Below are 129923 nucleotides of genomic sequence, written 5' to 3' on the forward strand. Positions count from 1 at the left end.
CTTGGAAACACATTCACGGTTCTTTAAACAATGATGTTTGTCCCAGCCTGTCAGTCTGTTGAGTTTGAAAACTCATTTTATGTAACTAGTCAGTTCAGACTTTTGTTATTTTAAACAAGTCGAAGCCCATGCTTCTCCACAGCAGAAGTCCTTCAATTTTAGTTAACTTTTGGTGTGTAACAGGATCACAGTATAAACCAAACTATCAATGATTTAGATTATATATTATTTTTGGATGATAATTTCTCTCCGAATCCACAACCATACTGTTCTCTTGGCCTAGACCCCCTAGTAGGGTCATATAATTTGTATTTTGTTACCTTCACTTAGTTATTTCTAAATGCAATTTAAACTTGCCCTCCTCTTTGCATGAACCCTGGCAAAGTTCAGCTGAAGCTTTCTTTGTCTTAATAACATTGGTATTCAGAGTCAATAGGTACATTATCTTCCTACTAGGAATTCTGGTTTCTTAGAATTATTCTTTTTAGCAGTCTTTGTTATATCTGGCTTGTAATTATTTGAAAATTCTCTTACGATATACAGTATAATAAATATTGTACTGTATGCTTTACCTAACTGTTTAGCTAATGCATCTAAAATATACTTTATGGAAGTAAAAAATATTTGCTCATAGGCATTTAACTTTGCCACGTAGCACCTTCAGCTATGACTGTACAGACTGGCTCTTCAGGATATCTGCGGGGAAGAAAAACTGGGAAACAGCGTGAGCTGTCAGAAATACATGCAGTTGTTTTCATTGTAGTTTGAAACACTCTTCACTGAAAAAGACGTATGGTTAGTCATGAATTTTGCCTTTTCTGACTGTCTTCAAACCCATCTTCCAGAAGATACTTGCAAGTTATGAAAATACTTCTTTGGAATTTTGAAGTCTTTCTAAACTCCCATACTTCTTCCTGAAAAAGGGACAAATTTGAACTCAAAAGGCTATGAGGTGAGAAAAGAGCTTACAGGTAATTTACTACTGAAGCAGCTTTAGTTTAAAAAGAAAAATGAAAATGGCTTCTCTCAATCTTTGGTGTCATCTATCATATGACAACAATTAAAATCCTAATCTAATACTGTACAAACAGAAGATATTTAAATCACAGCAAGCTAACAAATCCCAGGTGTTGATAGCACTGTGCATGAGTTTGGTGTTTAACAAAACCTCCATGAATCCACTGCAACAGATGAAGAATTCAGCCCTACTTGCAGAATTTTTGTAGCTGTTTTAGACCCTTACCCCATGCTTCATATTGTGTACCACATTGCCTTGAAGGCCCAAGTTTTTAAACACAGTAGGAAAAAGGCACTACTAAAAATTATGACTATCAGGAGGGCATAAGGAACCAAAGAAATAGAAATTGGGTGTAGTTTAGTGCTTTGCTAAGCTGTAATGATGCTGAAATTGCCACCCCAATGTCACTATGCCCTTTTAGTCTAGGAAGCCATCTCAGTAACAGCAATAGGCACTTGCTGGTTTCCCACAAGGATGAAGAGCACATAAACACAAGTTTCAGTATTGTAGCCTACCAGAAACACAAACATTGAACTAATAAGAAATGACAATTCCTCAAGATTAGATTTCCTTAGTATGGAATTCAGCCTAACTAAAGAGGAGGTCAAGAAGCAAAGTAAAAGCTTTTATTTCAGCAAGGAAACCTGAATTACATCCAGGAAGATCACACCTCCTGTGTCCACAGAATTCCAACAAATAGTGTACTTACCCTGAGTTCATTGGCCTCTGCCATCGCTCAAGTAAAACACATTTTGGCCACACCAATCTGCTATTTTGTACCAAGTTTAGCAAGAGCCTTAGAGCAAACAAATCCTTTCCTGGGTAATTATCTATCACTGTCCACTTACAAGTCATCTGGATCCACAAACTGTATTGTGTCTTGCTTGCTGCAGTGTTGTGCCATCATACTCCTGCAGATATGTAGGCAGCATCTCTGAAAGGCATGTATACAGCAGCACCGGGGCAGAAAGCAAGGTCATCTTCATGTGCATGTTTTCAAGGCAAGCATGGAGTGCTTAGCCATGTTGTTTCCACAGTCTAGTTAGCAAGGGAGCTTGCAACCCACTTGTGCAAGAGAAGCCTTGGCCAACAAGAGCATATGGTCAAAGTGTGTGAGGGCCTGACTGCACTTCAGTAGAGTTGGGTCACAGATTCTTTGGCTTCAGGCTATGAAGCAGCAAGAGCCCACCATGTACTGCCTGGTCACGGTGAAGCATTACAACTGCAGTCTGCAGTACTGCTTCAAATAAAGACATCCGCCTCACAAAATACAATGCTGAGTTTTGAGACTGGTCAGGACAATTTAGTTTCCTAAAGGGCTGTGATTACAGACGAATTCTGGAGCAGTGTATTGTGACCGTTGGGTGAGGAGCAGTGGATGATAGGATTGAGGAGCTTGTCCAACAAATACCCCAGGAACCAGCAGCGTTTCTCAGCAACTGACCCCTCTCTGGAAAGCAGGGCTGACCATATTGCAGTACAGATGGTACTGTGCAGAGCTGGAACTGTTTTGTAGTGAGTAAATACATACCAGTCTGACACTTGCAGCTACAGTCTGGAATAACAGCAGTAATTACTGCAGTAATCGTATCAAAGTAATTACATCTAGAATTTGAATACCAACACACTATTACTGAAGCATGGAGTCATTCTTCTCTTGTAAAACCACTATCCATTACTTGATGCTGGAAGTACTCCATCCCACACAGACCCACTACTTAGAAGAGTAAGACAAGTAAGTTAAGTAAGACAGCATAGCCAAGATTTACTATGCCAGAACTACAGCACTGTCCTAAATCCAGCTACTACTTGCACTGCAGTTACAAAAATCGGTATTAAGCCATTTCCACGTTTAGTAGTCTGGTTTTGTGTGCTTTTTGTTTTTTTCCAAGTTGATTAAGAGTGGAGAAAAGTTCCAAAGCAATTCATACAGCATGTCATTAGAATTATGCAGAGGGACACTGGCTGTCTTGCTTAGCTGTCCCACTGTCACAGACGCCTCCCATTACATTAAAGTACAATTTTTCTACTGTTGCCACAAGAGCTGGTCCAAACTACTATTAGAAGTAAATAATGCTGTAAAACCGGGGAGAAGAAATTAGCACCAGAATACTTCACACTGATCTCTTCCATACAAACAGCTCAAGCACTGTCATGGCTGGTCGCAGTTTGTAAGGCAAAAAACTCAACAATAGGAAGAATCATGTATTATGGGGTAGGGCTCAGAGACTAAACCAAGTTTAAACTGAACCAGATCAATTCTATTTTCAAAATTACATGGTTCTGAGACAGAGACTGAAACCAAGCACCATGTGTTATGCACTGCACTTCCATTACTTCCATATTCTCAATTTGTGAGTTTACGCTAATAAGAAACAGTATTTTTTGAAACACGTTTGTCATATAAACAGGATAGCTCTACCACACATACTCATTCCAGAAAAGAATGATACTAACCTATTTTGAACCACCAGATCAAGATCAATGTTATTTCATATGTTGTTCCTAAAGTTCTACAACCTCTCAGCAAAAACCCCCACTTCATAATACCATACCAAGTAGCATAACCATTATAATACTAATCAGATGATATTTAAAAACTGTTCTGCCACAAGCCACCACCTCTCCTCAAATATTCTAGAAATACACAAAGCTCATTAATAAAAAAACCCAAACCTGGGAATCTTTTCTTTAGCCTCTGTTTCCAACTCACCTTATGACATGTCAAACCACTTTTTGATTCAGTAAATTCTGCTGTCATACTGCGCTATTTAGCAGTTACAATAATTTTATTGCATGGTTAATAAATATAATATAAAGACAAAGGAAACAGCTTTTACCTCAACAACTCAACAGTTGAAAGAAAAATAAATGGAGCACAGAATTTAATTTTATTTACTAATGTTGTCCTTGTGTTTACATTGGAGACATAGTCCCTCTTTCTCCTTGTTTTCAAACTTCAAAATATTTCCAAACAATCTGTTAGAATTTTAAGACAGGTTAAGTAGTAAGTATAAATTAGCTCCTAGTTTTAAAAATATTATGTAAAGTGCTCCTATCAGGATTTGTTCAGCTAAATGAATGATTTTTACTAGCATTTAAAAAGCCAATATTTTGTTGAACAGACACAATAGCCAGATAAATAATAATTCAAACATCAGTAAAAACTTAGTTTTCCAGAATTCTTCTGAAAAAGAATCTTCAGCTGATAAAAATAAATTCTATTAATTACCCTGAAAACCAAACAAGTATAACCAGGATCCAGCCACTGGACAGTATCTTTCCTGTGGTAAGGTTTTGTTGTGCCTATATAGATGCATATAAAAGAAATCGTTAGTCCATATTCTTAGTTCTGGTAGCCAGTGTGTTGATCCGCAGTTTGAATGCATGCTTGAAGGACATCATTTCCGGAAGCGTTTGAACAGCGGGTGGATATGCTTATTTCCAGATGCCTTACTCCGTGAAGAATGGTATTCCATGTAAACTGTATCATCTGCTCCTGACATAGAGCTCATTGTGCCCATACGACGTGACACCTGCAAGAGTTAAAAAACCACATGTCAATGTGTGATTAGATACTCACTCTAACCTACCAATGCCCACTGGCTGCTGGGCAGCACTGTTCACCTGGCAACTGTAAGGCCAAAAAGCCTTTCAAATTTTCTTTAAGAATTTCTACAAAGAAAGTCACTGCCTGCCACTCACCATAAGTATACCTTAGAGTGGGAATTCCTAATGTACTTCATCACAATGCCATTTATGCAAACATTAACCCGAAAAAAATTAGTTACCACATACGAGAGCATCAATGATGGCATTACATTTAGAATGAAAATGGAATCATCCAGTTCTGCCACACCTGTGGGCATACTTTTCAAAGCATTCTTCATTACCTGAGTTGACTTTGAACCGTATTCTCCAGCAACTACTTCCTCCTCAGCATCCAGGTCAGATGCCTGCAAGACTTTCTGCAGAAGCTGCTCCTCTTCTTCTTTGGTTGAAAATGAAAGTTGTTCTTCTTCCATGCCTGCAAACTTTGTTACTACCTAAGAAATAGACCATAGTACAAGGTGACAAATCTTCCTCCTCACTGTCAGCTATTCAAAACAAGAAAAGAATTTCTGATTCTGTATCCTCTTGGAAATGCCCTCAACTTCTATTAATGGTTTGAACAGCTTAACAACATGAATAGCAGAGATACACACAAAATCTTCCGAAGTGGGGTACATACACATATACCACCCTCCACCCCCCTTCTTATAGCCTAGCTGGAAACGCAGAATACAAATCTTTGGAAGAAAAACAGAAAGGAAAAATAAAAGCTCTGGACAGAGGATGTCAGCCAAACACTGTCTATACCAGCTTGATCGAGAACCTGGCCAAAGCACATACAGCTCAGATGCACAGTGAACTTACTGCAAGGTCAGCTTCATGATGTGGACTCTACATTTGTCTAGTTTAAGAACTAGTGCTTTATATTTAAGAAAAATAATTCACTAGATTTCCAGACACTGAGAATTGCAGCAATAAACACTGAGGAATATAGAAAAAAAAAGCCACCCACAAACTAACACATCGAGATGTATGAACAGCTGCTGAGAGACAATGCAGCAACTTGCAACATGGCAGCAGCAGAGCAAAAGGACCCTTTCAGTGTTCGTGTACTTACACAAGATAATTTAGCTGTCAGATTTGTTCTCTGAAATTCTTTTGTAACTCATCTGATAAGCTTGCATGCAGGGTACATGCCATCTACTGGCAATTTGGTGCCGTACACTTCACTAGCTGAAAAGCCTCAGAACATCTGAAAAGCTCTCAAGCTTCTGTTATAAAGCTTTACAATTGGCAGTTTGCTTTCCTAATTAGAGGTATTTTTAAAATTTCACAAGAATTTTTCCAGCAGTTAAACACGTTATGGTAAGCACGTTTATACATCAGGATCTGTTTTCCCACTTGTACAGATTTTGAGGAAGATTCTCCATTCTAATTCAGCCACTTCCCTTGGTTATGTAGTATTTCCCCCCCTCATCTTCCTTTTCCAGCTTATTTCCCGAGTCAATACAATTAGAAACTAATCACCTTAGTAATCTGGGCTGGATCTGATCACAAAGACTGATAAAAAATTATAAAAACATGTTAAGGTAAAATAAATCCACATTAGCCACAAAGTACTGTTTTTGAAAAACAGAGACATGAAACCCTAGAACAAATAATCAGTGCTGTGGGCTGTTGTCAATGGCAATTTGTAATTTGAAAATGGATGTCTGAGAAATGTCCTAGATTTAAGAATCCATTCAGGGAAGCAGCCTGTCCTATTATATGGCTAAAGGAACACATGGTCCCCTTGTTTATTCAGAAGGGCATGTGCTATGATCACCTAAAAAATAAAGAAAAAGGAGTCACAAAAAGCAATTTTAAATTGCAACAGCCTGTTTCCAATTCTGGTTGCAAAACTGTGCTAACGTGATTCATAGAATGGAAAAAATTCCCACTGCATCACCATTTCTTTTAAGCTGTTCAACAGATGCTATGCTTAAAGTCATCCCCATTTCTTAGACACGAGTTATGCTACTGCTTTAAAATTTAACATATCCTACATTAAGCCTCTAAATAAAACCACAATACAGTAAATAACTAAACTATGGTTAGTTAACAGAAAAAAACCACTAGCAGCAAACTCCAAGCAGGAAGTTGTAATGACAAGGCTCCTATTTAAGAAGCAAAGACAAAAAGATGTGATTTAGCAAAGCAGTATTATTCCAGTCCTGTTTTTGGTGAATGGCGTAAAATGGAGCTATTGAGAGATGGCAGGAAGAAAGCAGGTCCTAGAAAACAAGCAAAAACCCTTTTAGAGGGTAACAATTTTTCAGTAATTTAGGAACAAAGATTCTGAAGGAGTGAACATCAGCACTGAAACGATCACCTAAAGGTAAGGTAGAATCTCCGTATTTGGAAGAATAAGAAGGCAAACATCTGCTGGGAATGACATACACACAGTTGATCCTGGCTATGTTGGTATAGGTGGTTTCTTGGAAACTTCTTCCAGCTCTATTATTCTTTGATGCCAGCTATGACTAAGGTTTAAAGTTTGTCAAACAGAAGAAAATAGATATTCTAACATTTTGTTCCTACACTGCAAATAAAAGCATCCCAGTACTGGTCAGCTAAACTGATGCTTCAGATACTCAGCTGCCTCTTGCACTGCTTTTCCCCCACATTACACCAGAGCTCCTGCCTAGGTCTTCCTTGCAAAATAAAATTCCTCTATTTTAACCTCTTTAGTAGCTCCAAAATCCAAGGCATTCAAATATAAGGGATTTTTCTAGTCTTCTTGGCTATAGCCACATAGATGCATTTGCTGTAATTAGCTGCAGCTTAGTACTGATCTACAGTTCTGTCAAAATACATTCACTACAAAGCAAAACCATGTTTTGAAGACTGTGATGTGCCTGTTTCAGTGTAAGGATACCCTCAAAGCTCTCTTTAAAAGGCCACTGATTAGAGAGTAATTATTTACTTCAGCATAGCTGCAGTTCAGAGAGGTTTTACCCACAGGGACATCCTGTATTGCATTGTTTCATGAGGCAAAGTTCTTGCATAGCTAAACTCAAGTGCAATCCAGCAGAGGCTTCTTGCCACTGCACCTCGTGTAATCCTTGCACCATTCTGCCAATGTCATAAGCTTGAGCTTGTTCCCTAAAGGCAGACAGGGAGCCTTAGAGCTCTTCTTTTTCTCAGCATTATTCCTTATTGGGAAGGCTTCTAGTTGGAAATGTAAATTCCAGTTTTGCAAAAGAATAATTTACCTAAAAGCAAGAATTACCATGACACTCTGTTGCCTTTAACAACCCAATAGATGAGCATACAGAGCAGCCCATGGACTAAAAGAAAATTAAATGAGATGCACCATGAAATCTGTAAAATAGGGAGGCTTGGTAGAATGATATTTTATGTTTAGAAGATGACACAGATATATAACAAACCAAGTACAAGGGGTGACCAATTTTCAAGGAATTCTGGAGAAATGATACAGCATTCAGTCCTTTACAAAAGGGATTTTAGGGGGAAACTTCTGCCTTTCAAGTCATGGCTCTGTTACTTTGTCAATACTGAAAATATTCTGTTTCCAGGAGTATGTTTTAATTGTAGCAGGAAGATCACTACTCTCCAGTAAGAGTATTTTCCTGCAGTTAATTCTGACATCTCTTAGGTGATACACTTCATTCCATGCAGAGAAAAATTACAAGAGGAAGGTCCAGCTGTTGGTGGAAATAAGCACAGTCTGAAGACCTCTACCAGCCAGAAGAGTTTCTGCTAACAGAGCCACTGTATCAACGTGTCTCCATCCTGCCTGATTTTCTGTAGCACTGCAGGCTCTGGACAGCATTGTGGAAATTATCTACATACTAATCTTGTGCACCAAGACCCCAAAAAACTTTCTTTTGGAATGCGCTGCTAGACTCTTCAGACATCTAACCACAGTCAGATGTATGAATGCAGGATGGCTGAATCCTGTCTACTGTATGCTCTCTTTAGCCACAAAGAAAAATATTTTCTCCCAATACTGAAAAACTGGTCTGAGATTGGAGTTCTTTGGATATTACTTGTGATGTTTTGGAAGTTTTCTGAATTACTGCTGGCAACTGTGACATGAACACTTTATCAACAATGCTTTATGCACAACCAGTATGATAAGGTGTAAGAGGAGGCCTGCAAAGATGGACAACTGCACAGCATAAATATAAACCAACCATGCAAGTAACAGTCCACTCCCCAGCAGGTGCTTGGTTTGAAGTATGAATACTTACCTTCCCAGAAGCTGTACTAAGCTGCTTGTATCTACCCCCACAGTAATATAGATGAATAAAGCAATACTGGAAAGGTTCCTGCTTGTGAGCAACTTTCATGAATACATTCCACAACTGGAATTCTCAAGTATTTGACCTAGTACTAACATGAAAGAATATGCGAGTTACATTCCCAGGCCACAAATACAATAAATAGAGGGGACAAATTACCTTAAAGCTATAACCTTGATCTACAAGAAACCGTTGTCGTTTTGTTGAATATGCCATTTCCTGAGTGTCTTGGGATACAAGAGAATAAAAAAATGCATTGTATTCCTCTGCAACCATGCCTAGGAGACAAAGACACGAAGTAAGTACTTCTATTTGGAATACTGCAGCAAAGAACAACAAAGGACTGAATACTGAAAACAAGCTGTCTCTCCACAAAAACAATTTGCAAAGCTTAGCTCCACCCAGACCTTACATAAGCTGACCAAGCGCACAGCGTGGTAATTCCTACCCTTGTTCTTAATAACTTGAGAAGGGGTAAAAAGTTAAAAACAGAAAAGGAAATGTAGACCCACACACTTACACTGGTGCTCTGAGAAGAACCTGCTTCTTTATTATGCTAGACAAGGTGGAAGGTAAGATTTTTTTTACAGTCTATTGGGTAAAGAGGAAGTAAAAAGTCAAGAGCAAGGACTACAGTACATGTTAAAAAAGCTCAAAGAAAGACAAAGGAAAAGCTTTATCAGTGTAAACTGGAGTCTGCAGTGGTTTTGCATTAAAAAAGGCAAGACAAAGATCATTTGATAAGAATTCCTAGGGCTATTTGAAGACTGGGATATACCAGGCTGTGTACCAATTTGTTCTTTTAAAACTTACAGTCCTTTAAGATTTATTTTCCAAACAGCATCGGGGTCCCTTTTAAAGTCCAAGGCTTCAGTAAGACTTTGTTAAATAACTAACATGGCTTTTGTACGCATTTTCAAAGCCTCAGCTGTAACTAGCACCAACTGCACATAAAATAAGTGTCTGCAGATCTTAAGCAGAAAGTGTATTAAGACTCAATTTTCTAAATTAAAAGCTCCTTGGATATGTTTTGCAAAAATACAACCAGTTGGAAACGAAATCCCACTTTTAAAAGAAAGTAATCTGCAATATGAAAAATGCGCCTTCTAGAGACTTGCTTTAATAGCATGATTTTTTAAAAGGATTTCATGTTGAGGAAATTGTCAAGGAATGAAGAAGTGAAAGAACCACCAAAGAACAAGAAGTTTGTTTTTCTTAAGCTTTTTTTTTTTGTCCTTTGGAAGCCTTACCAACCACTCATTTACCTTTTTTGGCTCTCAGCACTCGCCCCAGCCTTTGAGCCTCCTGTCTTCGAGACCCACCATGGGATGAAATCTGAATCAGAACATTGGCTTCCGGCAGATCGAAGGAGGTGTCACCTACCTGTAACAGAGAAGCAGCCTCTGAGCAGTATCTTATTCCTACATATCATCAAAAAGCCTTAATGCAAAGTACACCTCTGTGAGCTGCGATACAAAGACATCAAATGCACAATGTGCAAGTATAATTCTCAAATGAAGTTCACTCTGAGGACAGGTACAGGGACACACTCAGTGTCCTCACTTACCTTGGAAATGAAAATAGTGTTGATTTTTGGATTGTGCTTGAAGTTTTGTAGAATTTGCATTCTTTCTCCCTGTGTAGTGGGACCATATATATAGGGTCTGAAAGGAACAGAACATACACAAATCAAGTTTTCTTTATGAGGTACTACAATACCATGGCAGGGAGCACAGGATACATTTGAACCGATATAAAAACAAAACAGATTTTGGCACTTTACAGTTACAGATTACTTTTAGTTCATTTGGCTCCTTATGGCAGCAATCCAGGTGTTTGTGGAACCCTCTGCAGCAATGCAGGCTGCCAGAAATAAATTCCGACAGTTACAAATGTTTTGCAATTACATGCACCAATGAAGCTCTATATCAACAGACTGAATACACTCGTTAAGCCCACATGAAAGACTGAAGGCAGCTGTTAAAATAAGACATTTTTTCCCTCAAATCTACTGAGTTAGCACATTGACAGCTGCAACCTTTGCTTCCTACTTAAACTCTTGAAAATCCAGGCTTCTCGATCAATTATATGCCAAGTGTCACAAGCTGGCTGCTCGATGTTGTTCTGGGAAAATTATTTTTGCTTTTGAAGCTGACCTCTTGCCCCTTCTAATACCTTCTGGACCTACTGAAATGAAAACAAGGCTCCAAACATTCCATGGCCACAAGCAGCTCACAGTGGCATTTCACCTAAGGTTTCTAACATTTGACAATGAATCTTGTGGAATATATCTCAGTCCAGAAGGCTCACACAAACTTAGTCACCCATAGACTTCATGAGTAACCTGGGCTACTATGTATGTCACAAGGTTCTCTCTAGAGCCTGGCTGTTTTCTTCCAGCTGAAGCAGGGCTGTTTTTGTTTAAAAAAAAAAAAAACAAAAACAAACAAAAAAAAAAAAAAAAAAAAACCACAACAGGCTAAAAATGGCAAAACCCACATAAAAAATGAGAGGAGTGCATGTGTCCATAGCCACTGCTGCTTCAGCTGTGGCACTATGCTTCCAAATGCTCATTAATAACAGACATCTCCAAATAACAGGAATCAAGGCCTACAATTTGTTTTGTTGACACTTCCATACATTATTTCTAACATAAGGAACCAACATCAAAAGTTGCATTTAACTTTTACTATTGCACATATATGGGTGGCAGCTGAACATAAACATGCACTGCACAGTACTAAGGTTTTCTATTCTTATCAACTGATTTGGGTGCACTCGCTCCTCTTGCTTTCTTTACTACAAACTTTATTCTAGCTTTCATTTTACCACGTGATCCTAGTCATTTTTATTAATTCTTCTATTTAGTGTATTTAACTAGATCTTTAGGAAAATGCAGCTAAAAAACGAAAGTGGCAAACAAGTGAACTCTGAAATAATACCATTACTATTCAATTTTTAGCATTCACTAATATCTTAAGCCTTATTTAAATTTTTATTTAACATTTAAATTGTGATGATTTTAAAACCCCAAAACTTATACAGAAGATTTAAACTGAAACTAAAGCATTTGTGAGCCTTCTGTTTCTTAAAGCCACCAGAAGGGGTTCAAACACATTTTTTACTTATGGACAGAATAACCCAGAACTCCTGACTATCAATCCTCCATTTTAATGCACTTAGCTCCTACCTGACAACTATTCATTCAAGAACATCCAACGCCAGGCTGACTTTAATTTATTTTTTTAAATCACATTTTTTCCTCACTACAAGACATTTGAGGAATTTGCAAAGATAAATCCCTCTCCAACTGACATACCTGTCAAAACCACAGAGGCATAGTCCTTCAGAAACTGATTTAAACATATTAATAACACCAGACAAAAACAGTCAGTATATGAGCTATACTACACTGGACAGGTTCATGACAGAGTAAAATATGGCTAAGCACATTTGAATTCTGTGGCCCCCAAAATTGTAGTAAAAATAATTCCTGCCATGTGCATGCATGATCTTTCCCTGACAGTACCAAGGGAAAGAGCAGTTAAGGGAAGAGCCAACAGAGATAGCCAGATGATGGCCATAGTCTCTCCCTCCACCTGGGAGCCACCCAACCTATGTACTTCAATCAGGTCATGGGAAGTTCAGTGGGAACTGTGCTCCTGCTGGGCCAGCACAAGTAAAGCAGAGAGCCTCAGCCACTACCACCATACCTACTGGGCTGCTCTCTCCTCCTTACACATGTAATTTCTACCAAACTAACAGTTCTCTGTGTTTCAGCATGCTCAAATTATGCTGGAAAATCCTCTGGTTAAAAGACTCCCTCACTTGCATCCAGCACTGCAAGCCTCCTTCATTTCCAGCACCCACAGCAGTGTAACCTGGAGCTCCACAAATGATGTGAGGAACAAAGAATTCACTCAAGGAAGTGAAAAGTATTTAACAGGTTTTCCTGGTATGCTTTTACAGCATCTGCTCCAGTTAACTACTTTGCAAGCACTCCCTCCCAACACCGCTCTTGCTAAAGGCTTTTTGTGCGGTGCACTGAACACTGCTAGAGACATTCCAGAGGCATCATTACAGCTAATCTCTGTCCAGACAGATTAAAAAAAATGATGAAAGCAACCACGGGTGCTGGAATTCATCCAGCACTATACAGCAAGCTCTGTTTGCTATTTGATGTCACAGCAAGCCAGCACAATATGGCTGAAACTAGTCAAAACTGATCATGGATCTTGCTAAGCGTAACACTTGTTTGTGGTACTGCTGAAATTCCTAGACATGAAATCATACGCAGTCGAAAGACCCCACAGCTTGTCAAAAAAAAGGATGAGGCCAGCTTCTGTGCTTATTTTCCCCAGTAATTGCTCTATACCTGATTCTAACAAATAATCTCTCTGATCATCTCTCTCCAAACCTGATGAATACACTGATGCTGACCCGTCAGTAAACTTTATCTGTAAAACCTTCCATAACTGCACTTGCATTAAAGTCATTTAAGTTGGCTGAGGAGCTAATGGGAGCAATAACCTTTCATTTATTAAACAATTACACTAGTTCTAGGCAATGCACTGGTACAGCGCAGACCCCAAAAAGCCTGTCTCTAGGTTTTCCTGACAAGGTTAAGACCTTTTGAGAACCTGAGGAGACGCACCCTGGAAAACAACAGTTTAATCGCTGCTTGTGAACACTTACTTCCCAAGTCTGACTGCATACTCCTTCAGTGCAAAGACATTGTCAGAAAATACGATGATTTTATCATTCCGTCGCTCATGAAACTTAATCAGGAACTCACAGGCTCTGAATTTATTTGGGTTCATGGTGTAGAGTAGTTTCCGTTTCTTTGTTTTGATAGCTACGTATTCCCTATAAAATTCAGGTGTCATTGGGCACCAAACCTAGAATCAGAGAAAACACACACGGATACACATAGAGTAACCCTCTGTTATTTATTTTACTCCAGTGGGAACTGAAAAGATATTGGGGGGATGACAATGCATTACAGCTTTCTGGATAGCACAAGCCACATCTTAACACAGAAATTTGTGTACCAAAATGAAAGCTACAGGTTGGGGTAGCCCCTGGCACAGCCAAAATGTTTAACCTCATTAATATTCTGGCCTTGCAAAATGCTTTGGCAGTGGGATCAGTGACAGAAATAGGCAGCAGGATTGGAACAAGACTGGAAGATATTTCCTTTATGTTTCATACTTAATTTTACTGAATGCTTTTTACAGAGCAATAATTAAGGGATTGAACTGTCTGTGTAATCTGCCTGTCACAGCAGTCAGTTTTTTACCATAAAGATTTTAATCCATATTCTGAAAGCTAAGAGACACATTTAGTCTTCACTGCAGAACAAATTTACCAACCTTTTCTTATATATATACTTTTCACAAAGGAATGCCCTTGATTTTAACAGCTGCTTCTCTGCTTTCAGTAGCCCTATCAAATGTTACTTAAAAACACTGACCTAAAGAATATAAACTTGCAGAATTTTCACGTCATTCAGAACAAAGGTAGCCCATGCTTCACTTTTCGATGTCTAAAGGGTAGTTCAGTGACCCAGAAGAATCATGCCCCTAAGGCAGAATCAACCAAAGTGCCTAAACAATCTAATTTGAGTTTGCAAACCGATTACTCCCCCTTCAACCTGCTTACTTTCTAGATGCTCTTTACTTGCATTCTATTACTTAAAAATAGTTGTGGGGTTTTTTTGTTCTACAACTCCAGTTTGTACAAAAGGAGAACAGCTGACCTGCACCTGCATCTTTTATTCCAATACTGGACCTGGGAAGAATTACACGAAACTAGAAACACAGGTTTAAAAAAACCCCAAACACCACTAACAAAAAACCCACAACCAGCAACAACCACTGCCAAACAAACAAAACCCAAATGCACACAACTGAAAAAGCCAGCAAAAAAAGAAACCCCCAAACCACATTTAAGTTACAATAGCCTACCATAGTATGCTGTAACTGCTAAAACTTTACTTCCATTCAATGGGGCTCTGGAAAAATTAATGAAAAAGAAACTCACTGGTGACTACACAATAGCCAAAACAGCTCACCAGTGATTGAGGACTCGGAGAAGTATCAGGAGAAGTAACAGATATGTCTGCCCTTGTTTTATACCCTTCCCTAAGTATCTTCCTTGACGTCTGTCAGAAATGCTGTATTAAGTCACACCTTTAGTTTGACCCAGAAAGGTTTCTTTAATATTCTGATGCGCCTGTGTGAAAGGTTTCCACTTCTGTGATACCAGATTTTTCTCTCATCCATATGCGAGAGAGAACAGAGGTTCCATTATACTGGAAAGAAATAGTAAGATCCAGTCCTATGTCAATTTTCAGCCTCATGCATTCAGGCTTGAAATAAGCACGTATTTTCTTACGTCTTTTAAACTTTCTGCTATCCTCCCCTTGATATCAAGTCAAGCCAGGCAACACGAATGTCAACTGCACCAAACTAGGCCTACAACACTGCAAGCACTGTCCACATTTCCAAACACTGACTTGGAGATGGCTGATCAAGCACCACAATACTGGCAAACAGAGTGTGCTTAAGTCACTCTGAAGAATGCATGGCTACTGAATTTGCCGCATGTTCATATTGACTAGCAACAGCTTTGCCTGAGTGACAAAGTACATGAGAAGTCATAAGGAGTCCTGTTTATCCCAGTTAAATACTTGCAATTTTATACATCTTCTTAAAAAATAACCATATTAAAAAAACACTAGTAGTACCAAAAAGCAGAGCTTCACCTCAGCACACTGGACTTTAGCAATGTAGCCATTGTTCTGCAGCTCCATCCAGTTGGCTTCATAGAGCTTTGGTCCAATCAGAAAGTTGAGGTCAACAATTTTATCATCTTCTCTGACGAGAGTAGCTGTCAGCCCCAGTTTACAATGAGCTTGCACAATAGTGAGCACACGTCTGAACATCTTTGCTAAAAAATGCAAAATAAATTTTCGGTTTACTTTCCTGAATGGATTTGGAAGACAAACCCTGCAATTTAAAAGAATATTTTCGTCAACTCCTGAACACAAGTCAAGAACAGGGCTGGGAAATTTAACCTTGTCTCACATACACTTCTAACAAATCTGCGTTACAGCAAAACTGCACACTGACTGCAGCTTCAGTGTACTCTGAAAACCTCAGTAAACTTCCTGGCATCTTTATTATTTCCCATTTCCAGAAACAAAATTAATATATCCAGGGGTTACACGGCTAGTTTTAGGTCATACGGATTTCACAGGAAGAACCATGACGCAAGGACTGCCACATTCAGGACCTGTAGTATATACGGCAGTATTACTGCAGAATTCAGCATGGACAGAGATCACAGAGGATATTCTGTACCTTAAGTTTTACAAAACCAAGTAAGAACAAAAGCAAAAGAACAGTGGCAGCAGCATGTTGCTGTGATAAAAGGGCAGCTAATCATCAAGGTCTGCTTCTGAAATCCAAACTGTATATTCAAATGCAATCAGGAGAACAAGCTAGAGCAGCTAACAAAACCCTGGATGGTATTTTTAACCAGGATTATTCCACAGATGCTCTAATACTACATTATTGCTTTTCAATAGTACAGATCTCAATTACAGAGTAGTATCAAATACAGCAGCTATTTCTGGACAATAATTGCTATGGCTACTCATATTTTATTGAGAGAAATAGATATTAAAAGCTATCCTACAGTGCCACCACATCTCAAAAGAAAAGACTGCAGAAGAATTCCTCTCCTGTTCAAATTCGTCTACAGCAAAATTACACAAATGTAATTTGGGTACTGTAAGAGCATTTTATCAACCTACACAAAAGGGTTAGGCACCTGTATTTTACACTGCCATTATAGAAAAATACAGTGTCTTATTTGAAGGGTTTCAGAAAAGTCATGGTCACCTACACTGTGCAGTATTAAGGGAAAAACAAAAGAGAAGCTAGAACAAGGCAGTTTAGCTGTCTCGCAACCCTAAGCCACAGGTTTACACACTATATTAATCATGAGTAAGACAGCAAAAAAACATCACTTCTAAAACAGCAGATTTGCACACCATTTCCTTACCAGGGATAGTATGTACTTCATCAAGTATCATAAGGCCCCACTCCTGACTTTTAAGCCACTCCATTACTCTTTCTGCTTCCCAGGATCTTTTTGTCGTATGCCCCAACATGGAATATGTGCTGATAGCAACTGAGCAGCCAATGGGCTTGTCCTTGGCATCGGAAGTGAACCGACATATCTGACTGTCATCAATGGTGGACCACATCTTGAACTGGGCTTTCCACTGCTCTACAGACACTGCAGAATTACAAAGGACCAGACACCGCTTGCGAACAGTACATGCAGCTGTCACTCCAACTAAAGACTTGCCAGCACCTGCAGGGAAGGAGAGTGATATTCATTAGTCATCTCTCAGACATCACTGCAGTACGGGGGGGGGGGAAGAGCAAAGGAAAACTGCGAGAGGATATGAAATCATGTAAGGACAAATTCTTCATTGTTTCTTTACTATAACAGTTTTAAAGAAATGGAGTATTCACTTCTACGGGATTGTCTACTAGACATTTAACTATATTTTCTCAAAAGAATCACTGTAAACAATGGCTTTGCCTATTAGAAACAATCATTTTAATGCTTTCTTAATTTCAAAAGCATGTTAAATTCCATGTGGCTACAAAAAGTTACCCCTAGGGGTGATCCCCCCTATCCCTGCTCCCCCCCCGCTCCCATGAGTATTCCCCCCACATAGCAAGTCCTTATATCTTTCCACTATTCCTTCACACTTCTTTCAGCTCCCCTTCTACGCTCTCTCAAGCCCTCCCTCCCATGTGCTTCCTCCACCCATGATACCAAGGGCACTGGCATGCAGTTTTGAGTTCCCTCCCTTTCCCATTGCTTCCCATAGGTTGTCCCAATCTGCATGTTCCTCACTTCTTTCTTAAGCTCCCCTTGCCCACAAACTGTGCACACAAGTTTTCTTCCTTGCACCCCTCTTATGCCATATTTGCAGTCCCAGTCCCCCTCAGTCTCTCTATTCCCAACAAAAGAAAAAAGGTTTCCAGTACCAGCAACTTTACACTTCACTGGAGGATAGGCAGAACTGATGTAGAGGGAACAGCAAAAGCACAAATGGTAGCCTGAAGCTATCACAACCACGTATCAGTTCTTCAGTAACTACAGGGGTCCTGACAGCACTGTTGAGCAGACACCTGGCAGCTCTGTTAACCAAGCTCTCCCTCACCACAGCCCCAGAATCCACCAACTACGACTGTTTGAAATCCCAGCAGCTGTCGTATCTGGAAGTTCCTTTACTACAGGTAAATAAAGAACAAAACCCCTAAATCCCAACTCAAACTTACCACAAGGCAAAACAATAACACCAGATCTGGCTCGCCCATTTCCAAACATCTTCCTTAGGCTTTTCTCTTGATAGGGCCTGAGCACAGCTGTAGGTTTCAGATCTATATTAATATCAGGATTCACAGAATCATTTCTGAAATCATATTCTGCCAGCAAGGGGTAATCCAAATGGATACAACGCTTCTGAAGTTCTTCAATCATCTCCTGAAGAGGAAACAAAGCTTTAGGTAAGTTCTCTGCGTCTGAAGTAACTTTTTTTAAAACCCAACCAGATGACCTAGTACCATGTGAAGTTACATTTATTTTTCATGCTCATGAAGTCTGCAAGAGTTAAAGTTCATTCAGAAAACACTGTGATCACCCTTACCCCTCAAGCATTTAAATAACACTCCATATCAAGAGACGGCTGTTTAGGCAGACTAAGAACATGATGCATTAGTCTCAGATGTGTTGTTTTATTCACAGTGACTAAACTACACTCTGAAGTCCTGCAGCATTTCTCAGGAACGGACACAAAAGGTTCTGTGTTACAAAGGACCTACCAAAGCTGCACATCTGTTACCTGGAAATTGTCCATGCCCCGGTAATTCACTTATTCCACACAGCAACAGGGTGATTCAATCACCAAGACAGTGTTGGTTTGGGTGTTTTAAAATAAACAAAGTAGCTACTAAGTTACCTGGTTTTAAAATTCCTGTTTTCCCCACTAAGGAATCCAAAAACAACTTGAGAAATCCCACAAAAGCTCTGCAGGACAAGCCAGGGCTGTGCTCCAACCTCCAGCTCCCTTCTTAAGCTATGAAATGAGAACCTCAAGAGTTTCTTCTGCAAACATGAGTCACAGAACAGAAACAGGGAGGGAAGGGAGGGCAAAAAAAAAAGAATGCTCTGAAGCGAACAGCAGATTTGCTCTCCATTGAATCCTTGCCTGTCTTGCACAAAGCAACACTAAGCTGTGCATGATGGGAACCCCCCTTACTTGGGGGTTGGCCTAGATGACCTTTGAAGGCCCCTTCCAACCCAAACTATTCTATGATTAGACTCTGGAGCTTTTTTCTGGCCTGTGAGCCCTAAGCCTTGTGGGCTGGGAAGGAAAGATTCCCTACCACCCTCTCTACAGAAAGGGAAGATTCTAAGATTTAGGAAGGTAAAAGGAATGTCAATGACTTCCAGTGATCTGCCCTATCAAATCAAGTACATGAAGTTCTTGTGCTTATTTACTGGCAAGTCCCACGCTCATTCCCCAACGCTACAAATGCAGAAACTAAAATACTCATACCTGCTTGACTTCAACAGACACTGTCTGTGTTTCCTCCTCCTCCTCCTCATCTTTGTCCATCTGTTCATAAAACTCAAATAAGTCAGCTGGGACATCTGGCTTATTCTGAGCATCTGTTTCCTGTGAAGTTGATGGACCCAAGCCAACTTCTTTGGATTTGGCAATCTGAAATGGACAAGATTTTCACCAAGAGTTTCGTTAGACTAACACCCCCCAAATGTGGGCTCAATAAGGAGGCATAGATCATCGCTGACAGAACCAAAAGCAACTGACAATAAAGCAAACAAAACAACAACCATCCCAAACTACTCAACAATTTATCTACTGTTCATTCAGTAATTGTAAAACATGCCCAAACATACCGCTGATTTACTGGTGAATGTCTCTGTAAGGAACTCTGTTTCATCATCGTCAGCATCAGTCTTCATTCTTAGGCGACATTCTTTAATTACTGGGTCTTGGAGAAGCTGCTGAATAACATCAGGGAAGGTACTTTCCACAAAATACCTAAAATGAAAGAACAAAGAAAATCAATTTTATGAACTAATCAACTTACAGGAAGAGTGGCACAGATGCTTAAATATCTAACTATCCCACATGCACTCTCAAGTAGACAATCTTGGGCTGGTAACTTAAAACCAAAGGAATCATGGCAATCAAAAATGCCTCACCAAAAGCATCATGTACTCTGCAGTTATCCAGCTTGCTCAGATGTTTCCTAACACAAGTGGGAAAACTCCAGCAGAACTGCCTAGAGAAAGATTATTTGTGACATGTGACATAAGTCCATTTTTTTGGGACTGAACTGAGGCGAGGCTGTGAAAACACTGGATGTGGCATTTTGAAGTCCTGCCCATAGGACCCAAAAAAGTCCAAAAACCCCCCAAACCATCCAAAATTTAAATTAGTGCCTCCTGAAATTGTGTCTCTCCCTGAAGATTCATCAGTAACCCTGCTGGCTGGAGATCCCACTTAAAATATGAGCCAAGCTAAGCCTTAAGTGACATGAGTATCTTCTTCTCAGAAACACCCAGGAAGAGAACAAAAGCCTGCTAGTAGTATTTGTGTTAGCTCTATCGAAAGCAGCAGCTTCAAAAGAGCAGCAGCACAAGCAGAGCATTAGGTTGCAGTCCCAGAGGTTACCCACGGCTGTCAGATAACAGAGGACTTGGCAAAAGAAATAAAAGGAGAAAGAGAAAACACAGGCAAGGGACAGTTGTAGACTTTGTGGTTTTCCCATCTCCTTCTTTTCCCTCTGCCGAATGCAGAATCACAGGTCGAGATAAAACTGGTTAGGTCTAAACAAGCTGACCTCAAGCTGAACAAGGATCCTTCCAACTTTATCTTCTAGGTTCAAAACAAGCCAGATTCAACCCAGCAAAAAGCATACATCTCTTGCCAATTGATCTCTCAGCCTGCCAAACAATGGATTACGAATCAGAATATACAAGACTTAAGAACAGATGTGGAAAAACTTGTCTGACCAGGCACATGGAAATTTGGAAGGAACATTAAGAATGTATTGCAAGTCCAAGCAGTAATGATACAAGCTCATATATCACATTTGCAACATACTTTCAAAAATGTAATGACAAGCAGGAGTATCTCAGGACAGCCAAACTGAACTCATTGACTAACATATTAAATACTTCCAACAACTGAAGTGATCTTGTATTGACAGATGCTCCACGTAGTGAGCCATAAGACTCAACAGCTATTGAGTCCACTCAGGCATGCACTGGAGTCTTCCTCTGCCACAGCAGTTACAGAAGCAGCCACTCACCTGTTATGCTTCAGTACCAGCTTCACCTTCCCATAACTGACAGTACACAGCTAGAAACAAACAAAAGCAGTCATTAGGAATAGGCAGAAAAGCAATTCTGTGTTTGAGACCGAGTGCTGGAAAACAGTTTAGGTCTTTGTGGGGAAGCACAGTATCACAGCACATTTACTTGCAAGGTCGTATTGCTTACAGAAGAAGCCTAGAAAGGAATTTTCAGAAGATGCATGCATCATCTCATGCACATCGGTCACAGATACTCAGTTTTTATAGCCAATTCCGTCAGCCTCCAAGACTTGCAAGAGCATACTTGCAGGATAAGGTACACTCTGTTCTATTTTATTCTGTCTGGCTATTCCAGATATTCACAGTCACCGTCTTCTTCCAGAGCAAATCTGAGGAAACTTTCCCCACTACAATTCCTACTGGCTGAAAGTCTGGATATGCTTGCAGATATTTTTTATTTTTGAAAAAGGCATAAAGCCCACACAGAATATACTGTAAAAATCACATGTGCAGCAATACACTATTAAAGGCAAACAATAAGGTAAAGCCTCTGTTCTCGTATCCTGGTTTTGGCAGGGATAGAGTTAGTATTCTTCCTAGTATCTGGTGCAGTGCTGTGTTTTGGCTTTAGTCTGAGAACAATGCTGATAACACACTGACATTTTAGTTGTTGCTAAGTAATGCTTACTCTGATCAGTCTCGTGCTCTGCCAGTGAGGAAGGGCACAAGAAGCTGGGAGGAGCAGAGACAAGACACCTGACTCAAACTAGCCAAAGGGGTATTCCATACCACAGAGCATGTCATGCCCAGTGTATAAACTGGGGGGCGATGCTCGCAAGGGGCAGACCACTGCTGGGGTTGGGCTGGGTACTGGTCGGTGGGTAGTGAGCAATTGTGTTGTGCATCACTTGTGTTTTCTGAATTTTCATTTCTCTTTCTCTCTTCTTCTAATTCCTTACTATTGCTATTGTTTCTACTATTATTATATTGTACTTCATTTCAATTATTAAACTGTTCTTATCTCAACCTGTCTTCAAAACCATCTTCAGAGTTTCCTCCCCATCCCACCCAGGTCGGGGAGTGAGCAAGTGACTGCTGGCTGGGGCTAAACCATGACATCTTGAAACAGAATAATTAAAAACAAAATAAAATCAACTAAGCAGAGGCAGCAGGAAGAGATGTCACTAGTAACAGCAGATATACTTCCAGTGCTAATAAAACAGTCTTACCTTGATAAACTGAATTATTCCATCTGGGACACCCGTCTTGCTCAGTTTTTGTAAATACTCTATTATGTCGCTTGTCTGCAGCCCAACACTAACAGCAGCATACAGTGAGTAAGCAGTCAGCTTGTACTCATGAATGTGGGCTGGTCTGCACACAGGCTCGGCAATGGCAACCAAAAAATCCTGTGCGTATTTGTACAGTGGAGAGAAGGCTTCAAGAAAAATATGGCCATCAGGAGCCTGCAGAAATAAAGAGAAACACTTAAGGCACAACTGTATTAGCTAAACAGGATCAGGAATTTCCTACACAGCAGCCACTGTAATACAGAGACAGTCCACTATTTAGGTAGTAACAAGTCATAGGGTTTCACAAAAATGTGTCTGCCCTAACAGAAAAGTCATAAGAAGAGGGAGACACAGGAACATGCAGATTTTGTCTTCTGAAAGAATTCAGACATCGATTTGTCCATGTCTCTTCCATAGCACTAATAAACCACTCCCAGATCAATTAAGCTTTTCCAGACTAACATGGGGGTATTTCAGCTCTTCTTTAATACTAAGCAAACTGCTTGAGCAGAGGCAAGCTTTTAGCCATGCTCCCCTAAACCAGTTTTGTAAAGCTCCTCACTCATTTTACATGGAATGCACGGAAAAACAGCACTTGGAAACACAGCATTCAGGAAGAGTGCCCTGCAGACACTGCCAACACAACCACCTCTGCTCTATATGTTTGCACTACTGACAAGAGCCTTGGATAAGTTTATCAATGTCCCTTTTTGGGGCAGAAGAAACAAACGGTACCGTTTACAGATGGTGAGACCAGCCTGTCTTAAGTCTGCTTCATTTCAACCTAAAAGTCCCCGTTGCTGTGTCACCGCAACAACAGACCCCACTCGTGCCATCAGCCAACGCAGCCACTTCCATAAAGCCGTTTTACCTCACACACAAAAGCAACTGGCCTAAGGCACTCACCGCTCTGTCGGTACATGGCGCAGCCGCAGCCCCCCGAGCCCCGCGCAGGATGGCCGCCGCTCTGGGGCTCCCGGGCTGACCAGGCGCTGCCTCACACCTGAACCAGAGCAAACCCCGCTCCTAGGGCGCTGCCCAGGCCAAACCCTGACGCTCGCCCTCTACACCCGCGCACACAACCAACCCATCCTTTCTTGGCGTCTCCACCGCACCCGAGAGCGGGGCTTGCTCTGCAGGACGGCCTGGGCCGCGGTCCCACCGCCTTCACTGGGGGGTGGGAGAGAAAAAACCCCACCTGCAGCAGCACGGCCAACCAACCGCCCGCCCGCCGCGCACCTAACTGCGCGGCCGCCCTCAACGGCCACAGCCGCCACCTCTGCGGGGAGGCGAGACGGGGTGAGAGAACAGGGCCATACGTACCACCCAGAGCGGACGCGAGGCGTGGTCAGCCTTCAGGGGCATCAGATGCCTGTAGTCCTTGGCCCCGTACTCGTCCAGCTTCGTGCCGCTGTCCTCCACCTGCTTCCCCGCCGCGGACGGCACTGCCTCCTGCGACTCCTTGCCGAGAGCTTCATCTTCATTGTCTTCGTCCTCATCGCAATGGCGCTTCTTACACTTCTTCTTCTCTGCAAGCGAAACCGGAGCTGTGACACGGCCCGCGGCACCCAGCACGGCCCCGATCCCACCCCAACCCCGGCCTGCGCCGCTCACCCCTCTCCTTCCTGCCCATGGCTTCGCCTCGGATGCTCCCGCAACACCGCTGCGCCCGCCCGGACGTCACTTCCGCCGCGCCGGAGGGGAGGGAGCACAGAGCGCGGTTGCTGAGCCCAGCACTGTCAACTTTCTGTTGCCAGGGACGCTTCCGCCGCGGGGGACGCGCGCGCGGGCGGCGAAACGGTGGCTCAGGTCCTGAGGGGAGAGAACGGGCCGAGACCGCGAAAAAGGGGTACAGTAATTAATACCTAACACTAGAGGCTGCCGCACTTAAAGTAAAAAACCCAACAAACCCTCCTGACATCCCGCATCGCTGCACAGCACACAGATCTAAAAAGAGAAATGACACTGTTGTCCCTACAGAGTGTTTTAATAGATTTCTAAGTACAATTCGTGTCTGATTTTGGAAATACAAATACATTTCGAATGGTTAAAAACAAAAATTAAAAAAATATTTTGAACATCAGCCAGCTGAAAATATATTTATCTAGTAAATCATCTCTCAAAGCTTTTATATATTTTAATTATTCTAACTAAACATAGTACCCTTAAAAAACAAGTTCATAAAAATGTAGAAATGAAATTGTGGAATAAGATTACTGGGAGATACATATATACACACACACATTCAATGCATACACAGAATTACAAGGGGGTCTGTTTGTTTCTCAGTTTGGCAGGTTGCTGGACAAACGGAACTAGCAAGCAATACTCAACTCCTGAGTTCCTCAACCAAGATAACCATAGGCTAATTTTTTAATTGTATTTTTTATCTCTTTTTTGTTTGTTTTTTTTATACACAAGATATTCCATGTAAAGCAGCAACAGCAGTGCAGTTACTGGTAGCAACATCTCAAAAGTAATAAAAAACCCCATACATCCAGACAGTAGTACATTGCACGCACACGTGATTCCCATACACCCATCAACAATTGGTCAGAGTATTAAATCAGTGTACAAATTAAATATTTTCAAAAATGTGCAAAAAAGTCAACGTTGATAGAAAAAAACACCTTTGTGTACATACATTACAAACTGTGCCCAGCATTCAACTGAGAGTAAAAACATTTACAGTGAGAAACCGATAGATTAAATAGAGGATTTAATGGCTACATAAAAATGTACATTAGATCAAGAGAAAATTTACAAATTTTTATTCATAGCTTCATGAAACTAAAAGCCTACGTTCCAATTCATCTAAGTCTCCTCCATGTATTTACAGTGATACTCCATTACATGACTCCTGCGAGGCCTGAGATGACAGACACTGGGCTTTAATAAACTGTTCCAATTTTAGGAGGACACCACCTTTTTTAGTGATATTAATGCGAAACAAACACTATGGAACTGACAATCTAATGCCTGTTCAGAAAAGAAAATGCAATCCTTGTTTTAAAATCCACATTATATAACCTCTGGGAAAAAGGATAATCTAGTTTTGGAGAGAAAGACATGAAAAACCTCTGAAATATTTCCTATGACTATGCAGTCTGGAGTTAAGAGTATCCTTTTCCTTCTCTCTCTCCAGAAGACCCTGACATCCAATCCTCATCGGTGGCCTAAATGTAAGGGCTGAACCGTTAAGATAAAATTTTAATGTGTTTTTATCCAGTTCCTCTCCCTTTAAAATAGGTTTGTAAAAACTAAGACCTAGAGGAAGCATGCCTGCTAGCATCGGTGCCCTGACATGTGAGAAAGCTCATTTCCTCCACCCTGTTGACCCCTCAAGCACACATGTATGTATATTGCCAGGGAAAACCCAAGGGTTACTCCAGCAAGCAGGAAGCTGCAGCAACCTGGATTCAAGTGACAGGGCCCTGATATAAAGCTGTGCGTGAACTCACATCTTATTCAGGAGTTGTTAGTGGCCACCACCTATGCAGTACCGAAGTTATGCCAACTAGGCAGAAAACCCATGCAAGCCAAGCGGGGGGGAATAAAGAGAGAAAGGAGCTCCTTTGGTTCTGATTGAGGACTTTGCTTCAGAAACCCTGGGTTGGTGGCATTTCTGCCTGCCCCCACTGGTGTGCATTTGTGGCTCCTCCTGAAGGCAGCACTGACACCCAGGTAGCTGTGGGTGACATGTTGCCATAAGGTCAAACAGACTGCTCCCCAGTAGTTCTGAAATGTTCTCACTATGGTTCATGGAGCAGCTTGGGTCACAAATCTACTTATCTTTGTGGTGTTCCTTGAATGTCCCAAAGCTCAAATCCGGTTGCAAAAGTCACCAGGTCTAGTCACCAAACTTATGCACCAGTTTTAAAATTACAATAGTTAGATTAAGAGTTTTAAAAAGAAAACTCTTCATTTTAATGCTGGCATGAGTTTTGCACATCAAAACAGCGACTACAAACACCCAAATCTCTTAAATATGGGCAGTGTCTATCACTTTTTACTAGTACCTGCTTTAATCAGCAGTAGCTTTCTGATGGATATACATGTATCTCTAAGTAACTACTAATTCATGAAACATCACTTCTGGCTGTATGTATATGGGGATAGAAAAGCTTTGGTAATTGTACGTGATTTTACACTGCAGACTTGTTATTGACACAAGACAGCAAGTTACCAGCAAGAAGAAATGATACTGGCAGTAATACTTCTGCTTTTCCAGAAATACCATAGGGACTTACATTCAAGCACACACATTATACTCTTCTATATGCGTGACAAAGACTTTCAAGATTAAAAAAGTAAGAAATCAGTTATAATTAACTGTAGATCTGACCAATTTGCTCAAGTCTCTGAAGCTGCAGTTAGACATTGCTCTGTGTTGTCCCAAAGAATGGCTTGCTGTACTGCACTGTACCTACAGGTGCTACAAGGTTTTCAGTCAAGACAACGGCAGGTTAGATTTACCCAAAAGGCACAGGAAAGAATGTCACAGGCATGGTGGTAACCTCACTGAGAAATCTGCTGATTTGCTAGACACATTATATCTTGTGTGTTGAAAGTAAACAGCTTTTAATTCAGTACCACGTTTACAGATGTACCAACTATAACTCCCAAGCCCGTTACGAATGCTGCTGCAATCTCTAAAGTAAACCCAGAGTCTAGTACCAAAGCTAGGAAGCTAAATCTTGGCTCTAACAGTATTTCTGTGAGAGCAGAAAAGTCCCTTTTCTGGTATGTGCATCAGTGTACAATCTCCAAACCACAAATACAAAACCTGTGTTAGCACAGGAAGCCCTCAGGAAGTGCTCAAAAAATCACTTTTTAAAGTTCTGAATGTAAACGTGTGCTGCAGGTTCTAACTAAAGCACACTTTTTAATGTAGTCAGGCAAATTCTGGTTTGGGTACTTTGGGAAAAAGTGCCCATATTCTAAGACTCTTTGGTGACACGGAATTGTATGGCATATTTCAATATGGTGTTCAAATATGAACAAAATTAAGGCAAACAGATAAAAAGGCACTAGCTAAAAAAAAAAAAAAGAAAAACCAACAAAAAGACATTTTTGTGTTGTTATACTAAAAGGACTGTTTAGCTACAAATCAAATTGTAACTCCAAATTTTAAGACTAAAACTGACAAGGAAAAAAGACTAGGCCAATTTACCTTTGCAGTTATTGGATCCATACCTTTTTATGTTTCCACACTGATATTTCTATCACGCAGATTAAAAATACACAACTTGCTCTAACACAACTGAAACTTTCAGTTGCACTTTAACAAGTTTGTTAGTTACACCACTGAAACCATAATAGAGAAGCAGTTTAACTGTTGTTACTTAATACATGCAACAGACAGAATAATAAAATTCTTTGGCCAATAAGTAAGTGTTGAAGATACGCATATTCACTGGGAACCTCGGTCCTTCTTGACTGAAGGAACCACTTCATTGTGGCACTTACAGGAAAGCAAAACACCCTGCAATGGTATTGTTTTCACTGGCATTTTCTAGTCATTGGATCCAACATTAAGAATAATTCACAATTCTAAAATGCTGGTGTCTTTGTTAGTAAGATACAAGAAGTTGCGAGCAGGGATTTAAACTGGAAGTTTAAATATGCAGTTCCACGCGCCCTCTCAAGTTCTCTCAGGCTCTAGAACTAGCGTTTGTTCATTATCAGTAGCCAATGTAAGTGTTCTACAGACACTGTATATAGAGGTACTATGTCAGGTAATGCAGCTTCTTTTACTGCATTACCCCAATAAGGGATGCATACTAGGCTAGCCTTTTGCTAAAGGTCTGATTTAGTTTCATAATTATTTCTAGCTCAAAATATTTGTTAATATCTATATAATATACTGTAAGTTGCTTAAACCAGCAGACAAAATCTCCACAGGGTGAAAAAAACAACAGCTCAAGCCTAATCTTGGTTAAATTAATAAAATTTTACTAGAATCACTTTAACTGGAAAATAGCATCTTCATTTAAGAAGCATCCTACGTTGGCAGCTTTCTGATACGGCAAAGAAATGAAGGAACATGCCTTCTGACAATTCTCTTTCTCCTGGCTCCAAAATGCTTACCGTTGTCATGACTGAATGCCATTTTTTCAAAAAGGCACAAAAGCAGCAAACTTGATTACTCAGTAATTAAAAATCCCAACAAGGAAGTGATATTGCAATATACATGAGCCAGCACTGCCTCACAAAAAGGACACATTATAAGAAAACTAGATTCTGAAAATTGTCAAGCTTCAGAGAGTGCAGTTTCATTTTAGAATAGTATATTTAAATGTTATGAATGCTACAGATAAACCTGGTTACATTTTCCCTTTAATGTCCTTTTTGGTAATAGAAAATTTCCTTACCTTTTCAGGTATCACTGTGCAATACTGACTTTAATATACATTTTTCATCTTGGTTTTGGTACCTTCTTTATCTGTTTGAGATCAACCATTTTGATGATATGATATTTAAATTACCTACATAAACTATTATGCTGTACATCCCTGCTGTCACTAGATTTTGCTTATAAAGCAAAAGTCCTTTACAGCAGAGTACATATCAATTCTTCTCAAAAGCTGCTTCCATAGCTTTGATCTAGTGACAGAGAAGTGACTAAAAATATGTCAGTACAAACTGACTTTCCTTTTTCCTTTCAGTCTTCTAAACCTTCCCTGGCTTGGCTAGTTCTTCAAATGCTCAGAAAACCTTGCACAGTTGTGTACCTTGACTGAGAAAATTCTAAGTGCTGGGCAAAATACTCATATAAACCAAAGAAGCCACTGCCCTCAGTCACAGGAGAGACGATGGACTCAAAAGAAGTCATTTTGCTCCACTGCAGCTAAAAATATTTAGGATAAAGCCATACTCCTGCTTATGCTCTGATAAAAAATTTGGAAGTTAGCAGCATAAATCTGGAAATCTCATGAGTGAGCTACCACGGGAATGGGTAAGCTGCTTCTTCTATCTCCATGCACTTCATAATTCTGATAGTCTGTAAAGATACAAAACAGGTAGAGCCTTGTCAGCACGGACATGGTTCACAGTACCAACCTGCTCTGCCTTCACTAAACAACAAAAGCAAGTAATGAATCATCCAAAACAGTATACAGTATTTCAGTTCTGTAGTCCAACAGTTTATTTCCAAATACCCTTTAAATTATTTGTGTTGTGTTCTACAAAACTATGGGAGTTCGACTTCTGTTATGAAAAGTCAGTCATTCTACACCTGATCAGTACCTGGACCTCTCAACTGAGAAGCAGTATTTCAGAGTTTTACTCTTGTTCTTTTACTATACTCTTTCAGCAATGGAAAAAGTGATTAACGTACGTTTTATGACAGCTGGAAGTCCGACAAACACCGATCATCTGGATTATCAGGCTGAAGTAATCACATATGTTATTTAGTTGCTGGCCCTCTTTGCACTTCTGGATTATTTTTCATACAGTCTTTTGTGCTGTGCCTCCTTATTTATGTGAATTCAACATCGCTACCTTATTAAAAATGTAAATAGAGTTTTGTATTTCTCAGCAATTTATTCCTGGTGTTAAAGATGTTTAATTATTTCAGGAATTTTCAACACACCCTAGATGACTGAACCGTGTTACTAGAAGTTTTTTTAGTGCATAATGGGAAGAATTTTGTATTATTCAGGCACTTGATGTTGACATACATTCCATCCTAGCGCCTCTCAACAGCTTCGAAAACATTTCTTACAGCTCAGTCTGACTCAAGTAACTCATATACTGCACAAGGATTAGTCACTCCCCCTCCAGCTATTCATGGGATTGTGGAGGAGAACTGATTCTCAACATCACTGTTTTTTTCCTTATCTAGGATAACTGTCACCCTCCAAGCTTATGCAGCAGAGGTTGTCTTTGGCAGATACAGCAGGAGGCATTCTCCTAATTATTTACATCCAACAGCTGACCCTTGTCTATTATGGAAATTTCCCCCTTGCAGTATAGTAGCTCTGAAGAGTCTGGTTCTATAATCTGTTTGCCTGTAGTTATTTTCCTATTAAGAAAATGCAATAGTTCTACACCGAAACCTCAAACTAGTACATCAGTGTTGAGTTCTTTTTTGTTATTTTCTTTTGGTCACATAGAAGTACCGATTAGACACACTGGTGTACAAAGAGTTCAAAGTTCTAGCTTTATCATTAACTCTCAGAACTGTGTGTTCCGACTTAAATTGTAAAGTCCAGAAACTGATTAAACTGCTAAAATATGGTAAGAACTTAGAACTCTCTGCCACAAAAGTACCTACAATGTAAAGAAGAATCACAGAGAAGTAACCTTCTGTCCTTTAGCTGCATGTCTGTTTTTCCCTGCACCCTGAGTCAGTCAGCGGTGTCAGAAAAAGTCACACAGTTCCTGACTGTCCAAGCATTTGTCTTTTTTTTTTCCTCGTTAAATAAGGAACAAATATGTACTAAAGTGCTTTATCTACATGAACCACATCAGTACATCATAGAAACAAAATTTCTAGTCCTGGTGGGAGCTGGGGAGAGAAGATTCTCATCTTAGATACAAAATTTAGATTGTTTACAATCTAAATGAAACAAAGATTCAAGAGAAAAAATTCTCTCTTGTCTTTTTTTCCTCCTTTTTTTGTAAAAAATAAAAGTGCAGTCAAATAGAAAATAAATGCAGTAGATGCAAGCTGAGTTGAGGCAGGCTGTTAGTGATAGTGTGCAAACGTGTGTCTTAGCAGTTCATCTGCAAATGGTCGCAGCTTGGCCTCGATAAAAATCCGTTTCAGGAAATCCCGAGCATGGTCGGAGACATGAGGTGGTAGCTGGGGGTTGGTGGGCTGAGTGGCAATTTTAAAGATGGCAGCCATTGCTTCAAACTCTGCCCACGGTGGCTTCTCCGTTAGCATTTCTACCACTGTACAACCTACACTCCTGAAACAGAGGCAGAAGTGAAAACAGCAGGTTACAACAGAGTCATGCCCTTTTAGGAACACAAAAAAATAGCAGAACGCGACTAAAATACCCCCGGTAAGTACTGTCCACTTAACTCTATAGAGCAGCTTCAGTGGAAAACAGCTCTAAAAAACCTGCATGTATAGCTGTATGCTCTACCTTAAAGTTACACACATCACTACCCACATCTTCACTTTATTACTTCACAGGACAAAAATCTACTACGTCAAGGAAGAGGTAACAAGATATTTATCTAGGCAATGCCAACTGTGTTATGGCACTGCACTATTCAGTGTTCAGCAGGCTCATGGAGGCCACCAGTGCTGTGTGTCCCAGCTCTTTAGACACCTGCAGGATTTGGATGCACTTGAAAGCTTTCATTCTCTTTAAGGCCTAATGGAAATGCAAAGCAAGAGGAATGCTTTGAGTACCCTGCTAGCTCCTTAAAAAGGCATGAGTAATGTGCGAACATAACATGGCACTTCAAAAGTTGAAACCCATACTTCAGTGGTACCTTCCTCTGCTAGTTAAGGATACTAAAAATACACTTAAATTGCCAAACAAAATGTTAAGATCCTAAACAATCTTTGCATACAAAGCTTACGTTTAAAGGATTTAGGAAGGCAGAAAGATATGCATGTGGCCAGAAAACTTTTGTTCCGTAAGTCCTGCAAGATCAGCCTCTTCCAATAACAAGCAAATGATACTGCAAAATGGATAGCTGGAATAATTTCCTATTTTTCATGAAGTCTTATGTTTTACTAATATGTTTGCAAGAAGTTTAGTTAGACAGAGGCCCATTTATTTACACAATAGGATTTACTGACTGTCTGAAGTCAAACTTCAGTAATTTTTCTTAGTTTCAATGAGAATTCTCTCCATCACAAAAACATCTATTAAGCCTGGTACAAATAATTCAATGTTGAACAAGTCAACTGCTGAAATCTATAAGGCTGTTCTAATAGTAATTATTCTGCTATACTTGAATAAGTGATTTGAAGTAGGCTTAATTAATTTCCCTGGTATTTAAAGTATTGCCAATGGTTGGATAAAATATGGTTCTTTTTTAAACAAAGAATTAGAATCATAGAATAATAGAATAGTTAGGGTTGGAAAGGACCTTAAGATCATTAAGTTCCAACCCCCCTGCCATGGGCAGGGACACCTCGCTCTAAACCATATCACCCAAGGCCTCGTCCAACACTGCCAGGGATGGAGCATTCACAACATCACTGGGCAACCTATTCCAGTGCCTCACCACCTTAACAGGAAAGAATTTCCTCCTTATATCCAGTCTAAACTTCCCCTGTTTAAGTTTTAACCCATTACCCCTTGTCCTATCACTACACTCCTGAGCTTGTACCAGGTGATCCTTGAAGACCAACCAAGAGTTAAGCCCCCTGCCCTCCAGGGCTATATCCCATGGAACCTTACTAAGCAGGTTCCTGAAGAGGCCAAAGTCTGCTCTCTTGAAGTCTAGGGCAGTGAGCTTGCTGCACGCTCTTCTCACTGTCCTAAGGATCTCTAAATTGGAGAGACATCAATTTGATAGGACTACTGCATCTCTGCTGTTGCCTACCCATTATTCTGTGTGTTCACAGATCACCTGCAGTGCAAGGAATCTAACCACTAAAATCATCTGTCCACTGGGCTGGACCTATGTTAGACTATGTCATATTACACAGTGTATCACAGGCATTCATTTTTTAAAATTACCTTTCCCTCTTAATTCTTAAGTATTTAATAACAACTTAAACCAAATTATTTTTTGATACTTCCCATTTAAATCTGGTAAATTCATTCTTATGTGCTCATTTTTTAAAGGACCTGAATTTCATTTTCTGCCTTGCATCAAAGGTATTTCAGTGATGAAATTTCATTACAGGCCACTGACTTAACTGGTGCTTCAAAGCTTCCCATGTTGCTTTCACCCAGTACCTGTCCAGGACTCGCAGTCTGGTATTCCTAACTTCATGCAGGACTGCTTCAAAGGATTATCTTATGTTGTTTAAATTGATGGGCCAGGAAATTGCCAAATGAAAAATTCCCAAATTTCAGTGTTACACTCCCCAAATATCCTATGACACTAAATGCTACTTGCCACCTTCTTCAGCTCAAACCCCAGCACAAAACACTCCAACTTCAGATAACAAAGACCTACACACTCAAAAAATTGACTATTCTGAAGTGAATGAGAAGAGAATTATTTCCTTTTTAACATACCAGATGTCTGCTTTTCTGCCGTACCCTTCTCCACTAATAACTTCTGGACTCATCCAGTATGGAGTTCCTGTGACAGACTTCATTCCTGTGCCAGAGAGACAGATAGTCTGCAGTCGTTTGCTGGCACCAAAGTCACCGAGCTTCACATTGCCTGCTGAATCTCGCAGAATATTTGCTCCTGGAAGGAAGGGAACACAGTGTTACATTCATGAAAGGCATATTAGCATTTCAGTGTGGAAAATGGTAGCAAAAGTTTGGATGCAGTGATACAATGCAAGATCAGCCTAGTATTTCAAATCAGATAATTTACATTCTCTGCTCATTCCTACTACTCTAATCCAAGGTTCAGAAAATAACTGTACACACAGGTTTGCATCCTAGGCCTTTCCTGGGAAGTACCAGTCACTTTGTAAAGCCTTCCTGACAAAATAAGGAACATGTTATACAAGGGGAATAATAAGAAAGAGGAAAGAAATCTCACAACTGAAAAAGTCTTCATTCTACATTAAAGCAAAACCTCAGGCTGTCTCATAGGTTTTTTCAGAACACTTATATAGTTAAGTATGTACAAACTGACAGTGACAGCTCAACTTTTTTTGGAACACAACACTATTGATACAAAGCAACAGGAAAATTGTAAGAGTTTTAGGGAATACCACAACATTGTGCTCAATGCACCTTTCTGGCACATCACCATCTCTCTACATATTTATAAATTTGCTTATACAAGCCATCTTGTACCTATCTATTTGCAGAAACTAAAAATGTCTGTTTCCTCAGATTTCCTGCCAGTAAACAGAAGAAGTCCAAGTCATCTGACCAGGCAAGTCACCTCTGCAGTCATTTCTTGTACCAGCAAAGTGTTTGGTAACTTCAATATAACTGATGAAACAAAACTGTAAAAATAAGCTTTCAAATCTTGATGCTTTCCTATGCACATTCTATTTGCAATGACATCCTTGGGTATGTTCAAAACTATTAATATTAAAATAAAACTAGAAAGAAATCTATTATGATTGTTTTGCAGACAGATGCAACAGAAGCATTGCCAGAAGTCTGCTAGAACATCACAAAGACGCTTATATTCTCCACTTCAGGATACAACAATGACAAGAATAAATGATAGAAAGCAACCTTATTGATTTTAAGTCAGTATTTGGGCATTTCAAACTCACACATTTTAGTGCTTCACACAGAACTGGTACAGAATCTGTAGCACAGAGCACTGAACTGTGCACAGCACTATCATTACCTTTAATATCCCGATGGACAATCATATTACTGTGCAAATAGTGAACTCCTTCCAAAATCTGCCGTGTATATTTACGAGTCACATTCTCTGTGAGTGCTCCATATGCTTTCAGTTGGTCTTTAATGGAACCCTACGGCAAACAAGAAGTATAAACCAGTAACGTTTCTAGAATCACAAGCAGGCTGATACCATGGCTGAACTTCAATGAAATTTATGCCTGAAATGCAGACACTTAAAGTTGCAGTACTTTTCTAGACTGGCTTATAAGCACAGGCAAAGTTTTATCTCCACTGAGAAAAATACATACTTTGACAAAAAAAAAGGCTGGACAGAGAATTCATATACTGAAATGCTAACCTATTAGCTTTAAAACTGTCAAGCAGCTGAATAGTTCCAGTACGATGTAAAGAAAAAGAACAGTACTTTCACTGAAACACCACTCTAATTCTTTGATGGTTAAATGACGATGCTCAATTTGAATAGAACACAACATTCACTCTGGTTAGTTTATACTCAGGGAAAAATAAAGACTGTCAAAAATACCAAATGCTGGAAGATAGTGCTGTATGTAAAAATTAAAAGGTAATAAAGTCTTGACTTAAAATAACATGAAATAAAAAATCAATGCTTTTGTGACTGTTTTGTATAACTTGGCTTTGTTACACAGTTACAAACTGTGTAAGTCTTCCAAATATTAGAGAATTAATTCTGTGACAGTCCTCCAAATCTCAGAAAAATTCAACACAGCCCCTCCCAAGAGTGCAGAACTCACCTAAAAAACTCCAAAAAAGAAACAAAAAAACCCCTCCAACTCACTTCCACCACCCACTCCCCTCACTGCCACTGTTCTTCTGTGGAGTGCCACAGTAAAGTAAATGCTGTAACTTTGCAGAAATAGTCGATGTTTTTATACAAGCACATTTTATTTAGCTCTGCTGACACCACCTGGTGAGAAAATGAAAATCTAGTTTTCTGACCTGTACGAAACAGTAGAAGAATCATTCAGCTGTACCTGAATGCCCCACAGAAAGCAAGCACCAAGATTATTTTCTGTATGCACTTATTCCCACACCCATCTTAGCTACTTTAAGGGTTTTTTTTTTGTGTTTTTTTTTTTTATTAAATAACTGAGTGCTTCACATGGTGACTTCACAAGAGCACAAGCTGATACACAGCAAGGAGGAACATTAAAATTCAGGAAGATTTGTGAGTTCATTAATGATAACACTGTTTTTCAAAGATGTTGCCAGGCACGTCTTGTGCCAAAATCAAACGCAAATAACTTTTGTACAAACCACTCTAACTCTGAAACCCCAAAAAAGCAACGGATAATGTCAGCTGCTGCAAGCTCTTGTCAGCACCCATCTTTGGGTACTGTTTTTCACTTGGGCATTTCTTTAATATCTATCTGCACTATTGCAAAAGCTGTCTACTTGGGTGCTTGTCACACTGCGTAGTAATGATGGCTGAAGTAAAAAGTCTCTCTTGCTTACCCCAGGCATATATTCCATGAATATAGAGAGTGTTCTTTCTGGTGGATCTCTCAAGAAGCCATAATACTGAACAATTCTTTCATGCAGCAGATTTTTCAGCAATTGAATTTCACATTCAAGTGCATTTACTTCCTAAAAGAAAAAACAGACAAGATTTACCATGCTTGACATAGGAATAGTAATGTTTTGGATTTGTGGGTTTTTGTTTTTTGGGTTTTTTTTTTTAAGCATGACTGGATGTTTATGCAAGCTAAGAAAAAAAAAGTCTTGTAGCTTATGTAAAGTTTATACATCTTATAGTTAGAAAATATAACTGTTAGATTGAAGGAAATAAAAACTATGGCTTTTCTATAAACTGACTTTAAGATGATTTTGGTGTTACACCAGTGTTTCTCTGGTTTTGAAGCTACATTTGTTTCAGAGCATAGCAGGTACCACTATGTGCATGAAGTGATCATCATGCAAAATGTCACAATCTTCCAAGTGGGTACAAAAAAATAAAAATCTTTATACCTTTGTAATGCAGTAATTAGCATTAATTCTTGACTTTTCCAAGATGACAGACTATGCTTTAAAAATGCCTTTAAAGACCACTTGGCGTTGTGATAATGACATGCAACAAAGAACAACATCAACGCATATGGTGCTTTCCCTAGAGCTATCTGAAATATTAAAACTTTTGCAAACAGAAAGATATTTGAAATGGCCTGTGTATTAAGATGCTGGAAAAACACTAACCCATGAACTCAATCTCGACTGGATTCCAAATTTCACCTGCAAGTCTTTCACCAAAACTTACTTTTTATCTATCACAGACTATTACTGATAACCTTGCTCTTCTGAGGTTACAAGAAAAACATTTTTTGATACAAAAAGGGAAATACTACAAAATACTGTGAGAACAGAGGTCACAAAACTGTTGCTACAGGACAGGCTACAGTATTTTATATTTAACACTTCAAAGCATAATCAGTGTTTCTGCTACATTTTAAAGAAGTAGCAACAACAACAACTAGAATCTACAGCACAAACTATTCTTGTTTTTTTTTTTCATCGATCCTACATTACTAGTAGCAGCAACTATAACTAGTAGCTATTCAATTCTGCAATCATGCTTACACCCATTGTTTCCCTGGCCTTGCTCCCCACAGTGCAGAATGCAGTCCTAATGCAGGAAGTTAGCAATTCTTTTTCCATCCTGTTGAAAGCAGCAAGTAGTTTGGGAAAAAAAATATAGAAGATCAGTGCTACTTTAAAATAGCTTCTTTCCTCAAGTGCCCAGTATTTAAGGAAGGACCAGTTTCATTTTATAGTGAAAATAAACTGTCAACGGAACTTTTGCTCTTCAAGAAGAAATACAGCAAGTGACAATAACTTCCCCTGATGCCCAAGGTTCAAAAAAAACAAACAAAAAACCAAGCAAAAAGCAATCAAACAATTCCCCCCAAAAGATAAAAAATTCAAACTGCCTTCAAAGCCAAACAAAATATCCTTGAGAATTTATTTTTGGGAACACTTAAATTAGTACAGATTTTTCTGCTTCTAAGTGGAACTGGTTCCAATTCCTGTACGTATAAATAATTACCTATTTCAGAGCACACTTGATAATTGTTTAGGTCTAAAGGCTGAGACTATGCCAAATTAAGATACGTATGTTTACTGTATAGAGGATATGTCTGAAAGCAAAAACAAAAAAAATGGGATGCAATGCAACATTAAAATCAGCTAACAAAACTAATTCTTTAAGGTACTTACAAAACAGGATTACTGACAAGGACATGAAAACACATAATGTTTTAAAACATCAGGCTGTTCAAGAAAAGTAACATCAGTCTAGTTTAGAACACACCATTTCAACAGAAGCTCTTTGCAAACTCTTTGGTATCGCTTACCTTGCTGGTTTCTGGACTGTCAGGATCAAACTGAACTTGTTTAACAGCCAGTTCTCTTCCGGTATCAGCATCATAACACAGATATACTCTGCCAAATGCACCTTGACCCAGCAGCTTACCAAGTCTCCAGTTAGTTGGAGCTCGTGGTGCTGAAAATATAAGTATGGTTTTGTTTTCAAATGAGCCTGTTATTCAGCTGATCGAGAAAAACTGGAATACACAGAAAATAGTTTTTTAAAAGACCACATTTTCAACAACAGAAACTACGTGTCCTAAAACTTCCCAATTAAGTTAAAGATCAATAAGACTTCCTGTGAGATGGAAAACACAAGCTACTTAGATTTATCCACAAAATACCTTGTGGTAGAGATAGACATACTTAAAACAGAAAACCATGTTAAATAACTTAATCTAAAAAGAATTGAGGCATGATTAAAATGTACCAGCTACTGAAGTCATCACAAAGTAAATTTGCTCCTGAAATGCCACCACTGGTATAAATCAGTACCACTTAAGTCCTACAGTTTATCAGAAGACGTGAACAACATCTGCAAAAATGAACAGTAACTACAATCTAGATAACCATTCTCAGGTCCTCAAGAGTCTAACAAATCATCAGAAATGGTTTCCAGTGTTTTGTTATTACAGATGCAATTTCCATGCAAAAACCTGCAGGAAGGTTGGCACAGTAAGCAACGAAAAAACTGCTGAGCATATAGTCTTGACTTTTTCCCTATTAGAGAGACAAAAACATTATTCAATTACACATATTTTGATGACACACTTATTTTTGACATTATATACTTGAAAGGTAAGAGAGCTTTACAGTGGAGTTCATAAAATGCTTTAACTTACAGCGACTGGGCGGGCTGATGTCCATTACTGACAAGGTAGGATTGTCTATGTCACTTCCTCTCCTCCTCATTCGATTATCTTCATATTCTGGTGTAAAGACGCTGCTTCCACTACTGGTGCTCAGTGAGTGATCAGTGGGACTGAAACTAACTGGTGATCGGAAGCTATTCCCCTGAGTCCTTCTGGCTCTTGGAAAAGTTTTACGACCTTCAGTGATATACAGAGAATACTAATATTACACTACAAAAAACCACTGCTATGCAATATGTGTATGCAATATTTTATGAATGCCACATAATGTAGTTCAGATCTTCTGCAGCATATTATATTAAACAGGGGAAGTTTAAGTTACATATAAGGAGGAAGGTCTTTACTGTGAGGGTGGTGAGGCACTGGAACAGGTTGCCCAAGGAAGTGATAAATGCTCCATCCCTAGCAGAATTCAAGAACAGGCTGGACGAAGTCTTGGGTGACATGGTTTAGTGTGTGGTTTCCCTGCCCATGACAGGGGATTGGAACTAGATGATCTTAAGGTCCTTTCCAACCCGAACTATTCTATGATTCCATGATGTAATGATCGTAAAATTTAGTGGTTTAACCATCCACCTAGACAAAAACAAACATTCACCAGAGGTGTATCGAAGAATTAGACTGAAACAAGAACTGGTTTACGTTTAAGTGACTGAAACTAGGACTAAATTCTGGAATTGTTCTGAAACATGATCAGTGTGCTTCACAAACCAAGAGGGCTGTGAGAGGAAAAAGGAACACGCTCTGCCTCTACTTCTATTGCTCTATTAAGACATAAAAGTCTCTTGATAAATAGGAGAGAGAGAGATTTGGCTGGCATCTTCATCCTGTAAGCTAGAAAGAACTGAATGCAGAGAAAGACCTACACATGGAATCAACAGGAAGACCATACATATATATATGTATAGAAATCACAAACAATGCATAATTCAGAGATAGCTACAGCATTAGAACAGCACAAAACAAAAAAAAAAAGGGGGGGCATTGATCTTCTAAAATGATAATTACAACCAGATAACTAATACGATTCATGTTAATATATTTGGATAACACTAACAGTTTTAGGTTAGCATGGCCTGATGAAGTTTCATCCTACAGAACTCAGAAACAGCTGAAGTAGTCTCTGATTCATTAGGTATTACATAGGAGGAGATGTTCCCAGGGGAACCGAAGAAGGCAGATAAAATACCTTTAAAAAATAGACACAGACTTATATACTAGTCTGGCTGATTTAAATTCCAAGAAAGATATGCAAACAAATTAAGCAGTTTTATAAACCACTTAGAAGATAAGGTGATAAATCAGCCATAATTCGTTTGTCATATGTAGCTAATCCAATTTCCCTATTTCATTGGGACATTCTCATAAGCTAACCAGTGAAGTTTTGCATAGAGCAGTTTATTATGTAGAGTATATCCAAGACATTCGGAGTAGTTATCAGTTATTTCTCAGAGAAGAATATAATTTAAGTGGACACCCACAGCAGTTTGCCTTCAGTCCACTTCCATATGCTATTTTAACTGATGATACATATATGATGAACACAATACATTGAAATATTGAAGATGACATCAACTGAGGTGTGGCTGGAAGTCTAATTAAAGATAAAAATCAAAATTTATGATGATGTAAGTTGGAGATGATTCAGAAATCCACAAGATGAAATTCAGTAAAGCAGTACAACACAGATAAAAGGAGAAATCAAATACAGAAACCACAAAGTATAAAGTAATTGGTTGGTTAAATGTCATGTAGAAAAGGAAAAGGAACAAAATAAAAGGATATGGGAGCTATAATGGACCAGAGACTGAACAGCAGTCACAGTATCACAGTCAGTATGGTGTCTATGAAAAAAAGTATCATTCTGGAATGTAATAACATGACTGTTATATACTGAGTTATATCCTATGTTATACATAAACTGGCCATGAGAAAAGCCTCAGCTACAGCAGTCCACCAGGTTTTGGCCACTACAAGAATAGTGAAGGGGTGTGTGCCATAAAGGTGAAAGCTTATACTGGATGACTTCTTCTCTGTCTTTGGGCATGCACATTTTGATGGCTGTGCATGAGTCACAAATTCTGTAATCTGTAACTTTACCAAAGGTTAAGTCTGCTCAGGAGCTCTATCAGTCATTAGAATCTGAGCAAGTGAGTTTGGGGAAAGAATTAATCTTTAATTTCTCCAATTTTTTCACGCATTAAGATTTTACAATCTTAAGAGATTAAGAGAGAAAACATTAATGAAGTAGAACTCCTACAATATTCACACTTACCATCATTGTAGTCTTGCTGATTATATGAAATATGGTATCTTCGGGGATAAGTCCCCCCCTTTCCAAATTTCTCAAATATTGGAATATCATATTCTACTAGAAAATAAAAAGATATATTTCAAAATTTTAAATGTGACAAAAGCATGTTAATCAGTTTGGTATTATAAACTAAAACATAGTGGAACATATGAGAGGATTTTTTCAAGTTAAGAATAAGAGGAAAAAAAATATTGCAGAACAAAAGCCACAAATTAAAAAAATCCCAAGAATTATAATGACATTCAGCCAAAAGTTCTAAAGGATCAAGAATTCAATAGATCAAGTGGTTTCTAACCTCTTGCTTGAAAGAATTTCGAGGACTGCAGCATGCTTAATTGCTCTGGTTTTAAAACAGTTTATAGAGGAAAATTGGTAGAAGCCATTACAATGAATAAAATTTGAATATGCATAAACATGAATAATTGGTGAGAGAGTCAACAAAGCTTAAACTACAAAAAAAGCACTCAACAGGTCTTCTTAAAAAAAATACTGAAGGAGAAAAATATTCGTAAGATGAAGGGTAAAGTCCCTCATGCATAAATAATTTGTTTGAAGATAAGCCTGAAAGATGGGAGTGAATTGTCAACAGTTCTATTGGAACTGTTCCACAAGGATCTTGGCTACAATTCACACTATTTAATTATGCATCTATTCTCTGGACAGAGCCATGAATACTGAGGTGACAAAATCATTTGGAGCCAATAGAAGAATTACAGAAAGCCCTTAAGAGTCTATGTGACTTGATGTTAAAATGGCAGATGAAATTCAATGTAGGCTAGTGTAAAGGGGATTTTGTTTTTTTTTGTGATAGAGTTACAATAAAGCAGCTGCTGAATTCCGTGTACTGGCTAATAAGCAAATTAAATGCTATAAATCATTAAGATATACTGAACGAAGTTTTGGTCTACTAAATTTCAAAGGATTTAGTAAAACTGGAAAAAGATGTGTAAGTACAGAGATGATCAAAGATACAAAATTGCTGCTCCATAAGAAATGTTGGCTTCTATAGACTAGAAAAGGAGACAAAGTCTTTTATAAAAAAATCACAAGGGGCATACTTCTTCATAAAATGCAGTAAGTTGCACGACTTCTTATCACAACATACTGTTGAGACTGAAGAAGTTTATACAAGTTGAAACAGAGTTGAAAAATCCGTGCAAGGGGAAAAAAAAATCCATCAAATCACAGAAGAGTATCTTGCATTTACAGAACCCTTAAGCTACACATGAGCAGGAATATATTCTGAGGAAGGAATACAACATGCTTCTCTACAGAAACCTGGTACTGGTTGCGGCAGGAGGAAGGACTACGCCAGATAGACTCTATATACTATTCTACTTTTGTTTCACATCAAATCATGAGAATAAATGATAAATTAATGAGCACTATCTATCCCAATGTTAATATACCAGATTATCTCATAAGAAAAGTAACTGTAATAAACACAAATAAACTAGATTAACAAAGGCAAACTAATTTGACATTATTAACTTTATTGGTATTTATCTCTGGCATCTAAATGCCTTTTTTACATAGTTTTGCTTTTATTTTCATTTAAAAGTGGTGCAATCTCTTAAGCATGCTAGAATCCTTAAAAAGCACACCATCACAGTTACCTGGATAAAGCTTCATAAACAAAATATGATGACAACAGAGTACAGAATGGACCAAACCCCGTAACACACCCCAGATTCATTGGAAGCTAATTACTGTTCAGCAAAATTCTGTAGCAAAGCAAATCCATGAGAGACACTTCACAGCACTTCTGGGGTTACCCATTGCACTTCATATCCTGAACCATGCACAACAACTTGGACTTGAGACAGAGTATCATATGAAAACAGTATTAGTAGTGATGATTAATTTATAGGCACAGCACACAGTTCTCCATCCTTTCACTTTGCAGTGCTTTCAACTACAGAAGTCATGAACACTTTAAAGTGATCCTTATTCCACACAGGAGAAAATTAAGACTCCATGTACTGGTTTTGGCTGGGTAGTTTTCTTTTTAGTATATTATATGGTGCTATGTTTTGGATTTCTAGCCAAACCAGCACTGATAACAGAGATACTTTAGCTATTGCTGAACCATGTTTACACAGCATCAAGGCTTTTTTTATTTGTTTGCTTCTCACACCAGCCCACCAGTGAGCAGGCTGGGGGTGCACAAGAAGTTGGGAAGGGACAACTGGGACAGCTGACCCCAGCTGAGCCAAGAGATATTCCATACCACACAAGGTTGTGCTCAGCAATAAAAGCTGGGAGACAGAAGCAGAGTTCAGAGTCATGGTGTTTGCCTTCCCAAGCAACCATTACATGTAATGAAGTTTAGCCATTTCCAGGAAAGCAGGACATCTGTCTGCCAATGGGAAATGGTGGATGAATTCTTTGTTTTGTTTTGCTTGCATGCACAGCCTTTGCTTTCCCTATTAAGTTGCCTTTATCTAAACTCACAAGTTTTCTCACTTTTACCCTTCCAATTCTCTCCCCTATCCCACTGCAGGGGAGCAAGCATGCAGCTGTGTGGTGCTTAGCTCTCTACTCGGGTTAAACCACCACACTTCAAAATTAAATAAGTTAACCAAGGTTATGTGCAAACTTTGACATGGATATTACAGCCTGGTTTAACAACGGTTAAGTGCCCCACTGCATCATTTGTTCTTTTCAGAGAAGCACACAGTTAATACTTCTCACACTAACAGTGGTATTACACATAATCTAGAAAAAAAAAACATTTGGAAGATATTATATTTCATCATATATTTTACTGCGTGTGCTGGGATTGGATTCTGTTTTCTCCTACCATATTAAGTTTGTGTAATACAATACTTCTCAGCGTGAACTTCCCTTCTAAGCCCTTATTTGCAAGAAGAATAATTCTGAATAGTATATCGAGTGATTTTTGCCTACCTGAGAATTCCTGATGATTATCTGGATAGCTCTGTGCTCTTGGCATCCGAGATTTGGGATAGCTGTCTCTGGAAGTGTAAAAACACACAGTATCTAAAAATTGTTAATCTGGTACTCAATTTTCTCTTACTGTTTTAAAGTTCTTTATGACTAATGAAAAATTACTGCTATACAAGTTGCTGCACTGGTTTACAAATGTGGACCCCAATTTTGAGAATAAAATCTAATAGGTATCAATACCAATTCAAGATCAGTAACAATGGAAAAGCTTGCTTGATGAGCTTAATGTATTAAGAAAGCAACAGACTGTTAATGAGCAATGGTATTAGTAAAAACATGAATTATCACAAGTAAAGCCACAAAGGAACACTGTTGTGTTTAACACCTTTATGGCTAAATGCAAAGTTTTATAGACTGGCAAAATGTCTTACATAGCCTACAAAAACTCTTGAGGAAATCAAACCAAAGAAACGTAGAACCTTTTAATGTCTCAAAATAGTTCCTATTCTTTCCATGGAAGTCACAGAATTAAGAGAGTAATTTTACTGAGTTACAGAATGATGAAGAATTTTTTGGCTCTTATACGATCATATCACTTCTTACCTACAGCTGGTATGTAACTCCCAGCCACCAAAAGGAATGGATGGGATTGCCAGTCAGAGCAACCGATTACAGTATATTTCCATAAATATACCAAAACATTGTCCTCCTTTCTCTGGCAAGAATTTCTCTAATGGGTAACAGAAGCTAAATGGAGACACAAAACCTACATCTTTTTAGGAAATATTTGAATAAAAAAAAAGAAGGAAAACAAACTAAGTAGAGGTGACAAATAAAAGTAAATTAAACAACAAAAAAGTTTTGGAGAAACAGGAGTTGAATTAAGATGGCTTTTCTTCCCCTTCTTGCACTCACCTTACCCCAAAAAACCCTAAAAGTTTGGCAATTTGGTAGAATTGCTATGCTGTGTAGCTACATCGAACACCCTGTGTGTACAACCTATCACACTCTAATCACAAAATACTTTTTGCATGTATAGTTCTCTTACTTGTGAAACAGAGACTCATTATTGAACTCAAAAATTTTTTAGATCAAATGGATTTGCGTCCTCAGATCACGTATCCTCAAATGAAATGTTACTATGCAATACTGTAGCTCTAATTGCCATAGGTAAAGATTTCCAACTTTTTATCTATCAATTAAATATTTAATTAGCAGTATTATTTGTATAGGAGTTCCAAATAAAGAGGACCAAATCTGCACAACATAAGACCCAAGTATTATTTGTCTGACCAACCATAAGCCAAACAGGAGCACGTTTTGTTTGGCTTACCTGGTGGCTGAGAAACTGTGGACAGTAGCTAAGAAATTAAAATTTGATGGGGTGGCTCACTGCCATGGAATATAATTCACATATATATAAGACAGGCAAAATTTAGTAAAAACCTTCAGTACATTTTTGTAGGATTTGAAGTCTAAATTTCTGTGTTTGAAAAACAATTTGTTAAAAAAACAAATAATTCTATTTTCCATGTATTAGTAAGCAATTAAGTTTCAATAAGCTTTTATCAATGTTCTATAACTTGCAGAGGAGTTTCTGGAAGAAGTTCAGTAAAAGCTGCCACTAGAGAATTATTACATGTTACAACAGATACATTATGCAATCTAATAAAGATGAATAATGAATGCAAGTAACTTTTACCCATCTAAAGGGCTGTCAAGTGAGGGACAGCTTCCTGAGCCAGAGTTTTCAGGACTGCTCAAAGACAGTGGATCCAGCATCTAATAAAAAACAGAGAAAGACCAGCAAGTTCAACTTGTTTGCATTTGGGTTGGGTTTGTTGTTTTCATTTGTGTGTTGGTTGGTTTTAAATGAAGGTTTCTGCTTTGAAACACTTAACAAAACAGAAAAATTAATTGCTAAAGTTAGCTGCCATAGTTGAACCTGCATTGCATTCTGCAATCCTGAAAGAACTCTTCCATTTTTTTCACCTCTAACTAAAATTTAGTTAAGGTATTTCATCTTCTATCATGCTTTGTACATAAGCTGTACTGCTACATTCTTCCTGAACACACTGTCTTTTACTGTTACGGCAACATCTGCATGAGGGTACCTAAACAGAGTAACAAAAGCAAGTCCTTTAAAGGATAAAAAGCTGAGACTGCTAAAAAAAAATAATGTCAAAGAAAAAAAAAAGAAACTCAAACGTGACAGACTGTGAGCTTACAATTTATATAGTTTCTGTAATGGCTTAAACTTTGCCAACTAGGAGTCACAAAAATCAGCTGAAATCAAATACTCTAAAATGCTATTAAACGTTTATCTCTAGTAGGACTCCAACTGAGTTACTTCTAAACAGAACTGAAGAGAAAATTGAAGGAGAAAGAGGAAGAATTCATAAAATATATAAACACTTTCCCTTTTCCAAATAAACTAAACTTTTATGTGAAACTGGAGTTTACAAAAACATCAAAGACAGATTATTTCCATCCCAAACACTTCTGATGACCTAGTAATCAATGTTCATGAGCTGTATGAAACCTGCCAGGTATCAGTCTGAAGAAGCCAAACCTATCTAGGCCAGATCCATTACATAATGAAAACAAAATTTGGCTTCTTAAACTCTAATCCAGAGAAAAAGAAATTGATTATCAAGAGCATACTCTTGTTTACCAGCCATTTCTGTGGCTGACATCTATTTTATCTCACACTACCTGTGCTAAGTTTAATGACAGACAAACATCACTCCCTTCTCTTTTGCAGTAAAGCAATCTGAAATGTTTCACAGATTCATTTTTCAGAAGTGAAAATAGAAACTAAATTTTGAATTACTAAATGTGATAATTTTACCAGACTGCTTTCCAAAAACAGAGAGGAAAGCTCATCTGTTGTCTTAAAATGAGTTGCTTCCTAAAATAAGTTTCCTTTGGTTTATTATATAAGATCTATTATTTTCTGTGAATTGGACACCAGTCTTTTGCTGTAAATTGAACAGTTACCCTCCAATTTTTATAGTCTGTGCTGCAGCTTAAAGGTCCTGGGCACATACTTTGCCAAGCACCAATCAACAATGCAATATGTTCCAACTAGCAAACCATGACCCACTTTAACCCATCATCTCTTCTGCAGAGAAAGTGTGGGGTCTGCTGTCAGAGTGTGAATAGCTGTGCTCATGCAGATGAACAGGAAAGCAGAGCAAAGCCCTCCACTCACAAATTCCCTTCTTGCCTTTGTAAGGCAGGCTGTGACAGATGTAAACAGCATGGTCAACACTTGCCAACGTGACTTGGCAACTTAATGAAAAGGAAGCAAAGCGAGGCTGTGAGTTTCTAACACCCCAATCTGGCCCTTGAGGCTGCTTAGGTTGAACTATCCTGGCTTTCTACGAAAGTAACATTCCTGTATTTAAATCCTGCTGACAGCTTACACAGCCATGCATACACGCCAGGCTGTAACCTTGAATACTCTGGAGTAAAAGGACACCCTGGGCCTGAGAGATCATCTGTCTGTCTGACCAGTGACCAAAAATTACTTTGCCCAGGCCAAAAGCAATCATTCCACTGAATGATCTGGGCTGGATCTGACCACATGGATATGATAATGAATAGCACCTTGGTCTAGAAATTAGGAGATTCAGTCTCTATTCCCAGCTCAGTCATTAAAATTGTGCAACAAATTGCACAATGTCTCCCCCTCTATTTTTATTCTATCATCTGTGTCTCATTTAGTCAGCTCATAAAAACCATTCCCTGTTGCCATTTGTGAATACAGTGCCAATGTCAACAAGAACTTGATGTGATTTGGGTATGCACCATTATTTTTTCTTCCTCCTTAAATAACTCTCAATTGCCAGTTCTGTGAGCCATTACATTCCTCCATCTTTTCCTGCTGTTTTTAAGGGCAATTTTGATACTCAGAGAGCATTTTATTCATGCTAAGCATGCTGATGAATCCCACACCAATAATGCAGGTGAATAAGAACAAAAAAGCAGGCAGTGATCCTCACACAAAAACACGACTGTAGAAATTATTTCAAAGGTTATTGGTACCAGACCCATCTCCATCCCTTTGCCTCTACACCAACAGAGTATCAACCAAGTCCAAATAATTCTAACAGATCCAAACTCTTCTTTAAAAACTCGTCTAATCACCTGGGAAAGTTGTAAAACTTGTCTTGTTTACAGATACTTCTCATTAAAATAAAGGGGGTTGTGTTTTCTAATGTAGACATCTCTTGCTGTAATTTATATCATTACCTCACTCAACTATCATGGAAATGAAGAATATTATCTTTCTCCTTGTAGGAAAATATTTAAATAATTGAAGAGACAGAGTTTAAAACAGGTTTTACAGGACTAAACCATAATTATTTTAACCTTTTCTCACAGATTATGTTCTAGGTTTGTCACTTCTTAGCTGTTTTTTCCAACAATTCCATACCCTTCTTGAATAGCAGTATTTAATAGATCAACCTAACAAAAACTTTAATAAATCACACACGCACCTGATCCATACTTTCTGGAATGAATTCACCCTCACTGTTGATACTGGTGAAGGACCCATTTCGGGCCACCTGATGCAGCTCATCTGGAATGTAGCCTGGGGGAGGTGAACTCCTGTCACGAGTATTAGAACCTTTTGAAAGAAAAGGGCTAGTTACAGTCTCTTCAATAACCCAGAACCCAGGGGCTTCATTCAAATGATTCATAGACACTGAGTCTGCCTGGCTCACTGCTTGCTTTAGAAATTTCCCAAATGCCTATGCAGTACTTACATATAGCATTTAAAATCTGTAATCCAGGAATTATGAAAAGTATGGAGCAGGGTTGCCTCAATGGCTTTAAAAAGAATACTGGTTCTATAGGAACAATAATATAATTTCCCTCCACATCTAGCTGTGTGCATTTCTTCTTTTGAAGCAAAGTAAAGATCCAAACCCTTTCACCCATGTCAACTCATTCCTTCCAGCTTTTGAGAATGTCAAATTTTCCTTGTAGAATATTAGATCTGCAAGAATATGAATACTTCTATTCATAACAAATTGTCTGAAAATTATTCATTAAACTCTCCAGTTTTATAATGAAATTTGGAAGTTAATATCACACCAGATTTTAAACATGAATAAACAAAAAGGTTATATCAATGCCAAAAGTATCATAAAAAATGTTCACACATTAAGATGAAAAACATACAAGTCCTAAATTGAACAAGGAAATTCACTGCCATATAAACTAACAGATTTTTTTTTCAGTAACTCATTCCTGTTCCTGAAAATAAAAGGGAGTACTAGCATCAGTTATCTTAAATAATTCTACATAGATTCATTACCTTGGGATAAATATATATATATATTTATATATATATATATTTAAAACACCTTTGACTAAAAATTCAAAATCCACCTCCCCAAGTACAACTCTATATTAGAGTCACTGAGAAATTCAAATAGTTTGTGTTGATAGCAAGACATTAATAAAGAGACTATTATAAAAGGAAAGGTTTTACAATTAAAGATATTGAAATATGTAGCTTACCTATTACAGACAATCGCCTTTTTCTGTCTGTCACAAACACTGTATTGTCTAAATCTTCCGGTGAGGGCAAGGGTTCGACATTATTTACACTGGGTGACTGAAAATGCATACATATTATAACCTGCAGCTATTACTTCACACTCCTAGCAATGAAAATACTCTACCAACTTTACAGCTTTGTGGAGCACATTCCTTTTTTTTCAAGCAGTCAAAAAGCAGCTTGCCAATTTATATAAAAATTAATCTTTAGTAGCTCATTCTTAATATTTTAAAACAATTTTCACAATGTACTAGTATACAAATCCTATCAATATCATGGCCATGATGTGTTGGGTATTACCAAAATAACTCAGTATTTAGCCCATAGTCCACTACTGTTTGCTACAACAAACATTTAACTTGCCACAGAGGAGCGTCAACAACATAGGATTTAAGGAACAGTTTCAAGTAACTACAATTACTTAAATTCTACGTGCTTCTCAAACTTGTATCACATCATCATCGTATTAAGGAACACTCTTCTAACTATGTAGGAAAGGCAAACAGAGAGGAATAGGATCTAGGAAAAAGTTAAAACCAAGTCAATATAACACACTAAGATACTTGAAGTGCACTGAAGAAGCAGTCAGTAATATTTTCAATTAGAAAAATGTCATTTTGAAGAAAAAAAATACAAATTATACTTCAATATGAAAACTGAGGAAAAAGATATTTAGCACATCAACTTGTACCTGTGTATTTCCATGTATTACAAGCAATATCTTGAGACTCTTCATATGAACGCTACGGTCAAGCAGTTCAACAGCTTTGTCCAGGTCATCCTGTGTGGTTAATGGAATTACAAGCTACAAAAATGGGGAAAAAAAAAAAAAAGTCTTAAACAAGATAAGATCTTAAACAAGAATACAAGAAAAAAAATCAGGAAGTCAAGTGCAGAGAAACTAATAAACTGATTCTATCTTTCCTTTCATCCAAAAGAACCTGAAAGGAAAATGTATTAAATGATGCCCCAAGTTAGCACCAAAATTCTGAAGTTTAACCTTAACTCTTCCTTCTGATGCCTTCAATAGCACAGCATGGTGGAACAAACATTCACAATGAAAGAACAACCATTTTACATATGCACAACTTAATATCCTACAACTTTCACAGAAACATGTGCAACGGTGTTAATGTATCTGCCATTACCTAAGTTAATGCAAGTCTAAAATAAAGATCTATTTTGCAGAGCATAAAGTACATTTTTGTAACTCACAGTATTACAACTACACAGGTTTGAAGTTGCATCACTAAGAACTTCTCCATTGAAAAAACAGAGTTTTTAAGGAATTCTATCAGGCATGACGTGATTCACATGGAACAACTGTAGTCCTTACAAGAATCTTACGTGGATATAATTAATTAGGATTAACTTGGCCCACATGTATCTTTAGAATAGAAAATGTTACGCTATTAAAGCACACTTGAGTTCTGTAACAATTAAAATTTGGCTTATGTTTCAGGAGTGTAAGTTATAATTTCTGCTTATTGGAACAAAGGAACAAGGCAATGTAGTTTTAAAAAATGTATTCTACTTGTAATAGTCTCAATGTTGCTCAAACACGACATCAATTGAAATACAGTGTTTTTATACAAAAAAGAAATGGGAATGAGGGATGATCGTCATAACATGCATACACTCTTCATTTTAAGTTGCAGTTTTAATGCTAATGACACGTAATTAGCATCACATTTCTGAAAGCTTATAGGATTATTTGCCAACTAGTGTAGAAGTTGACAAGCAGAAAACCTGCTCAAATGCCTCAAAACCTGTCAGAGGAAGGAGCTGAAGTTAAAGTATCATGAATGGCCTTTTCTTCTGACCAACTTAATCTCCAAAAGCCTTCTGCTGGAGTTCTTCATTTTGAGCACCAGTTTCACAGAAGTGCCTGGTAAGGCACTGAGTAACCAACAAACAGCAATTACAGGCATCTTCTTCTGCAAAGATGCAGATTAGATGCAGCAATTATGTTGTGCATAACCAAGCACACATAATCCTCCCTGTACTTTGCTGACTCAATTAAAAAAACAGAAGTAACTCCTAAGAAGGATCCTGCATCTGCAAATGTATTTCCCATTACTGATTCCATCTCTACTTCTAAAGGAAAGCTGGAAGTAATATTGATCACCCATTAAGCGGCTTGATGGCACTGGACCTGTTGCCAAGAAATATTTATGAACCAGCTACTTTAAGAGGAGCAACAATTAAGCCTAGTTCTCCAATCTACACATTACTAAATGCAGCATTCTAGCAATTACTGAACAAGATTAAATGTTAAAGAAAAAAACAACCTGTAGAAGAAAGGATAAATGTTATTTCAAGTTTACAAACATGAAAGCTAAAAGCAATAAAGATTTTTCCAAAGTGATGAAACAGGACTGTGGCAGAGCAGGAAGACAATTTATCTATTCCCGATCAAGTCTGAGATGTAGTTCACTAAGATATGACTCTCCTCATAAAACGTTTCATGCATCTCCTGTTCATCCTAATTTAGACAAGCCTTACATATTTGAGAACACACACATTAGGAATCTGGGGTTTTGTCATGGGAGTGGTTCTCACTGCTTATGAGAGGAAATTTCAGCCTTAAAATAATGTACAAGTTGCTGAGAATTTACAAGACACAGAATATTACCTCATTATTGCTGTAATGTAAATCCATAGTCTGTCCAAAGGCAACTTTAGCTTTAGCTGCAAGATCTTCAAGTTTAACAGGCCGTGGTAATTGCAGGATCCTGAAACACAATTCAAGTTGTAAAGAATTTTTGTCTGTTACTTATGAAAATCTGACACCTCATTACTCAAGAATGATCTCAAAATTGAATTTATTACTGGGAAGACCATAAGAGGCTATGCTTTTATTCACCAACCTCCATATTTTGTGTTATTTTGAAAAGGAGAGCAAAGCAGTGAGAAAGTTATAAGGGATAATCACACATAAAATTAGATCTCATTATGACTACTTTACTTACTTGAAAATAGCTTTTTTCTTAACCTAATGCTTTGCATGCCTCCATTCCAGAGGCAAATTCTTAGAAACCTCTAAAACTTTTTACACTTCAGAAAACTAAGACAATGAGTACCACAGACTGGCAAGCCTAAGTATCAGAAAATAATTACTCTTATGGTCCCCATTTTTGGGAAATTCAAAAGACTACATTATGTGAGAAAGGTAATTAAATGTCACCATTTTTACCATAACGAGTTACATGCTTGGACTGCTTAGTCCCCCACCATCTGTGCTTCAAGTGTGTTCCTGTACAAATGGGGCAGTTGTAGGTGAACAACTCAGATTTTTTTTTTAAACTCGATGTCTCAAATAACCTAAAATGCCTGTAATTGGCCTTTTACTATAGAAAACTATTGTATTATTTGAGACACACCACCATTAAAGAAAAAACACTTTTAGAAGTGACTAACCTAATGAGGTACATTCAAAAAAGAAACAGCACTTCAATTTTGTGAAGCAGAAAAGCTTTTATCAGTGTTTCAGGTAGTACACTGGTTAGGGAACAGTATTTCTCCCTGAAGTAAAGCTAGAAGCCAGGCCACTTGCAATTAAAATTTTTTTTTTTTTCAAAATTATTATGTTTTTTGTTTTGGTGTGGGTTACTTGGGGGTATTAGTTTGTTTTTAAAATTATTATTATTAAAAAAAACAAACAACCCAAACCCCCCAAATAACCCATACCAAAACAAAAAACAAAACCCCAAGAAAAACAACCAACCAACCAAACAATCACCAAAAACCAAAACTGCAAAAATAAACTTAAAACCAAAATATCAAAAACCCCCACAAAAACCGTAAACCCCAAACAACCACCAGTTCTCACTGCAGTTAATTTATTTAGCATGTCTGGAACTCTGCCCATCACACCTCCCACTCCTTAGTACAGACTGCCATGTTCACTAGTGAAATAAATTCTAGAATCACTTCTCTCTTCCATTTCCCTTTTCAAAACTAGTGAGAAAGCCATTGCATAACTTATTTTTCTTGCATAATTTCATTATTTTATCTTTAGATCTATATGTTCAAGCAACAGAGTACTACAAAGCATGCTGAGCAGTGAGCCCCTGGGCAAGCAGGCTCAAATTACTTGGGACAGTCCAAACCAGAGCTAGGCCATCAGCATAAAAGCCTAGTGAGCAGTATCTTTCTATACACTCACTTTACTTGCATTCATATTGAATTGATTAATTTGGTCCACTGTGAAAGTGAATTAACAAACTGCAAGAATGTACTGTCTGTGCAGACTGGCAGAGAGTAACACTTCTCTGGTTTATACTCACGCTGCTGCATATTTCACGTGAATTACTAGATAAGAGTCCTCAATTTTCAAAGCTTTTGAAGACTTATTTTCTCCAAATTATTTATAGCACTCAACCATTACCAATGCACTGTTACATGTTACGTTCACAAAAGTGATAGAAAGAAGCTGAAGAATGTTAATACCTAGGGAACTTAATGCTATTTTACTACCCATGTAACGTCAGGGCAAGTACTATGATCAGCATGTGATCTACTGCAAACTGAACTGGGGACTGCCCAGAAGTAGCACAGCATTTTGAAGCTATCCTAAGGAATTTACCATTTCCATTGAAAAATAGCATGACCAGGATATTATTTCCTGTCCAGTACACGTTTTCAAAGATCATATTCTATAACCACTTCTCTGTAGGTAGGTAGAAGATTTTATGCTTTCAGAAAGACACAGAGAGTTGTCCACAAACGAGCTCTGCACAGAACTGTAGATCAACTTCTGCAAAAGCTTTTGAGCAGCCAGCAAAGATATATATAGATGTTTGTATACTTTAAGCATGCGCATCTTTCACCTTCCATACACAAAATGAAAATAAAAGTCTGTTATTCAAAATTATCAATGCAAACTATCTAAAGTCTATAAATTTTTCTATTACAGTTCTCAGAATGTTTTTTTCCAAAGTACAATGCAATACTGGGCTTTAAGATACAGGCTTCTTATCCTGGGTGCTACAGTAACAATATATTATTGTGCATTTATTACGCACATGATGTAGCAAAAATATTTATTTGCTGAACTAGTCTTATTTGAAATCTATGCTAATTATCTAAGTGATTGTTCTAGGCTACAAACATCTATCTGAAGGGTAAACAAATGAAGGATATTACATGCAACAGCTACAGTAAGATATTTCTGCATTTATGTATACTTAGAGCCCACATTTTAAACGTTCTCCTTAAATTGTGTTCATATCCAAATTAGACTTAAGCTCAAATCAAATACACTTAGATATCTGAAACACTTTGCACAGTTTATTTAAAACTTTATAATAAGAATCCAACAAAATTCTACAAATAATTAAAAGGCAAGATTGTTTCCTGGGGTCCCACCTTACCTTTTTTCACCTCGATGTTCAAATTTGACTCTGACATCATTCTGCAAGAAGAGACAAAGAAACCACTACTAGTTAGTTACTACATCCTTTAGTGAAGGTGATGAAATCACATTCAATAATCCTACATCACAAGTAAAATCCTTAAGCAGCCCATATTAATTTTCTGTCCTTTCCAATACAGTAAGTATTTTAACAAGCTACTTCTGCTGGGGTTTTCTGATAACGGCTTAAAGTGCATAAGAAAAAAAATATTCTGAAGTACAACAAATTCTTCTGAAAGTAAAACCACTATTTTCTATCAATATATTTTAGTAATATAACAGATTCATTATTTCAAATTCAGCATGGAACTGATTACCAAAGAGTTATCTATCATGAACAGGCAGGTAGGTTCTACCGTAACAGGTTTTTATGTACGCTTCAGAGCTGAGCCTTCCAGGCTTAAGAAACATATCTTGTTTCATAAGCATTACCATAGAAACCCACACATGTAATTAAGCCAGCAGTTGCGCAATCAACCTCCCAGTAACAAAGATACCTGTAAATATCTGAAGTTACATGGAAATAAAATTGTTTTTAAAAATTTCATAATTTTAAGAATCAAATTGTATTCACTACTGCAGGAAAAAAAAAAACAACCAAAAAAGCATTCAACCACAGAGATTATATCCAAATAACAATATTGCATGTTCCAAAAAAATTAATCAATTCACAAGTGATTACATTTCGAATTCAAAAATTTAAATGGCAAATATGTATCTCCCTCTCACCACTACCACATTTAAACTCAGAAACGGATCAACTGTTTTTCTTCTAACATTCTAAACAAGTATTACATTCAAATCACGTGGGATCAATATGCACGTCACTACACTGTCTAAAGTCACAGCTCAGAAGTGATTTAGATGACATGAGCAAAGCACCATTGTGTTATATACTGAACTAATACAGCTTTTAAAGCACAGAATGGAAAAAAAAGCCATTGATTTTTGACAGTTCAAGAGCCAAATATATTCAAATGCTTTGACCTTCAACAGGTTAAAACAAGACTGCAAGAAGTGAAGTTTCATGAAATATTGGCCTGTCAATTAAATGAACAAATAAATATACAGTTAACAGGGATATTAGAATTTGGGTCAAAAAATCTACATCCTCTCCTAATTTCTCTATATAACAGCTCAAACGTATCAGCTAAGTATCTACCACTTTTCTATCTTTGTGCAGTATCTGCAGAAAAACAAATACAGCTGAAAAGAACTCACATTTTCAGTTTATGAGCAAACAAAAAAATAAAATCAAGGCCAAAGATACAGTAAATGAACGTATGTTTCTGCTGCTATACTGACATTCTTTTTTTAAGATATATCTGACAACTGGTCAATCTAATATACATATAAAATTGATTCTAACAATGCATTCCAAATAAGAGATACTAGAACACCTTGATCTTTTAAACAGTCCAATACCTATAAAAAAAACGATGACAAATAAGCAATCTAATGTCAGTAATGTCAAAATACTCCTACAACCTTAAATTTATCAGGATCAGATTAATTTAGGCAAATGCTATGATCTGGTCTGAAATGCCACCATTTAATTTTGCTGCTAATTTAAAAACCAGAACAAAGAAAATGGCAGTACATGTGAGAGACTAATAGCTCATTCTGGTATGCTCACTGGTCTGGCAAGAAAAATAACTATAGAAGTCACGGCAGGACATTCCATGTTCAATAGGTTAGTAAAGGTATTGAAGATTACCTGTTTCTTAGGTGAAGATGACTTTGGTTTTCCTGTTTCTTGCTGTGGCAGTACAGGACGACTGGCCTTATGAAGCACAGCCAAATCCTGCATGATTGAATTCAAAGCTTGCTGCTCATCTGGCTCAGAGAAAGAGACCAGGTAAGAGAAGTGTAAATGACTGTTAAACCTGAAGTGCATTACTGTCTCATTTCACAATCAGGCAAACATTAAGCTAAAATCTAGAAGACTATATTACACTTTAATATATAATTTCCAAATTAAAAATATATACTGCCATGTTGCAAACATTTTATTTATCATTAACAATGCTTAAGGAAATAAACAGCTCAATTAGTAAACAGACTTATGGCAGGTTTAAAAAAATGAAGTCAGAACAGATTGCTAACTGCAAAACTTCAGGCAGCATTAGTAAGAGAAGGGCAGGCAAGAAAGACAAAAAAAAAAAAAAAAAAGGGTTTATCTCCTTTGTTGCAATGTCCACGGATCAGATGTAACTAGAAATCATGACCTGCCATCCCCAATTCATAAAATAAAAGCAAGTACTTCTGAATCATTTTCTTCTTCATTGAACTGGTACTGTCATGCATGTAGGAACCATATACAGGCTCCCAGAAGAGCTCCCCCTCTGTGCATGTGCTGACAGTCCATGAAGTAATTAAAAAAAAACCCAAAACAAAACAAAAACCACCAAGGAAAAAAGGGGAAAAAAAAAACCCAACCCCAGAAAAAACCAAAACCAAACCAACCAATCAAATAAAACAAAACCCCAAAACTTCTCTAGGACTGCAAATGTAGGCCTTTTTGGTGGGCTTACAGGAATAATTCACTAGGAAAAACAGGAGCACTGAACCCAGTGCTATACAGCTTAGATATCCAGTTCACACAAAATCATAAATCATAGAATCATAGAATATCTCAACCTGGAAGGGACCCATACAGATCAGAGTCCAACTCCCTGCTCCTTGCAGGAATAGCTAGCCTCTAAGAGAGAAAAACCTGTTTTACCCAGTGCTGCTCTCATAATTAGGGGCCATACTAAACCCAAAGCACTTCCTAAACAATACAGAGACACCATTCCAACCTGTGGAGTAGATCTGCCCAAACATCACCTTTATTCAATATATAATGCATACATTTCTAGAGACCCTCAGCAACATTATACTCAGAACATCTGGGGAAAAAACAAAACACAACCAAACGTGCAAGAATCCAGTCAACAACTTCCCCAGACTTTGCAAAAGTTACTACCACAAATCCTGCCATACAACAACTCCAGAAAATTTCAATCCTCTATCATGTATGCTGCTTTTAGCGGGGTTGCAGCTATATGTCCTCTGGAGCTTCCTAGGACTACATCTCCACAGTGTGTTTGGTCACACAGGTATCATGAAGGTGTTTGAAAAGCATGCTGATTAATCTACAGAAGACCTGATTTACTGTAAAATTCAAACAAAAAATGCCCTCACTTTTGAAAAGCAATTAAAACTACAGTAAAGCAAAGACACACAGGAATGCCTCTGTTCATCCATCTGCCCACCATTAAAACCTGCTGCAGCTGTGATGGACTGAGGCCATGCTAGACATGGTTTGCCCTGGATATGGGATGCTCCTTTAGGAAAGCACTTAGAAGTTCAAAATCCTGTACATCCATCATTAAGAGAAATCTGTCACTAATACTTTATATTAATTCCTTGCCACAGCAATGCTACTATACTCAATATGCATCTAGAACTCTGGATAACAAAATTTATCTACAAAGGTGTTGATTGTATGTCTTCGCACTACTTCCTGTGGATGTGTTTGTTGAAGAATTCCTAAGCACTGTGATTTACAAAAAACAGTACTTCTCAAATATGGTCTTGAATAAAACTCAGCAAGCAAATATTCCAGGTATTCATCAATGAGAATTCTTTCACATACTATTCAAATATAACTAAATATTTTTGTCATATCAGGAAATTGTGCAGTTTCAGCATCTAGTTTGATAGATTCCTAACAGATCAGAAAGCTGGTCTGAAAATTATTAATTTCAATCATCACTCATGCTGTCATTATTCATAACTACTAAGATATGCAAATCTATTAAAGCAAGTCTAATTAGCAATATTTAATAGCAGAACTGAAGGCATTCTTGCAACTTAGTTATTCCTTTTTATACTGAAATATATTCAAATCTTGCCAAAATTAAAAGTTAAACTGTTTTATGGTGTTACAGCCTATTCTAGTGCTGTTATTCCAGCAGTTGGTTGGAGGAGACAGAATTTCCAGTGGTCGCTCGGTAGCCTACTTCATGCAAAGAAAATCAAAGAACCGTGGCAAAGCATCTAAAGACTGCTGGATATCTAGTGTGACTCAGTAGCCATTTCTCTCATACAAAATTTTGGAGAATATCAGAAATCTAAAGAGTGATGTATTCCTAGACTCAGCTACTTGATTTCTAAGCATGAGGTTAAGACAAATCAGTGTAACAACAACAGGTAAACAAAGGCAATACCAGTAACCGTGTTTTGGTTGGTTTGTTAGATTACAGTAACAACACGGTCAACTCATTAGAAAGCATGCACAACCTGTAAAATTAATACCAAATTTGAAGTAATATGAATATGCTACATATTTAGAGAAGCACAGACCATCTACACAGTCCTGCCTTTATACTGCAATGACACAAGGCAACACAATAAAATTCTTAATATAGAATTTGGGGGGGGACGATGAGAGGGGGGGTTGTTCCAAATAACCATTACCTTTTAAGAGCACAGTAGATACTGCCCAGTATCCTAATACCATGAATCTTAATTTCTTTTACCTGAATTTTTAAGTTACCACATAGTGAGGTCAAAATGCTATGTTCCAATAGAAAAAACACAGAAGTATTATAAAAGGTTGAACACTGCCTTTCCCATACACATTGCATTGGGTTTCACAGCAAAAGCACGTATTTCCTCAGAATGGTATTAATGGTTCTGGTCTTCAACAGACATTAAAAGTGTCCAAATTAAAATTTTCCTACACATTACACACAAGACATACCCATAATGGCAGTGAGTCTGAAAACTTGAACTTCAGGGAAACTGTTGCTTCATTAGCATTATTCTATTTCCTAAAATGTAAAACCAAACACACAATTATTGAAGTTGTCAAAGCCATGTAAAACAGTCAATTCTTCATTGCTTACAGTCAGGTTTTCTAATATCCCAGATATCAAATACGCATATTGTTGTGAATTAAGTTTCACTAGCTGAATTTGTTTAACACGTATGAACTACAAATAAGATTGCATATGTAGACAAGACATACAGAGAAAACAGATATTGTCCCCAAAGCCTCACTGGGCTACCAGCAACATATACAGGCTTTCAGGAGACACAAAGCCCAAACTAAACATTCTTCTAGACTCAAGCTGTACCTCCAAATGACGATTAATAGCTTAGTTAGCCATAACACTGCTACATCGGTTACTCACTAGTCCAGATTAAGAACCAGTTCTTTTTCTACAGGCTCCTTTATCTGGCGTACAAAGTTCTGCGTTTAGAACTACATATATTTCATATATATTTATTTATATATATGAAACTCACAGCACAAATCAAGACTCATCAATATCTACTGATTATATAAACTAGAAAACTTCAATTGGTAAGGTTTTTTTAATGATAATGCAAGAGCTTTACACAGATATCCCAACACCCCTGAAAAGCAAATACCTCTGGAAGATAGTGGGTATTAACTTTTTATATACAATACAGAAGTTATCCAGAAAATCAGAAACATGGGGAACATATTTATGAACAAACCCTGTCTATCACAATATCTTTAACACCAGCCAATTAAAAAAATAAAAACAAACCCACAATAATTAAGGACCAATTAAAATAATCTTCCAATGAGATGCTATTACAGTGGTTAAGAGCAAAAAACTAAAGACATATCCCTACATAAACAATTAAGTTTGTTGTAATCCTGACTACCACAGGAACAATCCAGAATTTATCCAAGATCATAGAAGGTTACTCTCCAATTTCTTAAGCAGTCACTGTGACCAAGTAGGGAGAGTCTATTCCACTCTCCCTCTTCTTGGCTGCAGCGGACCATTCATCCTCCTGACTCAGAGCTGAAAAATCTACCCTGCTCTGATAACACAGATGATTTCCCTGCAATTTCATTCAAAAAGCTAAATCAACAGAATGACCCTTTTGTGTGTGTTTTCTCATGGTTTAGTTCCTTGCCAGTGTCAAATGACCCATGATACCAGCACAGGACCACCTTTGGGAGCACATGCTGAGAACAGGGGGGAGGCAGGCAGCTTTTTCAGCACCATTCAGTCAGGCTTATTTGCTTTAACATTCTGCTAATTTTCTAGCTAACAACAAATTAATTACAATTTTCCAAAGGATTTCTGAGGAGCTTCATTTAGGCATCTAAGAGTTTCTGGCACCACTTCTCTTACATAGTGATTTCATGAAAACAGCCTTTTCAAGCAATATTTATTTCATCAGTGGAATTAGAAAGCTTTAAGTACTTCTAACATATTTTTCAGAAAGAAATTTGGACTTCAGAGGCATAAAAAGTCTTTCCTATATACTGCTTTTTAGCTACATATCAGAGGACTCATCTACTATTCCATATTTCAAGCTCCGTACCAACCAAGAGATCAGACTTTCAAACAAGATTCAGAGGTCCCACTCTGCAATCAGAAATCAGGTCAGTTGAGAGTGCATGCAAGAGAGCATATTAGAACCAAAAGCTGAAAATATGAATCAAGCATACTCCGAGTTACATACTCCCAAGTACATCAAGCACCTCAAAACAGTACCTGAAATAGCTTCAAAGTGTTCTGGGAAAAAAAACTCCCCTCTAATGCTTTGTAAAGTACTGATGCCTGCAAGAGTGAGTTTATTACATCTGGCCCGAGCTGCCCACAGTCTCAAGACGCAACCCCAACTTTTGCTGCTAAGATGGTCTACAGCTTCTTGGTGCCACCACAGCAGGAGACAGAAATATCAATTAAAAAAACAAAACAAAACAAAACAAAGAGGAAGCTGTTGTGGTACACAAAATACCAGGAAATCTGACTTACTTTACAAACTGAGATTACCTTTACAGTCTTAAATACCACTAATGTTTTTCCCCACATCTGATTCTTTGCATGTTTTTCATCCCCAAGACTCAAAAATGTGAAACAAAACACATATTCAGTTATTTCTTATGCCATGTTTTTTGTATCAGCAGTACTCTTGGAAGATCTTCCAAAGAATTATTCACTAAAGTCCCTATAAAACATGTATTTAATTCTGTATTTGATCCAACTGTCTTAAAATGTGATAGTGCAATTTTATAAAATGCATGATTTAATGAGCTTTGTTAATACATTAAACATAAAAATGTGTTTCATGACTTTGGATTCATTACTCTGTAACACTTCCTTGTAAGCAGGGACACCTGACACTAAACCATGTCACCCGAACATCTTAGGAAACATCTTCTGCAAGCCCCTCCAGCTAAAAGAATTCATTCTTAGAATCACAGAATAGTTAGGGTTGGAAAGGACCTTAAGATCATCTAGTTCCAACCCCCCTGCAATGGGCAGGGACACCTCACATTAAACCATGTCACCCAAGGCTCTGTCCAATCTGGCCTTGAACACTGCCAGGGATGGAGCATTCACAACCTCCCCAGGCAACTCATTCCAGTGCCTCACTACCCTAACAGGAAAGAATTTCTTCCTTATACCCAATCTAACATTGCCCTGTTTAAGTTTTAACCCATTACCCCTTGTCCTATAACTACAGTCCCTAATGAAGAGTCCCTCCCCAGCATCCCTATAGCCCCCCTTCAGATACTGGAAGGCTGCTATGAGGTCTCCATGCAGCCTTCTCTTCTCCAGGCTGAACAGCCCCAACTTTCTCAGCCTATCTTCATATGGGAGGTGCTCCAGTCCCCTGATCATTCTCGTGGCCCTCCTCTGGACTTGTTCCAACAGTTCCATGTCCTTTTTTTGTTGAGAACACTAGAACTGCACACACTACTCCAAGTGAGGTCTCACGAGAGCAGAGTAGAGGGGCAGGATCACCTCCTTCGACCTGCTGGTCACGCTCCTTTTGATGCAGCCCAGGATACATTTGGCTTTCTGGGCTGGAAGCGCACACTGCAGCTGGCTCACGTTCATTTTCTCATCAACCAGCACCCCCAAGTCCTTCTCTGCAGGGCTGCTCTGAATCTCTTCTCTGCTCAGCCTGTAGCTGTGCCTGGGATTGCTCCGACCCAGGTGCAGGACCTTGCACTTGTCATGGTTAAACTTCATCTGTGGCATCTCTCATTAGAAGAACATAAACTAATGAGTGAGCACCTATTTCCTATCCCTTCCACTTCCTTCTTATAATAATAAAAAAAAGAAAAAAAAAAAAAAAAGAGAGCAGAAAACTAGAAAAACTGTAGTTACATTTCTCTGTATACCTCAGGGACTTCTCATTTTATCATCTCTTTTGATCAAAATTCTTTCCATCCAAACAAAGTATAATTAATCGCCAACTAAACTTCTTAACAAACTTTTTGTTGGCATTTAGTGCAACTCCAAAAACAACTAATAACATTAAAATGATTCTGGTTTTAACTGCTCATTTTTGCAATGGACTGTAACAACAGGGTGGTGGTGGGGAGACAGCTAAAAAAGGAAGCTGACAAAAATAACTTTTTTACTTTAAACAAAAAAATATTCATTCAGTAGAAAGGGAAGAAAGCATACCTTAAGCTATGGTTACAAAGGAGCATAAGCAAAACACACAGCAAAGTAGATGACAATCCAGAACAAAAAGAAAGCAAAACAGAAAACTGGAACTCAGAGACTCTGGAGAAGAAAAGGCAGCAAAATCTGAGAGCAGATGCAAAGGTAGAGTAAGATTATGTCAAGGTCTCACAGAGATGCAAGCAGCTTGAATTTGAATGTAATTAAAGAAAGGATGACAGAGAGTGAATTTCAAAAGGGTGATGATGTGATGAGAGTAGCAAACAAAGAAGAATATCCTAGCAACAGCATTTTGGATATAAGGGTGGAGAGATGTTGATTTATATTCATGATTCACTTCCCATCAGCCACCTTCCACAGAGCCTGGAAGTCTTTCAGAATGTGTGAAAGCTGCTGAGGGAAGAAAACATCCAGGTGATTCCTGGAAATTGTTTTTAGCTATCTCATGGCAAAAAAAAGCCTGAAGGTAATTAAGTCATGCAGATGATAATCCAGCTGTTCAGACACTCTGTGCTGATTGTGCATATGCATACAACTTTTCCTGTAATAAACACAACAGGGTTAAGCTGCCTCTCGGAAACTGATAGATTAAAGCACACAACACCAGCATAAATGTTCCATCACCTCTCATGACTGACTTGGTCACAGCTAGAAAATTTGTAGGCTAGAAACAAATGAAAATATAAAATAAGAAAGCTTTACCCTCATACAGTAGAGGAAGGTAGCAAGCAGATACTCTATGAGATGAGCATTTATTAAGTGAGCTAGTAAGGGTGTTTTAGTTCTGTGAATATGGAGTCATACAGTGTGCAGAAATTAAATGGTCTCTACGGCATCCAATTTCATAACATAAGTGCAATTTTTAAAGAGTAAATTTAGCTATGGCTAAAATAAGAGCCATTAACTAATCATATGAGAACAGTAAAGGTAGTATCTAAAAGAACTTAAGAACATAAGCCTATGCTACGTTAAAAACTGAGAAAACAAACACAGTGAAGCAAGCTATGTGACTTAGCCTGATTTTGTAAGGAACTCAGACTTGTACAGTAACACTTTATCGTTATAGAAAGGTGCCTTACACCCTTGGAGTCCAAACCTGTTCCAGTGGCAGAGCAGGAATCTCAAGGATATCAATTCCCTACAAACCTTCACTAAAGTAGATCAGTCCAAGTATACATAGCTCCCCATTCTTGCACTGGAGCAAAATGACACAATGTGAACTCAAAAGAAGAAAGATGCACTATAATTATTCCAGCCACAGGTGAAGACTAAATTGGAGATTATGCTATACCAGGCATAAGCAAGTTAAACCAAAATGACAGGAACCAAAATAAAATTTGCTAGCATTGCTATTCAGACATGTCTATCTATAAAAAAGTAGATGACACAAAAAGCCGGGCAAATATTAAGAGTGAGCTTTCACAGGTAATTTTTCAGACTGCAGAATGGCTAATCAGAATATAAAGTAAGACTATAAAAATTTATTTAATAGCAAGAAGAATGAACCAGGAAAAATGGTTTTACCTCTAAAGTGTTACTTGTAAACAACCAACCTCTTATAAATCAGTTAGCAAGGATAACAAAACCTCAAGTGATCACCTAGTCAAATATACCTACTTAACCTTTAGCCAAAATAATGTGCAGCACTGCTCACTCTGATTTTTAAATTAAAAAAAAAGAAAAATCAAATAAAAATAGTGCCTGTGAACAAGAAACTATATTTACTTGCAAATAATAATACCTAAATCTGAATTTCTAGAACAGACCTTTTCATAGCTCAAAGCAAATGCTGGCATAAATGACAGCAACTTACACAGCATAGCAAGCATAGAAGAAAATTCATTCTTGTTACAAGACATTAGTGGATACCTAAAAGGAGGTAACTCCACAGAAACAAGAGTAAGAGAGAGGATTTTATCTGGACATATGCACAAATGTACACTGGACAAAAACCCACCCTTTTCAAAGACTATGAAAGCAGTGGCAACAATGCAAAATCATTAAGGAGAGAAAAAAAGAGAAGCAAAAAGCAATAACAAAAATATTTAAGCAGATAACAGAAAGGTCTGCAATAATTACAGTCTAACAATAACCCATCAGATGTGAATTCAGATTTAGAAAAATGCAGATCTTTAATTTATTGTAAAAATACGTAAGAAAAGGTGTTCACAGGGAAAGCAGAAAAGGGAAAGAAAGATTAAATCAATGCAAACCAAAACCAATGACACGTTGATATATGAAGGTAACATTTGTAAAACAAAACAAAACAAAGCAGTCTGTATGTCAAATTTGGAACATTAGAAATTAACTGATTAACAAGATAACAGAAACATTCCACTATCTGAAGGGGGTCTATAAGGATGCTGGGGCGGGACTCTTCATTAGGGACTGTAGTGATAGGACAGGGGGTAACGGATTAGAACTGAAACAGGGGAAGTTTAGATTGGATATAGGGAGGAGGTTCTTTACTGTGAGGGTGGTGGGGCAGTGGGATGGGTTGCCCAGGGAAGTTGTGAATGCTCCATCCCTGATGGTGTTCAAAGCCAGACTGGACAGAGCCTTGAGTGACATGGTTTAATGTGAGGTGTCCCTGCCCATGGCAGGGGGGTTGGAACTAGATGATCTTAAGGTCCTTTCCAACCCTAACTATCCATGATTCTATGATTCCTGTCACAGTACCATGGGATCTTTTAAAATGAAAATATATCACAGGGGAATTAATGGGTGAAAGTTGCTTAGAAAAAAAAGCTGTTAAGCTTCCAGCCTTCTCCGCACACCTCAAGGAATCTTAAGGTCCAAAAGCTGGCAGCATATCAGCAGCACGCCATAAAGGTTGTGAGCCACAGAGCAGTAATATTCTCCTCCTTAGGTCTTCCTCTGTCATGTGCCCCTTACATTCTGAAGCACTTTCTTCTCCTCTTAATTAACCCTGATAGTGAGATTAATTGCACAGGACAGGATACACTGAGAAGGTTCACCTAATTCTGCTGTACTAGGAAGGAGTGACAAAACAGGAGAACCCATCAAGCTCTCCCAGCTGATGCCACAGCGCAAGGAAGAGACACAATCCAGACCAGCATTTCTCACAACCAAGGCAGCAATTCAGGTGTGACTACCTGTCCTGGACTCGAGACAGCATGAGAAACTGTATTCCCCTCTATTTTTCCCCTCTACAGCTTGCTCTTCCATAGTTACCATCATTCAACAATTCTATCCTGAACAGCTGAACTAAATTCTTCTACCACTAGGATGACTGTTTGACAGAGTAAGTACCATAAACGTATCAGATACTCCTTTGCAGAATGGGCATTTCCGGTTTATTTCCTGCAAAGGACTTGGGTTTATTTTTCAAAACATATTAAGTCTTGTTTTGATTGTCTGACTGTATGTAGCTTAGTCAGTATACTTCTAAACTTGGCCCTGAATTTCTCTCTCTTGTAATTAAACCAGTTCTGCAGAAGACTGAGCTATTTTAACCTATTGTACAGAGATCAAACAAACTTAAGCATACAGTACCATGAGCCAACTACCTAGATCAACATAAAGTGCTTCATAAATTAATGGCACCCAATCAACCCAAACTTAACAAACTTTCTTTTTTAATTTAATAAAAATGCATTAAGAGGGTAGGGAACTGCTCAGATACACGTGTTTTACTGAATTTAGATGATGAAATAGCTAGTGGTGATAAGAAACAGGAACAAACAGCCAGCATCCAGTTTTTGTTCTGGTTTTGGGGGAAAAAAAATTAAAAATACAAAAAAAAAAAATCAACAGTATATATCCAAACCACAGCACAGTGGTACTGGAATAGAAATTTCACCATCCACAACAGCAACAGATACAATGCACTAGCTATAATATCATTCAGATCAAATATTTTTAATTAAAGATCCAGGGACATGTAGGAGTCTAACAAAATCTCTTCATAAGATTAGTGGTTCAGTTTCCTGGACCATTCTAGACAATATTTGGAAATACTTGGAAAACAAGAAGATTCCAGTGGATTCTAAATATTGTATAAATAACTGAGAAGGCTAACAGAAAGGGTCTAAGAGCTGCCATTATTTATCTTCACATCAGTTGAGAGTAAAAGAATGCAATAATTAGCTTGGCTTCCACCTCAGAATTAAAAGCAAAAACACAGTAAATGCCTTGATTTCAAGGATTATTATTACTGCCAAGCAAAATACAGCTTCTTGAAATGATTACAGGTCTGTTAACAGAACTAATTACAGCGATTACCCTACTTAGGTTTTTCCAACATATCTGGCTAAACATCACATGAAATCTTTATTATTTGCTTTAAAGTCTCAACTAATAAGAAACTCAGTTGATGGACTAAAATAAAACATTTTGAGATCCATATTCCTATTTAGCAGAAAACATTCATGAACACAATTCCTAGCGCAACCCCCTTCAACCAGCAATGATCAAGCAGACACAATAAAATACACAAATTACATCTTAAGCAAATAACCTGAATCATATTTAAAAGTCCAACAAAATGTATTTATACATTTTGTATATATATATACAATGTTAATATTTTTAATACATATAATAATTTATTGTGATTTTCCACAATTTAATTTTAATTGTTATTGTGTTTAATTTTTTAAAAAAGGAGATGAGCTGCATTTACGGTGCTAAAGCCGACAGAACTGCTTTTTGAACTTTTATCCTCCCTGCAGCTGGGAGGGCAACGCCCATAATTAGAAGATAAATTTTATATAAGCCTAAATATTGTGGTTTATTATGTTTATTTAATAATGGTTTTGCATTAAATGCACTTTGACATAAAGACAATCATTAAGGAAATTAGAAAAAAAAGTGGCAACTGCAAGATATAACAGTTCTACCAGAAGACAGTTCAGAAGAATTATTAAATCACAACATATCTAACATACCATCTAATACAAGTGCAATAAAAAAAATAGATGGATAATGCAATCCTCACCTGTATAAAAATGCAGTGTATGCAGAAGCCATCTCGCTTCTGTACAGAACCTACACATACACTGTTCAGTGCAGAATATCAGAAAGACTGCAAACAACAATTGTGGGATGGCTGAAGCATCAATACCTTTACTGTTGTTACAGACGTACCAGGTATCTCTACAATGTCCAGACTTGAAATTTCTTAAACTGAAGACTTTCAAAATCCTCCTGGCAAGAAAAAAAAAGTGAATGTATGCCTAAGTTAGCATACAAGACCATCCAGACTTACCTCATCTGTACAGCTACAGATATAATTTGGTACTTGTTTATTTTTTAAAAAGAATGGTTACCAGCTGTACTCCTACCAGAGTTTAATGAAAAAAGGACAAAAAAAAAAAAAATAAAAGAAACCCAGACTTGCATAAAATATAACTTTTAATTATGGATAGTGCCCTCCCCATTACAGGAAGGCCAAAACCTTTAAAGCAGTACTGTCAGTTCTAGCACCAAAAAGGCAGCTCATCTCTCAAAGCACATTGAGAAACAGACTTCAGAACGAACTGAAAGATTCAACATGCCTAGTGACAAAAGCAAATCTTCATCCTACTCAGATTAAATCTTTAGTTCCTGCTGTTCCATAAACAGTAATTTGACACATTCATAGAACATTTATCAGCTTGATGAACAATGATCTTGACCCGAAAAAGTTGAAGCGTGCTGGAAGGTTTGAGATTGCAAGGATGTTTTTCAAGGATTGTTCTCATAAAAATGCAAAGTACCAGACAATTTACTTCAAGATGAGTGTATAGCAAAATTATGCTTTTGAGATAAGTATCTTAACACTTACAGCGATATTCACAAAGAATAACTGTAGTCTAGGAAAGCTAATCTCTCTATACTTCCTTTACAGCTGATAGGGAGCGATAAGCATATTTAGAGAGTTTCAATGCACTTAAATATAAGTTTCCTGCTTTGAATGAGCCTCTTCTTTCCGAATGGTATCAAGAGCCTCTACTGGCTAACCCTTCATGAGCCCACTCCACTTCAAGTACACAAAAAAGATAAGACTGTAATGGGCCTCAAACAGAAAAGCATCTACTTTCCTCCACAAGATCTCTTTCTCCACCTAATTCAAGTTTTACAGAACTTCTTTATTTCCTGTATCTGTTATTGCTCAGCAGCAGCCAAAGTACTCTGACAGCTCATTTCTTGACCTAACTGAAATATGACTTTGCTGATACATTAAGGAAACCTGCCTTGAAAGTCATAATGCTTTCTAACACCTGTTCACAATTCCAAGAAAAAACAAAACAAAGCAGACCGAACTTAAACAAACACATGCATTTTAAAGTGATAAAGGGTCACAACAGCTGGAACTTGTGGACAGATGCCATAGTGACACCTTGCAAAATACTTCAGTGTTGCTAATTTTGCAACAGAACATAGTGGCTAGCAATCAACTGCCCGTAGTCCTCTACTCTTATCCAAAAGCAGATTTTCTTACAAAGGTATGTTAAAAAGTAATAGACACAGTTCACTGGGCTACAAATAACCGCATCACTGCCTCCAAATCACTCTGGCATCTCAGAAATTTATTACCACCATCATGATGGGAAGCCCCAGAGCATCACAACACCTAAGAATAACAAATTCCTTGCCATTAAATAAGCTATATGCTATACAAACTGATTAATGCTACTCACATCAGAAAAGCATTGATGGCTTACTCAGTATATTAATGTTATCATGTCCATGGAGTAAAACACTTCTGTGGTGTCTGTAACTTTTTTTGCTAATTAACTATCGTATGTGAACTGAGTAGCCCCATAAAAGGTTTCCCAAAGAAGACAGGTGTATGAAATTTCAATCCATACATTCCCATGAAGCATGCATTACAGTTAATGTCATCATCAGATTTAGGTGCTTTTGTTTCTTCTAAAAATCTCAGTGGTGCTCTCCACTCAGCAGCTGCTGTTGTCATTTGGAGGCCTCTGCTGAAGCTGTCATGAGTAGCATCAGTGTTAGTTTTACTCCAAACTTAGGACTCAAATATTTTAAGCAAGTCAAAATATTTGAGAAGTGCTAAAGGTGTTACAATGTAAACTATTCCCTACTACAAATGTAACTACATGTCCCCTATTTGAGATCCCACAGATAGAAAACTTTTTTGTGAGTGTGTGTCACAGACTGTGTTCACAGCATACACTTTAAAAGAATAGAGTATATCACTCTCCCTTGTCACAGAATTCAAGATCGCAAGTCAAACCAAAGGACTAACTGTATACAGTAAGCAAACTTAATCTTACTGGCACTATTGATACCTGCAATTTCTGCAATCTTCACAACTCTAAGAACGGAACACTGTGCTACAACCAGTGACTAATTTTAAGAGTAACTGTTCACTTACAAAGTAAACCTATCTCAAACCATGTAGCATCTATGACCAGTGTTCTTTAAGCAAAACTAAAGTACATAAGAAAAAAAAAGCAGGCTTCCAGCAGAAACTGAATATTGCAAACAAGTGGAGCATTTAAATTAATGTACGAGAGAAATTATGTGTAAATCATCAGCCATCACAATTGATAGTACCTTCTATTCAGCAAAACTCGCTGATTTTACAGTCACTATGGCATGTGAGTTTTAATCATGGCTGCAAATCACACTATTATCATTTCAAATCAGGTACCGAAAAACCTGAACACAACAATACATGCAAACCTTTCTGATTAACATGGTCTGCCTGGCATCTTCCTATGACACCAGAAAGGACAAAATCTAATTCTCTAGGGTCGCTTTTTGTGTCTTGACTGTGAAGGTATCTCAGGTTTCATTTGCTATACATCTTCTAAACCTTGCAACAGCTCAAGGAGCAACCCTCCTCAGTGAACAGCCTTCATTACACACTATCGTACTCATTCCTCAAAGCATGGTTCTTCCTACACACTACATAAGGCAGCAATACAATGAGGAAAACCAGAGCATGGCAATATAACTAAGATTTTTCTCTTCTTCCTCTATCTTGCAATCAAGCTTTCACACTCCATTAACACACCACTGCCTGGAGCTTCTGCTTAAGACGCCTTTCCTGGTTCATACTCTGATCTTCCTGGTTCAATACCCTGTGTGCTCTCTCCCCATCATAACCCAAATTAACTCTGTACATTGTCAGTCATTTATTCCATTATTTCCATCCTTAATAAAAATACAAAATGCAAAAGCCTCTCATAATACATTAACATGGAATATTTAAGTAGGATAACACATGAGTCATACAGAACTCTGACACAGTGTAGGGAAAAAAACCAAAACCAAACCTCCTGAATCGATTTCGAATTCAAAAGTAAAACATTCACCAATGACAACAACAAAGAGCAATACATTTAACAAGGGAGCCACAGGTATGAGTATACTCAGACATCTCACTTGGAACTATACAGAGGGCTGAATAATACCATTGAGAAGACAGACAAGTATAACCTTAATATACATTAATGGAAACTGAGAAAACCACATGCGCATGCATAGGTAACATGTACTATGCAAAATCCAAGGATTTTTTTTTACCACATGCATAAGAAGATTGTGCATCATTTTTGTAGCCAGCAGGTCTCACAGAGCAGGTCTAAATGGACAAACTTGTCCATTTTCATATCCCTATTCAGTATGCACTGTTTTTTAAACAGCATGATCCACACAGACTGACACAGTAAGATACTGCTAAGCTATGAAGTACACAAACTCTTTCACTTTGTGCTTTGCTAACAACCTTCAGCTTCCTGCAGGCCAGAGGAAAAAAATATTAAAAAAAAAAAAAGCAATTTAACTCAGTTCCTCATAATAACATTTAAACCAGAATATAACAATGAAAGCCTCACTTTGTCAAAACACTCCAGAATCAAACGCAAAGACATGAACACAATGTATCCTCACAAGGTTTCCTTCTTAAATCTCCCCCTGCCCACCCCTTAGCAGTGGGTAGTAAATCATCAGTGACATCTACGATGCTACATAATTATACTTTCCTCTCAAGTGATAAAAATTTAAGAACCCTCATAAATACAGAAAATAAGGTAAACTAAGTACAGACTCAAAAGTTCCAGTAGAAGGATTACTATGTACATGCCCACATCTAATAATCACCTTTAACACTACAGCTCCACTGCCAAGGTTGCTTTTCTGTCAAGGGAGTAGTCCTGCTTGTCTACAGGAACTGCTACTTTCCAGATGAATCGCAGTGACAAGCAGGAGGTGCAGGGCAAACTGCTAATCCAGCTAAAAAGATTTATTTTAAGTTCTAATTAACCCTCAGCCTATGTAACTGATCTCACAGTTCTAAAGAACCAACACCAACACAAAAAAAAAGGAGCAAGAACTCATGCTGGGACCATCCCTCTTGGCCACTGCACAGATTCTGATCTTTTTAAAACCACAGAATCATAAAATAGTTTGGGTTGGAAGGGACCTTAATGATCATCTAGTTCCAACCTCCCTGGCACGGGCAGGGACAACTTATACTAAATCAGGTTGTTACAAGCCCTATCCAACCTCGCCTTGAACGCTGCCAGGGATAGTGCAGCCGCAGCTTCTCTGGCCAGTCTGTGCCAGTGTCTCACCACCCTCATAGTGAAGAATTCCTTCCTAATATCTGATCTGAATCTACACCCTGTCAGTTTAAAGCCATTCAGTAACTATCACGGTGCACTTGGACTTCCAGTGCTGGAAGTCTCCTCAAAGGCTTTTTTTGCAGTCACAGCAGAAAGAAAAAGCATCAATAAATTGGTTAAAATACAGAAAATTGCAGACATGGTTGTTCTCATAAGAAAGGAGGGTACCAGTGAAGCTCCACATGAGTCTGTGTTGTTCAAGATATTCTAAACTATTCAAGAGACAGGAGCAAGGTAAAAGGTTTTCCAACACTACTGTGCCTATCAATATTACAATATTTGGGAAAGCAAGGAAAAGGCTGACAGCAGTAGAGGAGGTGGTCTTTATCAAACTCAGGGACTGAGCAAATAAAACAGGAGACAGCACAGATGAAAGAAAGTGATACAAGCTGGGAGGCAGAGGTGAGGGTGGAAAAAAGCAGTTCTAACTTTGCAGGTAACAAACCAACAGGCTTTGCACTAAATATTGCCAACTCTCAGAAATGAAAGACAATTAGGAATTACTAACTTTTATAGGGGGGTGAGGGGAAACACAAACCAGTTCAAAACAGATGACACTCTGCCCATCTTGAATATCACCAGCAGTGCTAGGGCCTTCAGCTCCAGAAGAGGAGAGTAGTTTCAGAGAAGAGCAAAAAGTAAAATTGAAGGCACAGAATGGGTTCTACAGGGGAAAACAAACAGGCAAGTTCAGACACTCTGGTTTCAGAAATATTCAGGTGGAAGAAGAAAGCAATAAAGAGCTACAAACTCATATGAGGAACAGAGATGGATTGTTCATTCTTTCCCAAAAGAAATGTGGCACCAAAGGATACCAGTACAAACTAAGTTCAAAAATTATAAATAAATAATACAACAAATACCATACCAAAGGATATTTGGGTACCAGACATTTAGCAGCATGAAAAAAACCCAACAACTGGCCAAGTTGAGGATAAAAGTCCAAAGGCTACTAGCCACACAAAAACCACATCAGATTTAGAACAAACATATTTCTGAAAATATTTAGGGATTGAAAGAATATTCAAGCTAAGTACTATATAAGCTTGCCCTGTTCTCACTCTTCCATAAGCATTCATTCGTGTTAGAGGAAAACACTTGATTATCTCCTGTTTGATTTCATTATGGTTTAAGATTTTAGGTAAAACCTGTCAGCCATTTCACCAATAGCATTAAATATTCATTTGAAGGTGTCATTTGGTATTCATAATAGTGCCAGTATCACAGTCACAGAGCCATAATAGATATTCTGTAATGGAACTGGCTGTAGCAGTTTAAGAAGTTATGCATTACACTATCCACCTTATCCCTGCCTGAAGTTACGGCACTTACTGGTATCAGCAGTGCAAGAAATGCTTTTCTAATTCCTGCTTTATACCCATTCAAATATCAACAAGCCATTACGGAAAATACAAAACAGCACTTGAAGATTTGGGGTTTGTTAATCCAATTGATTTTTATTAAAAAAAAAAAAAAAAAAAAAGAAGAAGCCTAAAAGCCTCATGCTGGAGTTACAGTAATTGTGACATTTCTAAAAATACACATAGTGTGACAAAACAACAATTAAATACAGGTTGAGTTTCACCAGTCATGAGCAGCTAGCATCAAAACATATTTAGGGTTACAATTCTCATGTTGTAGAGAACATGAACATCTTCATGTAGAATATCTTATTTTCTTTAGATTTTTTTTAGCAATTTAATTATTGCTTGTGTCAGGATTTTAGTTCTCTTAGAATTCAAACAGCTTGAGCTAGATGTATCCTAGCTTTCAAATCCTGGTTCAAAGGTGAAACCATAGTTCCCACTGTTATCATTTTGGTAATGCAACATTCAAACTGTTATCATTTTCAGAACTCTCTTGTCCAAATTATTTTGAAATTATTTTGGGATAGGTAAGAGATAATCAACACTGACTACTTATTTTTACAAGAAGTTAAAGACCTTGTTTAAGAATCATTATTGATGTCTGTTTTGGTTTTTTTGTGAAGGCAGCATTACTGAAAGAATTGCAAAATTTGTCCCATCTGTGATCTAGCCTTGAAAATTATGGTTAAAATCATTTATACAAGTCACATAAAATGGTGTAAGCCAGGTATATATAACAACATAACAGATGTGCTGAACCCATCTGCTCCATAGCTCACTCTGCAATTCTTCCAATAAGCCATGCCTATATAATAAAAATTTCTTCTACTATGTCATTGGACTGTATGACATCTCAGAATAGCAAAAGGCTTGTTCATGTACTGCTAGACTGACAGAAGTTAGCTTAGCAAAATGACTTACTTGAAAGGCAGTACATGTATAAAACAGGCTGGTAATGACATACTTTTGCCAATAAAAGCTGCATCTAACCCTAGGAGAACTTGTTCTCAATCAAGTTTCCTGTTGTAGAGCAGGCTATATGTTCAAAAGCCACAGGGATTGTATGTGCTGGCAAATAGATGAGGAGGAGCAGAAGCTGCACATTTTCCTGTAGAATAATTTATTGAACAGTGATCCTGGTTTGAGTCTAGAAATGCTTACTATAAGAAAACTAACCAGAAATAAAGACTGAATTCAATATAGTATAAGGTGCTATTCTTCAGAAATACAAGCTCATACCTATGAAGAAAGGGATACCTGATTTAACAAGCAGTAATACAAGCTCCTGTGTTAACATGCAGGAGCAAAACAAAAAGCCAAAAAACCCCAACAACAACTACAAACACCCCCCCCCCAAAAACAAAAAAACAACAAACCACAAAAAAACATAAAAACACACCAAAAAAAGCACCAGCCCCAACCATACCTGAAGACACACACCCCAGAATGACATTTTAATAAGGCTGTCATGTTACTTCTGCAACTTACAGAGTAAGTTAATTGTTCTGTTGCTGTAAGACTTTGCCTGGGAAACTTTGAAAAAGATACAGACAAATCACACAGAGTCCAACACAGTTTACAACAACAACAACCCTGAGAAAACTCGATCTGTGAAGAAAAGGCCTGCTTGCACAGTTTAGTAAAGAGAAATCTGAAATAAAAGGAGAAGGAGTCTTCACATATGCAAACCATTGGTGCAAAGAGTACAGAAATCATTATCCTGCATGATTAATAATGCTTGGACAAGAACTAACTGGCTTAAATAGCATGAAGACAGAGACTTAAGTTAAATATTAAAAAAAAGCCTCCTAACTATAACAACAGCTACAAATAGAGCAGTGAGGAGGTGTGGTATTCCCCTCTTTCGAATTTTTTAAGAGAAGATCAGACAAATGTCTGTCAGACCTGATTTCAGTGTACTTGTTTCAAAATCACAGCAGGGGCTGACTTCATGAAATCCCTTCCCTTCTTACACATCTATAATTTCTTCATTTATCCAAATGACAACTGTTTATCTATGTTACCATACCCAAGCTTTAGAAGTACAGTCCTTGCAACATAAATATCTGAAACATTTGAATTTTATCACATTGTTGTTGTCAGACTGATAGTGTACTTTGTCAAGCATCTTTTACTACTGCAGATAATCCACAGAAGTGGACAACTGATTGAATGGAAATACAGAAAGAGAAGCAAGTGAGGATAACATAGCAAAGGACTCAAAGAACAAAAAATATGGCTGAAAACAAAGCTACAGCAAAGAAAAATACCTGCTGCCTGAAGAAAATTATTTTTGTCTATCATACGAAAAACTAAGTTACAGTTTGATAATATAATTTCAAAAGCATGCAATAATTTGAGATACAGAAATTAACATAAGTAAAAGACTGCAAATGGACAGGAAAAAGTCACATCTTTACTTACATTACCAATTCCCAACTCCCAGTTTTTAAGCACATTGCAGATACCCCCCGCTTTGGCTTTGTTCTAGTAAATCCAACTTCAAATGACCTCATTAAACTGGGCTCTAAACTATGCCATATGTATATTTCTGGGTCAAGTGTCCCTAGAGCAGTGGTTCGCACAAGTGGAAATCAATGTAATACCCTAAAAGAATTCCATCTTTCCTTTTCTTATTGTCACCAGACCTTTTGCAGCTCCTCAGAAACTACACAAGGTTAATATATTAGACACCTTCAGAAAATAAAATGCAAGCAGCATATTAAACTAAGAAATCAGTTAATAGAGCCATAAGCTGCATTTGTTGTTATTACTGTATTATTAAATCAAGATGTCACACTAAGATCCAGAAGTGAGAATCAGGACTGCACTGCATTCTGAGCATGTTCCTTCCCACTGCCCAATTATATGTTTACATGTAATTCCTTAGCACTGCAACACACCAGACTATTAAAATAACAAATGCAGTTATTTATTGTTTTAAAAAAGACTTTTATTCTCTCCCATAGAAAAAACAGCGTGCTTAATAGAATTCACTGAGGCTTTTGTGGACTTTTTTGTTTGTCTGTTTGCTTTGTTTTTTAAAACTGTGTCACTTCTACTTCTGAATTTTGAAAGCTTACATTTAGAAATTAACCTTTCAGGACAGCAAACCTAGTTTTTTGCCGATTAGATAAGCCTAGGCAGAGTCAGCAGTCAATATATATATTTACATTAGTTTATCATACGCATGAAAAAATAAGCTCTGCAAAAGTAGCAAGATGTACTTAATTATGCTGATCAGTCACATTTTCCTAATTCACTGCTTTTTCTCCAAAGAGTAGCCTAAAAAGAGAATAATGTGAAGAGCAATGATCTAAAACAAAATTATTAGAAAATACATTCATTACTAAAAACAAAATGTGTACCTCTGAATAGATCAAAACACCTTTGGTTGCGTGTTTGGTGGGAATCAGTGAAGGGAATTACTATTATCATTCTCAGGTTGTGTTTCCTAAAAAAACATTTTCAGTTCAGAGAATGCTCAGTTAGAGAGCCACTGAACGGTCCGTCAAAAAGTATGTTACATCTTACTCATTACTTCTGACAGCTTGCTGTCGTAAAAAGTCAGCCTGCAGTAAAGATAATACAGGTGAAAAACATAAAATGAAACTTAAGATTACTAATACACAAAGTTTTTTCTTAGAAGTTCTCCATGAATACCTAAGAATGATAAAGGTTTAAAAACCAAAAATTGTAATTTGCACCTAAATTATATTAACATTGTATTTTAGGAATTTATAAGAAAAAATGTAAAGTAAAAAATATAAATGTGAATTAAATTTACAGCATGATCAACTTCCTTGCTTTCTCCAGAAGAAAGCTTTACCTTTATAATAAAAAGGTAAGTCTTATGCATTTAGCCTCAATAGGCTCTAAATTCTACGAGTCTGTTCATTTATGACCTTTCCCAAGAACCACAGCAAAGAAACACTGATGGGTCTATGACCACATTTGAAAGGCTATTCGTTTTTGAAATAAATTATCTAGAGTTTTATCAACATTTTACAAAAAGCTTCTCTACCATGATATGAAACAACATGGTTATGCTCTAATAAAGTCTACCTGTTGCAGGTATCTGCCTACCCATATATACTATAAAAGCTCTCAATATTACCAGATGCCACAGCTATTTTCAGAAAGTTTCTTCTGACAGTTTAGAAATCTCAGCAAGCCAAGACAAGCCATTCAGAAACGTGTTTTCTTCACCATAGTCTTCCATTAGTGTCAGGCAAACCACCGACAGAGTTCATCAAGATAACTTGTACACAGATCTTCCTCCAGCAGTTAAGACCATTTGATAAACATTTCCCTGCTATTCTGTTTTATCAAAAAGCAGCAGAACCTTGGAAAAACCTCAATCATATACAGCCTCACATTACCTGAATCAACATTTGGGTTCAATACATTTCTGTGGCAATTGTGACAAAGTGTGAAGAAAACAAGAATTCCAGCAAGTTTTTGTTTTTTAATGTATTCCTGAGGAAAGCAGTTATTTCCAAAATCAGCAAAGGCATACATGACAATTAAATTTCCTCATGCAGTATTTCTCTCATTTTCAAATGACAGTGACAGGCTCCATGAAGAGTGGGAACCAGAACAAGAAAATTCTTCTGAGGTTTTTCAGTGTGGCCTAAGCACTAACATATATCACTGCCCATTCACTCAGAATGATCCATAAGGGAACTCCATAGGCGGGAGCGCTTTCTAGGGTATTCTGCTAATAAATGCTATGCCATCAGAGAATCCAAGACGTATTGCAAGACAAGCATGTAGAAATTCATTCTGCAAATACTACTATATCTTTACCATATGCATAGCAACACATTTCTGAAGGCCTCTCACACACTGCAACGTGCTGCATTGTTTAAAGAAATGCTATAGCTGAGAAACATTTTCTGCAGATCACAAAACCCCCTTACTTCAAGGCAGGTTTCTATTATCTTACAACCCTCTTAGAGGACATTTCATGATACAATACATCTTAGAAGCACTCAGCTTATTTAACGCTTTGATCTTCAGTAATTTCACAACCAAAAACTAAAACCAGCTTTATGAGGCAAAAAAATAAGCCAGAAAAAAAATAAAAATCCAAAACCCAAAAGCCATCCAACCTCATGGGTGCTGCAATGCACCTCAAATACAAGGGAAAAAATAATCTAACGTTCACTTTTCCTCTGACAAAAATATCTCGCAGAATCTGACCTACATACCCAAATCATAGTGCTGCTATCACTGTAGAGCAATTTAAAGACAGGATGCTACAGCATCAGTATGCAATCACAGCAAGGTTTACGGTGACATATAAATATTTGTAGAGCTTGTAAAATCCTTGGGAATCTGCAGTTCTAACGTAAATGACTAATAAGCCCCTCGCCCTCCCCTTCCTTCTCTCCCCCCCCCAACCCCCCCCCCCGCACGTCAAACAGCTACCCCGCCGCGTGCCCCCAGCGGCTCAGCAGTGCGGTTCCCGCAACCCCCCATCCCGGCCCGACACCTCCTGGACACTGAAGCTGCCCCAAGAGGCCATGCACCAGCGGCCCCTCCATCGCGCTCTGACAAATCCGCCCCCTTGAAAACACACCGCATCCGGGCCACTCCCACCCGCCCTTATCCAGAGCGGCTCCCGCCCGCCCGCCAGCACCAACCTGTGTCACAGCGGAGGCCGGGAGCCCGCGAGGGACACCCCGCGCTGCCCGGCGGCGGCGGGCTCAGGCCCGGCTGGGCGGGCGGCGGGGAGGGAGCGGCCAGGTTTCCGGAGAGCAGCCCACCCCCCCCCGGAGGAGGGGGGGAAGGGGCCAGGGGCCTGCGCGCCCGGGGGCACCGCGGGGAGGGTGACAGGAGGCACCGAGGCCGGCACGGAGGGAGCCACACGCCGACGCAGGCCCGTGAAGGGGCGAGCGGGAAAGGGGTTCCCGGAACGCTGCCGCCGGGATAGACCCGGTCCGGACCGGCCCCGGCGTTGGGTGGTGGTGGGGGGAATCCCGTCAGGCGTGAGGCGCCGCTACCGCTCCTGCTGCCAACCGAAAGCTCCTCCTCCCCCTCCGCCGAAACTCGTGACGTCAGCTGCGCTGCCAGCGGCAGGCGGGGAGGGAGCGTCACGGCGCACGGGCGGGACGTGGAGAGCGTTCCGCCTCTGCGCATGCGCAGAAGGAGCAAGCAGGGAAGTGGTGTGAGGGTGCGTGTGCGGCGGGTTTGTGCCGCCTGGCACACAGCGGCCTAGTGGGCAGAGGGCTCCAGAGCGCCGGGCAGCGGTTACTCGTTCTGCCAGGCTCTGAGCTGTTGGTTTGCTGCGGGTTTGTAATCTCCGATGATCAAGGGCAGAGTGCGAACGTTCCCCGCCGGGTAATCATGGCTCCTTCGCTGCCTAGCTCAAAAAAAACTCTTAGCCCCGGCATGCCCGGAGTAGCTGCCTTGCGGTAGGACAAACTGTCCTAACTCCACCTTGAGCAGGCCACACACGACTTTAGGACAATCCAAAATGCTGGTCTGCCACTTTCAGGATGTCCATTTCTCACATTGCAGCCTGACTGCTCTCTGCAGAAGCCACCTTCTTCCTTCAGGAAGTCAATACATGCTAAAAAGAAGGATGCTACCCGAAGTTTATCAGTGAGGAAGTACCACCCAATACATAGCAGGACAGCTATGACTGCTATCCTCGAAGTCTAAGTAGCACATGACTGTAAATATCACTACAGCACTGTAATCAGTTTTGTACAGATTTAAAAATAAGCTTGCAGCCATGAACCATTGCGTACAAATGCACGAATGACTCCATGTTTAGCAAACCCTTCGAGTGACACCGGTGATGAGCAACGGATGTACAGAGAGGGCAGCAGCGAGCTTGCTGCTGCACCTCACTGCAGCACAGCCCTCGCAGCAGAGCTGCACTCGAGCGCTGCTTTCGAGCTACGTGGGTAAAGATATTTAAGACAATTGGAGGCTTGTAAAGCCTGGACAAGCCCTCAAAATCTACCCAAAACAAGGGCTAGGAGTTTATTTTGGTCACCCTAAACAAACCTGGGAAAATCTACTTGAATGGAAGTTGTAAGACATCGTTATAATTATGCTGGTATATACAGGCAAGGTTTCAGTGGGACAAGACCCCAAACTGCACACCCAGGCACATAAACTTCCAGTGGGAACCACATATAAAACTCAGAAACTGCACATCAAGGCCCACAGCCTGAGAGCTCTGAGATGTTCACTGAAATCGGCTGCAGAAAATGATAAAAATTGTCATCTTAAAAAAAATAAAATTGATTGAAGAGGACTGTGCTAAAGAAAGACCATGTGATGAAGCATAGCCAAAAAGGGCACAAGGCTCTGATTCACACTGGTTAAATAAGAACTCCAGAGCCAACATGAAGGAGATGTAGTTGCCTGTCAAAGCTAAGACACCTTTTTCACAGTAGGCAAAATCATCAGCCATGTTCATGAGACACCTGCTATGAGCAAGAGCCTTTAACTAAAAAGTTAAAAAGGTTACCTTTTCTGCTAAATGACAGGGAAAGAGCCAAGAAAAATGCTGATGTGTGATGCTCCTGCACCATCAAGCAAGATCAATGAGCCACAGCTGCTTACACAGCTTGGAAAAACACATCCAGTGTTTCCCTGGCTTTAATGCTCCAGTTCATGGCCATTTGTCAGTTTTAGCATCTTGCAAATAGATTTCACTGATGGAGGAAGGGTTGGTGAACAGTAGGTTTTGAAGTCAGAATTCCTTCACTATAGAAGCAGCTGGCAAGGGTTGTGGAGAATCATCCCACATTCCTCTGCCCATGCAGTCCTTTGTACTTCTGCACAAAGCCATCCTGGCACAAAGCACTCTCCATGCACTGTGAGCACTGTCCTGAGAGTGCTTTGCAGAGGTGATGTACATCCTGACAGACATCTGTTGTGCCATAATCCCTAAAACACAGCACCTTCAGTATCAGGAGCTAAGTATTGACTTTGAGATAAAAAAAAAAATCCATCAACAGCAGGGACCAGCACTTAATGACAGTGGCTCATGGTGAGCTCAGCCCAAACCCAGGGGCATGGTTCTGAGATCATGTGTCATGCTACTGAAGCAAAATAAAGCTTACAGGGACAAGTGTAATTGCTGTTATGGAAAAAGAGTATAAAAATAGATGACAGAAGTTGCAGCAAAGTGGATTAGCTCTTCATGCATTCAGCACAAGCCCTTTACAGGTGATGGAAGTCAGGAGGAGTGGATAAGCACATCTTAGGATGGTCTACTCAAGCAATTGACTGAAATCTGGCAGTAAGACTCTCCATGGATTCCAGAATCAATACCTCATTGCAATAAGAGTTTTTCACCTTCTAGATGTATTGCTTGAGGCTAAGAAGTGACTGTATTAGTTAACACTAAAGACATAGCTTCTGTACACGTTAAAACGGAACAAAACAGCTCCTTTTCATGCCCATGACATCATCCTCCATTTCTTTCCCAAGTTTCTTTGCCTCCCCACCAGTCTTTCCTATAGCTGGCACCATATTACCACATTTTGAACTACATCCAGAAAAGGACCCAGTTAGGTGATTAATACTTTTTTTTTTTTTTTTTTTTTTTTTTAAATCCAGAATAGGGGTTAACTGCAAAGGAACAAGCTGCTAGTGACAGAGCAGATAAGGGAACTCAAAATGTCTTCTTCTGGGAGCAGCAGCAGCATAATGTTTGCGATGCCAAGATGTTATAATGGGATCCTCACTGGCAGGAGGGCCAACATTCCTCTTATAAATTTAAATCCAGCTCTCCTGCATTGAGCAAACAATAGTACTACTTCAAGCCTTTGCTAGCCTTACCTGCCTTCTGTGTTCTTTCACCTTTCCAAGACAGAAGAAATACATGCCTATATCTCAGCAGTTACAGTTCCTCCCAATACAAATGCGCCATCACTGAGGCTGATGCCGAAAGAGAGGAAGAACAAATAGCTCAGGGAAGACAGTCCTAAGCCTCTGCTGAAAGAGTCAGAAGAGGCTTCATCTTCCCGCTAGCAAATATATTTCTTAGTCAGATTGCAGTCTCCCAATGTAATCAGTATTTCGCATTTCATTATGCAGTCCCACTGCTCAACACATTTCAGTTTAACTCCAGAGCAAAATGAAAAAAAGAGCAGCCAGCTACACTATAGCAACCTATAACACTTGAAACTTGTCTAGAATGTGGGAAAATACAGTAGTTATTCAGGTATGGAGTTGCTTCTCTAGAAAAAGCACACTATAAATGAGACTAGACAGCAGTACTAATGGGTTGCTTCATAAACTTCAATGATGGGGTTGGAGCAGACAAACCTATTTACCTTTAGGACTCAGCCACATTCAGTTACCCAGAACAGTCTTGACTTTACTAATAAGATTATTCCCCTAATGGCTACATTACTCAGCCATTTAACACAAGCCAGCTATTCAAGATGGCAAGAGTAAAGTAGGGGATGTTGATTAGAAGTAGACGAAATTACAATGTCTGGCAAATAGCATGCTTTCTCAAAGATCACACAGGATACTCTATACAACTATTCAGAAGACTAAGCATAACCATAAAAGCTTGTAACAAGCAAGTCTTGTATTTGACACTGCACAGACTGTATTCCCTTCAGCAAACATGATGACTGTTAATCTTTACAGAATGATGATTTTTACAACATAGACTTCATTTTACACTAAGCTAAACCCCTGAATAATCAAACTTCATTTTACGCTACATAAGTACCCTCAATAATCAATATTCTGATTAATACAAAGATATCTGTAAAACATAAGGCAAGTACAGTTGATAAAAAATCCCTTTCACCGAAAGACACTGCTTTCATAAATGTGAAGTTCTACAACACATATTCAGATATAACACCAGACAGTGAAGCAAAGTAGCAGTTGAAAAGCACCTACTTGTCAGTCAGATGAGTATCAGATAAGGGGTAGATAGAATAGGTACAGGTTTAGCCGGGGTAAATAGTAAAGCAACTGAAAAGAGATTTTTAACAGAATGGTAAATGCAACCGTCATTCTAACAGTTTTCTCTGGGTTTATTACAACTGTACAGCACAGCAAATGGTTCAGTTTCAGTGTCTGGTCAATAAATACCCTTAATTCCTCCTAAGGTTCCTTAACTCTTTTCCAACAGTTGCATTCACCTCCCTTGTAAAATAAATAAAATAAAAATAAAAAAAAATCCCAAAACCAAAACAAAAATCAAACTCCGTTCCCTGAACTTCACATACCAAAATGTGAATCAGGTCAAGGATGGCTTGGTACCACACCATTTTATTTATTTTTTTTTTAACCTTTCAATGCCCTTTGATCAAGAGCTGTTGGTACAATAGCGTAGGAAGAGCTTTGCTACAGTTGATTTTATCTGCAGCTCTAGCAGCAGAAACCTGAAACATTCATGCTGCAGCCAACACAACACTGGGTTTCTGCAAGGCACGGCAAAACTTTACAAATAATTTTAATCTGCATAAAAATGGACTGAAGAGGCAAAGACCAAAACAAAACCTCTGTTCTAAGGATTAAACGTTTCATGCTCTTCCTGGTGCAAGAAGAAAAATACGCAAAACCAAAAGAAAAATAAAAGGAAAAAGAGGGGGTGTGATAATTTCAAAACCGTCACAGCAAAGGAGTTATTATCCTGATATCTAATATAATATGATAAGCTTTTTAATATTGTGCATAGTAGGCCTCAAGCATATGGGGGACATCAGTATTATTACTGGAGAAAAAAAAAGGGGGGGGGGGGCAAAGGCACTTGTGTTTCTCCTTCTCTTTTTGAGGGTGTATTTTCTGTATTCTTATACCATACTTACCCCTAGACTATTTTGAGTATGTTCTCCTATTGCACTAAGCTGCAGTGCATTATGACTTCACAAATGCTGTTTCTTGCCAAGGAAAAAATGGCACACACAGGAACAACCCTCTTTATATCTTTCTAATACATCCATTACTCTGCTGGAAGTTGAAGAAGGTAAGGTCACATAAAAGTTCCTTGTTTCCAGTGCAAGTGGAAAGGTTTGTTATAGTTCTTACTTGTGGAGGAGTTTATTAATTTTAGGCTGAACATGTCTCCCACACAGGATAATGCTCACCAATGTTCCATTTCACTGAGTGATGCATTTCACCATCATTATGTATAAACGTCCCTTCTTCATGAATATTCATACTCCAGCAAACTTAAAGAGGAAATTTGCAACAGTATAAAATCATTATTTCCAAGTTTATGCTCAATCAAGTTCTGGGATATAGTGAAAGTAATTTGGTTTTATCAAATCACTTCCATTTCACATCAAGTCTATAGTCCACATGTATCACAGAAGCTCACAGTCAAATGTGAAGAGAAAATAAACTGCACAAGTCTCAAGCCTGTTCATGTTTAATCTTCTTTCACAGAAAATTGTGAAGAATGTAGAAATAATCTCTTAACAAACAAAATAATTTTCCTTAAATGCAATGGGCCAGGCTGCTATAGTTAATCATCTAATGGGTGCATTTTCTTCCAGGGATTTTCTTGCTGTGTACCCTGAACTAATATTTGCAATAATAAAAATACACCTTTCACAAGAGGTTTGATAAAAGCTGATTTTTATCTTTGTACAAGCTTATATCATACAAATGAGCACCCAGTTACTAAGGAAAGAGGCCATATCAAAAGGAGAAAGCATTTTGGTCCCAAAACCCTCCCCTCAAACTCGCATTCAGGTTTTCAAAAGAAAAAGCAATTTACACGTATGTATGCAAGTTCCCATATTTTAATGAAAGACTTAAAAGTCAAACACTTTGCATACAACAAACAGCCAAAGATTCTCTTTGCAGAGACTCTTACATTCAACCCAAAATGAAGTATTAAAGAGATGACTTCTATAGAGGCAACTTGATTCCACAAATTTCAGTTGTTGCAGCAAACATAAAGTTACCAGACATGGGAACAATTGCCTTGAAGTGAATTTTAAAAAGTGAGTAATGACAAATATAGCCTCTTCAAGTGATATATTGCAAGATTTCTGTTTTTTAAATGGAATCTCTCCATTGATCACAAAAATCACACTGCGTTGAGACACTGATAAACAAAACTGCATTAACACTGTATGAGAACAGAGTATGAATAGAAAGCATTTTAAGAAGTAAATTAAGGATTCCAAGTTTCTGCTTTCACAATATAGCATACTGCAGAAGGCACTCTAATATACACCACAGGTTTTGCTTCAAGATTTTTCATGTTAAATTGTTGAATATATAATATTTTCCATCACTGTATGTTAAAGCTTATTATCTGATTATCAAACTTAAGTTGCGACCAAGTTAACTCCATTATGTCGCTGTATCTGCAAACAATTAAAAACATTTCCAATACGATATGCCAATAGCAGTTTGAAAGATTAATAACAGTACTTTGCCTTATTTTTAATTCTGAGGAGAGAGTAGAGAGTATTTTTAACTCTGAGTAGAGAAATACCTACTCAGTCTTCAAATCATCGTTGAACGCTCAGTGTGTGGCAGAACAGAAACAGGGTAGAGCTAACAGCTACGTCAAGGATTATCAATGCAACTAATAACAGAGATTTAAATAACTTTCTCTCCAAATTCATCAGCAACATTCCCTCTCTACTCCCTTTACTTCAAAATAAGTGTTATTTATTCACTTCTGTCTCAGACTCTTAATGCTTGTACAAATGCAGAACGTCTTTTATACCTTACTTCCCTGGGAGACTGAATGTTTTCAGGGCAGTAAGTGTTTTCAGAGAAGAAATTCACTATGTACTGCCTTTCAAGTTTAAAATATAAATCAACAAAGATCAGGGTACTCAATGTAGTTAAGTACAAGAAAAAGAAAAAAAAAGAAAAAAAAATAACTGAGAGTAAGCAACCCAAATCACAAAGCAAGATTACCAGCAAGTGTGCAACTAGGAATAAGGTGAAATATCATTCTTTTTACAGCTTTGGCTTGAATTTGCCAGAAATCAGCTTTCTAAGCATTTCAGAATTTTTTCCTTCTGGTGGTGAGGGCCATCTGTCATGATCTGAAGAAAACAAATAAAACAACATACTTAACTGATTGAGAATTGAGGCATTTTACTTTTGTGCCCACCCATTGCCTGACTTCAATAACTTGATGGGCACTGTTTTGTAGTCTGTTTCTTACCCGGTATGTCTAGGGGAGCCCTATATAAACTTTGGCCACCATCCACAGTCAGAGTTATCCCAGTTATGTAAGAAGCAGCTGGAGAGAGCAGGAAACACACTGCAGGAGAGATCTAACACAAGAATGACAATTTTAATCTTTCTTAAACTGCTGGGAACTGTTCTTGTAAAAACTTTTGCAGCCAAGACATACCAATGTTTTCTACTCAGAAATGAAAACTAAACACTCTTAAAGCCATATTTCCAGCCTCAAACTTCAAGTACATAACAGTTGAAAACCAGTAAGCTCTCAATGATCAACACCAGGTATAAAAAACAAACAAACAAACAAACAAAAATATTTGAACAGTTTATCAAAGATGCACATTCTTGGTGGAAGAGAGCTAAGTACTTTTAAGATACACTTTTTTCACATTAAGTTCATTCTTTCAGTCCTTCTTGTTGGAAGGCAACTTTTTCAGAAACTGATGTCTACTATTAAACACCTCAGCTGTAAGAAGCATCTAAATTAAGCTTTCAGAATAACACTGACTATTGGCTAAGTCTCCTCCTTGGCACTACTGCACGTTACCACAAGCTTTTTTCTTTTTAATAATCCATCACATTGCAAAATTCAATCTTTTTAATTCTCCATATAACAAAGAGGCTTCAAAATAGAGACACAGAAGGAGAAATATCACAAACATTGTGAAGTACATTACCTCCTCAGGAACCGCTGACCTCTTGGCAGGGATATTTGGTATGATCTTTAACCACATCGTTGTACCTTGTTCTCCATAATTTTCAACAGCAGTTTCTGAAAAAACTAGTCCCTATTTTAAAACAGCATAGTGAAAATTAAGTTTTCTTGCATATTGTTTGAACTGTGACCATTGTAAAACTGTGAAGTTGTCATTTTCTGTGGCATTAAAGTACCCAAACAGCACTTGAATGCAACTTTTGAAATTTGATGGAATAGTATAATTTATAGAATATGGTAATTTGGCTGCTACTCACATCTCTATTCAAGCGAAGTAATTCAGATTATTCCAATTCTCTGCTGTCACTTCAATAACTACAGTGGAGGGCATAGGAAGAAATTCAAAGACCATTTTGAAATGACAAGCATTTCATATTAGCTTACAGCAGAAAATTACAAAGCCCTAAGGACAAGTTGTCCACAGTTTCTTGTAATCTCTAAGAATTCTAGATTGGTTTTCTTGTGAATTACAGAAACAGATTTCGCAATCGAAGTTCAGACTCTCCCTATTTAGCTGCTATAGAAACAGAAAAAGGTGACTGTCTTTGCTCTGATAATTATACAGTCGAGTTTAGACTTGAGAGGGAAGATGAAGTCTATAGCAGTGGTGACACAGAATTACATAGATGAGTTATGACAGAACCTTAGGGACTCAAGTTTAAATAAGAACAAAACTTGAGTTCATCCATGGAGTAGATGCTAAGATTTCTCTTCTAAGGTATCTGTGAAACATGAATGCTAGGTTTTGGGAGCCAGGACAGTATCTGGTATGTGAAACTATTTTTTTTTTTAATGCATTTCCCCGTCTATGTACCTATTCCCTACATATTACTCCTCTCCTATAAAATGTTTACTGTTTTCTATGGTTACCACAGATTTAGTTGTGTCCACAAAGGTGACAGAAGGATATGAAGTGTTACTGTAACTATTACATGGATTTTTGTTACCACCACAGTAACAAAGTTAGCAAATCCTTCTGAAAGAGCCAAACCACGTAAGTGTTTGCTTGTCAAAAACTTTTTGACATATGCTATAATGTATAATTAGTATGATTCATGAGGTAGTTAGCATGCCTGAAAAATATATTCACATATGCTGTCTTAATTACTTCCCCAAGACTTGATAAATCAGAAAAAACAAATAAACAGGAAAAACAAGCCTTAACAAGTCTCCTAATGACTTAAGCCTCGCAGAGGCTACCTAAGAGCTGCTACCTGAACGATCAACACACATCTGCCATTATGCAGTCTGTGCTATGCCAAAGAAAGTGAGCCAGATGTTTTAGGAAAAGGGGCACAATAGGATATACAGACATCCTACAAAGATAGTACAAAGATTTTCCTAGGGACAAGTCAAACAGATGTGACGCTTTATTGAGATGATAAATGCTGAATGTAGAAGGAGCTAGACAAAGTTTTCCTTTCCTCTTTTGCTCTCAAGGGAGTAAATGTGCAAAACAAATTGTTGTTAAGAGTGAAGATTACACAGATCACACAATCTCAAATGTTAAAGCCAGGGTTTCAATATAACCTCTATGTCTGCAGCACTATACACTAGAAAAATATAGCTGCTTTTTCCATACAAGTATGGAAAACAACTGCTACATGCTACCTACTTCCTCAGAAATGTGACATTTGTATTTCAGCTGACCTGTATAGTGGTTTCCCGTCTGCATATATTTGATAAAAAAAAGAAAAAAAAAAATTAATCAGAACACACATTTTTATACATAATGTCTTTGAGAGAGGATCCACTCTAAATACAGTTTTTTTATGCCTAAAACCAATTAATTTAACATGTCGAAGACAAAGTAAAGACATTGTGACACATTCAAAAGATTTTCAAAATAACTTTGTAAACACAGGTAAAACCCAATTCCAAACAAGAGTGCCAAATCAAAGGAGAAAGCAGAAACAATTTTATCCTCCATCTCTGGTTCATCATCTGAACAGTACAAAACACTCTAAATGACCTGAAGAATGTCGATGGGGAAATTATAAAGAGATATATAAATAATCCACAAACAGTTACAGGCTATAGATTTTTAAATCCCTTTTAGTATGAAAGTTTTAGACTTGAACATGTATGATGGCTCAGTTTAATCAGATCATTTCCCATTACTTACAAGAGCAACATTGTTGATTCTTACACCGCTGTGGGCCCATTCTATAGCCAAAGTCTTGGTTAGGTTATTCACTGCAGCTCTTGCAGCTCCTGAATGCCTATTGAGAAAAAGCAAAAGAAGAATCTGTTCCCCCAGCTAACAGTGCCCAATGTTACTTCTACCACATCCTCACTAGGGTAGTCAGAGTAGCTTTCTATGACTGGGCCAGCTGTGAGGGAGAGATTTTCTAGTTTGTTAAGTTTGATCATAGCATCACAGTTTAAACAAACTATGCTATGATTTCCTGTCATTTCTGGAAACACATATCATCTCTTCCCCAATGTGACATGAGGCCAGCTACGTTTTATTGCAGAAGCAGGCTTATAAAATGTTTTTGTTTTCAACTGAAGGCAAAATTCAAACTGTGTAAAACTACAAAAACTAGACTGTTGACAAGGCTGAGCAAATGCAGACAAAATGACTGCAATGATGAACAGCAGAAAGTGGGATGCAGAGAAAACTAATAGAGTTTAATTCCTTTAGACTAACAAAACAGACTTAGAGAAGATAAATACAATAGCTTCTCAAATACCAGGAAACGAAGAAGAAAAAACTTAAGGAAAATATAACAAAACCCAACTTATTCATATGTTTAGGCCATAAATAAATAACCTCCAGGCACACTATGAGCAAAAAAACTTGACTAGTTTTATGTTCAGAAGTTATGCAAAAATATATCAGGTGATTTTGGCACGAGTGGTGGCTGGACTTGTAAAGGCAAGTCATTTTCAACAGTACATTTCTAAACCAAGTATCAAATCAACAAGAATTTAATTTGAAAGTAGTTTTGTCCATCCTCATCAACACACAACAGTTTTTTTGAAAAATTTTTTTCCACTGTTATTCAGGATTGGGTTTTTTTATCTCTTGGTTCAACTCTCAAACACAGCTTCAGCCTATCTGCTCTGACATTTCAACCAGACTTAACCAGAACAGAGAAACTCAAATAACTGTAACTTCAGCACCACCCTGTGGATATCTAAATGTATTTTGTACTGCCAACAAGCTAGTGAGAAAATATTCTGCTGTTACTTAAAATAAAATAAAATAAAATAAAATAAAAAATTTTGAAAGCTTTAAACTCTGAATCAGAACAAAGAGAGGCAATGTAACATTTGCTCAAATTATATTTTTATATTTTCCTCAATAGAAATTTAATTTCAAAGGTAAAAAATAAGTGGTTTCAAAGAAGAAATTTAGACCTTTTTTTTTTAAAGAAACCGTCAAAATGTAGCATTTTGACAACTTTGAAATTTAATTTGAATTCATGTTCTGAGCATTTTGACAAATTTTTTCTTGGGGGAAAAGTGTCAGATTGGATGATGCCTGGCTCGCCTCCATTTTGAGGATAAAGAAATTTGCATAAATACAGTACACAGAGAGATATGGGGAGGATGCTGCAGTTTCATGCAGACAGCTGTGATCATTTGAGTCAGTATAAAAGAACTACAAATGTAGTAGTATGTTTGTACCCATGACACTCCTTCTGCTCCAAGAAAGGTGCAGAGCAAATATAACCAATTATCTGTATCTGAGACTTTCTTCAAGAAAGATGGCTACAAAAGTGAGAGCAAAAAGGAAAACAGGGAAGGCAGGCATTACATGACCCAAAGGACAAAGCCAAAACCTGGGAACATACTAGAAATATTCCTCCTACTCCACTATTACCATAACTCATTACACCATCAACACTTCTAAACTGACAGCAGAAGAGGAAAACAACAGAGGCCAAATTCTCGCAAATTCTCCAGAAATTTGGAGAGAAAGTAAAGGTTGCATTTAAGTGCAATTAGCCCCACTAGCATACCATTTTGCTAGCAAGTCTTGCTTCGTAGTTTCCTAGAAACAAGTTGTCAGAAGACAGAGATGCCATTTACTCCTATAGTCTCCAATGAATTAGGAAGAGATCTCCACACACACTGCCAAGTGATACAATCGTCTTCTCTTGACCTAACTGCAGTATTTCTATGCTCTTCTGCTGCCCTTTCTAAAATGAAGTCTTTTGGAGCAATTAGCACTTCTAGGGGGAAAACATAGCAAAATGTAAAAATTAAATATATATTACGACATTCCAGGAATCCCATTTCTCGTGGTAATAATAATGTTGACAATGACTCCTCCATGTTCCTTCATCCAAGCATTGTACACTGTATGAAGGAAGAAGATAACCTATAAATATTGGAAGAAATGCAGGCAAACAAACTGGCCAACTGAAGCCAAATTTGGACTCCTAACTCCAACCACACTACACATTTCCTGTGTGGATTTAGATAAACAATCTGCTCTTTGTACCATAGCCTCAGCACTGGCTGGGTAACAGGTGTGGTCCAGATAGGGCTTGATCTTTTTCAAAAAGCCTTTTGGTGGAAGTCAAGAATCCATTCTTCCACATAAGTTACTTTCATTTCCACATTCCCAGTGTTATCTGAGAATCGTGTACCATGCTTAAATTTAAAGTTAAATTTACACCCCTGATATGAGAGGAATCTTTTCCTGTATTACACACAGTGAATTCAGGCCACAGAAATTAAGCAGTTTTCCTATAATTGTTTAAGTGAGTATCCAAGCCAATTGACTCCCCAAATCTGCACTTAACCATAAGATCATAGTTCCCCAAATGTATGTTTGTATATATGAACAAATGTAACGTACAGTTTAACATAAAGCTTTGGATGAGACTGTGAAAACAAACATCTGCTGTCAGGTAAGTGTGTGAAAAAAAGAAGATAGGGAAACTTTACATTTCTTGTCTTCTGGCATTGCTGTAAAAAAAAAAAAACAAACCCAAACAAAAAATGCTTTATGTGCAGTTCTTACCTGCTTTGCAGCAGTAGAAGGTCCCTGTCAGATTTGTGTCTATCACAGCATTCCAGCCTTTTGCATGCATGGATTCAGAAGGACTTACAAATTGGCCCCCTCCATTATTCACCAGGAAGTCAATCTTCCCATACAGACTTAATGTAGACTTCATCAAAGCTTCTACCTGAAACAATATTTATTAGTATAGTATTCTGATTAAACTATATACCCAATTTCATTCTGAGACAGTGTTTTCTCCCTCATACCCTTTTCACACATAAACAGGAGGCAGGCACCAGCCTTCATAAAGGCTGGAAGATTAGCATGACAAGTTTAGTCAACCAAGAAGAATTAGGCCAAGTCCATGTTTACTTAGGAGATCTTCCTCTTATAAAGCAGGTAAAATAAAATAAAATACCAGCAGTGAAAAAAGAAGGGGATTTAAGCTGCTGAAGGTTTATAAAAGCAAACATACACAAAAGCCAGCTACTTAAGACCTACTAAGAACCTCCTGACATTTTTCACAAGAGTGGGTTGTTCACATCAGATGCTGGAAGCATTCCATATAAAATAACTATGATATTTTTCTTCTGACATATGTACCTGAGCATTTTACATATAAAACATAAGTCATGTTGTGAAATTTTAACACTCTTATCTAGACACTTTGTACATTCACTAAAGCTCAGATATGAGTTAACAACAGCCACTCTTCTTACAGAGACCAAGAAAGTTAGTTTGCTACCCAAAACCACATCAACTCTAAAAAACTATGAAAATACTACAGGCTGTGTTCTTTAGCAAAAGAAAGGTGAATATTTGACTAAGCAGATACTGTCTGTCTATAAGCAGGATGAATACTATAATTAAGAGACCTGTTTGGCACTATTTACCTTTGGGTACTCAGAAATTAACAAATAGCAGTAGACATGTTATTCATTCACTCAAAAGAGCTGTCCGTGCAGAAAAAAGGGGCTTAAGTTCATATGGAAAGAAAGAGATTTTGAGAACCTAAATCTAGCTCTGACATTGACCTAATCTGAGCTACAGGCTGTAAACTAAGCCTTTTTACATTGTCTTTTCTTGGAAGTAGAGCAGTTTTGCCACACATTCACACTAAGCACAGGAGAGATTCTGGAGGAGAAGATATTTCAAAGCATTCAAAGATTTTACAGATATCAAAGCTGATGTACATTTCCTATTACAAGATAGTAATAAGAACTCTGTAGCAACTGCTTAATAATTTAATCTTTATCTCAAGAAACAGGGGAAACGGGACAACATGACTGTTTCCTGTTTACATTACCTATCGTAACTAGGTAAGATGCATCAGTTATTCCTACTCAAGCACACAAAAAAAGTTAATCTACCTTCTGTGGTCAAAGAAAATGCAGACAAAACAAACAAACAAACAAACAAACAAAAACAAAAAAAACCCACAAAAAACCCCAACCAAACATTAGGAACAATGCTACTTCTGAGATTTGGCTAAGGGAAGGATGTCAATCAGCCTTCCTCTATACTGAATTAGCAGTAGAAAATATCAAAAAGTAAAAGAAGCAGCAATGCATGATCTGTATCTCAAAAAGAGTGTCACTAACTCAGTCTCATAAATAGCTGTCTTACAGTTCAGGATGGTTTAACAGGACAGTATGGATCCTGTAAGGATGCACCTCCCTGAAGAAAAGAATCTAAACATATAGTGGCTGAAGCCTGACTGAAAACTAATGCTTCCTGAGAAAAAAAATGTACTAAGAAAATAATTCTGATACCTAAATCACCATCTTTAAGTTTTGAATGTCATCTTATTCCTCAGATCAGTCACTGCAGCTTGAGGGATCTGAGAGGAAAAAAAAATATCAAAAAAATATATCATTTGTGACTGCAGTCCCAAACCCATGACTTGTGAGAAGCATCATGCCACAAAGACTTGTGGGTTTGCTCACAACCAGAGAAAAACAAGTTATGCCTCAACGGGCAACAGAAATCATGCTTTGCTCAGGTTATCAAACTCTTCTCCTTGTCAGCCTGAAAATCTTGCTTTGAATATTGTTGTCCATAAGTCACTGAAGTATGGGCTTATTTATGGAAGAGAAATGGTTTCAGTACAAGGAATGTTTGAACAGACTAAGGCTATTCAGGCTGGGGGGTCAGAGTGGGTGAGAGAAAAAGGAAAATGCTAATGATAGTAAAAAAAAAAAACAACAAAAACAAAAACCAGAAAACAACAAACCCCAACAAGTTATCAGAAGAAAAATCTACTGGGAAAAAAAAATTACAAGTAAGTTTTCAACAAGTAGACAAAACATGCTATGACATACCAATTCAAAATAGGTCACATATATCTTAAGAAACTGTTCTTACTTCTTGTCACATATTCCAGAGGCAATTCAAAAAAATTAAAACACCACCAAAACAAACAAACAAACAAACAAACAAACAAAAAAAACAAAAATAACCCCAACCCAAACCTAAAACCCAACTGTGTATCAGTTCTGCTTTCAGAAAGCCAGCAAAAGCTAGCAGGTGGCAGCTTTCTAGTGACAGCTCAGATGGCTTCAGCTGTAGCAGTCTTCACAATGTCTTCTAAGAGGGTCTGGCAGAACACATTTAAATCACAGTGAGAACTGAAGAAGATTCCTTTCTATTTCCAAATATTCAAAATCCACACAGAAATAACTTTATTAAAAAGCTACTAAAGACTCTCTGGAAGCAAAGCAAAACTGTACAACGCAGAGTTAAGAGTTTAGGATGCTCTTCTGAAAAAGACTGAAAAGAACAAAACCAGGCACTTCAGACATAACCAGAAGACTGGAGCTGTTCAGTAAGGACCATTTTTGTGTGACTGCAACTCAAAAGTATTATGCACTAGCACACTTGCACAGACAGTACTTGCTGACAAATGCCCACTTGCATGTCCACATGTCACCTGGAGCTTGAGTAAAGCTTAGCAGGCAAACTACCCACTATGGAGTGTTAGAGATTTGCTATGTGGGGACTAGAACCAGCAGCCATTCTTGCACAGTGATAACAGTTATTTTTTTCGTTGTGCTAAAGTACAACAAGAATCTCTTACCCATAGCTCTCCACCAAGCCACAGCCTTCCACTACAGCCTTCACACAGTATTTACTAACCAACTGAGACTCTGTCAAGCTATAAAGTTTATTGGAAAAGAAAAGCCACTAGTGAACTCGGACACAAAGTAAGCACTAAATAGTACTGCACTGAGTCTGTCCCAAGGAATCCTGTTTGTCAGATGTCCCAGTGATCAGTTTTACCCTCAGGGTCTGATCCAGCCACAGTTATTGCTGGAGCTTAAGTACACAAAGGGAACACTGTGTACAGAATTCTGAATTACTGATTTCAAAAACACTGGCCTACTAGAAGTAAAAAGTTTTATCTTCCACTTACCCAGATATGTCTTCTACTTATCTACGTGTCAGTTAAATAAATGTTTGTGCAGAGCATGTATCACAAAGGCTTTACAAAGGTAAAAACTTCCTCATGTCTGTCTTTCCTGTCAACTGATTTTCTGTAGTTCAGTATTTAAGACACACAAATAAATGCTTCCCCTTCCCAACACCTACAAAGATAAATAGAAAGCTCTTTTCATAATGGAAAAAGGAGGGGATCTCCTCGAGTCTGACCACAATTACACTGAGGCACTGGAATTAATTAATTAATTAGATTTTGCAAAAAGAGCTTGGTTTGAAAAGGCACACGCAGAGCTGCCTGGCCTGCATCTCAGCAAGAGCAAGCTGATCCACTGCTGTTATATTCAACAATTATGTGGGCAGTACTAGAAAACATTGAAATAATTACAATCACTTCAGCTTCATAATCACTAAGAAGCAATACTGACAACTACATACTCCACACCACAGGACAAGGAACAGGTGCACAGGCATTACTTCAGAATAAGGCTCAATGAAGACAAAGCACAAAAACCTCAGTTGTTCTTACTGGCATCACAGAACCCTCTGCTCTTCCATATTTAAAAAATAAAACAGATATGTTAGCCTTTACAAAACTATCGATAGAAAACTAGCCAAAAGCAGCACCAGCAAATTTATGACAAATAAGCCTGACAGATTATGCAGTGGCTGAAAATCCTCCATCAAGTAAGATTATTTCTTGTACATAAAATGAAAAGTAAGCTTTGCTAGAGAGCAAGAAGGACTCCAAGGATGAAGATTAAGAGACTTCAAAATATGAATTCCTTAAGCTATTGCCATGATATCTGCCATCAAGCTTCTGCAGCAATTAATTCACTGCACCTCCTCTGACTCTTCCTAGGTCAGAAAGAGCTCTAACAAACAAACTGCGCTCTATGGTGAGGGGTGAATATTCTATTGCTTGAATTTAGAATCATAGAATCATAGAATAGTTAGGGTGGGAAAGGACCTTAAGATCATCTAGTTCCAACCCCCCTGCCATGGGCAGGGACCCCTCACACTAAACCGTATCACCCAAGGCCTCGTCCAACCTAGCCTTGAACACCACCAGGGATGGAGCATTCACAATCTCCCTGGGCAACCCATTCCAGTGCCTCACCACCCTAACAGGAAAAAATTTCCTCCTTATATCCAATCTAAACTTCCCCTGTTTAAGTTTTAACCCATTACCCTTTGTCCTATTACTACAGTCGCTAATGAAGAGTCCCTCCTCAGCATCCCTATAGGCCCCCTTCAGACACTGGAAGGCTGCTATGAGGTCTCCACACAGCCTTCTCTTCTCCAGGCAGAACAGCCCCAACTTTCTCAGCCTATCTTCATACGGGAGGTGCTCCAGTCCCCTGATCATCCTCATGGTCCCCCTCTGGACTTGTTCCAACAGTTCCATGTCCTTTTTATGTTGAGGACACCAGAACTGCACACAATACTCCAAGTGAGGTCTCATGAGAGCAGAGCAGAGGGGCAGGATCACCTCCTTCCACCTGCTGGTCATGCTCCTTTTGATGCAGCCAAGGATACATTTGGCTTTCTGGGCTGCAAGCACACACTGCCGGCTCATGTTCATTTTCACATCGACCAGCACCCCCAAGTCCTTCTCAGCAGGGCTGCTCTGAATCTCTTCTCTGCCCAGCCTGTAGCTGTGCCTGGGATTGCCCCAACCCAGGTGTTTCACAGATCCAGAGTAAGATATACAGGAGAAATGAGCTGTGTCGCCTCCAAAGCAGGTCAGTTAGTTTAAGATTTGTACTAGGAGGTGAAAAAGCCCAAGCAAACTAAAAGATCATCTGGCAATTTTGAAAGCACTTTCATTTTCCTCAGATCTCCCCTACTGAGAATCTCTCCCTCCAGTTTGCCCTATTATAAAATTAAAGCCATGACAAAATTCATAGGGACCTTTAAAGAAAAGCAGAATAACTGGTAGAGATGTAGGGATGTAAAAAAAAACAAAAAAACAAACAGATGGCTTGTTCTTAAAGGTGATAACTGTGGCTTCCTTTAAGAGAAAGACTTAATCTTAGAAAGGTTTCAGTGAGATGTCAAAGAGAAGGAAATAATAAATGAATTATGTAGTTCTTCAGGAAGCTTCCTGGGCTTTGTAGCTTGTGATGGATCAGTTCTGACATCTAAGGAGGACCTGAACTCCGAAGTTTTCTTCCCTTGTTGAAACAAAAACAAGAGCTAAAGAACAAAAAATCACAGGATGTCTCTAACTATTAAAAATATTTGGTCTTGGAGACAGGCATCTGGAATGGATAAATATTTGTTTAGCATGAATACTGAAGTTCTTATGTTAACAAGCAACAGAAATTGCATTCCTTACTTAGAACCTCCATAAAAGACTTGTGAAGTTTTCATAGCGAATTTTTGCTAAATAAGATTTCAACAGAAAGTAGTAAGAGCAGTTGGAAAACTGAAGTGAGTCAAACTATAAGATAGAGTTGATGACTGAAAAATGCAAGACTAGAGTTTAATTTACCTTACTCCTCTCAACCCTCTCTTCAATAGAAAGAGATATGAAATGACAATGATTTAACTGTCGCCCTGTAGTGACAGGACAAGGGGTAACAGGTTCAAGCTTAAACAGGGGAAGTTTAGACTGGATATAAGGAAGAAATTCTTTCCTGTTGGGGTGGTGAGGCATTGGAATGAGCTGCCCAGGGAGGCTGTGAATGCTCCATCCCTGGCAGTGTTCAAGGCCAGGTTGGACGAGGCCTTGGGTAAGATGGTTTAGTGTGAGGTGTCCCTGTCCATGGCAGGGGGGTTGGAAACTAGATGATCTTAAGGTCCTTTCCAACCCTAACTATTCTATGATTCTATGATTTAAGAGAACTTGCACTGGCCTGATAGAGGCTTCTCCAACACTGTATTAAAAGTTCAGGTGCATCTGTAAATGAGTAGATTAAAACTACATGAGAAACAAGCCAATTCTATGATGAAACTGCAGGGTAATAGCAAAGCAGAAGTTTCTCCAAGTTATCAGCTTGGCTACCAGTAACAGAATAATGCCAAAAAACTTTATACAGCACTACAAAATAGGCTTTAAAAGCACCTTCAAAAAAGTTTCCAAAGCCATCTAAGGCTGTTTTGTCAAATACATAGTTAGTCACACTTAATAAACAGGGAACAAATGAATGGTAGTTTAGTGGAGATCACCTCATTTTGCCATCCAAGGTCCCTATCATCTCACAGAACACTGCAGTTCCCACTAACTCATTTTTAAACTGATGCAAAAATAAGATTTACCTGCAGAAGGTTATTGGGCATGCCAGAGTACTTTCTACAAGAACAGTGATGTGAAAGAAAGCTTAAGCCTTTTCTCTCTCTTTATCCATTTTCTTTCCTGTAGCTTTAATCATGTAAGTTGCCCTCTGACATCTGCCATAACCTATTATATTTCACTGCTGATGCTAGTAAATACTACCCTAAAATTCACTGCTAGGTGAAGTGACATATGCACAGCCTCAAGGCTCATCTCCTTCAGGAGAGAAAGTCTGAATATATCACTAAGTATTTTATAGCACTAGCTGTTTCCTGAGGGAAGAATTTTATTTTTTTTATTTGCTTTATGGTTGTATGTTAGGCTATTTCCAGACCTACATAGCAAGTGAAGGTCATTAAGTAAGTTATACTAGAATTTAAGTTACACTAGAATTTAACAGAGACTTCAAAAGGTTAAGAAAAATGTAGCAGTCAGTGGTTACTGGAATATTTTCGATTTCTCCTCAATAAGTTAAAAGTGCAACCTGATGATAGACTTTTAAATGTTTAGTTACACAGATTAAAAAACTAGGATGTGAATGCTGACTTCTGAAGAATGTGGATTAAGTACTTTTGCTTTTCATCTTCCATTCTTTGCAATCTGAAGAAGAAAAAGCAACTCAAGTGGGATAGTAATAGAGTTCGGAATGAAGCACACTACAAATTGTAACCAAAAATTGAAATGTGGCTAAAAATAATAATATCCATAGCATTTGGTTGGGGTTTTTTTTGGGTGTCTTTTTTTGTTTTGTTTTGTTTGTTTGTTTTCTTTTTTGTTGTTTTCTTTTTTCCTTCAGTACAAGCGAAATTGACAATGCAGGGCACTTGTGTCAAGTCACAGGCACTGAGATTCCATGCTGTGACTTCCTGACTGAAGGAACTATTCTGAGGTCTCCATCCTCACAAGTTAACGCCCCCTCACTGCTGTCACAGCAATGTGACAAAGAACCATGCTAAGTGGGCTCTGACTCGGCTGTAGAACATGCCAGTTCCAAAGTTTGCTTCTCCCAGAAATATCTGAAATACATATGCATGGTCAGAAAAATATCTGCAGTTAGAAATGCTTTCTTGCTTAGGTGATTAAAAAATAGTCTTCCCTTGGAAAAAAAATTTATCTAGATCAGTTTAACACAGCTTTACAGCACTTTTCCCCTATTCTAAGCCACTTTTGAGAAGGACAGAGCAGAGCTTTGGAGAGCTCAATTTATTTACAGAATATACTGTAGACATGTTAATCCCCAGAACAACATCACTAGTTTTACCTCATCTTCATTGCGGATATTGCACTGTATGGGAGTCACTTTGGCAGGACTGATGGAAGAAAATTTATTACTCAGTTCTTCTGCAGCAGCTTTTAGTCGGTCAAATTTACGAGAGGCAATAACAACATTGCAACCTGTAGAGACAAAATGAAACATCCTTCAGGTGACATAGTTAAAATTACAGTTACGCTGGGCTTTTTTAATAACATTGTGGAGGTATCTTGTAGGATGTGAGTTTATTAGTCACTGTCTAGAAGATACAGTCTTGAAATTCTTGCAAGAGAAATTACTGATGTCAGGTGCTTCTTAGCAACAAGATCCCACTGTGCCAGGAGAAGAGCAATCAAAAAAATGTCTACAAGGTTTCCTGTCCTTCCTGCTGAAGGGAAGATAGGCTGTGAATTGCAGAGTCAGCAAAGTAGCTTTCAGATAGCACTTCTGCTGCCTCTGCTCACAGCTGCGTTTATCAATTACATGAATTAAAGATGTTTCAGCAGGTCTTAATTACAAAAAGACCCTTGCTCCTAAAACCACAAAAATAATCTTACTGCATGTCTGGCCGTAATTTGGACTAGCAGTGAGAAAATACTTTTTAACCCTACAGAGTCTGAAGGGAAGGATGACAGCCTCACAAGATTAATTCCTGTCTGCAGACTATAGAGAGCAAGCACAGATACTTCCCTGTGGCATCACCACACACTGCAGAATCCTAGCTCAGAAAGGAGAAGAAAAAATAGGCAGGAGCTCAAGTCTTCTGGTTTTTTTTTTATTTCAGCATTTGGAGGCAGGAGAACTCATTCTACAGAGGAAAACAATGCAGCTGACAAATTAATGGCAATCACACTACAACCAGTCTAGTTTCTCTGTCACACCAATGGACTCAGGACAGCTTTCAGGTTTCAGCAATTGCTACTACACAGACAAAAGCAGAGCACACCAAATTAATTCCTAATACAAATCCAGTAGGCATACAATTTTGTATTATGTATAAGCAAATTACTAGCTTCTACTGCCAAGCAGGCAAGGACATCTTGCTCCCAGTTCCCTCCTCTCATAGTCTCAGAAGCCCAGCAGAAGCCATTCAGCAGCTCCGCTGCTCATCTGCTTCAATACAGACCAATTCAACACCCTCAACCAGTCAAAACCACCAAAAAAGTTAACATATTGACAGGTGGGTTGGTGGGGTTTTGGGGGGTTGTTTTTTGTTTTGTGTTGTTTTCTTTTTCTTTGGTTGGTTGTTTTTTCTTTTTGTTATTGCTGTTGCTATTTTGCTGAGTGGAATTTGGCCTCTCATGATCAAAAAAACATGAGAATCAGCTCAAAATAACTAGTAGGTGTAAAGAGCAGCAAGCTGTTCATTTGGCTCGGTGTTTTGTAAAACTATACATAAAAGTAAATAAATAACTAAAGGAGTTTAATTCTTCCAGAAGGAAGTGCTGTAACTACATGTCCCTAAGAATGGGAGCTTCAGCTTCAATCAGTGGCCGTCTTAAAACAACACATGTAAAGATTAGTCTCTGACATCTCCTGATTTTTTAAATTAAGAACTCCAGTCACTTGCACAACCACCTGACTAACGCAGAGCTCATAAAATGGCACACACAATTAACAATTAACACAAAATACTAAATCACAGGAGCACAGTTATATTTACCAACTTCAGTGCTTATTAATACACACACTGATAGTGAGTAAGGTCTAGTAAAAGATCATAGTTTTGCTAAATAACTGGTGAATGGGGAGATTCTAACTCACTGAGGTACACTTGGTACTTATTATACAAACTTCACCTATTTTAATTCACAAAGAATGACCAGGCCATTTCCTGATAAAGTCAGGGGACAAAGAGCACAGTTTTCCAGATAGAAGGTTTAAATCTGTACATAAGGCTTCATACAAGACTGGTTATAAAAACAAGCTACATCATGACTGGCATTATCTGCCACTGCTTCTACAGGCATTTTCTGTTCATCCAGCACTCCTCCAAAATGATACAGCCTACACTGCAAAGTATACATGGAAATAATTCCTGCTTGTTTTCTTGTCAGGAGTAGCCAGCAAGACTGCAGGTAAAGACAGTTACACAGATGAACTTCAGCCATAGTTCTTTCTTCATTTTCTCACATATGATTTGCAGCCTTGTTTTCTATTTATGATGTTATGGATATATGCTTTTGTTACTTTGAGAAAAATAATGCAGATCAAAATAAGTACAATTTTAAGGTAACTGCATAACTTCATCGAACAACAACATGATGATCCCCAAAAAGCACCTCTTTAAGGTAGCATGTCCTTACAGCTTAAAAAACCTGCTTAGTTCACCAGTAATACAAAGGTAGCACAAATAGTCCCCACTTCATCTCCACTGAGTATGTGGAAAGCTGTGATAAAGGGCTTGAGAGGTAAAGATGCCTCCCAGCACAGTCTTAACCAAAAAAGCTCTTTACTACCCACCGAAATAGCACAGTGCTCATTCCAAGAGCACAAACCACAGGGAGTATGGCATAATAGCACTGGTAATCTGAAGAGAGCGAATCAACAGTGGTAACACATGTTATCTGAAATAAGTCTGATGGCAATGATCCGTAGCAACTACACTGAAACCTGTAGAAAAGGTGTTGCAAGGTGGATTACTCAGAAGATTGCCTTTCACTCAGCCTGGAGAAGAGAAGGCTGCGTGGAGACCTCATAGCAGCCTTCCAGTATCTGAAGGGGGCCTATAGGGATGCTGGGGATGGACTCTTCATTAGGGACTGTAGTTGTAGGACAAGGGGTAATGGGTTAAAACTTAAACAGGGGAAGTTTAGATTGGATATAAGGAAGAAATTCTTTCCTGTTAGGGTGGTGAGGCACTGGAATAGGTTGCCCAGGGAGGTTGTCAATGCTCCATCCCTGGCAGTGTTCAAGGCCAGGCTGGACGAGGCCTTGGGTGAGATGGTTTAGAGCGAGGTGTCCCTGCCCATGGCAAGGGGCTTGGAACTTGATGATCTTAAGGTCCTTTCCAACCCTAACTATTCTATGATTCTATGATTCACTCCAGATTCTACCATTTCTCTATAATCAATGTGGTAAGAAAACCCAAAAAGCGGCTAAGATTAACTTCAGGGCATTTCTGTCACAAGCACCGAGTGAGAAGCACCATTTCTCTTAAGCTGCCCATGCAGACAACAGTTAAAAACCGTACTACTCCATTAAGATTCAGTTTAACAACCAAGTAAATCCTCCACTTGAGCAAGATGAAAACTCGGTTAAGAGAAAATATGAAAGGGTCCGAGTGTAATGTTAACTTCACTTTGACCACTCTAGTTTAAAACAACGTTATCTTTTTAAGTGCAAGCAGGTCAAAAGATACAGTCCCACATCAACCTCATCCCGTCATCACTGTTCACTGAGTCCCGTCACAGTCCCACCCTCAAACTCCTCAGCTGCTTCCGAGCGCTGCCTACCCCCAAAACACAACACAATCCCCCGAGCCTTCCCATTCAAACTCCATCCCCCGCCTTCACCTCCCTCCCGGCCCCGCTCCCCCGAAACCCACCTTGCCCCTCTACCCCACCAGGTCTCCCCGCGGACCCTCCCCGTGCCCACCTAACGCCAGCAAGTCGGAGGCAACGGCCTTGCCAATGCCGGTGCCGCCGCCAGTGACGATGGCCACCCGCCTGCGGAGCAGTCCGGCCGCCAGCAGTCCGTGCGTCACCGCCATCTTCCTCCTCTCTCACACAGCGCCTCGCACAGCCGCCGCGGCCGCCGCCCGGCCGCCACCCGGCCACGGCCGCCACCCCCGCCACGTGACGCGCAGCCCCGCCCGCCCCGGGTGCGCAGAGCACGGTGCTGGCTGAGCAGGGTGGAGGCGCTTGTGGTTCTGGTAGCACGGGTCGTTCTGCAACACAGCATGGCGCGGTACGGGGCCCCGCGGGCGGCAGGTAAGGGGCGGGAGGTGGGGCAGTTATCCGCGGGTAAGTGGCAGCCGGGTTTGTCCCTGCGGTGGAGGGACCGTCGTCCGAGCACCTGGGAGGGGTCGGTTCCTCCTGGTGCCTCGGGGTCGCCTCAGCCTGCTGGAGCCTCGAAGCCGACCCAGCTGCCCCCACCCCTGGTCTCGCCTGCTGTACAGGGAGGGGTTCTGGTGTTTTTCTGCACCGTTTCGGGTCACCTTCCTCAGCGACGAGGGAAGACACCGTGAAGAGCACAGTAACAGAACCGCAGCCAGGAGGAGACAGTGTAATGCTCTAAAAGTGTCGTAAATAGCAGAGAAAGCTGCTGGTGTTTCCTGCCAGGCACCCGCGGACGGAGAATCCTGTCTCCAGGCATGGGCTTTGTCAGGAAGAGGCTGTGAAGGCTGAGGTGGTGCCGTTTACTTGTCCCTAACATAGCCATTGTGTGCTAACGGGGTTTTGTTTTCCCCCACTTAAAATCGCCCTCAATAAGCTCAGTAGTAATTATTCAATTGGCACAGAGGACAGACAACGTTATTTTCCTGCGTATCCCACAGTGAAGCGACAAAGCATCTTTGTCCATTGCAGGTGATTTTAACCAGCAGTGATGTGCCCTGGAGCGTGTGTGCATGTTCAGTATCTTTCCAGGCATCTCCTCTGTCCTTTTCAATAGAAGAGATGTTTGTAATTATATCTAAATTTTGTCCCGTTATTTTTGCCTTAGGGGAGATTGTTAATGTGAGAAGAGTGAGAAAGTTGTTTTGTTTGGTTGGTTTGGTTTTTATTTTGAAAAACATGAGAATTATTGAATCGATGTGGCTTTCTCGTTTGTTAAACAAATTTATTTACTTTTCCCAAAACATGTCCTAAAGTTTAGTACTTTGAATCAGAGGCAAATGTATGATAACATCTTCACCCTGGAGTTCAGTGTGTTTCAAAGGAAGCTGTATACCCTCCTTTTAACTGTAGGGAAGAGGATGCATGGAGAAATTGACAGTGTGTCCAGACTCATTCAGAAAAGGGTGATAAGACAGGAATAGACTTCTGCATAGTGACTTAGGCCAGTGAGGCAACCATTAGACAAAGTGGCCTTCCAGGTGGCTTAATGTTCGCAGAATACCTTAATATTTTAAAGCATGGTATTACTTCCTGGAGGCAAAATGTGAAGTACTGTGGGTGACACTGCCACAGATCCCCATTAACTGTCTCTGGCTGCCCTACATATCTTAGGCTGTATCACAGTGATCATTAATTAATCCCAGGGAGAAGCACTTATCTGTGCTAGTGAACTAGATCTTTATATTCCAACCTGCCTGCCATCCCAACTGAGCTGCAGGTCACCAAGGGAAATCCAGTGGGCCTCTCTGCTCATATGACTTGCTTGATTTCAGTGCTCTTCCTAGAGAGCACTAGCAAATTCCTTTTTCTTACCTATCATAATAGAATCATAGATAAGTTGTTTGTTTTTTTTAATTTCTCAGTACCCATAGGAATGTCATAAGTAAGGGGCTGAACACATGAGTTAAGGATCTATGAGTGGTGGGTGGGAGGAGAAAAGGGAAAGACATAAAGACTAGAGAGCAGGAACTGAGAAGACATCCGTTCCTTGGCATTCAGTGGACAGTAGCGCCTTCTGGTACAAAATCTGTGCACAAAGAACAGGGCTGAGATAACCAATGCTCACAGATGTTTTCAGCAAGGGAATGACTTGCTGTCATATAGGTTGCCTTTGAACCAAGGATTCAAAGTGTATCTTTGTGTGAATTGCTTTTACTCCAGTGATTGAAATTCAAAATTATTTAAGCTGAAAAGAAAAAAATCCTATTAACTAAAATTGATTTTAATCATCTTCTATGTTTGTACTTTCTTATTTGCAAATGAATGTTTTCTTTTATTGGTAGCATTAAAACATGCTGTTCTGTCACTACATGCAGCCATAGTGGTAAATTCAGTAAGCAGAAGGCTCTTCTTATATATTTATGTTATTCTTCAGATTCTTAATTTTTATGTGTTAGGAAACGGTCTGATTAGGCAGCTGATTTATTTATTTATTTATTTACTCAGTATGTGTCAGTTTGCATTTGGAAGAAAATAAATCTGCATTTAAAGCTTCAGAGTCCTAATTTGCATTATTTTGAAGTTAAAAGCACCTGATTCCCCTCTTCCTACCCCCTTTTGGTATATCTATCTCTTAAAACATTAACCATTCAAAAATCAAAACGACGTTGTGAAAAAGAATTCATCAGTAGTTTTTTTTCCAGTTGTCAGCTCCTTCAGATTTGTGGGACTAGCACATGTCATTCTTCAACATCTACTTTTTTTATTTATAAAATGAAAAAGGGAAAAACTGTATTTCCCGGTTTTAACAGCTCTCAGCTTGTGTCTTGGCTTTGAATGAACTAGTTCAATTTGCCATGATGAATAGGGAACTTTGCATTTTTAGAAAATGTTGCTTCATTTCATAAGCTGATTCTTGTGCTTTGCCAGCCTATGGCTTAGCTATTCAGCTGATGACATATGCCAGTCCAGTATGCTGCCATGCTTTAAAAACCCTGGCAATGTTATATACTGCATTAACTTCTTACAGCCCGTTGTCCTTCAGGGCGTCTACGCCCTCCTATAGCTTGTAATCCATGTTCGCAAGGGGAAGGTCTCAGAATTGTTAAATACCAGCCTGATGTGAGAAAACAGATTGCTCCAAACAGGAGAGAAACTTCTGTGGGATCCAAACCCCAGCAGAGGTATCCCTGGGGCCAGCAGCCTCACAAGGTGAGAGTAGAGGAGATTTAAGTAAAAGCATCTCAGTGCCAGAAATAACTCTTTAATGCCAGAGATGACTTATGACAGAGGGTTTCTGCTAGTTAGCCTTCAGAAAAAATCAGGCTTGCACTTCAGCCTCCTTTGCTTTCCCAGAACCCTACTCTTATGGATGCTTCAGTTTCATATCTTTTCTATGGGATACCAAATTGCATAAAGTGTAACAACAGTAATTTCTCCCTGCCTCCCATACCTATTACAAGAAATGCCTGAACTGAGCCAAAACCAAATGAAAATGAGTGTGGTATCTCTTTCCTTACCTTTCTGGACCTTTCTGTAGGATTATGCAGAAGGCCTCTTTGGAAATCCCTGCTACTTTCACCTCCTGACTGTGCATTTTCTCCTGTGGCTGTTTTTCTTTTCATCATATCTCACCAGCATCTAAGTGCCTTTCTGTGTTGTGGCTTCTGGTTTCTGTATCAGAACGCCTTCTGGCCAACCCCAGCTGTTGGTCAAGGCTTTCTGGTTGGTTCATCTCTTCAGAGAATTCTCCTCTGGAAGGGTACTTTACTCTCAGTAGTTTCTTGGGGGATTTTAGTCTAAATAGGAGATAATCAGGATTTTCTAACCTTTCATCGTCATCCCTAGGAATTTCATTTCAGTGATTAGAAAAAAAGATGCTGCTGAAGACAGACACGCCATTCAAAGCAGAGTTCGTAGTGGTGGAAGGTGTAGAATATCAGCATCAAACACTTTGAAACTGATACGTAGGCAGGTCTTATTTATAATCATACACCCTGCTAATACCATACTAATAAAACTGAAGCATTCACTTGTCTGCAATTGAAAGTGCTACATTTTTAATACCCTGGCATCATGGATCTGTATCTGAACTTGTATCAGATCAAGAGTCCCCTGAGCCAACTAATTCCTGCTGCTGGAGAGACTGTCTAAATATCTTGGATTATATTTACTGTGCAATGCATTAAGCGATCCTGAATCACTCCCAGGGGAATCTTCTAGTTCTCTGTGCAGTTTGGCTCATGAGCAACTCCTGGGCTGCAGCCAGGTATAAGTCTGAAAAAGCTCTGATCTGAAGCCCCCAAATACCTTGTCTAAATAAGAACCACAGGATGTGGTCCTTTCCAACCCTAACTATTCTATGATTTCATGATGTGATTTGGTGGTTGTATTTTTCAGATAATATTTTCCAGACTGGATTTACAATTGCCTGTGTTTCCCATTGGGCTGCATGACTGCAACTTCTTGCTCTCTAGTTGCAGGTAATTCTATGTGTGATCTCTCCTAATTTTGTCTGAGCAAATCATTGGCTTTTTTTTTTTTTTTTTTTTTTGACCTTGCCAGCAGAGAGCAGGGCAGGAAAGGAGAGGAGAAAGAGAGATAGTCAGGGATCTTTTGAGTATCAAGGGATGGAAAAAGAGCCTGAGGTGCTAACACAGAGTCCTAGTTTTTAGGTATTGTAAAGGTCAGGCAAGAGTCCAGCATGTATTAAAACATCCTGGTGAAAGCACTGCATGATTTCCTAAGAAAAGGAGAGAGAGGTCTTGCAATCCTTCCCTGAATTCACCTTCCCACAAGGTCTGTAGCTAGGACTGTGTTGTCTTGCGTTAGCACAAGTGTTTCACACCCAGCACTGGTGCTTCGTAGCTCTGCAGTCTTCAGCCATAGCAACTCCCAGTGTTTCTTACTTGTGTGTGTGTGTGTGTGTGTGTTTAGAATGTGTTTTCTCTGAGCTCTGAAAGGGGATGTGAGAGGCTCAAAACTCTGTTTTAATGTACTGTATGCTTGCTATGTTACTGTCTTCTTGGCATCTACTTGGATATAGGCATTCTACTTGGATGCCTAGAGGAGGCACAACATGGTTTTGATGTGCACAGCAAGCCCCTAGTGCATCTTCCCATCACATTTAATATCAGGCCTTCAAACTGAGGATGAATCAGGTATTATACCAATAAAAATAGATGCAACACTTGATTCCAGCTGAAGGGCACTGCAATGGAGGCAGGATGTTGTGCTCAAGTTGGTGGGACTGACTTCTTTTGGCTGTTCCTATTGTACAGTGTGATCCATCAGTGATCTGGTGGATGTGGGTAGGAATTAAAATAGGCATCTGCTGTTTCAAGGTGCAGTATGGCCTGCTTTGGCAAATGAAGAAGTGAGGGGTAGAGCAGGGCAACAGGAGAACATGCTGGCTCCACTTTATCATTGAGATCTTTTTCTTACAAGATACAGGGACTTCTGTTGATTTTATTCAAGTTTCATATCTAAACCATTTGGTTTGCTTTGAAGATTTCAAAACAACCTCCATTTCCAAGTCATTTTCCTTTTAAAGCCTTGGTTCTCTTTAAAGGCTAATGTGCAAGTGCCATTCATTGACATTTTTAGCATAGTATAATAAACGCAAAGAAACAGATCTCATCCCTGTGGAGGCAGTGGGAAGCTTTGTGTCCTTTGTCTCAATTTCTCTTTTTTCTAGCAGTCTGGACAAAGGAGTGGGGAGGGGAGGGAGAGACAGCAGTTCAGGCTTCCACTCTAAAATAAGGTAGACCAGTACATTTGGGGGATTTTGAAAAAGATTGTATGCAAAGAAAATCAGGCATTTAATTTAATATAAAATAGAAATGCACAGCTATTCTTGTATGCTGTTTTCCAGCCTTCAGTAATAGTGATCTACACAGCAGTTATTATTCTGTGACATTTGGAAAAGTTACGGAACAGCAGAGGAAAATAAAAATAACTGATTCATAAACCCAATGCTCTATAAAATGTCCTTGACTTTAAAAAAAATCCTCTGAAAATGTAATCCAGAAACAATTTAGTGATACTTAGGAACACCTCTCTCCACTACTTTTTTTGGTTGTTGTTTTGGCTGTATTTGTAGATTATTGTCAGCAAGCGTTTGTGTATCTCATGGAAAGACACAGGGAGAGAGAGCAAGGGGCTTGAGCCACCCAGTGTGTGGCACTGGGAGCCAGCGAGCCCTTAATCACACCCAAGTGAGTCTGCACCTGCACCTTCAGTGATAGTCTACCTGTGTTGGCCAACACAGGTGGGCCAGTGGGATAGGTCCAGAAGCTGCTCAGCCCTGGCACTAATGCCACCTGCTGACAAGCAAGAGCCCTGTGCCAGCTGATAAATCAGGACTCTGCAAACATGGGACTGTGCTGCTTGCCTGGTCCTCCCTTTGCTTTTAGTTTGAGTTTTTAGAACCCTCTGCTTCTTGGGGGATACATGGGGTGTGGTCTCCATTAGCAAACACCCATGAAGTTTTTTGGTGGCATGAATCATCTTACTGCATTATCTTATCTGTTCCAGTGCTTGGTGCCATCTTCTACTTTTGGCACTCCAAAAAGTAGTCCTTGAGGTCTACTTCTGCTTGAGTGGACAGAGCATGGTCTTTTTTCTTGTCTTTCTCTGACAAATGAAAGTACTTTGAAGCTTGTGGATTAAGCAGGGAGGAAAAGACAGGTGCAATCTATGAGTTTTACTGTTTGCTTTCTCCTACCTTGCTGAGATGGCATAGTCAGATGTTTCTCTTTGTGCCTCTTGCTATTGTTACGCGGACACTTCATGAAACCTCACAGTGGGCACTGCTGTGAGTAGTTTTTCTCCCCCTCCTTGAAAATTCTTTCCTCCAGGGGTAGCTGCATGGTGAACCTGATGAGGAAATTCATCTGGCTGAAGATAACATTTTATTTTCTTCTAAAATGCGAAACCATTATTTACAGTGAGACAAATCACTCTGTCAAGCTTACCTCCAGCTGCACAGACCATAAAGAGAGGCTGTTCTTGCCTTCTAACACTTTATTCATCACAGCTTGAGGGTTTTTTTGCTACATTCAAGTGGCTGGGTAATGTAGTTTGAGCTATTTCACCATGAATAGGAGACGTACGTCCTCTGTTTCAGCAGGGTATGGTGAGGACATATATGTGAAAGATCATGTGGGGTCATTTAGGTATTGAGTTGTTGAGGCAGCCCTACTGTTTGGCCCTCTCCAAGCATAAGGTCTGAATTAAATGTGCTTTCTTACATAGGTCTTGCCACATGTTTGTTAAGGTCTGGGGCTGCATGTCCTGCATTAGACCAGTGCCTTTTTTTATAACGTGACTTGTGACAAACGAATCTGTCCTAAACAGCTGCATGTGTCTGCTACCATCTATTTTCCATGTGTACAACCTGCCAGCAGATAACCCCTCTAAAAATACTAGGTAATAGGCATTGTTAGAAACATACACATCCCCATGCACAAAATCAGAGGTAGGGTTGGATGCAGAAGGGACTGGGGATGGAGAAGCTATGGAGTAAAAGGAACAGGTGAAGGAGGATCTGTGGCTGGGGAGCACTCTCTCAAGGTGTGTCTCTGGGGTGTATTTCCCCTTATCTCTTTCCTGTTCTGGGTAACTCATAATACTTCTAAAGCACAGGTTGTTTTTTGTTTCTGCAGATAACCCCTGCATCATGTGAGTGAAGACACTGCTAGTTCTTACATGTTGTACATTTTATATGACTATTAAAATAAGAATTGATGCTCCTCACTGCTTACTGTCTATGTTTTTTGCTCACGTCTGCTCTGAGCAGTCATAAAAAGGTTACTTCTGCTGTAGCAGGATTTAAGATCAAGGATTCTTTTTTTTTAGCTTGTGGGAAGGCTCTTCCTTCCTGTCTGTATTCAAACCAGATAATTTCTCTTCTGTTAGCAGCAGGATCAGGCTGTGAAAACCAATGGGTTTCTGACCTAAATGGTGCAAAGCCAAAGTTTTAGCCTCCCGTTTTGTGTGTCAAAGACTAATACTATCATGGGAAGCATAAGCAGCAGTAGCTTTCCTGCATAGTAACAGAAGACTATGCTTCTAAAAATTCCTCTACAGGGTGTTTTTGCAGAGCCGCCTCCCCAGGGTTCTCCATCTGTTTTCACATGGAGATTAATAACAAACTGTTTGGCTAATAAACTGCTCCCAGCTATCTCTGAAATGTGACCATTTCTTCCCTCCAATGGACAGTTATTAGATTCCTGTCTGGCCCTGTGCTGCCAACATGGGAGACATCACTAGCATTAGCTGCACAGCAATTGCCATGTTTCAGCTCCACAGCAAAGCTTTTAAGGAGTGAAGATCTTGGTGTATGTCTGAAAAGAGTTGGTGCTGTGGACAGCTGTGTGGTGGTGAGGGCTGGTCATGTTCTTACAGAACATAAAGAAAAGGAAGAGAGAAAAAATAAACTTCGTGTACACTACTGTGATTTCTGCAAGAGCCGATTTTTTGTTTGCATCTACAGAGAAAATATTCCCAGGAAAAATGGGATGGAGCGTTGAACCTGTCTGATTCACCAGCAACCCTGTGGGATGTGGGGCTGATGGTGGTATTTCTAAGTGCTGTGTTCAGGCCTGTACCAGGTGGCAGATGATATTCCCAGCTGCTCCATTGGCAGAAACAGATGAGAAAAAAATAAACATCTACTCTGAAAGCAGGCTTAATATCAGGAGGAATCTTTATGCCGTTTGAATCTGACTGCTCCCTAATACAAGCCAGAGGACTTGTCCACATTAATACCTCTTAGGCTGAAATGTTGGTTACCCAACTGCTGGCAAGACACCCAGTCCAGATTTGGAAGTTTCCAGTTATGGACAATTCTCCACAGCCCTCTGTGACGTATATCAAATGACACCTACCCACTTTGTTTAAACACCTACCTAACATCTGCCCTGTATTTGTGTCTTTCAGCTTTTTATCTTACTGCGGCTGCCTTTGCTGGATCAAAGGCATCTCCTTTGCCATGTTTTTGTTTCTGATGTAGACAGACTGGCATCAGATTTTACCTGCTTGTGCTTAAACAGAATACTCTGGGCTCCTTCACTTCTTTATCCCAAGGGCTCTGACCCAGCCACACCAACAGTGCTGCTTAGGGGCTTGTCCCCCCATTACCCATTCCCGCTTCTCAGCTCAGGAGCAAGAGAAGACTCTGAACTTCTTCCTTATATCTAATCTGAACTTCCCCTGTTTAAGTTTAAACCATTACCCCTTGAAAATGGGGGCTGTATTTCCCTTTTCCCAGTCATCGGGAACTTCACCTGACTGCCATGATTTTTCAAATACGATGGACAGTGGCTTAGCAACTTCATTGACCAGTTCCTTCAGGACCTGCAGTTGGATTTCAAAACAAACTACCAAAATCTTATGTTTGTGAGAAGACCAGGACCATACTGCCAAATCTAAAAATGCTCAACTTTTTTCTAGCATCTGTTAAAAAAATTCCCCAGAACTGTGTGGGCTACAAATTATGATAACTGTGTTTCTTAGTTGTTTCTTAGTTTCCTGTTAAGGAGATGACTCAGATACTAGGTAGAAGCTTAATTATTGGTCACATGCATTCTTTTAAATGTAAATGTTCAGCAGAGCTCTTCAGAGTTGTTAAAACATTATTCAGTGTATTCAAATTTGTACCTAAATATTTCATGAATACTTGGCACAGTCAGTTTCTTATATGCTGTGAAATTTGAGAACCCATAATCCTGCCTTTTCCATGTTTATGGAGAAGGCTTTGTCTGCCTTGATGCATGGTTAATTATATCTCTTTTATTTACACAGCTTTCCCATAGATAACAGTGTCACCTTATATTGTTAATTTTGCTTGAATGAAGAGTACACACTGAGACCTTATATTTGTTAAAATTATTTGTGAAGCTTTGGGTTGTTTTCCCAGCACAATCAGAAAATTTTGCTGTTTTCCAATTCCCCCTCCAGGGAAGTCATCCTTTGCTTTAAATTCACTGTATATGCTATATTTTTAAGGTTTGACAGCACTACATATTGCTAAATTGGCATGGTTTGAACCATCATTCATTTTGACATCATTTATCTGCTTTTTTGTAATGTCCTTGCAGTGGTCAAAAGACATTCAAAATGAGAAAGGCTAGCACTAATGTAGCTGTTGTAATGCAGGGTGAGCTCAGTGTTCCTGGTGCAGTTGTTTCTCATCTAGGCAAGTCTTTTAAATCAGTCAACTTCTTTTTCATCTGTGGTTTCATTTCTTCATTCTCATGCATGTGGGCCAAACTATTGTCTTCTTTTTAGTTCCAGCATTGCAGGGGAATGTTAAATTCACCCAGTAATCTGTGCTTGTTTAATCTCTTCTTATAAATGTTAATACTCTTTCCTTTTCCAGTAGCTTTGGTTTGTTATGTTTAAAATTGGAACATGGGAATCAGGATTAGGTGATTTTACAAAACATGTATCCATGTAATAAAATTGATGTTCAGGACAGTAATAAGGATCTTCAGATGACATTTAAACCAGTTGGAAGTAACCTTTTACAGGAAAATTCTGCCATTTTTTTCTACTTGATAACAAAAAGACACCATTTCAGCCTTCTCTCTCATTTTAGGCTGGGAATGGAGTGCATAGTTTGGATGCCAGCAGTGGGACATCCTACCAAAACAAAGAACCCTTGTCACTGTTGTCTGATCAATGACTTCAAAGTGCAGGAGCTGTTAAATTGGAAACGAGTGCTGCAAAATGCCAAGTGAGGTGCTTGAAAGCAGCAGTGGGATGGAGGAGACCATGCAAAAAGAGAGCAAGTCTGGTAGCCAAAGTCCTCGCTGCAGCTCCATGAGAAGGGCTGTGGCAACCACTGTCACTTTTGATGGGGAAGCCACTATGGACCGGAGGAAAAAGAAGAAGAAAGAGTCCCGTCCTGAGTCAATAATAGTGTATCGGTCAGAGAATGAGAATAAGGTGGAAGAAGAACAGGCAGATGAAGAAGGAGGGGAGAAGGGCTCTGAGGAAGGCTCCAAGTTCCTGGGTCAGTCCACGGCAGATGGTATGTATTCCTGGGAGCATCAACTTTCTGTAAACTTTTTTTTGTGCCAGCATGCACTAAAGTCAAATGGAAGTGACTGTGAGACCAAACCTCTTACCCCCAAGTCTGCAGGCAAGGACAGCTTGAGTTCATACATGAAAATGTTCTGAAATAAAAAGCATTACAGGCTGAGCTGGGTTGTCTCCCTCCTGCAGTTCATTGCAGAGGTTGGTTGTTGCTGCACTCTTAGTTTTAAGTGTATGTGCTAATTGGAGTTGATCCAGAAAAACGCTGTAAGAGTGTGTTCTAAGCCAGTGATGCTGTGACTAAGCCCCTCTCCGTGCCTGAAACAACTGCCTGTTAAGTGAAAGGATGCAAGCAGGTGGATTTAGTGGCTCTACCCGTGATAGGGAGTTTTACTCATTATGTAGGATTTGCTGTTGCCTTCTGTTTGCATATTCTCAGCCCAGCTTCCTCACTAAGAGTGGTTATTTGCAAGGTCATCGTAGGGCATGTTGGAGCAACTTTCACTTCTGGTGTCTGTCCTGGATCCCCTTGTAGGGAAGAAGTGTGGGAGGCAGGTCCTATGGCTAATCCTCTTGTGAAACAGCAGTGCAGGCTGAGAGGGGTGTAAATGTGAATACATACTCTGGATCCATCGGCTGCACCAGACTCTCCCATGATCCCAGCCTCTACCCTCAGGACTTAACCTGCTGCCTTCTTATTTTTGTGGGCCACTTCAAACTGCTCAGCCTCCTTTTAATAGGCTCTGAAGACCTCCTCCTGAGCTAGTCAGATTTAAGACCAAGAAGAAGCGTATTTTAGCCCCATAAAAGAGTTTATGGCTAGTGCTCCTGCAGGGACCATCATAAACCAGTGTCACTTGGAAGCCAAGGCAGTCTGTTTGTGACTTTTAGCACACATACCAACACTTAACTTTTTGGTATCTTTGTTGATGCCTTAAAATGTAAATATAATTATATGAGAATTTTTAAGTTTTTTCTAGACTTTGAAAATCATTTTGGATTGAGACATAATGCAGGTGTAAAGTGAAATATTAGCTATTCCATTGCATAGCTATATACTATAGCTATATAACTCCATGTGTGGATGTGCTTGTTCCAGAACAGGAGTTTTAATCATATTTGTCTAATTCACCCCAAGTGTCCACACTGTTCAGGAATAAATGTGTGAGGATACCAGAGAAAATATGCATACCATTTTTGATTCATTCACTCTATCTCATCTCTTTCTCATATACTCCTGCAGCACTTTCCCTTCACACATTTTCCCTAGTTCAGATGCTGGAATCTTCTTCCTTGTGGTTTCTGTATTCTGGAATTTTGTCTTCTCCCTCATTAGCTCTTCTTCCATTTTCTTCTATGATGATCTTCTTTATACTGCATTGCTTCTTGCATTCCATCTTTTTAAAATCTGTTACTCCATTTGCATTATCTAATTGTCTTTGGGGTCGTTGGGGATTTACACAATAAATCTAACATAGATGAGTTTATCTGTGCTTGTAGGTGTCTGGAACATGCCTTTAGACAGCCGATATGTGACCTTGACTGGAACAATCACCAGGGGAAAGAAGAAGGGTCAGATGGTGGACATCCATGTCACACTAACGGACAAAGAGCTGCAGGAACTCGCTAAGTCAAAGGAACCTCCTAAAGAGGATGTACCTGAGAAGAAGAAGAAATGTGATGTTGGGCTAGACAGAGGACCCCACATCGTCCTCTGGACCATCATTTGCCTCCCTGTCATTTTTGTAGTGTCCTTTGTGGTTTCATTCTACTATGGAACCATTACATGGTATAACATCTTCTTGGTGTACAACGAAGAGAGGACCTTCTGGCACAAAATCACCTTTTGTCCCTTTCTGATCATCTTCTACCCAATTATAATTATGGTTGTGTCTTTTTCCCTAGGCCTGTACTCAGCTGTGGCCCAGGTAGCATGGTCCTTTGGGTACTGGTGGCATGCTGTCAGGGATATGGAGAAGGGCTTTTGTGGCTGGCTCTGCAGCAAGCTGGGTTTGGAAGATTGTTCTCCATACAGCATTGTGGAGCTGCTAGATTCTGATAATATCTCAGGTAGTCTCTCTGGCAAGAGCTCTGCACAGGGGGTTGAGACCTCGGCAGTCTGAGCCTTTGTCCTGGCTGACTATTTTAGTCATATGTAAGTGGTTTTCATCTAAAAAACAACACACTGAATTTATATATATATATATATTTAAACACAAACTTAATGAAAAAAATAGTGGGCTGGGAGTGCTCTTTAAATGTCATAGAATGCAAGTGTGCTAGTTTCACATGGTCTGGGTGGGGAGGTGCATGGCTCTCCAAGGATTTGCCATCTGTTTTAGCTAATTACAACTTCTAGGAATGGTGAGAAAATCCAGGTCTGTGGTGCTCCCACTGTTTGTAGCACAGCAGAGAGACATGCTGAAAAATTCACTTCTGTAAAGTTAGACTTTCTTTTTCAGGAGTAGGACATAACAGTGACCTATTGACCCCGTGAAAAGAAGTCCATACTCAGGAGATGAACTTCTGGAGCTAAGAACCCATTCAGAGGTGAAGGGTAAATTGCAAATCATGTGATGTTCCTACAGTTTTCCTAAAAAGGGTCCTTTTCCAATCCTTCCAACAAGTGCAGCAAACATTCCAGGTAGCTAACTGCTTAGACGCTGTCAGAGCACAGAAAGACCTGGCTTTTCTCTGAGAGAGGACAGCACAGCTTCCAAGAAAGGCACATAGAATCATAGAATGGTTAGGGTTGGAAAGGACCTTAAGATCATCAAGTTCCAACCCCCCTGCCATGGGCAGGGACACCTCGCTCTAAACCATATTACCCAAGGCCTTGTCCAACCTGGCCTTGAACACTGCCAGGGATGGAGCATTGACAACCTCCTTGGGCAACACATTCCAGTGCCTCACAACCCTAACAGGAAAGAATTTCCTCCTTATATCCAATCTAAACTTCCCCTGTTTAAGTTTGAACCCATTACCCCTTGTCCTATCACTGCAGTCCCTAATGAAGCATCCCTATAGGCCCCCTTCAGATACTGGAAGGCTGCTATGAGGTCTCCACGCAGCCTTCTCTTCTCCAGGCTGAACAGTCCCAACTTTCTCAGCCGATCTTCATATGGGAGGTGCTCCAGTCCCCTGATTATTCTCGTGGCCCTCCTCTGGACTTGTTCCAACAGATCCATGTCCTTTTTATGTTGAGGACACCACAACTGCACACAATACTCCAAGTGAGGTTTCACGAGAGCAGAATAAAGGGGCAGGGTCACCTCCTTCCACCTGCTGGTCACACTCCTTTTGATGCAGCCCAGGATACAGTTGGCTTTCTGGGCTAGAAGCGCACACTGCTGGCTCATGTTCATTTTCTCACTGACCAGCACCCCAAGTCCTTCTCTGCAGGGCTGCTCTGAATCTCTTCTCTGCCCAGCCTGTAGCTGTGCCTGGGATTGCTCCGACATGATGAACTCTACACTGAAACACACCCATCACATGATGGAAAGACTTGCATTGTAATGTGGTGCATGGGGACCTGATGGACCTGTCACCAAGCACCCCCAGCTGCACAAATAGGTGCTTAGGACACACCTACATTTGATTTCTTGATAGGTGCACTGTTAGGGAAGAACAGGCTGTGAGAGTCGTATGCAGGGTGCAGTGCCAAGGGTGTCATTTATAGGGAAGAAACACCTGCTCTGAGGAAGCATAATCAGGTTCCATGTCACTGCAATACAGGTGGCAGCACCTATATTTAGGTAGGTGGGGTTAGAATCATAGAATCAGCTAGGTTGGAAAAGAGCTTTAAGATTATCAAGTCAAACCATTACCCCAGAACAGCCAAGACCACCACTAAACCGTATCAAATGTTGAAGGTGCTTGGGATGGGAAGGTCTCACTGAAACAGTTGTTCCCTTTTTGAAGTTGCTCTTACGAAAGAGCTGCTGGACCTTCCCTTTCAGAACAGGGACATCTGTGAGCCCATGTCGGTTAGTGCTAGTGCAAACGCATTAGTGCCTCAGCTCTGGAAATCTGCATTCCCCACACACTTCCTGGGTAATTATGTGGAAGAACAGTGGATTATACATCCTCCACCCCTCATGTCTCATTTTTATAATTGGTTTCCCTCCTTTGGGACTTTGCATGGCATCTAAGTGGGTTCCGAGACCAGGCTGAGGTGGCCACCATAAACTGGAGAAATTTTAATTGTCTCTTTAAAAAGATGACTAGCAGAAAAGTTCGTTTTCTGTTTGGGCCTTAGGAGGACTAGAGGAAAATGAGAGAGGTGTAATAGATTCTAATGGGGACTGAATTACACATCTGAAACATGATTAATTTTCTGAGTGCTCCAGTTCTGCTGGTGCTGCTAGAAGGTCTGGCTCAGCCCCAACCCAGAGGAGCCCACCATTTGCATGTGTGTAGGTAGATTGTTCGTAGCGTGCAGTCGGGCTGCACAGTCACTCATGTCTGTCCAGGTGTTTCACTTCCCCAGTCTCCCTACCAGAGGTGGAGCTGCTTTAGTTTTAGAATGGCAGAGAAACATTCAGAAGCTGGGTTTCACAGAAACTAACATTTTGTGTTGTATTCCAAGGATGAGCTCAAGACTACACTGACTGTCCTGGTTAGGACATTTGGGAACTGGTGATGTATAAGCAAGTCTGCTGATCATCTAGGCCTGACACATTAAGTAAGGTCCCTGCTGCATCTTTGGTCTGTCCCCTTCTGGGAGGTCCAGCCAAAGCAGCCTCTTAGCACTGTCTCAATAATTAGCAGTATGAATAGTCATAGCCAATAGTGAATAGCTAAATATCAAAAGCAGGTTTGGCCCCACACTTTACTGGCAAAGCAGATGTGCTCCCTGGGGACGGGTCCAGCCAGGCTGTATTTGCTGCCTGCTGGTGCAAGGCTTTCAGTTTTTACTGGCTAAATCTTTAAAGGCAATGACCAACTTTCAGAAAACCAAACCAAACCAATACATAAAACCCCAATATAAAATAGACCCCAACTTAGTGGCAGGTAATTCAGTGGGGTTCAAAGAAGCTGACATATGCCTGGGACCAGTTCAAGCAGTGAAATGCTTTTCACATGGCTGTTTCAATCAGGCTTGATATGCCTCTGAATTAATAGAGAAGCTGAGGATCAGTCATGCCTGTGCTAGCAGTTTGTAGTGACCCATCACAGCTACTCCTTCCACATGAAAATCACAGGCTCTCACATGGCCAGAGGGTGGGAAGAAGCGATGCTTAACAAGCATTAGTGGGAAGGCAGGCCTGTTGGCAAGTGTTCTCAGGCTTTGCCTAGAGGGACACTGCAGGCATGAAAGGACTGGATTGTGTATCTTGACCCCAACATGCAGCAAACAAGTGGGTTTGGGGGAAGGATGACCGGCAAATGTGCATTGCTGCAGAGGGAGAAAACCAAATTCAGCTGTCACTGCCAGACAGCAGCTGTTCAAGGCTAGATGAAAGGCTGTGGTTAGAGCACAAAGAGTCTTCATCTTACAGAGGGCTTGAATGATAAATACTAGCTCATTACAGAATACAGACATGTGAAATGTTGGCTGAGCTGCAGGATTTGCTTTTAGGATTGCAAACAGCCTGCCAGAGTGGAGACAAAACCAAATCTGTGCCTCTTACTGCTACGTAGACACAAAAGAGTGTCAGAGAAGTCGTAGTACCCTCCCTCTGCCGTGGCAGCTACACTTCTGGGGTTGGAGGCCACCTTTTTGGGGATATACTGGAACAATCCAGTGTGTGTCTTCTACTTCTTTACTCTTAACCAAGCTTGCCTCTGCTCCTGCTGATGTCAGGGTATTCTGACATTGATTTTGGTTGGGGCTAGTTTAAGCTTGGGGTTAGTTCTGGTGCTATTTGTAAAAGTTTTATCCCAGCTCTTCTCAAAACAACTCTGGATAGTTTTGTTTTCTCTCTTGCCCATTATCCCCTGAGGTGGTTTGCCTACTGCAAAATATATAATAATTATCAGTTGTTGTAATAGAAAAAAGCACAAGTTTTTGTCTTGTTCTGCCCTTGCTTTCAGAAACTCACAAGTAATTTTTGCTTATGTGACACTGTCAAACTGCAGGGAGTTCCAGTTATTCTGATGTTGAGTATGTTTCTGGCTGCTCTAGTCTGGATGGTTTAAATTTTTTTTTTAAGTAAAGGTAGTGTGTGTTTGCTGATTGTTATTTTTACTTGCATTCTCTTTTCCCATCCTTGCTGGCCTGGGTGGGTAATAAAGATGTACATGGCTTTAGAAGAGTGTTGCTTTCATGCTTCTGCTTGATTTTGTTAAAAACAGTGCTGTGGGATGGACAGTCATCTCATACTGATAATTGATTAAAAGTCATTAACTTTCAAGACCCACTTTAAACTATGGCTGAAATTGATCTCAGTTTTACCTTTTATTAACCTTTGCCTGTCCAGAGATGCCATATCTCTTGGCTCTGGGTGATTCTTTGGTTTTACTTAAGAGTGCACACATGAAAACTTTTTAATTTCACTCATGAGTATCTGTTTGGCTTTAGCTTCAAGGATCTGTAGAGAGGGACACAGTTCTATACCAAAATAGGAAGTATATATTTAACTCTACAAATACAGTCTGTATGTCTGTGACTTGGAGATGCTACTTACACCTGTGCTGGGAAGATTTCTTAGAACCTGTTAGTACTCCAGCAATGTCCCTGATGAGTCAAAGGAGAATCACTTTTAGAGTCCTCCAACTAGTAGTACCATGTCCAACACAACAGTTGGAAATATCAGCTACTTACTGTGTGATGCCTGCTGCAAACATTGCCAAGGGAACGGGATTCTGTGCATGGGACTTCCACCTCCAGTGAAGACCCTGGTGAAGGACACCCAACTTGCTGGTATGGCAGGGTGGGATGGAGGAAGTGGACCCAGAGAATTAGCTAATAAGCCTTTCCAGTCTCACCTTTGCAGTACAAAGTAATAATTTTATACGATAATGGTTGGCAATGGGAAAGACTGCTATTGAAGACCTTTGCATCAGGCAAAACACACCTGTATGATAGTATCAAGTATTTCACCAGCAGGCTAATTCTGCCTGCTGACTTACCCATCCCATTCAGTTTCTCCAAGAGCTGAAACAATCAACAGAGTGAACTGTGCTTCGGCCAGTGCTTTGAATTCTGAGGCTGGGATGCTGCAGTTCATCACTCTGAGATTAACAGCAGGGGCTGCTCCATGGATTTGTGTGGCCAACCCCGTGGATGCCTTTTCGAAGCTGCAACAATAGTTAAGAAAAGCCGCTACAGTCTGCTCTTGCACACTGAAGCCTGCAATTATGCTAGCGTTAAAGAGAGAAAAAGGATGCACAGCCCACGTTCCTGCACTGAGATGGACACAATTTTGCTCAAAGCTTATGCAAGTCCCTTTTGACACAGGCAGTGAATTAATCTGTTGGACCAGTGCCATTCCTGCTTCTTTCTAAAGAGTTTTCAGTGTGGTATAAGACAGTGATATTAAGGCAGATTAATTTCTAAACAGATGAGTCCATCCCAGTTTATTCCCTATATGGAAATGGGAACTCAGAGAAAGGTTGAAGCAAAAGTGGGGGCTAATCCACTTAGAAATGTAACTTTTCAATTAATTTGACAAATTAGAAGGGACATGAAGTTTGCTTGCCTTCACTACTAGAGGATAATTTCTCTTCTGACAGGCAACCATTTAAAGATAAGGGAGAGCCTGTGACTGTGTGTTTGATTAGGGTAAATTGCCAGGGGGCTGAAAAAGGTGTGGTGTGACTGCATGTGAACAAGCAGCCCAGAGAAATGAGTCAGGGGCTCTAATGAGTCCCCCTTGGTCACCCAGTTCCATTACATTCAGTCTTCCTAATTTCTTATTATTAACACAGTAGCTGAAGTCTGTCAAAATGCATTAAAATGAGGAGAAAGTCTGCACCAGGCCAACACTGCATTTGCCCGTGTGTTTAAAAAACGCTCTTGCTTGTAGTGTGCTAAAACATAAAACCTTCTGCCAGAAATAGAGCAGTTAAAATCCATTGTGGCTTGCTTCCATTGAAGTTAGGTATGCCATGGATGAATTTGACCTGGAGCCCTCTGAGATGCAAAGATGCTGCTCAGATGTGACCTCCCTGTCTTAGGGTTCCTTTTCCCAACCATTTCTTCCCGGTGGAAATTTAACTTCACGAGATAAAGAAGAATAACTATTGAATGTGATAGTTTGTTCTGCCTGGCAAATAGGATAAAAATCCACCTCCCAGGCAATATGTTCTCTCAGGGCTTGGTTTATTACAAGTTCCTCCATCAGTTTATTAAGACTAGTACAGTTCAAGGTGCCTTTGACTATCTTCATATGTACATCAAATTCTTTCTGCTCCTGCAGTGGTATGGTAAATGAATCAAATATTTCTACTACAAAATAACAGCAAACTGGCTCATTATGACATAGCACATAACCAGGCTTGAACAAGTTAAGGTATCTGAATTACCTGCAGTTGAGATCCTGACAACTCCAAATATAAGCAAGCTGAATGGCTTTTACAATGTCAACACTGGGCATGAATCCAGCAACTCCTGGGGTAGTTGGCTTAACGAGAGCATGCCTTTTATTCAGTCTTTCTTCCTGAAATACATTACTTGTCCTAAACTACAAAAGTGTCAGCCTCTAATGTCTTTCACTATAATGTATTTAAATAATTTGTAGCGAGCCACTCTTTGTAACTACAGGCAGTTATTAGAATATCCTTCCACCATAATGGAGATTTTCGTTAACATTTTAACCATGTAGAAGTTGCATACTGAATGAATAAATACAAGCAATTGTAACCTCCATTAATTTATTCAAATGAGCTCCCATGTGACTTAACAAATGAGCGGAAATAATGCTTAGTAACTGCATGTAGTAAAAAAAAAAAAGTTAAATATTTAATATAGCAAGCAGTATCATCCCAAGGCACATGTAGTGTCACTGCTAAATGACATCTGTGGTCATTAGTAATACTACTACTCATCGACAATGCAATTACACACTGCTAAAGTGATGAACTCTAATATGGAAACAGTCTATAAGGCAAGTTTCATGTGGTGATGGTGACGTCAGCCATCCACACAATAACAGCAAGATTGCTCTGATTCTCCAGTTCCACCCTAAAATTGAGTCTTTTGATGGTTAAATTTGCCATTTATTTCAATAGAAGGTTATAAAAATCTGAATGTCTGCCTAGTACAAAAGACCTGCAGAAATCAGCAGTTGTCATCTTGATGTCTTCCTTCCCTCCAAGGAATTCCTGACAAAAATAACTGACAGAGAAAACTTGAAATTATTCTTCCCCTGCCTCTACATCTAACATTGTCATATATCTGCTAGTGTCATAGGTTAGCATCAATTTGTACAAAGAAACACACTTAATCCCCTCTTCTTCCCCCTGAGATAGCAGCTCCTGACTTCACACTGCTGCTGGTCCTGCAAAGCTGCACAAAATGGGAACCTGCAAGAATGGAAAGCTTTAAAACATGATCTCCCATCCTCCATGTTGCAATGCTCCATTTTTAGAATGTATTAAGGCTGATATTTAAAAATCCAGATTTCTATCTTTTCAGTCTGATTTCAATTTGCTTCCAGGTGCAGGCAAACAAATAGGGATTTAAAATAGCATCTTCTCTCCCAGTTCATAAAGAGCCTTGTTCGGCAGCTAAAGACTCTCCCCCCATGCCCTCCTGCAGTCTGGTTGGATAGATAAGTAACAGCATCCTGTGCTGTGAGGATTAAACTGGACGATTAAACAGCATGTGTGTGTATACACGTGTATACCTGCATGGTGCTGGTGGTGGGAGGACACTAAATGCTTATCATTGTGCATCCACAAAACAAATCCTTTACACAGTGAGTTATCCTAGCTGGCTTGTCCAGAACAATCCCACTGCGTGAAACTGCTTTCCAGAGCTGCTGAAAACACAGCTGGATTGCTAATGGCTGCAAACAAAGACTTACTGCACAGGGAGAGGTGAGTTAGAAAGACTGTGAAATGAAGAGCATATGGAGAACAAGATGGATGAGATTCTGCTTCTGTCATAACCTGAAACAGCATCCAATACAAGACTTCGGAAAATGTTATTTTGCTGTGTCCTATAATACAGCCTGCTCTTCTCCCCCCCCCCCCAGTTTCTAAGGTGCTGTTTCATTTTATTGACTTTGTACTTGTTACTTTTTCCTAAAATACTGGCTTTAACTTTTTTCAGACACTTCACTGGGCTGTTGCTTTCCCCAAAGCAAGCATATCTGACACGAGCTCTGTGGTCCTCTCCAGGAACCCAGGTGCTCTGGAGTTCAGTTAGGCCAAACTATTTGTATTAATTTCAAAGAAAATCATACCTTACACTACTGACAGTCTAATATGTAATAAATCATTTGTTGCAATGGATTTAACAACTAATCCATTGCAATCTGCCAGAGTTATTTCAAGAATAGAGACATGTGTCAAGTTTTCAGTTACTTAGCAGAGGGGAATATTTCACCTCTCGTGATACCAGGCTTGAGTGGTCTTCACATCACCTCCATTAAATTTTTTTTCGCTAATCCAGGGATTTAGAACTCGTGAACACATCATCCTAAGCAGAAAGCCAGATGAATAGATGTTAGATGTACGAAGAAATTTCTAGATCTACCCTCCCAGAAAAATGCAATGTAAAAGTATATATACATTGTGGGGTTTGTCTAATTTATTGTTAAATTCATCTGCAATAGTGGTGCTTGCTGGGTGCTCGCTACCCATTTCTGCAGACTGTAGTGCTAGCTGTGCCTAGGTGACTGGGATCATGTTGCCCTCCAGTGGCTGAAACTGAAAAACTGGGAATAAAGCACACTGCAGTATTTTTTAATCCTTTCCATGTGCGTCCGAAGAAGTCTATATAGCATGAAAGAGCAACGGCTAATACCAAGAACTTACATTATGCCAACTTTTAATATATTAATATAAAGTTAATCCCTCCTTCCCTGTTCCTTATAGGAATGCGATCTGAGGTAATCTTCAATCAGAGGAGTTCATGCTATTCTTTCTCTGGCATGCCAAGTTTGTATAGTGGGGTGTGGGAAAGAAGTTAATAAGAAGCCAATCCAGCATTTTGTTTTGCCCTTATATTTCAAAGTGTGGCCCTAACCCTCCCTTGCACAGACTGTGCAAAGCAATCTCTCAGTAACATGTCACTGTAGCATATAAGTAGTTAACATACTTTTTTTTTTTTAATAGCATGTAACATAAATGCTGATATATTTACATGTGGCAAAAAAAGCACAAGGATTTTAAAGATTAGAAATGTCTATGAAGTCTCAGTGCACCTCTGAGATGCCTTGCTGCTGGGGTTTTTTCAGAACGTTTAGTATAAGGTACTTTCTGTGTTGAAAGTGAAGCTCCTTTCATGGACACCTGTGAGTGCTCTATACTTACACATACCTGACTATCTCAAACTGAGCACCGAGGAAATGTGACTCACATAGCCAGCACCTACTGGTGAGAGGTTTGGGTTCTGATTTGTAAATGAGAATGCAGGCAGTCTGCTGAACAAAACCAGAGAATTTACTTCTTAAAATGTCATTCAGCTAGCATAACCATGAGAATTTCCTCTTTTGCTCTGTCTCCCAATTTTTGTAACAAATGAAGCAAGATCCTTATGACTCCTTTAGTGCACAGCCCCAATTTTATCCCAATGCATATTGAAAAGGCTATAAAAAAAAAAGTACCTGCTCCTGTAGTTGAACCTGTATCATAACACATAGACACAAAGTACTTGCCTAAGACTGCACAATAAACTTCAGTATCAGAATGTCCTTCACTTTGGAGTTGGACTTCTGCAACTTTAATGTTCTCTTCTTAAAGAAAAATACAGTAAAGAAATAAGATGAAATTCCATTATTATACTCCTGCAGATAACTACATGAGTTTCAGCTGGGCTAAAAGCTTTGGATCCAGCAACAAAATTAATACCAGCAGCAGAATGTGATTTGAGTTAAAACAGGAAAAGTCAGTGTGCTTAACCAATGGAGATTTTTTTAAATCAGTTGAGCCAGGTGAATTTAATCCAAGGCAACTATAAAACTGTCTAGAGCAATCTTAAGCATTAATGATTTTCCTTGAAAAGATAGGTGAGATTGTAAATATACTATCTACTTTTAAAAAGGGGATGAAGAAGTGTAAAGATGTTGGGGAGGTATAGACTATTTGTGCTGTAGCTGCTGGAAGCTATTGTAACAGTCAAACCATTTATTAGTGCTCAGAAGATAGTAAGTAAAAGGAAAAACAGGTTATTTAAAAAAAAACAGCAAAAGGTGTCAACTTTTTTCTTTTTCTGTGAGAAAGAGGCTTTCTATATAGAAATTATTTAACTTTATTTTAATAAGTTTTTGATGCTGTTTTAAATGACATTCTCATAAAGCAGGCTAGGAAGCTGTTGTATATTTTAGCCTATGATAAAATGATTGCAAAACCAGCTAGAATGTTATATACAGAGCTGCATCTAGTGGTTATTTTTGGGGTGGCTATATTTGTGGGGTGGCTCTCTCAGGCTGAACACTATTCCTTCATAACTTGTTTGAAGACAAAATGTGTCTATGAAATCTGGAAATTACACCAAACTAAGAGGGATGGGAAGTGCAATGTCTGAAAAGGTTAGAACTTAAAAAAAAAAAAAAATCATTGCAAGTTTCATAAATTATGTGAAAGAGGAAAAAGCCTATGATGCAAATTGTTAGACAAATGTGTCATTCTGTTCAGCAGGAATAACAAACAGCAGGCAAAAAAACAACTAGATGGGCAACAATTCTTTCTGCAGGACGGTACATGCATGAAACAGAAAAATGATCCTCAAGGTGACTTCATTATAGACTGAAGAAGGTAAATAACACATTGGGAAAAGGGGTTGTAAACAGAGTTGTCTTGTGACTTCATATTTTCTCTCTATGGTACTTAATAAGGCTGCTGCTGGTGTATTGCAGCCAGTGGAATTTTTACTCTGCCTGAGAAATGTACATTAACTGCATAGTCTGGAGAAGTGAAAGGGACCAGTCAGAAGAGGTTATAAATTCAGCAGCTGAAGTGGAAGGCAGTGAGGAGGAAAAGTGATGGTGACACTGTCTTTTGGAAGAGGAACTATGAACACATGAGTTTTGCAGCTCTCTGCAGATGCACGTATGGAGCCACTTCTGAAGTGTTCCCTGCCTCCTCTACAGTGGTGTAGGACTAGGAGTTCTGGGTGTGCTGCTCTGAAGTAGGTTGTATATCAGCTGTGATGCACCCATTTACCACAGTCAGGAGCCCCTGAGCTAGAATGTGCCTGCCATAACACACCACAAGCCAATACACTTTTTTTGCTCATTACCTCTGATTACTATGCTTTTCAACTGTATTTACAGGCAAGGTAAGATGGTGTGGTATAATCCCTCCTATTTAGCTTTCTGATTTTCCTACCACAGTAGTTTCCTTATTTCCTAGCAGACTCACTTCCTTCCACTGCACAATGTAAACCAAAAATGGACAGAGCAGGTAGACCAACAGATGGGAACTGTTAAATCCCCAGAAGGCTTTTAAGATTATTTTTCAGTTCATTAGAGGCCCAGATTTGTAATTTGCCAAGTGTTCATGAGTCATAGATGGCTAAAGGACAAGCTCTGT

The 129923-nt window shown here is 39.1% G+C and overlaps 4 protein-coding genes across 11 annotated transcripts; 1 reads left to right on the plus strand and 3 right to left on the minus strand.

The window, feature by feature from the left end:
- Positions 1 to 3788: 3788 nt before the first annotated feature.
- ERCC3 (ERCC excision repair 3, TFIIH core complex helicase subunit) lies at positions 3789 to 24294 on the minus strand. Its single transcript, XM_061370138.1, has 16 exons — positions 24290 to 24294; positions 24218 to 24238; positions 23927 to 24132; positions 22541 to 22777; positions 21309 to 21358; positions 19888 to 20032; positions 19526 to 19690; positions 18246 to 18450; positions 16948 to 17262; positions 15644 to 15828; positions 13573 to 13775; positions 10445 to 10541; positions 10143 to 10260; positions 9037 to 9155; positions 4912 to 5064; positions 3789 to 4554 (listed from the first exon to the last, which is right to left on the minus strand). Exons 2-16 carry the CDS (start codon positions 24234 to 24236, stop codon positions 4420 to 4422), a joined length of 2352 nt encoding a protein of 783 aa, XP_061226122.1. The 5' UTR covers positions 24237 to 24238; positions 24290 to 24294; the 3' UTR covers positions 3789 to 4419.
- A 1011-nt stretch (positions 24295 to 25305) lies between these two features.
- On the minus strand, positions 25306 to 81090 carry MAP3K2 (mitogen-activated protein kinase kinase kinase 2). Of its 4 annotated transcripts, XM_061370142.1 has the most exons (18): positions 80585 to 80681; positions 68925 to 69133; positions 60253 to 60322; positions 57220 to 57338; positions 55462 to 55502; positions 52722 to 52821; positions 50778 to 50891; positions 50047 to 50143; positions 49017 to 49147; positions 46214 to 46293; positions 44512 to 44579; positions 41563 to 41658; positions 39258 to 39464; positions 38403 to 38551; positions 36511 to 36642; positions 35018 to 35147; positions 33766 to 33943; positions 25306 to 31521 (listed from the first exon to the last, which is right to left on the minus strand). In XM_061370142.1, exons 3-18 carry the CDS (start codon positions 60254 to 60256, stop codon positions 31296 to 31298), a joined length of 1872 nt encoding a protein of 623 aa, XP_061226126.1. In that variant the 5' UTR covers positions 60257 to 60322; positions 68925 to 69133; positions 80585 to 80681; the 3' UTR covers positions 25306 to 31295. The 4 variants fall into 4 exon arrangements, with proteins under 4 accessions (XP_061226126.1, XP_061226125.1, XP_061226124.1 ...); XM_061370141.1 differs by lacking the exon at positions 68925 to 69133 and having other exon boundaries at positions 80585 to 80707; XM_061370140.1 differs by lacking the exons at positions 60253 to 60322; positions 68925 to 69133 and having other exon boundaries at positions 41563 to 41655; positions 80585 to 81090.
- A 4602-nt stretch (positions 81091 to 85692) lies between these two features.
- PECR (peroxisomal trans-2-enoyl-CoA reductase) lies at positions 85693 to 105494 on the minus strand. Of its 3 annotated transcripts, XM_061370150.1 has the most exons (9): positions 105337 to 105494; positions 101749 to 101882; positions 93791 to 93956; positions 93039 to 93120; positions 90935 to 91031; positions 88772 to 88882; positions 88072 to 88183; positions 87819 to 87949; positions 85693 to 86118 (listed from the first exon to the last, which is right to left on the minus strand). In XM_061370150.1, the coding sequence occupies exons 1-8, from the start codon at positions 105449 to 105451 to the stop codon at positions 87861 to 87863; spliced, it is 906 nt and encodes a 301-aa protein (XP_061226134.1). In that variant the 5' UTR covers positions 105452 to 105494; the 3' UTR covers positions 85693 to 86118; positions 87819 to 87860. The 3 variants fall into 3 exon arrangements, with proteins under 3 accessions (XP_061226134.1, XP_061226133.1, XP_061226135.1); XM_061370149.1 differs by lacking the exon at positions 85693 to 86118 and having other exon boundaries at positions 86130 to 87949; XM_061370151.1 differs by lacking the exons at positions 85693 to 86118; positions 88072 to 88183 and having other exon boundaries at positions 86130 to 87949.
- A 140-nt stretch (positions 105495 to 105634) lies between these two features.
- On the plus strand, positions 105635 to 119004 carry TMEM169 (transmembrane protein 169). Of its 3 annotated transcripts, XM_061370147.1 has the most exons (4): positions 105641 to 105671; positions 109638 to 109720; positions 115840 to 116274; positions 117780 to 119004. In XM_061370147.1, exons 3-4 carry the CDS (start codon positions 115971 to 115973, stop codon positions 118400 to 118402), a joined length of 927 nt encoding a protein of 308 aa, XP_061226131.1. In that variant the 5' UTR covers positions 105641 to 105671; positions 109638 to 109720; positions 115840 to 115970; the 3' UTR covers positions 118403 to 119004. The 3 variants fall into 3 exon arrangements, with proteins under 3 accessions (XP_061226132.1, XP_061226131.1, XP_061226130.1); XM_061370148.1 differs by lacking the exon at positions 109638 to 109720 and having other exon boundaries at positions 105635 to 105671; XM_061370146.1 differs by lacking the exon at positions 105641 to 105671 and having other exon boundaries at positions 108187 to 109720.
- The last annotated feature ends 10919 nt before the right edge of the window (positions 119005 to 129923 follow it).

This window comes from Neopsephotus bourkii, unplaced genomic scaffold (genome assembly GCF_033783945.1).
Source record: "Neopsephotus bourkii isolate Nb327-2 ecotype Australia unplaced genomic scaffold, CSIRO-AGI_Nbou_v1 NB_1526, whole genome shotgun sequence".
Classification (NCBI taxonomy): domain Eukaryota; kingdom Metazoa; phylum Chordata; class Aves; order Psittaciformes; family Psittacidae; genus Neopsephotus; species Neopsephotus bourkii.

What these genes read in the sequence shown, in the direction of transcription:
- MAP3K2 (XM_061370139.1), bottom strand. Translation starts at nt 81,080, where the DNA reads ATGCGCAGAGGCGGAACGCTCTCCACGTCCCGCCCGTGCGCCGTGACG. An exon ending in CGGCCTCCGCTGTGACACAG is followed by an intron (nt 57,339 to 80,584) that starts GTTGGTGCTGGC and finishes TCTCTGAGCCAG; the next exon opens with ATGAGCAGCAAGCTTTGAAT. An exon ending in TACATTACAGCAATAATGAG is followed by an intron (nt 50,892 to 52,721) that starts GTAATATTCTGT and finishes CCATTTTTGTAG; the next exon opens with CTTGTAATTCCATTAACCAC.
- ERCC3 (XM_061370138.1), bottom strand. An exon ending in CTGGTACTGAAGCATAACAG is followed by an intron (nt 20,033 to 21,308) that starts GTGAGTGGCTGC and finishes CTTTCATTTTAG; the next exon opens with GTATTTTGTGGAAAGTACCT. An exon ending in CTAAAGTCCAGTGTGCTGAG is followed by an intron (nt 13,776 to 15,643) that starts GTGAAGCTCTGC and finishes CTCTGATTCTAG; the next exon opens with GTTTGGTGCCCAATGACACC.
- PECR (XM_061370150.1), bottom strand. Translation starts at nt 105,451, where the DNA reads ATGGCGGTGACGCACGGACTGCTGGCGGCCGGACTGCTCCGCAGGCGG. An exon ending in CTTCTACTGCTGCAAAGCAG is followed by an intron (nt 93,121 to 93,790) that starts GTAAGAACTGCA and finishes TCCTTCATACAG; the next exon opens with TGTACAATGCTTGGATGAAG. An exon ending in GAATCAACAATGTTGCTCTT is followed by an intron (nt 88,883 to 90,934) that starts GTAAGTAATGGG and finishes GTTTTAAAATAG; the next exon opens with GGACTAGTTTTTTCAGAAAC.
- TMEM169 (XM_061370148.1), top strand. Translation starts at nt 115,971, where the DNA reads ATGCCAAGTGAGGTGCTTGAAAGCAGCAGTGGGATGGAGGAGACCATG. An exon ending in GGGTCAGTCCACGGCAGATG is followed by an intron (nt 116,275 to 117,779) that starts GTATGTATTCCT and finishes CTGTGCTTGTAG; the next exon opens with GTGTCTGGAACATGCCTTTA.